Source organism: Cyanistes caeruleus, chromosome Z (assembly GCF_971803275.1).
Source record: "Cyanistes caeruleus chromosome Z, bCyaCae1.hap1.1, whole genome shotgun sequence".
NCBI classification, from domain to species: Eukaryota; Metazoa; Chordata; class Aves; order Passeriformes; family Paridae; genus Cyanistes; species Cyanistes caeruleus.
In genome coordinates, this window is record NC_141732.1 from 45,170,216 (window position 1) to 45,314,394 (window position 144,179).

The window sequence follows — 144,179 nt, forward strand, 5'->3', positions numbered from 1 at the left end:
TTAATGAGAACTTCAGAGTTAATCTTTGTGTGCCTTCTTATCTGATCTTGCTTTGCTGAGCTTTTTAAACATAAATGTCCTGAAGCAAAATACCAGTAATCTTAAAATGTGGGAAGCAGATAACATGCCAGTCAAACTGTTCACTTTGATGCACACTATCAGAGACAATGCAAAGTGTCTGGTTTTCATCATGAAACTGAACCCTGCATCCAGTGCTATGAATATAATAAACTTCTAAAGGGGAATGATGAACATTTTGTTCTATCTATCTTTATTTATTAGTAGAACAAAGCAAAGGCAGCCTGAGGAAAATGGGGGATTTTTTTGGATGGAGATATTGTAGGTGAACTATCAGGACATAGAACTATTGCCATTTATGTAACAAGAAATTCAGATTTGTTTTCAAGAACTTGGAGCTAGATCATTCTGTAGCCTGGCAATGGAATAAGGTACTTGATGCAAATGATTGTCTCAAGAATGAATCTGATGATAGAAGAACATTTTCAAACTTATTCCAATCAAAGATTCAAAATGAAAACAGTAGTTTTGTAGCAGGCTCTGTATCAAATGAGGAACTGCTTCAAGAATAGTGCATCAGAGTAGTGTGTCCCTAGTGACTGAGATGCTGAATGATCAGACTGAGATAACTGGAGTTAGTTAAACTGGTTTTTTTTGTTTTTCCATCTATCCAGATTTGTAAGCTCTTGTATGATTGATAGCCACAGAATTTTTGAACAAATGGAAAATAATTGGAAAAGTGGAAAAAAATAGTTTGTTTTCAAGTGCAAGTGAAAAACTCAGAATAATTGTATTTTAGCAGTTTAGTAGTTAGAAAATATACAACCTTTAGGAGGAGCCTACAGTATGAAATGATGTATCAGACTTGGATCCATTATTCATCACTGTGAAAGAGCTCAGTAGTCTTAAACCAGAACAGGAAGTTGCCATCTTCTCATCTTGTTGTTATGATAGCACATGCTACTGTTCCTGTATGTATACTGAGCATTCAATAACTTGACTTCATCTTACTCAGTGAAAAAAGTTAATGTGAACAGTAGAATAAATTAACATTAACTGAAAAATTAAATATAAGACAGAAAAATGGTGCTAAATCTGTAGAGACTGAAAGACCGAAAAGAAATATTTACTTTGGAATTCTAGCCTTCTGATGTACCAACAGACAAATGATAGCAATCTTCTCTTTAAATTTATGCTTTATGTTATCAAAATAAAGGATAAACAGTCACATTTTCAAACAATTATTTTGAGAAATGTGCCAATTTGCATTCAGGATTAGTAGTGCACAAAATTGACAGTGCATCTGCAAAAATTACCAAACAACCCCATACTGCAATAAATGTCTAATTTTAAATTGTCACAGAAGATTACTAAAACTTCATGGCAAAGAAAAAGAAAACAGCATATAAATCAAAATCTTAAATATTTCTGAGAAGGAATCAAATATACCTTTTAAACATGCTGTCAGCTGTGGTGGCCTTGTACCCACACATCAACAGAAGAGATTGAGGCAGAGCCTACTTTCCAAAGGATTAAGATGATTGGAAGATGTTAGCATTTTATTTGGTGTGGTTGAACAGGTTTTGGGAATGGTGGGAGGTTGCAGTCTCCATTGGAAGACACCAACAACTGTCTTGTACTGGAAATGGAATTCTCTGGTTTCACAATGGACTCACAGCTGTACACAGCCAAGTATACCAGTGAAGCTGATGTGACCTCATTTGAAACATATTTTTAGAATAGCAAAAAATATCAGTCATAGAAAAGCAGGTTGTGAAAGGGGTGAGTAAGTACAGAGAGAAGATTTGGGCCAGAAGAGGAAGATAAGATGCCATGGTAGACAAAAAAACCCTACAGCCTATACTGGACCAGATGAAAAGTGTGATGAAGAAGAGGCAGCAGAGAGAAACTGTTGTGTATTGACCATGGCAGACCCCTCCCACCACCCTTGCTTCTCTATTTAAAGGACTGAATGTAACCTGCATCACAGGAAGGAGCATTGGGACATAGGGAAGACTTGTGGAGTGAAGGAATGAAACTGAACCTGGTAAAGAGGAGAAATGTTTTTCCAAAGTATTTTAATATTTTAATTTTTGGCCGCTGATTTGTTTGTGTGGTGTCTTTGCTTATTAGTGGTCTTGTTTGTTCTGGTTTTGCTTTGGTTCTTCTTAACAGTATCCAAAAATAAATAAATATATGTATATTTATTTGTAATAAATTGACTTCCCCAAGCCAAGTCATTCGTGAGCTGGAAAGAAAACTATCTTTATTTCAATCTGTGAGGTTTGTCACTCCTGCCTGTTGAGGTCTAAGTGTGAGCAAGCAGCTGGCTGCTAGTAGGACCAACCTGCTGCAGGTATGAATTGAGCTGTAGGGATGAACAGGTATGAGTAAAGCCTTAGGACATGTGTCACAGTAAGTACTCAATGGAGTGAATACAATTTAGGTGCTATATATATGTCAGGATGGTCAACAAGAGGTTGGTTGGGTTGAAAAAAGCTTGTAACACCTTGCAGAAAAGCCAGATTCAGGAGGAAGTGCCACTTTAATATGTGATTTTCTTTAATGTGTGTACTCTTGTGTGACCAAGTCCTTCTGAGCTCCAGGAGACCACAGCTGTTTGTGAAGGAATATGAAGGAAATAGACTTGTCAGCGAAGGTACTATTACCTTTTCTATTAGCAGTTGCCATGTTTAACAGAATGTCTAATTCATGTTGGTATTAAGGCTAGGTTACGTTTCATTATTTAATAATTAATAAACTATACCTTGAAGGTTTCTTGGGGCTTTTTGGGTTGTTTTGATTTGTTTGTGGGTTTTGGTGTTTGGGTATTTTTGAGTTGTTTTTTTTTGGTTTGGTTTGGGTTTTTTTTGGTTTTTTGTGGGTTTTTTTGTGGGGTTTTTTTTGTTGTTGTTTTGTTTGGTTTGTCTGGTTTGGTTTGGTTAGGTTTTTATGTTACATTGATTTTTCAGGAGTAGGTACAGAAATGGTCTGTGACCTTATTCACAGATTCTGGTCTTAGTTACATGAATGATGAAAAATGGCTTTGCACTGGGCTTTCCCCACATGATGAAGAAATTAGTTCATTGCCATTTCCATTTCTTTTGAACACTGGCAACACATGCATGTTTTTAAAGCGTATTTTTCCTTTTTTTTTGTTCTGACAATGAAGGTTCCTTTAATGGTTGATTTTCTCTAAACTTCATTAATTTCTAGTGGTCCCAGATGGTTTATATTTTTTGGCTGGCTGGATCACACTGGATAGCACTGATGGTGCTGCCACATTGCAGAGTACAGCATGATAGGCCAGGTGCAGTTTCTCATAATATGACAGTTTGTAGATAGGAAAAGCAGGTGAAAGTCTGTATTTTTACCTCCCTAACCCTTCTAAATAGAAGGGAATGACATGTATGCAATGAACTCCTGTTTATGACAAAGGTAACTTTTTCTCCTCTTGAATATACATGCAATAATAATAAATAGTTCTGTTGCTCTGACAAAGCCCCTATGGCACTTTTCTGTCCCACAGCAGCAGTTCCAAACTTCATGGATTTGGATGGGTCACATTATTATTGTTTAGGGCTTAATGAACACTGATAAAATATTTATTGGCTTCTGAAATTTTATTATTTTATTTTTTTAAGGTTTTTGAAATTATGCGCCTGTGCGGGTAACTAAAGGTATCCTGCCATAAAGGTCCATAAAAAAGCAGTCAACAGAATGAAAGTATCAATAAAATTGTCTTTAGAGTTGCTTACAAACTGCATTTTCTGCTGACCTGGGTTTTACTTCTTCTTTAAATAGTAATTGTTGATTTGCTAGTTTGAAAACACATCCTGGAGCTCCCCATGGCACATAGATACATATTTTTTTTATAATTATTTAACTCTCCTCCTCTCCATCTTCTCCTTCACTTCCATTTTCCTGTCTTGAATCTTCACCCACAACAAGCAAGGTTAATGAAACACATTTGTGAGTGACGATAGTGCTGTACGTCAATTAAATCAGTGGTAGATATTATAAAGTACTGGAAGCTGCGTCCATGCATAGTGTGCCATCTTTTTGCAAAAGATAGTGGGGAAGATATCTGACAAATGCTGTAAGACACAAGAGGTCAAGGGCAAGAAGAACAGACCTCTTTATACTGTTTTCCTTTTTGACTGAGTACAATTCATTCAAATATTTTCCTCAGTCCTAAAAGCAACCACAAAATCTTCTCAACATCTATGTTTAGGAGGAGTGCTCTGAAAGCTTCTCCTCCCTACAAAGTTTCCTTTTTGAGTCACGCTGCCTTTCCAGCAAGTCAGTCTCAGCTGTAGGTTTCTGGTGCTTACCTTTCATACAGTCATAAATTCACAGAATGGTTTGCCGTGGAAGTAAAAGGCAAAAATCATCTATTTCCAAGTGCCTCAAGAAATCATCTGTTTCCAATCCCTCTGACACAGGCAGGACACCTTCCACTACCCCAGTTTGCTCAGAGCTTCATACAACCTGGTCTTAAACATTTTCAGTAGCATCTACAACTTCCCTGAGCAACCCATTCTAGTATCTATCCACCTTCACAGAATTTCATCCTAATGTGCCCTGTTTCAATTTAAGATCATTACTCCTTGTTCTATCATGACACAGCCTTGTCAAAAGTCCTTCTCCAACTCTCCTATAGGCCCCCTTTAAGTACTGGAAGGCTTCAGTATGATCTCCCCTGAGCCTACTCTTCCCCCAGCTGCACAACCTCAGCTTTGTCATTCTGTCCTCAAAGGAGAACTGTTCCAGCCCTCTAATCTTTTTGAAAGCCTCCTCCAGACTCTCTCCAACAGGTCCATGTCCTTCCTGTGCTGGGATCCCAGAACTGGATGCAACACTGCAGGTGGAGTCTCGGCGAGTGGAGCAGAGGGGTAGAATCCCTTCCCTCATCTTGCTGGCCACACTGCTTTGGATGCAGCCCTGGGTATAATTGGCTTTTTGGGCTGCAGGTGAATATTGGGTCAGGTCACATTTTCATCCACCAGAACACCAAGGTCCTTTCCCTCATGGTCCATTGTCTACTTGGCCTACATTGACACCGCAGCTTGTCCTGACCCAGATACAGCAGCTTGCACTTGGATGTCACACAAGTACACTGTTAAATGTTTTGCACAAGTTCAGGCGTCTATCTGCAGTTGCTCTTCCCTCATCCATTACTGCAACCCTGTCAGACATGGTCACCAAGTTTCTCAGGCAGGATTTGCCCTTAGTTAAGTCATCTTGGCTATCATCAATCACCTTCTGATTTTCAAAGTATCTTAGTTTCCAAGAGACTCCTCTCCATGATCTTGCCAGGCACCAAGGTGAGAATGACCAGCCTATAGTTCTTCTACAGATTTTCCTTATTGTCTGTTTTGAAAATGGATATTACAGTTACCCATTTCCTTTTTCTCCTCTCTCTTTTAAGTGGGAATTTCATTGAACTGCTACAATTTAAGTATGATGGATAGTGGCCTAGTCACTTCCTCAGCCAATTCCTTCAGGATCTTGAGGATGTATCTTATCAGGTCCCATGAACTTAAGCACCTTTAGGCTCCTTAGACAGTCTTGAACCTGATTTTCTTTTGTAGCAGGCAGTTCTACTTTTTGCTACTTGCTACTTGCTCTCTGCAACTTGAGCAGTGTGGCTGGAGCACTTTCTGGTAAAGAGCAAAGCAAAAACATTCTTGAGTGCCTCAGCCTTCTCCACATCTCAGGTAAGCTTTCACAAAAATAAGAGAGCTAAAAAAATAATGGAAAAACTTAGAAGTCATCAGTTGAAAGAATGGTAACTGTTTCAATCTGCAAAACCCTAATTATTGTGTTTTGTCTAGATTCTGATGATTTTAATTGTAAGAGGAGGTCAAAGAACACCTTTTTAAACTTGTTACTTAAAATGCTTCTGCAGGCTATGCAAAAAACATTTCTTCATCTTAGTGGACCCCAAGACATATTCATCTTTTGATTTAAATTTACTGTTTTCACTGAAGTTTAAAATTGAGAGAGATTTGTACTTCCTCAGTCTAGGGACAATCTTCAAAAATATTCTAAGATTGTCAGATAAATATGTATGTCTATCCTAAGTTCAGAAGCTTCCTTTTAAATCAAAGTAGTTTCTTCACTGCTACAGAGTCCAGACTCCTTTCTCTGACTTTTATTGTGTCTATCCTTTGGAAACCAGGCAGATTTCTCTAATTAGCGAAGTTCCCCCATATGGCACTTGGACTTTGTGTGAATGTGTTTTGTATCCTGTAATAGCTGGGAGCTGAATTGGGATTTTTATGATTCGAAGGCAACAACTCTGCTTGGTGAGGCAAACAAAGCTTATCTGAAGCCAGTGGGAACTAAGAAACATCTCTGGAGCTGAATCTGCTCTTTCTTCCATGTAAGCCTTTGGGTACAACTGCAGACCTGTGGATATTACAGGAAAGGATATTAAAGAACTTCCTTAAGTGGCACTGAGGCTTGTCACTTGTAACAATATGCCTCTAAAACGATCATGTCTTTCTGAAAATGCAAATGTAGTTTCTGACTCCTAAAAGTAGTTCCCTATCAAGCTGCTTCTGAATGCAGTTTGGTTGTGATTAAAAGCAAGCCTTGAGGCCATAACTTAACTTTTATGAAGTGGAAGGGATAGTTGCAGTTATCTTAAATATTCTTTTACCACTTTGTAAGGGGACATTCCCATGCCAAATTCTCCTCTAGAACAGACTAGAACTATTTAAAAATGCTTCATGTACATCCAAAGTAATGAAATGCAGATTTTTCTGAAACTGGTGTCGTTGCTGTGTAGGATCTACCTTTTCTCCAAACGGTTCACAGATAGTACTTGAAGCTTGTATCCTTACTGCGCTGCTGGTGGTTTTCTGCTGAACTTATTTTCATACATTTCATGATTTTGGCATCTCTTCTGTGCTTGGGAATTTCCTTCCCATCCCAGCCAGAACCCTTTTGAGCAGAGTGGTAATTCTGGCTCTTTGTCCCGAGAGGAATTATATGAACAGCAAAAAACAAAGAGCTCCTCACCAAAAGATGGTTACTTCTTTCTCAGCTATCAGATATGTGGCATATTTTGAAAGACAGAAACTATAGAATTTTTATGGAATAAAGCTTACAAATCAGTCATTTTGTCATAACCTTTTATGTTGAGTTGCAGTAGTAGTTAGGACTAAACTGTGTGTGTGCAATATAGATTTATTTCTGCAGTCTTTCCTTTGGGAATCATGAAATTATGTGGAGATCCAGCCTCTGCAGTCACAAAGACAAGCTTGAAAATACATTAGGAGGGCTACTGATGTAGTGGAATGTTCTAAACCCACAGGGAATGTTAGACAACACAGCTAAGAACACCCAGCAGTCAGTGGAACAGTTCCAATGGAAATTGTGTTTCTAAACATGTTATTTTTTGGAATCACAAACAATACTAGAGCAGAAATTTTTTTAAATATATATTTAAAGTGGCAAAATCTGCAGTAAATTCTACTCATCAGAAATACCTCCTGTAAATAAAAGCAGATTAGACAGCTGTCCAGGTATATTCCTGCCCATGACAGAGAAGTAACACTGCAGCAGAAGTGTCTCTGTCCCTCTGTCTAGCATCCACTCTGTGCCACTACACTTGGAGAAAGGCCCTTGCCATTGGGCTCAGGAGTCCAGTTTTTCCTCTGGTGCGGTGACTGAGTTGCATCATCCTTCTGGAAATATGGCAGATAGTTCTTGTTGTAGTGTCACTGCATTAGCGAGTGTACAAGGAGAAGGCAGGATATACAGCAAAAGCAGGAGGGGAGAACTCCTTGCTGAATTCCTTTCAAAAGGGAAGATTTTAGGACTTTTTCCAACTGTTATTGTCGTATCGAACCAGTCTAAGTTGAAAGGGGAAAAAAAAAAAGGGTGGGGTGAAGAAAAAAGCATTCTAGTATTCTGTTGCTCATACAATATTATTGGATAACTAGATAAATAGAAGAGACCTGATCTGTTGTCCATTATATACCAAAAGGGCTCAACATGTATCTGAATATCTGGATACAAGTAAAATGATTATTCTTCAGGCTGACACAGATTTCTACAGAACTCTGCCTGAATTTACTCACTCATTAGGGAGGAAATAGTACCTATTAGGGAGGAATAGACCAAGTCATAAGTGATTTTTACAAAAAATAATTTCAAAGAATTCTTAGAGGTGAAGGGGTTTCTTTGGTTTTTTTTCTTTTTAGTATGTTTGGTTTTGTTACTATTCTTTTTTTCTTTTTTTTTCTTTCTTTTTTTATTATTTTTTTTTTTTTCCCCTAAAGAAAATGTCAGGAATCATTTGTGGAAAAATATGACTTAAGTTCTAGATATTATTTACACAAGAAAGCATTAAATTGCTGCTTCTGGTAAAAGTAGTAAGCTTTCATTTACTGTAAAAGGATTGACTGAAAAAGTCAATTATGTTATAAATAAGAACAATGTGTCTTTTGAAGACATTTTTATTTATATGCAGTATTTAATGAGATAAGGATAGATATATTCTCAAATTCAAAATCAAAAATCAAAATTTTAGAATTCCCAATCAAAAATATTTCCCTGTACATGAAAAAAAAAAATAGCATCAGTATAACTTTCTTAAATGCAATGTACAAACAGCCTTGGAGCAAGTGAAGGGTATGTGCTGTATAGTACTTTAAGCAAGGATTATTTAAAGTGCTAATAATTCATTTAGATGGGGAAGATAAGTTGCTTGATGTCTGATGATCCATGAAAAGAGCAAGAGAACATTTTATATAGGGTGGGATATGTTTCAATTGTCTTTTTAAAGCAAAGTAGAGAAGATGTAGAAACCTTAGTCAGAACATTAGAAATCTAATTGGATTTGATCAGCCTTGGGTAGACCAGGGAAAAGCTGAGTAAGTGTATCTGTATATAAATGTATTTAGACACAATGTATATACATATGTATGTACTTAAATATTTGTGTATATATATATATATCTTCAGTATTTAGAATATTTATGACTACCTTAGAGATGTCTAATGAAGATAATTATGAAATCTTTAAGTTAAGTGATATATAATGCACCATTTTATTAATACTTAAAGGCTCTGCCATGATATATATTGTCAAAAGTGTTAAAAATTATTTCTTATTTACCAGAAAGGTTTGATACAGACACTTTACTATTACTGAACATGGTGAATTCATTAAGGTACTCTTTACATTGCTCTAATGTAAAAAAAACACTGTAATATGCAATCAAAATACAGTTTGCACAGCTAACACAAGTCTAAGTGCAAATCTGCATATCACTTTTCTACACATATGCAAGTCTGAGTCATGCAAGGAGACGTCATATGCAGATATACAACTGAACACAGAGCACTGCTGTTTCAATCTTGATATTTATTTAGTAGCTTAAGAAGCAAAATAAAATTGTTTAGGAAGAAATTTCAAGTCAAAGGAAAAGGATAAATTTTCAAAAATATCCAAATTGTAATTTTAGGAAAGGTAAACTCTTCAGTTTTGAAGCTTCTTTGCCAAAAGCTTTTCAGATTTTTAGCAGCATTCTTAATATTCACTAAGGTTCCATATTATCTGCTGCACTACACCAGCACTTTTTGAAAGGCTGTTCAGGGAAGTTTGAAGATGGAAGGCAGATTTTTACTTCAGAAAATGCAACAAGAAAGTCTGCTATGATCCTCAAAATAGCACTGGCAGGAGAGGTAGAAACAAAATAGCTATTTAACTACTTTTATTTGAATTGAACTAACAATTGTGATGATACTGTTTGGAACTTACAGCCTTCATTATTACTGCCATGTAACAGTCTAATTTATGGGCAAATGCGCTTCTTCTACTATATTTATAGTTTTTAGCTTTAATTTGCTTGTATTGCATATTGCAGATGTTAGTCAGTTCTGGGCTCGTTGTTCTAAGTAGCATATGACTATATAATCAGAGGCTTAAAAGACTTATAATCTGAATAGTCAGAACAAGAAATACGGGATGCACTTTTTTTACCGCAGGGAGTTCAGATGGCAAAAGCTCTTGTGATTGAATAGAGAAGAAAGATTCACACTTTGGAAGATTCAAAGAGGGCAAGGGAAGGCCATAGCCAGTGGAAAACTTCAAAGGAAGATGAGTGACTGTTCAGTTCTACCCAGAATGTAAACCAGCATTCACCACTGGGGATAAGTAAAGAGCATTGCTGACTGTGAGGATATCACCAAAGTCTGAGCTGTCTAGAAAGAACTGGAAAAATTTGCAGCTTATATCTAAGGGCTAATTTTCTGTCTAGAAGATAGTTCTGACCCAAAGCCTCCAAAGCCTGCAAGAAGGCTTGCTCATGGCAGGTGCCCAGCCATGGCACCTTCATCTGCTGGGAAAGCTTCACTTGTCTGTTTGCTCTTTTTTCTCTTCAAGGTCTATACATCTTTGGGAAATATTACAGTACTTTTTTTCTTTCCCCCTTTTTTTTTTTTTTTTTTTTTCTTTTTTTTTTCTTTTCATTTATAATAGGGAATTATCTATGTGTTTTTAAATATCCTAAGACAGGGGGAAAATACATTAGTCTGAACATTTAAAAGTGAGGAGAATTGTGGTCTGAGTAATAAATTTTCATGAACTCAAATTAATGACAATATTGATGCTGATCTGCAGTGGGTAATAATGTCCATCACTGTCTACAACTGAAAATTCTAAGGTTCATCTTCAGCAGGGAAAACTGAAATTTGAAAACAATGATGCAGCAAGTCCAAATGATCTTGACAAACTTTCCTTCATTTTGCTTTTCAAAGATAGAGGTAATTCAATAATTCAGTCTCTTCAATAGACAAAAATATTCAGTTAAGCATAATTTGCAACTATAACTATTTCAATAAGTCAGTAAAACAATTTGAAATTTCACTTAGGTAAAGAAATTTTACACACATTGCTAATATTATTTATTCTAATTTTATTGTACAGAACATAAATAATTGTTATAATTTTCTAGGGTTATAAATGTCTACTACTGCTATTATTCCCTTAAAATATGGAACGAGGATTTCTAAACTTGCACATCAACTAATCTCATATTCCAGAGAAAAAGTAGCCCATGGAGATATAAACATAACATAGTTTTTCACAAGTGCTAATCAACCGCATGAGACAACAAAAAACCCCAAGAACAGCATAATTAGATGTGCTATATTTTTAAGATTAGATGGCTATAGAGATTAAATGACAACAATGAAAATCCCTGGGGAGATTGATTTTCATTGCAAAGAGGTAATTTTAACCTTTTAAAAATATATTTGCATTTAATCTATCTGTGTGCATTAACAGATGATATCACATCTCTGTTCTATAATAAAAGGTTACAAATATCACTGGAAATCCAGGTAGCCAAAATATTTCAAAAACTATGCATAAATTTTGTATTGCCTTTTCAGCCTGTTAACATAATCTATTATTTCCCAGAAACTGGATCTAAATTACCCATGGAAAAGGTGTTAGGACAAAAACTATGTGTCAGGACCCAGTGAGGTGATTCAGGAGCTTACTGTCCTCCTATTTCATTCAGGAAAAAAGTTTACATATTTTACATGTAAATGCATCATGCACCTCTACAAACATATCTTTCTTAGGTAAAGAGATTTAATGAAATGGCTGAGAAAACAGTCATGTCAGTTCCATAAATTAAATTTTATTTTGTGCCCAGGATCTTCTGTAAATAAAGAGAAATAAATTAATAAATAATGTAGCAGAAACAGGTTTTTCAGCACCTTTAAAAAGGCCTATTGGTTCTGAACATATTTTATAAATTTTTCAAAAATTGTTCGTCCAGAATAATTGAGCTGCTGAGCTCAATTTCTATTTCATGTCCTAGTTATGTTACTGCCAGTTTTATGATCTAAAGCAGCCTGTACACCTAAAATCCGACCATACCTGTCGCTTGATTTTGCTTTAGGAAATACGAGCTGTCACATTCATTTTGGACAGGTCATGTTTGTTTTCATATTAATTGTATAATGGAGAAGAAGTTATTTCTGTTTTTTACTTTCAGTGCATGAAGCATGAGTACAACAATATTGTAATGTAAATGGACTTTGACCTTATTTTTACATTTTGGAACTCGCAAGTGATTCCAGAACTATATGTTTTCCCCCTACTGCCTTGCTGCTTGCTACTGAGGCTTTAGGAAATCTCCCTTCAATTTGGCCGTAACAGTGCTGACATCGGTAATGTCTTTGAAGAAACCCCAAAAGCATATAAAAATAACTGCAATAAGAGAAACGTTTTGTTTGTGTGTATTGCTTGGTACAAAATGTAGATTATTCACTGTATTTTATTCAGGGAATTACTGACAGAATTTATTCATAGCTTCATGGAGTCTTACAACAGATCCCTTTTGGGGATACAGTGTCAGAATAAATATCTTTGCTTGGGGCAAGACTGCTTTTTGAACTCTGGCTTCAATAGAGTTGTGGGTTACAGGAAACTCTCAAAGATACAATTATACATAATAAAGTCCTCAGTGGATTTACTGAAACCCATCATGTTGATAATTAAATTAATGAGGCTGTAGGTTTATGAATTTTTTACTAATGTAAAGTTGACTGATAGAGAATTAAGGTTTGTTATACACAGATACGTCCATAATGCTACCACATGGTGGGTGATCCTGACAGTTGTATCACTCAACTTGTCAGTGACTCCTTGTTCACCTGATGCAGGTACATCACCTTGTAGTTCTCACCAAAAGCTGAATCATCTTTCAAGTCACACATATTTAAGTACATTATTTTTCAGAAACATGTAAATTCAGAAATATAATTATATAAATATTCAAGTAAATTTGGAAACACATCTTTTCACACATATAAGTGGTGATAAAGCAGGGAAAAGTATAGCATTTTGTAACACTTAGTTAAGATTTATTATTTGATAAAACCCTCCATTATTTGATGATAAATGCATTTCAAAGACAGAATTAATTCTTTAGCATCAAACATTATCTCTAATTTTAGCTTTTAGCTATGTGACAGCCTCATTTTTTAACTCATCTATAGTTTAATCTCACTACTGTTTTTATTCGTTTTTTACTGTCTTATTACTGGTTTTAGGACCACTAAATGCATTTGTGGGAGACATGCATTTGTGGATGTAAGAGCTATATGCATATAAAATATACAAAATACCATATGACATTTTTACCACACTTCTGTGACAAATTTGTTCAAATTATGTGAAAAAGAAAGTGATCATAGTCTCAGAGACCTTATTATAAATAAGCTGGTAATTTTAAGAAGAAGGAAACCACTGTTAGAATTGGAGTATGTTATAGCTAAGATTAAAAAATCACACTTCTGCTGGATCTTAATGGATCTGCTGGATCCATTTGCATGGATCTTAAAACTTATGCAGGTGCAGTGTTTGGTGTGACCTCACTAATGGATCCTTGGACACTTTCTTATATAACAACAATTGAAATTAAAAAATATAAAAAAACCCCTGTATATAATTATTCCATAATCATTTTCATCACACCTTAAAGATTTCAATTAGTTTAAATGGAGAAACGTTATACATAGAAATATGGTAAGAATTTGTTGAGGACTTGTGTGCATGTACATTTTCTCTATTTACCTCTCTAATAGCCTGAAAAGGAAATTATATTTCTTTTGAAACACGTGTCCGCTGAATGCATGAAAGTAAACACATAGAAGGACATCAGAAAACCTAGCAACAGTCTGGGGTAGTAAAACCTGTTGCCTTTATCTCAGATCATGAGTGCATAGGTAACTGATTTTCAATATCATCCACATAACTGAGCACCTTGAGTGCCCAGAGGATGGCAACAAGGCTGGTGATGGGTCTGGAGCACAAGTCCTATGAGAAGCAGCTGCAGGAGCTGGGGGTGTTTAGCCTGGGAAAAGGAGAACTAAGGGGAGAGACATTATCACCCTCTACAACTGCCTGAAAGGAGGTGCAGCCAGGTGGGGCTCAGTCTCTTCTCCCATGAAACCACTGACAGGACAAGAGAACACAGCCTTAAGCTATGCTAGGAGGAGTTTAGGCTGGACATTAGAAAAAAAGTTCTTTACTGAGAGTGATTGGATACTGGAATGGGCACCCCAGGAGGGCGGTGGAGTAACTGTCCCTGGAGGTGTTTAAAAAAGAGATTGGATGTGGCACTTGGTCCCATGGTTTAGTTGATAAAATGCTGTTTGATCATAGGTTGGATTTGATGATTTAAAAGGTGTTTTCCAACTTAGTTAATTCTGTGAATTGGTGATTCTGTAATTTTCAGTCACCATTTTGTAAACTACTTTGACCACAAATGTTAGGGTCAGGATCTGCTTACATCCTGTCACATCTTTTCTTAAAGATAAATGTTAGACTATCAAAAAAAAAAAAAAATTAAAAAATGCAAAGTATATGTATTTATGTATTGTATTTAATTTTATTATTAATATTGTATTAAAATTACAGTTATTTGCCAGGATGACACTTAATCTTTTTGGGAATATATTCCATCATATCACACATGTGTGTGCATTTGTGAGTGTAACTGGGACTCTAATAACTCATTTAAGAACAAATCAGGTGCCTGGATGTTATAAACATTCAGGAAGAAACTAAACCTAATTTTGCCATATTTACAGCTTTGAAATTAAACTTCATTAAATTCATTGATTTATGCTTTTACAATCTATATACTTAGTGGTATCTTCCATGATCACACAGTGAAACAGGATTTATATAAACTTTCTAATTTATGAATGGGTATTTAAAGGTTCTGAAAGGCTAAATTGATTTAAATTACTTTTTCTTTGATACTGTTTCCTGGATGTCATATTTGTAGATCACCCTCCATAAAACATAATGACTCTGACAGTGTTGGTGCTACAACTGTAAAACTTTAAAAAGTACATGTTTTCTCCAAAGTATTCTTGAAGTTTTTGTGATTACAAACAAACGTGGTGTGGACATAAGGTATTTTACGGTACCCAGAAAATTTTCACCTTAAAGAGTCACCTTCATGGCCTTTTGGAAGAACAAATAGAGGTGAAGGAGAATTTAGTTAAAAGGCTTAATGAAATACTAAGATGTTTATGACATCTGAGAAGATGTTCTCAGAACTATGCTGTAACTGAAAAAATATATCAGATATTTGATGGTAAGTATTCCTCTTTGCTATGTTACCTTTCTTAGTAACTGGCCTCAGGTGAAGTTAAGACCTTAGAATAAATTTTTTACAACTCTTGACTCAGTTCATATTTCTAAGTAACTCTTCTCTTTCTATCTCTTCTAACTCTTTTCTTTCTGGAAAGGAAGATTGAACACAGTGATGTGAAAGCAAGAAGTATCATATTTTGCACATGGAAATAGCATTGAAATGGGATGGAAATTCTGTTATTACTTTTTAATTTGGTAAAGCCCTAACAAGGACTAAAGACATGTTTGTTACTGCAGCAACTTCAGCTAGTAAGGAGAAAGAAGTTTGAGCATTCTGGACTGATTGGCCTCTGCCATTCAGTGCAGAATCTGTGACAGAAAAATTATATTTAGCTTTTACTTATGTCTGAAGAAGTAAATAATAAAAACACTCACCTGTCATTGTAAGTCACTGAGCTGTTGGTTTCCCTGATGCTTATTTTCTTTGCTCCAAGGGAAAAGCACTCATTAGTGCTTTCTACATTCTACAAATATATATTTGTATGTATATATATACATCTATGCAAACATAAATATATTACTGGTCCTGACTGCACTTTTGCCTAAAGAACCGTAAAATTAAACGCTGACAGAAGAGCACAGCAGTGCTCTGTAATACTTCTCAACTCATCCTCAGGCAACAAAAGGTAGATGTTTCTCCTTAGAGTGAAACTAGACCAAATGATGTTCATTTATTTATAAAAAATTATTCTTCCTAACATTCCCTTCCAATTATTAACCAGAAAGAAATTTTCAGTGAAGTAATAGCTACTGAAAAAAAAAAGATTAAATAACCTAAATATATAAGTTTTTGTTGGCAAGACATGTTTACGACTCTAAAGTGATTTTTTCCAAGCTATATTCATAAGGGGATTCAGGAGTCACTTAGAAGACCCAAACCAAGGAAACCACAGTATTGCTCCATCATTCCATTTAGTCCAGTGATCACCTGAGCTGTGAACAAGACAGTTTTGAATTGTTACTCTAAATGAGCAGCTCAGCTATTGGATTAAAGATAACTTTTCAATTACTTGCTGCAAAAAGTCTGACCAAAGAAATTAAAAGTAGGAATAACCTGACAGAAATAAAGCAAGGAATGATATTTTCTAAGCTGTCACAGCGCAGCTAGAGCAGGGATGGGGAAACCTTCAATTTGAGCAGGAAGCACCCTCCTACTACAGCAGGCATACTACAGCTTTTGCTTTGCTGTATCTAGTTTGAGCTCTGAGAAATTCAGGTAAATTTGCGACAGCAGCACAGCATGCCCATGGTATTACAGCCTATGTGCACTCTCAGTCATCACAACATCGATGTTACGTAGCAGCGTTTAGCTGCTTGAGCATACTGGAAGCTTTAGTGGCAGAATGAATACAAAAAATTGACAGAGGAGACTTGGTGGTCAAAATATCACTTCTGTTTCCTATTTTTTCCTGAATTGCACTGTCATCTTGCTGAAGGATCCCTGCTCTCCCACAGTTAAAAGGCACAAAGAAAATTTTTTTATTTAATGAACTACTTTCCTGTCCCTTGTTGACTGCATAGGGTCCCACTGGAGAACCTTTTTGAAACCTCAATGTGAAAACAAATGAAATTATGATACCTTTTGCCTGGGCATTTTTAATAGTTTTTTGGTACCTAAACACCCTCATAAAATTGATCTGTCTCTGAAATTTTCTTATAAGCAGTACAAACATATCAAGTTAGCAAAAATCTTTAAAATTGTCACAAATTTTTTAAAAACTGTAAATTTTTTAGTTTCCAGTCACCCTTATCTGCATCTCAGATGAAAATCTAATAATGACGCAATCATTGTTTAAGATAATTTTCATGGTAAATATAATTTTCTTCTATTTTTGACTCAAACTGGACTCCAGAAGGGGGTCAAAACAGGAAATAATTTATACCTGAATCTATGAGTAGTCTAACATGCATTGCACAAAGATGACAAAGTGTAAAGAGAAATACATTTATCTTACCAGTCCATGTTTTTGTGGTTTTTTAAGGATTTTTATATGGTTTTAGGGTTTGGGGTGTTTTGCGTTTTTTTTCCGGGTTGGGAATGTTTGTTTGCTTTTAATTTGTTTATTTTCTTATTAGCTTGAAGTTTCTGGTCATCAATAGTACACATACTTGAGTGTAAATGTCATGAAAATTGACCACAATTTGTTTTGTTCTTGATAGCCAGAAAAATCTCTGAAGGTTCACCCAGGCCTCACAAATGTAACTTTTCATAATTAGATGGAAAAACAATTTCTCAGAGCACTTTGTACAAGCAATATCTGTTATCCTTTCTTATGTATGATAAAAAAAAAATCTGATGCTAGCATTTCAATCATTAAGCATCTGAAGTAAATTTCACTGAGATAACTTTGCATTTTTTGCTTGTTTATAGAATTTCAACAGTTTGGGAAATTTCTGTAAATTGTTATAAGACTTAGGTTTGTTTAACATTTTCAATAATTCTCTGCAATAGCAGAATCCCAACTGGGAAATTTAAAACACATTGAAATGCTGGAAACTGAGTAAAGAGCTTTTGTGCCATATGAGTGCTTATATTTAGATAAATATTCAGAAGTGTATACCATTCCAAAGCCCTTAAATTTTAGTGATGAATAATTCCTTTCTTTTCTTGTATATATTCTTTTACATTTGATAGAAGACAGTAGATAATCAGGTACAGGCTGGATGTTTTGTAAGGAGAATGTGGAGATGCAGATGTGTTGTCAAAACTTTATTTTCATTATATTCTTGTCAAAACCTTATTTTCATTATATTCTTTTCTAATTGACAGAGGAAAGAAAGAAACTGCAAGTAGGACAAATTGCATAGAAACATGGAATCATCAGACATTATCTCAAGTGAGAAGGGACCCATATGGTCCATTAAGTCTAACTCCATGCTCCTTGCAGGACTGCCTATAACTAAACTGTATGACTTGAGAGCATTGTCCAGACACTCCTTGAATTCCAGCAGGCTTGGTGCCTCAGCCACTTCCCTGGGTAGTCAGTTATGGTGACCAGCCCCCCTCTCAGTGAAGATACTTTTCTGAATCTCAAGTCTGAACTTTCCCTCATGTAGCTTAATTCCATTTCCTCTTGTCCTATTGCTGCTCACCACAGAGAGCAGATCAGCAACTTCCTCTAGGCTATAACACTTGTGGAAAACGTGGACTGCCATAAGGTCATTCCTCAGCTTTTTCCAAGCTGAACCAGCCAGGTCACCTCAGCCACTCCTCTGAATTCTTTTCCTTGAGGCCTTTCACCACCTTGGTCACCCTCCTCTAAACAGACCCTAACAGTCAGCTGTCCTTCTTACACAGAGGTGTCTACAATTACACGCAGGATTTGAGGTGGGACTGCACCAGCACAGAGTAGTGTGGGACAGTCACCTCCCCAGTCCAGCTGGCAATGCTGTGCATGACGCTCCCAGGACATGATTGTCCCTCCTGGCTGCCAGAACAAGTGCACTCATTTTCAACTTGCCATCAGCTTGACACCCCAGAACTCTCCAGTCCTGCATGCCCAAATTTGTATGTAAAATAAATATTTCTCCATCCCAGGCAGAGAACTCTGCTCTCTAATTTCATACAGCTGTTGATTGTCCAGCTCTTTAGTCTACTCAGATCTCTCTGTAAGGCCCCTCCATCCTCAAGAGAGTCCACAGCTCCTCCCAGCTTAGCACCTTCCGTAAACTCAAGTAATGTGTATTTGATTCCTAAGTCCAGATAATTTATAAAAGTATGCTGCCCAGGGAAGTGGTCACAGCACCAGCCTGAGTTAAAGAGCACTTGCACAATGATCTTGGGCACATGGTGTGACTCGTCTGCTGTGCAGAGCTGGGAGCTGGACTTCAATGATCCTTGTGAGTCCTTTCCAACTTAGCTTATTCTGTGATTCTGTGATTTAAGAGCATTGACCCCAAAGTTGAGCCCTGAGGAATTGGCACCAGCCTGATATAACACTGTGTGCTACTGTTTATAAAGGAATACTTTATAAAAACAGACAAAAACCAACCAGCCAACCAAACTAAACCAACAGCAGCAAAACCCCACAAGCTCTCTCTTTCCCCCATTCTACCACCACTGCATAAATTATTTAGTAGTATAATACATGCTTGGAACATGGTCAACCTTGCAGGTCTTGCAAGTAAGTAAAAGATATCAGGACAGAGGGAAGTTGTCTTCTGAAGCTGCTTTTCTGCAATACATAACTTTAAAGGTCTGGCTACTGCCAGAAATTTCAGTGGAAAATTTACAAAAGTTGATTGTAAAATCCCATTTGTTTTGCTGTCTTTTCTGTTGTATTTCCAAAATGTGTGTTTTGCCTCTTGGGGCATCTTTTGCAAAGAAAAGAATTTCAGTCCTCTTTATCCACAAGCATTTTCTGAGCACTTCTCTGTGTAACAAAATCCTGCTATTTCAGATTCTCAGAGTTTTCACTTTGTGGAATTTTTATGTATATATAAATATATTTGAAAATTTTATGAGTATAATGGAAGAGTTTTTATATGCAGTGCATTTTTGTGTTCACTTCAATTTATCTTTTGCAACTGGAAGATGAGAGATTCCAAGGATGGCTTTTATACCATCTACATGTGTAAGTATTTTGCCTGTCTAAGCTCCTCTAGAACAACTTACACTTTTAGACGACTCATCCAAACTACTGGAGTCATCAGGATTTTATGTCCATGCATTCATATTTTAAAAGGGAAATGTCAATACAATGATGTTTTATGATTTTTGTAGCACCCTCTAAAATGATCTGCTGCTGCACTTTTATCTTTATTATTGACACTGTAACTTCAACTTGACTATACATTTCTTTCTTAGCATTGTAATTTTTTTTTTTCTGGATGCATTTTTAATGTTAAGGTTCCTTTGAATCAAAAAGGTTTCTTTTCTGGTTACTAGACAGCATTTTACTACCAGGTGTAGGAAAAAAAACCCCAAATCTCAGACTAACCATTTATCTCTTCTACATTTCATTTCAACATTCTAAATTTTTAAATTTTAATTGAATAAAAACATATGTGTTTAACCATGGAACAACCAATTAATGACACTAATTTAAGCACATAAAATGAATCATAAATCAGGTTGCTCAAAATGGCCTTGGACAGCAAGTGGATAACATTGTCTGCTATGTACCTGGTATATATAAGAAAAAACTTCTAATTGCTTTTCTATAAATAGACTCCTTAATTAGTTTTTGAAATTAAATTTAAATAAAATTAAGATTCTTAAATGAAAAATTTTCTCTGTTCCCAAAATAAATACAGAAAAAAAGACTGGAAAAAACAATAAAAATACATGGTTGTGAAAAATTTGTTGTAAGATGTTTGATGTGAAATAAATACATGAAATATAAAATGTGGAATATAGAATATAAATTATAAAATATAAATTTTTGAAGTGACTTTAATAAAAACAAAGTTAGGTTATTTGTCACCTGATTGTTATTTAAAATTAATTTCAAAACCTACACTTTGTAACCAGAAATACAGACTGCTGTTTTTTAAACGTTCAAGAAAAGAACTATAGAAAGCTTTCCTCCACATAATTTCATTTAAACCAAGTTTCACAGCTCAAAATAGTCACTATTTAGTACAATAGCACAATGCTGTATTATTTACATTTACACTGTTGATATTCATGCATTAATTTATGTAAAAGGAAAACTTTTTTTTTTTGTATTTATATTTGTGGTGTTGTACACCCTTTACTCCTTTGTATTCTCTATATCCTGGAGAATCCAAGAGCAGAGGTCCTTTTTGCCACCCAGTAAACATTTTATGTGACTGACAAATCAGAAAATGTTAAATCATAAGACAGCTATAAAGATGCTTTTAATCTCCAGTAACAACAGGATACTAACAGAAGAGCTAAGAATACCAGGGGGGGAAAAAAAAGGGCACAGAAAAAAAAGTGAGAAAGTCCCATTGATTTGTTGACAGAGGCCTAGCAGCTGTCACAGTAAACCATGGTTCTCTTGCGCTTAATCAATGCCACCATCCAAACAAATCACTCCGCGGCCCCGATGAAAAGCAATCAAGAGGAACACCTTCATAAGCATGAAGCTTGCTAGATGGAGTTCAATGAAGTGTGTCTTTAAGCTTAGGCACTCCAGGTGTGATCTATGACCCAAAAGCTAATGACAAACTCTTAACCCTTTTGAAAGCAAATATCTGTCCCTTTTACAAACAGATTACATGGTCACATCTTCATCAATAATTTTTGGAAAATACCATCTGCATCTTCAGTGTGCTGTCTTTTCTTCCTCCATGATAGGGTCACTAGCAATTATGGTTTGTCTCTCCCAGTGAGCAACTACTTTAAATGTATTTTATTAAGACAGCACAGGAGAAAGTGACTAAGTATAAGCCTTGCACAGTGCTTACAGAGAATTTCTAGAGGACTAAAATATGTTTTTCTGTTCCTTTTATTGGAGCTTAAAAGGGCAATGTCTTGAAGACTTAAAAAACCCATCATAGCATTATTTCCAAGGGAAGTCTAAATACTCCTCTTACCTGCCAGTAGATTGCTTGACAGCCTGCCACTAGCTTATATTTCATTTTCTGTTTATTATTTTTTTAAATTGACAAAACAGAGGCTAAAATAGGCTCTAGAATTATGCTGTCAATTTCATTCACATGAGACAGTAACTCAGAGGGCTTTATTTTACAGTTCACTGAAGGAAATTACTTCATCAGCAGTCCTCATGGTATGCCACCAACAGAGTGCACTGTCATATGCTCAATACTTGTACCAATTAGACCTTTTACAGTACTATTTTTATGGTACTCATGTATTATATCATAAAAGTGCTAGGAGCTCTTTCCATGTTAAATTAATACTGCATTTTAGAAACAATTTATTATTTTTTTATCAATACCTTTAGAAAATAGATTGTGCAACACAATGTATTTCTGATACAAATGGTGGAATGGAGATTAGCTCTTTTTAATTAGTCTTGTCTCATGCTGAATATTTCTGTTAATACATACTGTAAAGTCCTTTGCTTCTTGACTATGGGTTTACACTATCCCAATGGCTCACATCAGCAGCCAGTAAACACGCCACTATTGATGTGCACTTGGATCCCTTCAGAATGATACAACTGACCTTTTTATTTAATTTATAATCTATTGGACAGCACATATTTCCTGCCTAAGGGCCTAGCTTATCTCTCATATATATGACATTTCACTGCTTTGCAGGTTAACCTAATGTTAATTAAAGCATGAGGGTGCACTCATCCTTAGTATTTTCATAGGTTTCATGCTATTCTAAAATCAGGCTATTTCAAAATATGAATGCATATTTGAATTCAAAGGTCAGATTACTGAATATGAATGCAAATAAGAGGGTACATATACAGCTAAATTGTCATGGTTTTGGAATGGTATTCCCTAAATTAGTGCCCTCTTCACTGAGACTCCACAACCACATACCACTCATGTGCTTCTCCTTGTTCTCCTCCTCCCCCTGCACATGGCTGGAGAAGAGAATTGAAGACATCAAAGGCAAAGGCCACAGGCTGAGATAAGAAGAACTTACTGGAAACAGTAATGAAGTAAGAAAGCCAACAGTAGCAGCAGCAATCTTACTAATAGAAGGTGTAAGACAAAGAATTGGTTTACACAGAAAAACTATGATAAAATATGTCAGTGTCATCTGGCAACCAATATCATACAATTCAAAATTACAGACCGTTCTCACCCCAAAATCAAATCCCCTTGAGGGGCACAAGGAGTTTCCTGGTCCCTGTGCTTTACCCACCAAGTACACCCAGCAACTTGAGCCAAAACAATCCCACAGGTGGGCATCCCTTTGCTTGAGGCAGGAATATTTCTCATATGCACTATGGGGACTTTATCCCCTTCTACAGGACAAGGAGGTTTTGATTGGGCATGGCCAGCTCAATTAGTACAGCCTCAGTTGTTAACTACCCTGGTGGCTAGAAGCAGAGAGTCACAAGAAGCACTGTTTCTTCTCCTTTTTTCATTGACATCAATGCCAGTGAGTAGGTATGTGCCAACAGCATGCTCCATACAAACTCGACGCTATGAATTGTGCCCACAGGACCTCATCTGGATCTACAGGGGACTGCTTGTTATTTGAATCCCTACAGATTTCCTCCATCATAGGTAATTCTTTCAGGTACCTGATACCTTTCTCCACAATGTTCCATCTGCTTGGGTGCACTACTAGTTCATCCTTGAGAGAACACCCTTCCCTTACACTTGACAGAAGTCACCTGTAGAGGCTGAGACTTTCTGTATTCTTTGCAATCTCCTTGTCAATTTGTAGATCCTGAGAGGATTTATTACCATCTAGTTTCATATAGTAGGACATGATATCCCAGCATCAGAGCAGACAGTTCACTGCAAGCTCACCCACTGGCAGCTGAAATCACAGAAGGATTATTAATGAATTATTATTATTATTATTATTATTATTATTATTATTATTAGTAGTAGTAGTAGTAGCAGTAGTAGTAGTAGTAGCAGTAGCAGTAGCAGCAGCAGTAGTAGTAGTAGTAGTAGTAGTAGTAGTAGTAGTAGTAGTAATGAATTCCCAAATGTATCACCCAAGGCCAGGGCAGGAGAATGACACTGAATAAACACCCGAAATGATCCTTACTGTCCTTTATGTTATAATGTCATAAACTGGTATTGTATAGTACAGTAACAAAGTAATCATGATCCTTCTCTGATTGAACAAGAGTGCTGGGAGGAGGATATAGGAGAACATATGTTAGATACCACACCCATTTGAACAGTCAGCAACATTGTGACCACACCTAAAACACAAGTGCTTAGATCGAGTTTGTTTCCATTCTAAGGGCATTTCTGTTCCTATTTCAAACTTCCAAACTCAACCTTTGACACCAGTTAAGGCCATTGCAATTTAGGAATGGTAGTTCTGAACTCAGTATCCCGCCTGCTGAGACTCCAAGCCACACCCTCCTCAGTGTTTCCCCTCTCCCTTCTTCTGCTCGCAGGTGGCTGCAGAGGAGAATTAGAGGCACACAAGGCAAAGATCATGGGCTCAGATAAGAATGATTTATGGGAAACAGCAATGAGATAAGAAAAACAAACAGTAACAGCAACAATATAATCAACAAAAGGTATAAAACATAGAAAGTATTTACACAGAAGGACCACGACAAAATACTGACTGACCAACTGTCCTATCACACTACATTTCTGCCCAGAAAATCAATAGCTTTCTCAGAAGTGAGAGAGTCTGTCTCCCCTGTGACTCGCCTGTGACTCCCCTGGCACTGATATAAGAGGGTATAGAATAATATTAGGGTCTTGGCTATGCCCAAGCAACTCCAGGCTGCACCCTCTCATGGCTACTGCAGAAAGTTAGTGCTGTCCTTGGCTGAAACCAGGACACGTGTATATTGTGATTCAAGACACCTAGAGAATAGTTCTTGTAAATTTGTCAGTTAGCTAAGAATAATATTTAAAACAGGCCATGTACAATATATGCCATATATGCTATGTCTTAAATGCACTAGGACAAGCCCATGATTCCATATCACTAGAAGGATAGTAAGGAAGCACTCAAATAGGAGATAAACTTCGTTACTCACAGTAATTTGTTGATGTCCACTGTTTGGCATTTATATTATATATCCACATATTTTCTGAGTAGTAATCATAAATATCCTGAGAATTTTAAAGAGTTATTCTTTGTTAACACTCTCCATACAGAAAAATGGGAAATAGCTCTGTTTTAAAAAGGCTAAATCCAGGATAGTGTTTGGGAGAAGTGTGACTGTGTGCTTCATCTGAATTGTCCTGAGCTGTCTCCTAAGGATTCTGTATGGGTCACTTCCAGAATCACAAACCATTTTGCATGGCTCTTTTGTCTGAGACGATGGCAGATATTCTAGCAAAAACATTCAAACATGATGGAAAAGACAATTCCTTCTCTAAAGAGAAAACAGTTTCAGTATAGTAGCAGATTACACAAAGGCATTAACCTGAAATCTGTGTCAATCAGGGAGACTTTTAAACATTAATATCTACTATATGTATTATAAGTTAGAGACACATATGGCCCAAAGCACTGTTGAATCACCTTCCTTGAAAATGATCCAATACCTAAATAATTGTCAGAGAAAACAGTGGGATATGAGTGATGCTCACACTGCAGTGTCAATGCTGGCTAACTAGCCTGCAAACTATGTCTGGAGTTATTCCTCAGAAGGGTCTTCAAGTGAGAAAACTTTGTTCAGGGCTGCAAAGATTTCCTGACACTACTGTAGTATGGGAAAATACTAGGCCAGGAAGCAGCTGCAATGCAGAGCATGCCAGAAGATTTCCCATTACAATTTAAATATTTTTTTCTCTCGTATTTATGACTGATTCAAATTCAGTACAACTGAAGCTGATGAAAGGTAGTCAGCTGGTGTCAGAATTGTTGGCAAGTTCAGCCAAACCTGCGAAGTTCAAAATTCTGGTAAGTCTAGATAAAGAATAAAAACAAAAAACTAAACAACCAACTTTGAAAGATAAGGACACAGAAAAAAAATAATTCTGATTTTTCCTCATCCTGAATAAGAATCCTTTCCTGAATAAGTTTTGCTCAGCTGAGAATTTAAATGATACTGGGGGGAAATAAAGCTGCTTCCAGTAATACACTTTAAAATAATTTTGTGACTTCATTTCATGACATGAAGCTACACAGCACATCATAAATTTATTTCCCAAAGTCTAGGATTTATGTCTGCTTTACATCCACATCACATCATAATACGATGCAGTTTGACACACCATAATTTGTTTTTAATAATACATTATTTCAGGAGCTGGAAAAGTGTCAAGCCTTTGTGAGATTTATTTATTTATTTTCCGTGCAAAATTAGTGACTGCACTGATATTTTCTGCAACTCCAAATTAATCCAGTTACTGTGATTTGACAGCATAGGGGGAAGTGTGTTTAGAATTTCCTTATTTAAAAAATAGAAATTGCAAGAAAGACAGTGCTATCCATCACTGCATGCTTTGTACTTACATTCTGTTTAGTGCAAATATTTCATCAGAACAGCACATGATGCCACATGGTTGACTGAATAAGAGGAAGAAGGAAAGACTTAGGGGTTCTTTGAGTTCTTGCCTGCAAACACACCTCAGAAAACAAAAATAAAAACTTGCAAAACAAAGTATAATTGTATTCTCTCTAACCAACATTCTTAGTTTCCTGTGTACCTAATGTTTCATCTAGTGTATGATTGCACCATTCTCTTTTTCAAGCTGTCCCTTTTATTTTTTAATGGTATACCACAACAGTAACTTTTGTATTGAGGAACTCAAAGTATAAATGGCTAGCATTCCATATCAAGTTTTACTGGCTACCAGTATTCGCCTAAAAATTATCATAGATATTTATATAAAAAATAGACATGTTTTAGTATTTGTGGTTTTTTGGCTTTTCTTACCCCTCATTTAGTCCTTGATTAAAACTCTTAATTTTTTCATAGAGGCCTCATTTTGTTTTATTTTTAATTAATGATGGTTATGACACCATTTCTTCAATTGCTACTACTAGCAACAACATGAGTGTATTGAAACATTGCAGTTAATTCTTGCCTTTAAAGAAAGAAAAGCCTAGATGTACTGTGTTTCTTTGAGGAAAAGAAAAAGAGGCCTGAAAATCTAATCTAGCTCCTTTATAATGATAATTTGTAAGGAAAAAAATCTTTGTTGGATAATGCTTTTTTAATCAGAGTAAATTCATCACTGCTGCTTTTCTGCAGACCTAAAAGCGATTTCACCATTTCACCTTTCTCTGAAACATTATTTTGTCAGGTAAGACATTTTAAAGCCTTTCTTCTAATGTGTATTTGTCAAGGCTTTACATTTCTTTAGATTTAACAGATGATGCTTGATACTTCATACATCTCTGACATATGGTGCATTTCAAGTAATATGGCTTTTATTGCCCAGGAAAACACAAGCAAAAGATTGGAGTATGGTATAGGTAATACTTATGTTCTTGCACGGCAATATCTTTGCTTCAAAGCTTAGTCAGGAGTCAGGCCTGGACCTTTCTCAAGGACAATGGACTGTCACAGTTATCTCAGAGAAAGTGAACAGAAACTAAAAAGAAGCATTGCTAACTTGTGGTAGCTTTAACTATTCTAGGGAAAAGTGAAATACATGACGATGTGACAAAATTTCATGAAGTGTATTTGCAATTTACGGAGTAGGTTCAAGTTAAAAGAACTGAAAAGTCCATGCCAGGTAGCTCAAACGTGATTCCCATATTCTCATACAACATGTTTTGAATTCAGGGTTCCTATCTGTAGTTATACAGTGTTTTAGTAATATAGGCTGTGAACACTGAACTAGTAATGTGGCATTTCTGAGAAGTCTCTCTTGGTTTTTGTAATTTAAATATAAAATCCCATTGTTTCTCTTCTTCTTCTCTTTTGTTACATTTTATGCTCACCTTTATTTACACTAAAATTACAGGGAAAATAGGACCTAAATGCCATTTTCAAAAATTATTTAGGAACTGAACTCTAATGGAGAAATTATTGGATTTAATTGCTTAGATAATTTAAAATTTAATATTAAGGCTATTAAGAAAGAGTCCTATTAAAAATTTCACTTTGTTTTCAGCACTAAAAGTTTGCATGGTTTTACTCACCACTATAGCTAATAAATTCTAACTTAGTTTACTGTGGTTCTTTAGTTAGTCTGCTTGGTAGCCAATAACTGGTATATATCTTGTGACCCACTGAAACTTTAGGACAAAGATAAGTTAGATATATTGCTCTTTAATGCATTTCAAATTGTCACCTCTCTGTATCATGCTTGCATTTGTATGGATGAGCATCTATTTGGAATAGTTTTATAGAAATGCTGTTAAATTTTCAATCTAGGCTATGCAGTCTTTGTGCAGTGCTTGGAGGTTAATGCAGGATTTTGTGTGGTCGTAGGAAGTGTTCAATTCTCTTAATTTAGCAATGTTTTATGTAGAAAAAATGATGAATAATGAAGAGATTGCTGTATCAAAAATTAAATGAAAGAGTAGCTGTGTGTGTATTAATGCTATGGACTTTGAAATAAACCTGGAAATGCACTTCCATAAGGAAAATTTGAGTCCATACTTACTTCACTCTCTTGTTCCACCTCATTAGTAGCATTTTTCTCCTTTTTTTTCAGTAGTTATAATTAAATGCCTAAATAAGTATAATATATTAATGTAAAATTATACCATGATAAAAAACATAGCATCCAATTATGGTGTTTATCAGTGTGTTATGAATTTTACTTTATGATCTGTGTCAGCGAAAATGAATCTGAGTAAGCCCAAGACAACAGAATGAAGAATTTCACAACAGAATTTCATTTGTTTCATGGGTTGATGCTCACTTGCTAAAAGAGTAAGGTAATGCAAAGATTTTTCTAGTTGTTGCTCCAGTGTTCTACTGGAGTTGACAGAAGCAGAGGTGCTGGTGTTTTGAAGGTGCACAGAGAGAGTTAAAGCTAGTAAGAGAAATATTTGTAAATGTTTCAGAGAGTGCAAAGCGCCAAAACACTTCAAAATGCCATTTTGTAGGCAAAATAGTTTTCTGGGATCAGAGGATAACAGGAGTTCCCAGGGATTAAAACCAACCAGAACCTCTCATTGGCTAAGACCCTCAACTTGTCTTATTAAGGCTATGCATGTGTTTAGAAAGTTACGCTAGATCATTCTGCTCATCACTGACCATACTTCCTAAGAGGCATCTTGCAAGCACTGAGAACCGTAGGAAATATGCTACACATGGTAAAAACAAAACAAACATAGGACCACAGAAAACTGAAGATTGCATGGGAGCTGGAGGTTCAGGCATGCTTGACAGATAACCCTTTATGAAATATTCTTAATTATCCTAAATGCTTAACAGGCTTGTACTTGATTTCTTTTGCCCAGATCTTAACGTGTCATTTTCTATATCATATTACAAAATAGCATTTTTAGAAATATCTATCAAATTAATAGTTTTGTGATAGATAGTTCTCAATCAGCCCATCAGTGAAAATTACGCCAGGCTCTGATAGAGCTCAGTGATTAGACAACTTTCTGCATCACAGACTAAATGAGTAAGAAAATACTTTTCTACCCTCCATCAGACATCATTTACAATACAGTAAAGAAATGTGAAACAAAGTCTGTTTTTTTTCAAATAGAAGTTTTATGAAGAATTTCCTTTAATTGTGGCAGCTGCCTTGACTTTTATATGATTTTTTTATAAACACAGATTTCCATATGCACTGTTTTTGACTCTGCTTTCACTGAGCTCTCTCTACATATCTTTAAAATAGAAAACAAAGAAATATCACTCACTGGGAATAAATGTGTCCATTAACTCTTCCAAAGATATACATTCACATGTATGTTTACATAATATAGAAAGCTGCCACTGAACAAACCCACAATTGTCTATACCCCAAGAAAATTGCTCATTTCCTTCAGAAAAAGGCGGAAAAGATGGATAGGAAGACCTTACCCAAAGACAAACCCACTTGCAATGAAGTGTGAATTTCAACAGACTAAAGGAATGGTCTGGGAAGATGAGTTTCAAACATGTTTAAAGAGCAATATTTTATTGTTGGATCTAAAATGTGCTGCTATAGAATTAGCAACTTAATTAAACCTATGTTTTCACTCAGGGAACCACCTACTCCACCACCCTATTTGGGACTGTGTCTGCACTACTGATTTTGACAGAAGGCTTATAGGCAACATGCAAAGATCTTGTCTCAAACCTATTCATCAATTTACATATTCCACTCTCTGCTTCACATACAGTATGACACACTGGAATCTCTAAATGCAATGGCTTATTGGGAAGTGAGAAAACTCATAGGTTTGACATGTACTACCACAGTCAGATCTCATTTACTCCTCCACTTTAAAAAGACAAAACGAGTTGTCTATGGCGTCTCCTCAGGCTCACTTTTGAAAAATTATGTATATTTTGACCAAATTTCCATTTTCACGATATGCTATAAGAAGATATTTTAACATACAAGTTATCCTTAGAAGTGGTTATTCAAAAAAAATTCCTAAAATTCCGAAAGTTTTGTCAATACAAGTATCTATCAAGCCCACTTAGGAAAGTATACCATATTCTGATAAATAAATAAATAGTGTTTACTAATAGAATAAATAAATTACTTTTTAAAATGTGATATTCTTACATTAAATATTTTAGTTTAGTTTGAATGATGAGAAAAAAACAAACAGAAAAAATACAAGAAAATGAAGTGGGAAATTTTAGATTATTTTTAATATGTCATAGCTTTCTGAATTAATTTTAGCATTTAGATAACGAAAATAGAAAGAAGGTTAGAACAACAAGTGGAAGGAGGCAGGTATTCAGCAGTATCTTGCTCCTTGTTTAGAATAGTGAGTGTAGTTCTAAAGCATGCCATTCTTCCTTAAAATTTTTTTTCCTAACTCTTCAGAACATATTAATCATAAAAATTAGATATTCATTACATCTTTACAGGACTGTAGTATCCTATATTAAATTTTGAGAGTACAGTTAGTCATTACTTTTGATAGGCAATGGATTTTTTAAAGTAATTGGGGATTTAGGGAGTCTGAGGGAGAATGTTCCAAGTGTTAGAAACAAAAGGATACATGCAAGTAGCTAAGAGATGGAAAAATAAGTGTAAAAAGAAAAAATTAAAGACATTACTGAGTATTTTCTGTGAAGTCACAGGGATTAAATTGCAATGAAAAACATTTTACTTTACTAGATTTATCTGCATTTTGCACTGATACACCTAACAGAATATATGAACCTGAATAAAGTTTCACCAAATAAAAAATTTGAAATATGTAAACAATTCTGTAAATTATAAGGCCATGTTTCAGCTGCAGTCACTTAGGATATACAGAGGTGTCTGGAAAACTTCATGGCTGGAAGTTAAGAGGGAGACAGAGCAGGGAAATGCTAAGTGCTTACAAGAATGGACAATTTTACACAGTATCCTCACTGCACATTTGTGACGAGCACAACCAAGAGGTGGGAAGGGTACTCGAGCCAGAAATCTGGGGAGCTTTAACAAGCAAAACCAGCAGGGTGACCTTCAGCTAATAGCTAAATAATCAAAGTTAGTTGAAGGGAGAAAAAGAAGAAGGGAAAGAAGACTTCATTTAAAATATATTTGGAATAGAAAGAAAATATTAATATTTCAAATTTTTTTATTTTTCTAACAATGTTGCACTAGAGTCATCTAGATAGTGTCAATATCAATGTCAGTATTTCCTCTTGCATGCAGCATTAAATCAGTGAAGGGGCATTGTCTTGCACATTTTGCATCAAATGAAAGGAATTTTAGATATTTTCTCAACCTTGAAGTGAATGTTTAGTGGTGAATGTTACTTCTTTTTTCTTTGTGGTTGCTGTAACTGTTTTTTTTAAACTGAGTGTTGGTTTTTAGGGTTTTATTGTTACACTATTTCCACATAATTCAGGCTTCGTTTATCTTTGTATCATTCTGAGAAATACTTAAAACAATATTAAAAATATTGACAAGTAATTTAATTAGGTCTTAGTGTTATGTGTGTCATCTTACATTCTTTTTTTCTTGATATCAATTTGGTTTGCTCAGACTGTGACGTGAAAAATTGTATGTGTTCACAGATACTTGTGATTAAGTTTTGAGTTTTTAATGGAATATTTCAGACTTTTCCATTTATGACTTGGTAGGTCTAGCCTATGGTGACCTGATCTGGTCCAAACCGGATACTACAGCCCAGTATTATAGTAGGAATAGCGTTATCTAACTTGTTTAAATGCAAATTTTGAAACCATCAAGATGCTGCTTCCAGATGCATGATGCCCACAAGACTTAGAATGCGCTGACTTGTCCTTGTCTGCATTTATTAATGTAAGACTTTTTTAAATCATGGAGACGTTCACCTGGGTGCTTTGCCCAATTAGTACTTTGAAAAATGCTCAGTATTTCTGGAATGTACAAGACTGTCTTACATTCCCAAACAGCAAGAAATTTCTGCTTCTTGATGTTTTTTCATGCCCACTCCTGAACTTGGAGCTATCTCATAGAAAACCAAGCATCTGACAGAAGGAAACTTAATTTTTATGTTTGTATTTCCCATTGTGCAAAGTTCTGTATTTCTGATTTTGCTGTTCATCTTGGGGATTTTACTATTAGCTGTCTAAAAGACTAAGTATAAATAGCAAATACATCAGGTAACTCAATGATGTAGTCAGCCAACTAAGTTAAAAATGAGATGATACCATTAGCAACTGTTGAGGTTTGACTAAGATGTTTACAAAAATGACATACCTGGTTTCAGTACCTTCATGAATGACAAAAAATATTATTCATTAATTTTTCTTTCTTTGTATTATTTTAATTATATGTCTTTCACAGATTTTTTAGTTTGGCATTTATTTAGTTCAAATAAAATTTTAAAGTTACTTTCTTAATACAGAAGAGTGAATAATAAGAAATACTCCTTAGTGTCATGTGTCTTGGCATTTTCTAAGTGACCTATGTTAAATAATTTACCTCATAGTATTAAAGCTAATACAGCTAGCAAGATTTTCTTGTTTTGGAGTTTAATAAGTCTCCGAAGCTGATGACTACAATTATAGTAAAGCAAAAAAGGAATTCATTATAAGCTGGGGAAAACCTTTTTTAGATGACACCTTGCTAAGTTATGCTACTTAGCTATGCTGAGGATAAAATCCTGAGATATTCAGTGTAAGATACTGAGAGGGACATGACACTAGACAAGCCAGTTCATTCATTGTTAGGGATCTACTGTGCTGTGTTTGATATGTGCGTAGTTCTGTTATCAATATTGAGCTCCTTTGTATTTGGAGGTATTGCCTCAATTTTTATCTCGTGTTCTTTCATAAAAATTTTCAAACCAATGTAAGTGTATCCTTCTAGGAAGAAGAGTGTGTTCTTCGTGGGATTCCTTTAAAAATCCCTAACATTTCCTTTCCTTCCTATAAGTAATAACTAGTTCTTATAAATTGTTGCTTCCATAATTTTCCCATATTAATGATTCAGAAGGTGGGTCCAATTTTGAAACTTGCTTTTGCTGTGGCTCTTTTTTTTCTTTCTGTTTCTGTTTTTGTTTGCTATTTCTTCCTCAATACAGAATTTTTCTAGTCATAGTTGTTATTTTTGAGGACAATTGAAATAGGTAAACATTATTTTCTTTTCTGTCTTTATTTATAATACCTCTGCCATGTGAAAGTGGAGATTTTCTCAAATCATTTGTGTTTGATTAGTCTGTCAGTGCCACAGAAAAGCTGAGACCTTTGTGCCCAACCAGTCAGCACCCTTTTATGGGAACCCTTCTCTGAGCAGTCCTGTTGGATTGGAGGGCAATTCAACTGATTTGTTCAGGGTCACATGCAAACAGAAGACCCCTCTCCTGGGTTTCCACACCTTAAATTGATCTGTCAGCAAAAGGAAGGATTCAGGGAACCACGCTAACAGCATGAGAGAGACTCCATTCTGGGTCTCTATAGGCAAATGGAGAGTTACTACTGCTGACAACTGTTACAATCCTTGAAGGGCTCACAATTAACACTATATGGAGTAATACTCTTTATTGATGTGACAGACAATTCTGGCAGGTTAAGGTTTTAAGATTGCCAGTGATAGTATCTGGCTGCAAAAACATATTCAAAGCAATATAATAGGAATAAAATGCCTAACAAAAACTAGTTTGGGATAATCAATCAGCACGTATAGAGTACAGTTCTTACCCCACAGGCCTCCCTGTAGGAAAGAAGACAGGTTCAGACTGTTAACTGACTCCAGGAGTTATTAAGGATTCTTTAACTTCTCTCAGTTTTAAACTTATCATTATATTATTTTTATATTTAGATAGACCTTTTTATGAATCTAGCCATACATCATCTTAAGTGGTGGGAGGTCATATGCTGGAGATGGTTAATATCAGTATTACATTTGAGATAACCTTTAGGATTAAGTTGGGCATCTGTGATCTTGCAACAGTTGCTGGTTCAACAGTAAGAAATCTTTCTTCTTTGGGTGAACAGTTGCTGTGTGCCTTATCAGCTACAAGGTACCACTGAGATCCCTCCTCTGCAAGGGTTTTGACAGATATTGGTTATGGTGTCTCCACTCCATTCCACCCTCTGTTTTGTCCCTCTTATTGTGTGTGGCATGCTGATTGCATGTACTGCAGGTGGCATTGTGGTTGGGCACGATTATTGTATCCCAGATGGAGGATAGCAATTGCATTTCACCCTATTGTTTCCATGTTGTTATAATTTCTGTTAGAGTGTGAATATAACTTCTTAGTTTTATCTGATTTTACCCCCAGTTATTTCCCCACACACCTCTGTTGAAAATGAGCATGCTATGCCTTTTATTCTCATTACAGTCCTGTTACTGCATTAAAATAATGAATGCTATGCATTTTTGTATGTTCTTTCAAGCTTTGCAACAAGACTTTTAAAAGATAATTCCTAAACCATTTCTCCACAGAATATTTTGTCAAAGGAACATAACATCTAGCACTGAAGGAGCTCTCTCACTTCAAGTACAGAATCCAGACAGAGGCAAGTAAAAGGGGCTGCAGAAGAGAGAATAAGTAACACCCTGATCAAACAACCATTCTAACAATGAGGATTAAAATTAAGGTAAGAGAAAAACATGATACTGCTTCCATACTGGCTCAATGGCTTAAATGTATTCATACGTACTGCAGAATTACAGAATGGCTGAGGTCAGAAGATACCGCTGAAGGTCACCTGGTCCAACTCACTGGTCACGCAGGGCTGCCTAGAGCTACTATGTAATTTGAGTTCCTGTTAAATGGATGCAATTATTAAAGGCTAAAACATAATTCACCAGGCAGAACTAAAAACAAACTGCAGTTTCTTGATGTTTTTTAAAATACCAATTTTATAGGGACTTCTATTGTTTTGAATAATTAAATGATTGTCTTGTGGTATTGTTTGAAACAATATTTTCTTAGAGTCATACAACGAGACAGATGCAGAACTCCGGCTAGTTTCCTGTTCAATTGAGAGAGCTTGGAATCTGTAGCCTTTTAGCAGAACTTTTAAACAGGCAAAGCAAGGCTGTCATGTATTTCTAGGAAGCATACAATAAGTAAAGTTAATGTACAGTCATAGTCATAGTAAATAATGGGAATTGTTTTCCCTAGAATAGATCATAGGTTCTTTACATTACAGAAATGGAACTACCTTGGAATACTGAAACCATGTATTTTGGCATATAACATACACGAATATACAACATAAAAGTAAAATGTAAGCAACATTTGTCACAGAGAAATCTGCACTTCAACTTCCACATACATTTTAATGAAAATACCAAAGAATCCAGAAGCCAGCATTTGGTTACTGCCAGGTGGATTGGAAAAAATTAGTATGGGTCACAGTTAATTAACCACACAATATAGCTCTAATACAGTTTCAATTAGAGCATTATCTTCTGCATGTGGGCTAACTACACTGTCTCAGCTGGCTTCCTCTGGAAGGTCTTCTTGAATTACAGACTCTTGTTTCAAGGCTTTAATTGTGATTAAATAAACTAACCCAAGCAGGAGCCAGTCCCTAAACTAGACTGAGACAGAGAAGCACTGGCCACCAATAGCAATGATAAATGTTAAACTCTCTTCTTTCAAAGTGGAGGTATCTGCTAGCAGGGCATACTTCCAGTAGATTACTTACTACTCTGTGCTGGCTGGTGAGAATACGGAGAGAAGAGCAGCAGACCTAGGACTGAAACTCACTGCAGAGAAGACAGAATATTCACAGGTCATCTTCTGAACTTGTACAGAAACATGAGTTCATCAAATTATTAAAAGTGCACTGTTAGGGTCTCTCACACTGAAAAGACGTTTTTAAAGCTTAGCTTGTGAAAAGCTAAGACATGAATTACCTTTAGAGTTGAATGCTGTATAGTATGGACTTTCATTGGGGTTGTCTTGGATTTGGTCTTGATGAAACTTGTGGGCTTTTTCAACTCAGGATATTTTATAATTCTATGATTTACAGGGTTGTGTTTTCTTCCTTTCTATAACTCCTGCCATGCACAGGATAAATGATACTAAATCAGAAATCAATCTATATTTTCCATTTTCTTTTCTCCTTGATTCAGTGGGTAGCCTTTGGCTATCCTACTTAATTCCATGCCAACTATTTTTCAAATAAATATTTACTTATTTACATGTTTATATTGACATTTGCCTTAGAGTATTTCCCTCAAATTAACTTTTTTTGAAAACCCTATCCAACTTAGAGGAGTTTGCTATCATGTTTTAAAAATGGAAGAGAATAAGAGGGCTTAAAGCCAAAAGTATCTACACTGTCTCACACGTAAGGAGCTTTTTTACTTTGCTAGTTTTGGGCTGGTCTTTTTTAAAGTGATTGTTACTACTGTGCTTTTTGAAAATTCAAGCATATTTTCTGTTGACTTCACCTGCCTCCATGGACCAACCTTCTAAAAGGAGATAAAGTCTTGAATCTGACACTGCTAAATGAAGAACTGACAGTTGGTAACTGCTGTTCTGAACTATTAATATTCAATAAAATGCAGGCATCAGCAGTGAAAAGACAGAAGCCAATCCTTAAGTATTCCGTTTAGTTGTTTTCATTATGAATATCATATTTCTTATCAAGAAATCCATCACTGCATGGAAAAGAAGTTATTAGAAGAAGCTATCCAAACATTGTAGACAAGTTTTAAACTTGGCACAAAGAGTTATTATAAGAGAAATCATGGCTAATTTTAACAAGACAGCTGGTATGTTTGTAAAAAGGATTTAGATCATGATTACCAGTGATATCAAAGAATTACTTGATATAGCAATATGTCTTCAATTTTGTATCCAACTTACAGACACTACTCTATGTCCTAAGGAACAAAATACATAAATAAAACCATTTTGTGATCCACTGAAATTATTAATAGTATCATTTTTTACCATTTATAGCTCTGATGTAATTTGCTTTTCTCTTTATACATATATATATATATATATATATATACAAAGTAGATAGAACTTAATTTGCTTAAATGCTGTTTCAGGAAGACAGATTTTACAAATGGTATTAAGAAAACATGTGAAATTCACTGTAACTATTATACTTTTCACTAATAAGATCCTGAAAGAATGATTAAATGCAACTATTGATATTTGTATATATATGTTGAGGAACATCTTTATAACATAGAAATGTTATATAAATAATCATGTTTAATTGCTTGCACGTCTTTGGCATTAGCAAAGTATTAAAGCAGCAAGGTTTCCCCTAAGTTGCAAATGTTCCCTAATGCAAATGTTGAATTCTTTGCAGCCACTGAAACAATATTCTTTGATCTGAAAGTGTGCAATATGGTTATGTTTAGGAATCCTTCAACCTTTTGCCAGTATTCAGCTATTGAAAAAAAAATCATCTGAAATGCATCATCTGCTTTTGGTGCTGATTTTCTTGTATTTATCCCATGGAATGCCTGCAGCCTTTTGCATTCTGCACTACTGCAGTTCTCTAGGCTGCTTCTATGCCTTGGATGGTCTCTCAAGAGATTGTGCCATGGTCATCTTCTGGACTTCATTTGACTTTAAAATATTATTATATCAAACAAATATGAATGAAGAATTTGTTGCTTCATAATATTTAGTCAAAAAGTGGTTACAAATTTTAATTCAGCCATATGTAACAGGATATGAAATAAAGTTCAGATAAAGACTGATCATTTCTGGATGATGAAAGACCAAGGAAGTATAAGCCTAATGTTGAATTCTCTTTCACTCATCACTAATGAAAAACAGGTGTTAATGTTTATTCTGAAAGTCTATGAAGTAAAGCTATGGTAATCAGAAAACTTTAGCAGTATTTTTAATCAGGTGTTCTTCTCAGTGCCTTGCCAAGGCTCTATTGATGCAGTTTTCCCATCTCAAGACCTTTAAAACTCCATTTTCAACAGTTATATGAAATACCAGCATCAGTAGTGTCTTCTTTGCCTTTTTCCTCTAAATAGTAATCTAAAGAAATTTTTAATGTGGACATTCATTTTTATTACCTTGTGGACTTTAATATTTCTCTGGCAAGAAACAGGAAGAAAAAGGAACTGAAAAATGTTGATAGTCATTGACATGAAACACAAAAGTGCACATTGTGTATCACAGATGTTTTATATAAATACATATCTACAGACTCTATTATTTTTAATATTCTTTCCTTTTGTCACTGCATTGAATACTCTTTACAGAGTGAAACAGAAGCAAAATAACCTCACAATTCTTGCCTACTGTTCTTCCATATATATCATTCTTTCTTCCCTAAAGCATACTGATAGAGCTTATAGAAAATTTGCATGCCATGCAAGTTCCTAAATTTTACCTTATTCAATAAGAGCATTTGCAAAACAAAGATTAAATCTGACCCACCAGTTACTTTAAAGATTTTTAACCTGAAGAAATTGTGGCAAGCTCACTTTTTTAATGCTTGTGATTTGGTAAGCAAAAAATTGTTTGCATTCCCTGTGGTTTTATAAAAATTGTCAGAACACTAGTTTTAAGAGTTCAAAGACTTAACTGTCTGAAAACTGAAGAGGAAGTAGCAATTGCGTAATGCTAAGAGATATATTAGAAGCATATGAGAGGTTTTAAAATGACTTTGTGTAGAAAATAATGAGCTACAGAACAGTGTATAGCAGTATATTACTAAAATTCTGAGGTTACAATTCTGGTTTTATAAAAAGCTCTAATTCTGAATCACTAATGTACTCTTTGTCTTCTTTAATTAATTAATTAATTAATTAATTTAATATGTGACACTAATTTCTGGTAATAGACTTTGGTCGCTCAACAAAGCTTGCATGCCTCTGCAAGAAACTGTGCTTCCTCATTCAGAAAAGTGGCTGAAGGGGCTACTTTCTATGGGTTTTGGAAATTCTTCAGAAACTCAACAGCCCTGTAGAAATTTTTTTAGGTTTTTCCCCCCCCAGTTAAGAGAAATAATGAATTGTTATTTTGCATTGTATCTTTGGCTGATGTAAATTGTTTAAATGTCAAGTAGGTATGGCAATTTTGAGCAGAAAATACCAATACATATAAATAAATTTGCTCACCTGTGTCTCAAGCTAACAGATTTCTGAAAATCTGAAAATAGCATTTCTTGGATATAGATGATATTCATGAAGTCTATGAACTAATTTACATCCCTGTATTAAAACACCATAGAAAATTCTGCAATGTTCTGAATACTGCTTTTTTATATTTTGGGGGGTTTATTTATTTATTTTTAAATCTGAGGCCCCAGATATCACATTTTCAATAACAAAGCCATAATGGCAATATGTAATGTTAAAAGGCCCAAGTCAACAGAGTGTTTAGTTCTTGTTTATGTGAAAATTCCAGAAATATTTATCATGTATGTCAATTTCTCTGAGACAAAAATTAAGCACATGAATTAATGTTTTATTGAACATGGCAGGTTCAATGGAGCTTAATTGTTTAATGGCCATTTCACATATAAGGAATAAAACATTCCATCTGATCACTGGCTTCAGTGGAGCTTTCCCAGGTCCTATTTTTCTAGGTTTTACAACTGATTTTATTGACCAGCTTTTAATTTTTCTTGTTTCGCCAATTATACTCCTTCTAGTAATAACGTATCAAGTAGAATTCTTCAGCTGTTGAAACTAACTAGCAATCAATGTACACAAGCAGAGATGATTAGAATCTTCAACGTGAGTATAACTAAAGAAGAGATTTCTATCTGAGAAAAATCTAAATTTTGCAGGAATATTACAAGTTTCAAAAAAAAGATACATATTTTTTACTCAAGCCAAGTCAGCTTCATTATAAGAGGGTGAACAAAGTAAAGATTAGCTCCCTCACTGTGACAAGAACTTAGCACAAAATAGTGCAGGTGCATGAAAATGAGTTTCCTGTTTTTCCAGTGAATGCACTAAAGACTTTAATGGTTTCTCATCCTTTTCAAAGTCCTTTTAGGTTTGTTTGATGAGGTAGTACATACCCTTTACATTTCACTATTGGTTTAAAAACAGGAAAATGGGAGGGTTTCCCTTTAATTTTGGAAGAAATAAATCCATTCATGTTTTTCAGGTTATGGGGATTTTTTTTTTTTTTATTTAAGTAGGGGTTAGCATAATGGAGACAATTTTTATTTTTCCTTTGTGCCACGTCATTCTAAAGTTAGCTGTCATAAACTTCTCTCCTTTGTATGTTACCAGCCTAGATACATGATAAGACTGGTTATATGCACTAAGGAAATACAACAAACCTTATTTTAATGCCCTTTGACTGATTTTCTTAAGCTTATTTTTAGTTTTTTTGTAGCTATTCTGAAGAAGATATTTTGAAGGTATTCTGAAATTAGATTGCTGTCTGACAAGTAATAAGCAGTAGAAATGTACATTTGCAGTTGTCAATAAATGAATTACTCAAACTGTCAATTCAAAGATGGAGAATTCCATCTCAAGAGCTTCAAACTAGTGTTTAAGACACACATTCTCTTTAGGTATCCTATTTCTGCCTACAGATCTTTGCTCTACATTCATCGTAACTATTCTCTCCCCCAGTGGTTTAACAAATTAAAATTTGAAAAAAAATTGTATTTTTTCTACTGAAATTTCTTTCCCTTATTGTATGCAACCGTATTATAAGTTCCTTGATGACATGCTATACAACAAAACCTTGCTTATACTTGAGACATTATTTTCCTCTTTTTTTCTTGTTTTATTACTTCTACCTTTTCACTAGTTGTTAATTTCTGCATTTACCTTTACATTTTCTTTTCACTGCCAAACATGATGATTGGAAAAGTACCTGAGGGATATCCAGCTTCATTAGGACTTTGCTTAGCTCAGCACTGTGATGCTAGCACAGCCCTTGATTGTAAAGCACTTGAAAATCTAATCAGGTTAAACTTTGAGTTTTTAGTATCTGAATATAAGAAATACCCAAGTTACTTTAACAGGATAAATGTCATTACTTTCAATCATATTTTATGTTTGTAGTGGAGCAGTACTTCCGAAAACTGCAGCTTGTATAATTGATGTGATACTGACTATGACTGGCTGTGGGTGAAAGCAAAGACAATCTACATAAGGTTATAAGAGATTAAATTTTATTTGCCTGACAAATTTTAGGCTAAATTTTATATCTTTTTTCCAGATCCATGAAATCTAGATGACTGTAGCACAATGAAGTATCTTACTATGTATAGACATTAGGAACACTTATTGTTCTTTCTTTTGATCCTATGTGTACCACTGGACATCCTTGTTTTGCTTTTTGTTTCTCTTGTCTGTATTTATTTTCAAATCAAAGTGTGTAAATAAATGATTTTAGCTTTCTTTTTTTAACTTTTAACTTTTTTAACCTTACCAGTAGCTCCTCATTTTCCCGTATTTTTGGTATTTGTCTTACTTTTTTTATTTTTCCACTCTTATGACAATTTTTCCCCAAAAAGTTTACAATTTTTTTGTGTGTTTTTTTTTTTAAAAATACGTTTCCATGGGGTTCTCTCTCTCTCTTTTTTTCTCCCATTTCTTTCTGTTCTTTTTTATTTGTGTGGTTTCTACTTTGTTTTTTAATTTTAGCTGAATGACCTATAAATATTTAGCTGTATGCCTTCTGCAACAAACTATGCCCTGTGTTGCTTGATTATATAAATTAATGATCAGTGAGTAAATCCATAGAAGAAAGTGGATTATTTGCAAGTCAATGGCTATTTTAATTATAATGGTAATTTTTATTAACCACAATTATATAGTTTCTATTAAACTTTTTTGACTTATATGAGCAAGAAAATATTATCTTTGTTTTTCATAGTACAGATGACCTTGAAATAGAGACAGTAAGTCAATATAAAGATATTGATAGAAAGTCAGAAATAATTCAAAACTTATTTTATTTCTCCACTCTGTGCAAACTAAATATCTGTGAAGAGAAACTGAAACATCTTAATAGTTTAGAAACATTTAGATCTTCCTCCTACACCTCAGTTGTCTCAAATGCTCTTAAAAATATTAAGAATCATATGTCCTTTGTTTCTGTCTCTTCTTATTTAAAAGTTCTGCCCCTTAATTAAAACTGGATCAAAAGCCCCAGACCTTTAAAAAAAATAAAATTAAAAATTCTGGTTTTAGAGTGCCTTGCTGTGGTTGTTAACACATAGAGCTTACTGCTGGGAAAGACTGATGCTCAAAAGACAGAGGAAAATAGCACCTGCTTTCTCACGCTGGTTTATGTTTGCAGTCTTGATAAAAATGCAGGACAGCATATGCAGAAACTGTGTGGAAACACTATTCACATGGTAATTCCTTTGTATCTGAATAATTTCTTTTCAGGTGCCTGAATGAATGCCAGACTAGTGGGAGGATTTGAACATCCCTTCCCTCAAGTTAAGAGGTTCCACATATATAATCTAACTGATGTATTAGATCAAAGACCACTACTTTGGGTACTCAAAAATTAAATGTAGACTTACTGATTGAAATCAAACCCAAGTTAAACTAAAACATTTATCTTTAGATAAGGAAAGCTCAAATGAAATTTACCAAAACCTTAATTTTTCTAGATGAAAGGCATTGTAAAATTTTCCTCATGTTATTTCTCATGTTTAGTGACAAAACACAGAACTTGCCCGATACTTGCTAAATCTCAGTCAGATACAAAACACTATTTTCAATTAAGTTCATATCACAGGCCAATGCAAAATAACCCTGGATCAAAGGTGACATTCATGATATGACAAAAATAAGTGTAATCAAATTGGTAACATGAGTCAGGACAGGTGGATCAGAACCGACACTGTACATTTCTGAACTGTTACAGCACCTTAAACTTCATTCAAATTAGGAAAATGCTAACCAAGTGCAAGCATTCTGTACCCAGGGCTTCTGCTTCACCTTTGATGTGCTTAAAAATGAAAGCAAGTAATATTCCTATGTGAGTATGTTCAGTGTCATTTTGACAAGTTTCTTAAGACTGGCCAGAAATAACTGATAAAATAACACTCTGACTAGAATGAAGTAGCTGGTCAAAGCAATTATCATATGCTGGAAGGCTGGCTGAACGTGGCATTGTCAGCTCTAGTTTCAATATATACATGTACTGGTGTGTCATTTAAAATCTATTTGTAGCATATATTAAGCTAAAGAATTGTACCAATGCAAGGTAAGGATGCACAGAGTAGCAGGCAGTCACTAGACTGAAAGTCACTCAAGTTTAGGTCCTTGTCTTTCTTTTTTACCTCTCAAGTATCTTCTGTTCCAACATTAATGCTCAGATTGGAAACTGGATATAGTTTAAGGTAGGAGAAAGGTGCACTTCCTTTACAGTGCGTCATCTCTATCTGTTTCTGCTTGTGTTGTTTTACTGTGTATTCATTACACTTCTGCTGACCCAAACAATAAAAGCCATTAATCAGTGTCTTGATTGCTTCATTTCAACCCAAAAACGAACTCAGTTTTCATGTTTTCCTACATGTGGACAGACAGCTAATCTGTCCACAACACTAAAACCTTTTTGAAGATTACTAACAAACCATGCCTAAGTATGCTTATAGTTTTGGCAAACCCTCTGGCATCCACAGCTAAATGTCATTTTCTGAGCAAAACCATAAACTGAGTTCAGCTTTATATCATTTTAGTTTTCCTTACAGAAAGTTTTTGATGTTCGAACTGTTGAAACTCAGTAGCCCAAAAAGTTTGGTTACTTTTCTAGGACTAGAGAAGAGTATTAGTTCTCCATAGAACTTACACATTTTGAGTTTGGCACATGATCCTGAAAGGAATGGCTCAGTTTTCCTTTTAGGTATATACCACATAAAAGGAAAGAAACAGAAGTGCTCCCAGTCTTACTTTTTGTTTATTTAATGAAAAATGTAACTTCCAAAATAACTCCAAAAGTAAAATAGAAAACTTGCTCAAGCAAGACAGGGAATTTGTGTACCACAAAGTAGCTTTTGATAATTCAGTTACAAACAATAGAAAAAACATGCAAATACGCAAGTGGGCCAACATTTTTGGTTGCAAAAGGTGTTGAATATGCCTGACACACGTTGTGAGAAATGTGCTGGATGCCCAATTGTGAGAGAAGTTGCAGAAGTCTGCTCTTACACAACCAAGTTCAGTGTGTAAGGGGCTAACTATTGTTCAGTGCTGCCTCCTGGAAGGCAGAGGCCCATAGAATCTCTAACCCAGTGGCATGACTGAGGATGAAAACAATCATGCTCTCATCTGCCAAATTGTGTGGATGGTACATTAATTTTGTTGACAGCCATAACACAATAATAAAAAATAATAAAAAATAAAAACCAATAAAGTAGATTATAAGATGCCTGTATTTTCTTTCTAGTACCAGGTAAATCAACAGATCTTCCTAGTACAGAGATACAGGAGGTAGTGTCAACTAGAAGTGGAGAACTCTGTGTATGTAAGAGGAAATAACTCTTTTCTGCAATCTGAGGAATAAAATGTGAGGAAAGACAATAGTCTTCTGCCTTTTACAATCCTTTGCTAAAAAGACATTCCTGAAATCCATTCTTTTCTAACTCAATTTGAGAGCAGTAAGCTCAATTTTCACAGATTGGCAGAAGGACAATATGCATTTAAAGATATGGAAAAAGCGCAATCAAATCCCCCCCTTTTTCCTAGCCACACCAACTAGTTACCTCATCTTCAAGGAAATCAGGGACTTTTAGTGATGCAGACAAACTTGCTTGGATTGCATGAAGAAAAACGGACAAAATAGGAGAAAAAGATTGTTTGAGAGGTAATATTACCAAGGAAGACTATGGCATTTGAAACAGTTTTAATGATCAGTATAATCTGAGACTAGTATAGTATAGCATAGTATTTACTACTATAGTATACTACAGTATTTACTAGTATAGTATAGTAAAAAAAAAAAAAAAGCAATAGTAAAAAAACCTCTCTCCACTGAATTTTTGCATCCTTTAACACTTTTTTCATCTTTGTTTTGGAAGGGGGATTTATTCTCCATTTATATTAAATTTGGGAGATTTTTTAAATTATAATTATTTATATATGTCTCTGCATGTTTGGAATGTTTCTCAAACAACCTTTTACTCGTGGAATAACAATGTTATGGCCTCTGTAATTAGATCTTCCACATTGCGAAGGGCTTGTCGGATATCATGAATTACAGCTGAATTACAGATGAGGATATGGGTTTGTGACTGTTAAGGTACTATGCTGGGAAGATGTTCTGGTTCTCTCTGTTTGTAAATGTGAAGAGAAGGTATTAAATGCAAATGCCACAGCCACTGTGTTACTTGTAGGTTATGGTTTTATGTTTTTCATTCCACTGACTTATATTTGTCAGGTGCAGGCAGAAAAAAACAAAACCAAACCTTAACTCTTGTCCTAATGCTGATGGGACAGATTTCCTAGTCTATTCTACGAACAGACTATTTCCTATAGTCTGAGAAAAAACATATTAACTGCAATAAATAGGTCTTATAAAAGTTTTAAATCCTACTATAGCTAATCAGTTTGAACAAGACATTTAAGCTGTAAATAGCTTTTAAAAGTAAACAGAGCTTTGCACTAAATGACAGCTACTATTACATTTTCAGCTTCTGACTGTGAGAAAATTAATGTACCAAGAAAGTGCCTACTATTTAAAGACATGTTGCTCCAGACATTTTTAACAACTGAAGTGTCTTGTCATTAAATTATGCACTGTACATTAGAAACATATGTACCACTGGAAACCTTACATGACAGCACAGTCTTCAAGATCTGCCAATTTAGGATGCTGCTAAAACAGAAAACACAACATGAGCAACAGATTAGCTGGCCTACCTAAGATAAAAAGAAATGGAGCAAAGATTTTCTGTTCTACGATATCACTCTGTGTTAGAGAATTAACTAGTGGATTAAGATTTAATCTGAGGAATTTAGTGGTTTGAATTTGGAAAAAAAAGATTTAACAGAAAAATGATTATAACCTAATGTGATTAAGTCATATTGGAACATTACGCATAAATGCACATACCATTGGTTTTGTGAGGAGTCATTCAAGTCGTGCCATGATTCAAAACCAAAATACTGTAAACCAGTTCTTTTATTTATCTGGCATTGTTAGGATAATGACTTTTTTGTTTGATTTTAGTTAGCTGAGAAAAAAATTTGTCATGCTGTCAACCATTTTTATTTAATCTCTCATAAACTTTCATGTCTCCAAACTTCAGAATATTTGTATTATAGAAATATAAATTTCACTGTAAGCAAACTACCTTGTGTAACTTCATGTTGCTTCCCTCTTGTAAAAAAAACAGTGAAATCAAATGCTGCTTTGAAATTAAAAGGCGAACAAGAAAGCTAGCATAGGTGCCTTAGGTGGCTGATCCAATAGCTGTCAGTGTTCTTTATGTTCAATAGGTTTAAGTAAACAAGCTTTACACAGGAAAAGAGTTTATCTCAATTTTTTTTTCATTTTTTGAATATTTGTACTGACACATACTACAAAAATTTCTGGTCCTCAAAGGGTTGGATGTCACGGTCTTCAAGCATGGGAAAGAGTATGTGTTTCCTAAAGTGATGAAACTGATGCTACTCAGCAATGAATATTGTCTGGAGATTTTGTCAATTCTATCAATGAAAATTGATTTTCTGAGTGAAGGTGTATAAATCTTGCATCTAAAATTTGTGATTTTAACATAACATTATATTTTTTTCCTCCCTCCCTTTAATCTCTGGGCTGCTTCCCTTTGGTGATGGTGATGAAAAACAACCAGGACTTTGCACTCCTCCTCCCACCCAGGAAACAACCACCCCCTCTCCCACTCAGCTGTCTCAGATGGGCAGTATGAGTTGTGCTGAGATAAAGAACGCCAGGTCAGTATTGCAGGAGATATTTAGATGTCACGTAATTAATGCATTCCAGAGATGGGGGAACCAAAATATTAGCAACTGACTATAGGTTCACATTGTTCTGCAAAAGGATATAAAAGATTGTTGGAGACTGGAAAAACTGGGCAAACTGGGCAAACTGGTCTTTCAAGGTTGCAGGCAGCTTCTGGGTGCATGTCTTCCTCTCCCCCTCCCCTCCACCTTTCTCACAGGGATACCTGGGAACTACTGGGACTATTGAAGAGTGGGAACACTTTTTTGGATGGCTGAGTGAAAGAGCCAAGTTCCAGTCAAATATGGAGTAATATCTTAAAGTAACTATGTAAGTAATTTGTTGCTTCACATTTATGACTTCTGTAAGGCAAAAAAAAAATGTAAATCTGTGCATTTCTAGCCTGACCTACTTAAAATTCTTCAGACATAGACCGTTGACCAAATCTGAGATGAAGCAGACCTAGCCATACCTAGCCTTCCCCAAATTTAGAAAGAAAGAGGATGTCACTGAAGTTCATGACTAAATAACCTCATATTCAAGATCTGATTATACTATAATTCATAGAAATAGAAGAGAGTTGTATATCATACTCTGCATTGGTAATATTTACATACTGTGCTAGCAATAAACCTAAGCATAATCCTCCACAATTATTATCATATGTCTCTCATCCCTGGTCAAGAAACTTCTCTCAACGATTCTGCTTCACCCTCCTATGTTTTATTCTGCTCTCACCTCAATTTTAAGCAAGTCCACCAAAAGAGATATGGTTAGCTGAAAATAAAGCTAATGGCAAAATGCAGCTTTTGAAGAGGAGATTAGTTGTCTATCTCCAACATCAGTGATTCAAATAGCAAAACTGAAAGAAATAGCCTTGGAACAAACTGCACAAAATCTATCTTCTCTTGCAAAAACAGGACTACACAGAAGGTTGGGATGCAGGGTAGGAAAGACAAGAATTTAAGTTTCAGAATCTTTGAAAAAATTATGCATATGCCAGTGATTCATGAGAATAAGGCCAAATCTGCTGTTGAAAATTGCTGAGAACAGCATTCACTGGCATAGCTTGTAACAGGAAAATGCTACTTAGATTATAGACTTTAAAGCAAAATTTGGATCAAAGCACTTCATTATTTATGAATGATATGATAGATCGGCACTCAATGGATAACACATTCAGGATCAATAGCAATAACAAAACATACTAACTATAATATTAGATAAACAAAATAACATTCATATGCATATCTGCAGTCACATATGCAGACACAGATGTGGTCACATGCATATTTCCTCCCCCCACACACACAATTTTTGGGGATTGCAGTCACATTTTTAAGGTCCCAAAATTCATTTGATGAGACTATTAGAAAAGCATACAGTTTTTTATGTACCCCGAGTTAGATGCAAGGGAGAAATACTGACTATTCTCAAGAAGCCAAAACAACATAAAACTTTACTGGCCAATTGGCCAATTCAGAAAATCACAGAACTTTGTGAAAAGTTTAGAGCACCATTCAATCAACATAGAACATTTTAAAAAGCACTAACTTAGCCTATTAAACTTAGCAAGCTCCAAACCCATATGATTTTAAGTTACTGAAAACTCTAAGAAAAGTGAATTAGAAGAAGAAGCAGAAAGAGACAGAGAAAATGTAAAAAAGAACAAATACATCTAGCAGTCCTGGTTCCAGTGGTGTTCAGCTGACAGAATTTCCAAGAGGAGGTAGGCTCAGGACGCGTGCTTGCCGCAGGCTTTGGTTTAAATACCCTTTGGGCCTGCTGGGCCCTTCCCCCGGCTGGGACTCGCGGTCACTCGGCCACTGCCAGGCCCGGCTGGGGCCGCAGGGCCGGGTGTGGAGCGCGGCCTCCGGCGTGCCAGGGCCTGGCGGCCGCGGCGGGGCTGGGACACGGGCCCGGGGCTGGGCCGTGCGGGCAGGGCCTCGCCTCAGCAGGGCAAGGCCCGGCCTGCCCGGCCCTCACACACACAGAGATTCCAGCCAGCAATCCTCGCAGTCTCTCACAACACCCCACTTCTGGATGTGTATGTTTCCCTCTGTACCTGCACACCCTTCCTAGGGGAGATGGGTATTTCAGCATTACTTTCACCTGCACTACACCCTATGCCATGCTGACCCGTGTTTATTTTCTCTGATATTTTTAATAATAGTAGGCGTGTTTGCTAATATTTGTCTAAGCAATGGTTCCATATTCTGAGTGCATTTCTTTTATAAAATGCATATGTCAAAAACTATCAATTTTCGGAGAAAAAAACTGAAAGAAAACACACAATGACCTGTAAGAAGCAGATTTAGTTTTAGTAAAGCCTAGTATAATAAGCTAGTGACTATTCTCTAGGTTCTTCTTTTGGTTTTGGTAGATTTTTAATTTTTTTTGTAGCATAAACTATTATTCTTTCTGAATATATCACTGTATGGAGTTAGGCTTTGTCTATTCTAGGACGCCCAGTGATGTTTACTTTGAAGCAAAGTCAATTTTTGATACAATCATGAGGTCATGATTGGTAGCATCCTTGTAGAAGACCACCCACAATGAACAATCAGATATTCTGTGGTCTCAGCAAGGAAAGTATGCATTATCACTGTAATTGGACCTTAAGTAACTGCAGATTATTCTCGTGGACCAAATTAATCAATTTTTCTTGGATCTTAGTGGATAAAAACACAAACTATTTTAAGATAAGTTTTTCTGCATGAAGTTTAGCAGGAAGGCAAAGAGAAATCTATTTTTTCTAAACTCATATCAAGTGAGGGGCTGCCCATAGTCAGTGCAGGCCTGTAAGGAGTCTCTGTTCCCTGGCTGTATTTGTTCAGTTGCTCAGAAACTAATTTTTAGTTTTGATGAAAAATTAAAAAGCCAATTTATGCCTTTGAGGGTATGTTACTAATCAAAAATTTGATGACAAACAAGAATTAATAGTAGATCTGTGTAGCGGAAAACAAGAGATGAGGGGAAGAAGAGACCACAAGCAGTATATTAATACACTACTTATGGTTTTCCTCTCTGTTTCTTCCTCTAACTGGATGGTACTTGGAAGCTGTCAGAGACATGATGACGCATCCCTAGAGCAGTAAGAAGCAAGAACCTGAAATCTCGACTTTTTCTGACTTGAAAAGATGAACTAAATACAGGTTTTACTGGACAGCTCCAACAGAAGGCATTGGCTGAATATCTGCTGTTTATGTCATAATCAGATTTATATTCTGTTTTCATTGAACAGGGAAGAGTAATAATGTTGCTTTATGGAAACAGTTATGACTTAAGTGGAAAAGTTGTGAGAAAAAATGATTGTGCTAGGAAGGAGGAAGTGACTCTGAGAAACTGACATAGGGATAGAAGATAAACAGAGTCTTTTTGGTAGAGGTCTGAAGGAGAAAGTACTGATTTTCAGTAATAATTTCAAAATTTTCAGATAATTTTGTAGAACTAATAATTTCAAAATTAAAAAAAAAAAAAATTAGTACTGATTTTCAGGGTAGTGTTGCCAGTTTGAACATCAGAAAGGATAAGATGTCCCCTTTCTCTGCAAGCCTGATAACAACAAGGCTAAATTTTTAACTTGTGTTTTAGAAGGCTGACTTTCTAGGCTTGCAGACTGTTGTGAGTGTAAGCATGTGTTGCAAGAAATGGGCTATGTTATTTGTGTAGATGCCTGAGATATGAGAAGGTATTCTTACATTATGACCAGAGAAAAGAACCCTTTACTATGAAAAATTGATATATTTACCATTACTAAGGTGTTTCAATTACACTCCTTGGCTTCAGCCTCAGCAATGGATATACCTTTTCCTACTTAGTAATTTGAGATAGAAGGATTATAACAGAATCACAGAATCAATTAAGTAGATAAGGACCACTGAGATCACCAAGTCCAAATTATGACTCAACACCATCTTGTCAACTAGATCATGGCACTGAGTGGCATACCCAGTCTTAAACACCTCTAGGGAGAGTGACTTCACCACCCACCTAGGCAGCCCATTCCAGTGCCCAGTCACCCCTTCTGTGAAGATCTTCTTCCTAATGTCCAAATTAAATTATGTAGACTTTAATAAACCAAAGAAACTGGGACTTTTATTTTTGTTAAAGAATTATCCCTATTGAATGATCTTTCCCCAGCACTTTTTGCATTCAGATAGGCTGCAGTGAATCCACTGATAACAGAGTAACATGCCCTTTGGTCTAGTATGTATTATGAATGTGGTTTCAGATCTACAACTAGGCTCTATGCAAGGCTTTCTGTACAACAAAATACAACAGATGAAGGAGGATGAGATAAGAATAGAGCTGGGGATTCTCCACTGCATTACTCTTTATTCTGTAGCCACTACAGATCATCACAGATCCATACTTTTTTTTTACACCAGTGATCTTTTTGTTATCAGCTGTCTCATGAGCTGGCTTACAGGAGACTATTCTCTGGGATAATGCACAACAAAGCTTAAAGCCCATAGTTATTTTGTCCATAGCACCTGAGCATAATTTGGAGTATTTCACTTATAGAACCCACATAAGCATTATTGTTTACCTTGAAATAGCTGATAATTTAATTTTCTGTGACATAATGGTATCTTCTGTGTCATTGCAGAACTACTAAGTTTCTGAGACGTAACATACTATAAGATTTGAATTTCTGCTACAATGTGGAGTAAAAAAAAAAAAAAAAGAAGAATGTCCAAATGTTTTATTTTCGAAATTAATTTATTTGGATTATTTATTCTTACAAATCACTAGTGATGTAGAAATAAATTATATTTCTGAGAAGTTTTAACTGCTGAAGTTTAGACCATTTCCTTAATAATGAAACACTTCTAGACTCTTGAGCAAGCCTAATGCTGCCAAATTTCCCCTCCCCTGACCTCTACTCTTTCTGAGCCTGGCTGTGTTTTAGCTAGAGAATGCTGAGATCTGGATTTCATTGTCAAGGAATGCCTTGGAAGGTAAATTTTTGCAGAGGTAATTGTTTGGTTTTCAAGGCCTCTCCATTATAATTCTTCAGCTTTTACTTCCAAATGGGGAACAGAAGGAGTAATAAAAATGTGCAAAATGTATGTTCTAAGGGAGAGGTGAGTAGGTAATGTATCACAAATTTTAACTGCATACAGTTACAAGGAAACCACATTTTGGAAAATCTGACACAGATCCCTTGTTGATATTTTCTTTTTACTTTATTCCCTCACACTTCTAAGAAAGAAACACATGCTGTAATGCAGATAAGAGAAAGATGATGGACTGACAGCTTTATATTAGTAGGGTATGGACTTACTCACTCATGGATCAGTCAATAAGGACAGTCAGTAATGGTACCCACCTGAAGTCACTGGTGAAGGCTAGATAGGGAATTTGAGTGAACTGAGAAATTTTTTAGTCTTATTAAGGATGAAGCACACTGCTTACTTTCCAGCTTTCCTGACAGATGCAGCTGAGGCCAAGATTGAACGGTGATTGACAAAAGTATATAAAACAGTAAGTCCTTGTACTTTGGGTGAAGTCCTTGGATCTTGGGTGATGTAGCATGCCTCTTTGAGGCATTTTGATGAAGACACTAGTGTAAAACAAGAGCAACTGGCATACTTATCAAGCTAATGAAAAACTAAGAGACAGTTGCAACTCATCAGTAAGGACTAGTAGGGTTCATAAAGATTTCCTGAGGTCCCTAAGAGGAAACAGGGTACTTTTCTAAATGTGATGTTCCAGTGGGCATTACAATGGACATAACATTTTCAGTACAAAGAAGAATGGGCTGTGAGCTACGCTGACGTGAATGGGCTCATACACTACATGAGATGCACTGCTCCCACTTCAGTTAAGCATATATGGGATGTCCTGCTCAGGGAATCATGATTAGTCACTTTGCTTACTTCTAGATGACAACAGATAGTTTAGACCTCAAAGAACAAAGTAATACCTGGAAGCTAATTCTCTTTTCATATTTACCTTACTTCCCATCCCACATAGGTGTATTTTTGTTAAAATAGTGTACAACACACATTGCACAGAACTTGGGGATAGAAGACAAAACTACCAACAATTATCAAAAGACCCCAAAATCTTCTGAGGGTTTTGAACAAGGAATTAAGACTATATTATCTAGAGTTTCATAACTCTAGCAGAATTGTTGAATTTTTTTTCTGATAAAATAAATTGTTGTACTCCTTTAAAAAAAACTACGTAATTTTGAAAATATTTTTAAGTAAAGATATTTAGGACGTCTAAGTTATTTTATGGGAACAGTTGTTAGGAATCTGTGTGAAATCAGAAGGCAGACGAGAATTTAAATTCGAACCATCTTGTTTGGAAGACTGAAGTCAAAATCAAAGCTTTTAATCAATCTAAATATGTAATAGTATTGAAAATTCTTCTTTTAAAACTGTATCCAATTTTCCGTTGTAAAAATAATATATGGGTTTTGCTACACTTGTTAAATTCTGCTTGCTCTATTCAGACAAAGCGCTAGTATTTGTTTTTTTCTTCTACCATTGATTCATTTAAAACCCTTTTCTAAAACTGTGTTTTGTTGTTCTTGCCATGAAATTTAATAGGCCACTTGCCCATCTCACAAAGAAAATGGATACGCTACTCCTTAGCTCCACAATGATTTTGCACATAAAAATTCATCATTTACCCAAGTATCTTTGACTGTCCTTTGTGACCTTCACAAAGGTGAGGTGATTTTGAAGGCAAATGGGTCAAACCCTTCAGATTTTAGAAGGAAAGAAACAAACTAATTTGCTGTATGATAATTTAAATATTAGGTTATGGTCTTCATTGAGTAGAGACCAATAAGTTATCATCAAGTCCAACTCTCTGCTCCTCTGCAAAGACACCAAACTAAAACTAAATCATATAGCAGTACCCAGATATTCTTTGAACTCTCACACCCTTCTCAGACTTTACTCTTCCAAGGTGACCAAGCCAAGTAATCTCAATTGCTATGTAGAATTCCTTCTCTTGGGACCTTTCAGCATATTCATTACTGTCCTCTGAACACTTTCTAATACTTTGACATCCTTCTAATATTTTAGCACTCAAAACTGCACACAGAACTCACAGCAAGGGAAATCCAGCACAGAAGAGAGAGGGACAATTCCTTCCTTCAACTGTCCAGCAGTCCTGTGCCTGATGCACTCCAGGACACAGCTGACCCTCCTGGATGCCAGGACTCTGCTGACTTATATTCAACTTCCAGTTGACCCAAAACCCCAGAAGCCTTTCTTTGTAGCTTCTCTCCAGTCTCCGGTTTTCCAATTTGCAGGTATAACCAGGATTACGCCGTTCCAGGTAGAGAATATTGCACCTATTAAAATGCACACTGTTCAGGATTGCCCAGCCCTCTAGTCTATCCAAATCTCTCTGCAAGGCCTCTGCACCCAGAAAGAAGTCCAAAATTCCTCCCATCTTTGTATCATTGACAACCTTTCTTAATGTATATTCGATTCCTGCATCCATGTGATTTGTAAAAACAGTAAAAACCACTGACTCTAAAACAGCCTTCAATTTGAGTCTCTCAAATGATTGTTATCAAACAGTATGCACTCTCAGACATTTATATATACAGCAGCAAGCCCAACCATAGAGCTAAGTCTAAGGCGCATACAAGATTCATGGGGATTGAAACATTGTGACTATTTGCATGGATAATGAACATAGCTTTTTCAAGATCTGAAAAACCGTACCTTGAATTAGTTCTTTAAGTACACCTTCTTTTTCAGTAAACCTAAAAAAGGAAAATGTCCCCCAAATCTTTTAAATCTGGATAAATTTTTAGCCAGAAACAGTAACACTGGTTTGCACATTGTAGTAGAATGTGAGAAAAAAGGTAAGTTTGAAAAACAGCACTAAAAAGCAATAGTAATTCTAATAAATGCTTTAAGTATACTCTCTTTTACATGTTGTGGCTAGTTAATGTCATCAACTGCAATACGTTTCATCAAGTAAAGAATGTTATTAATTTGTCATTCTTTTGTGAATCATTTGTTTACTTGCCATTTGTTTCTCTTTCAAAAAGTTTGCTAATTTCCAGTTTTTGCCACTATAAATATCAATACCTATCAGTACTTTCTTTTAAGAAAATTTGCATTTATAAGTTCAATTTTCATTGTCTTTTTTTAATCTTACCCTTGACATTCAGACATCCTAAACTTTTTAAAAGCTTTCATGCATTCAGATTTCCTTTGTTTTTTTACTGCTTCTTCGTGTAATTCAACCATTACTTTTCTGAGTTTGTCTTCATTAAATCATTACTTATACTTATTTTGTAAAGAGTTCCTAAAAGAAAATGTGTGTAGTGCATCTGATGTGCCTTTCTGTGTGACCAGTTTTCAGTAGATATGATGGATGCTATGCATATAACCTTTATTGTGAAGGCATTACATACACTTCATCTGTTTATTTTGTTCATTCAGCATTCCAAGAAAAGAAAAAGAGAAAGAGAAAGAGAAAGAGAAAGAGAAAGAGAAAGAGAAAGAGAAAGAGAAAGAGAAAGAGAAAGAGAAAGAGAAAGAGAAAGAGAAAGAGAAAGAGAAAGAGAAAGAGAAAGAGAAAGAGAAAGAGAAAGAGAAAGAGAAAAAGAAAGTGGCCAAAGCTTTTTATTTTCCTTGGAACAGGACTTTCCCATAAAGAACTGTGTTCATTGCTCTTGGTCCAGGGATTTTCAGTACCTGATAGAATTAGTGTGAACCTAGAAATTTAGAGTGAAATCATTCATATGAGAACCTGATGTTTGTATTACAACATTTCATAGTCTTTTTTAATTCAGGCAATTGGAATGCTCTTGGCTTCTTTCATCCATACGCTCCAGGAGTGCTCCATGATATGAATCAAAATATAAATGGAGACAAGTGGAATATTTGTTTCAAGACCATACTCCTGATCCAAACAAAACACTAAAGTAGATACATCCATAAACTGCTGGTTCTGCTTATCTGATTTCCTATTTCTTGCTAATATTTCCCAAATCACTGTTCTCCTTTGCATATCTGAAGCTTCTCCCTCTATAATTATTGATTGCCTTGTTTTGTGGAATGTTTTGAAGTAAGTTTACCTGAAATCTGATGAGTCATGTTTAGGACATTATAGAGGTAAGTCTGGGGAAAAAAGGCTAAATTTCATGGAATCATAGAATAGTTTGGGTAGGATGGGACCTTTTAAAGGTCATCTGCAGGGAGATACACTAATAGGTCAGGTTGCTCAGAGCCTCATTCAGCCTTTCCTTGAACGTTTCCAGTCATGGTGCATCCCTCACCTCTCTGAGCAACTTTTCTCATTGTCTCACCATACACAGTGTAAAAATGAGCTATCAGCCTAAAGCCTTTCCCCCTTGTCCTATCACTCCATACTTTTGTAATAAGTCTGTCTCCCACTCTGTAGACCCCTTCTAGGTACTGAAATCCTGCTATATAGTCTCCCTGGACCCTTCTCATCACTGGGCTAAACAGTTCCAGCTCTCTCAGACTGTCTTCACAGGAGATCTGCTCCAGTTCTCTGATCATCCTCATGGCTTCCTCTGGACTCACTCCAGCAACATGATGTCCTTCTTGTGTTTGGAGCTATAGAGCTGGATGCAGCACTCCAGCTGAGGTGTCACCAGAGAAGAGCAGAGGGGCAGAATCCTCTCCCTCATCCTGCTGTCACACTGCTTTGCATACAGCCCAGGGTGTGTTTGATTTTCTGAGCTACAAGTGCACATGTACAAGTACTTCTTGTAATCCCTTCGTCCCCCAGCCTGTGTTGATACCAGGAGTCGCCCTGACTCATGTGCAGCACCTTGCACTTGGCCTTGTTCATACCCAGGAGATTCCCATGGACCCAGTTCTTAAGCTTGTCCAGGTCCCTCTGGAACATCCTGTTCCTCAGGTGTCAAGAGAACCACTCAGCTCAGTGTCATCATCAAATATGCTGAGGGTGCACTTACACTATGTCAATGATGAAGTCTTCAAACAATACTGGTCCCAATATAGACTGCTGAGGGGCACCCTTTGTCACCAGTGTCCATTGAGATACTGAGTCACTGACCTCTACACTACGGATAAAATTGTTTAAACCACATATTCATTGAATGGTCCATCCATCAAATCCATCTCTTTCCAATTTAGAGAACAGGATATTCTGGATTTTGGGTCTGTGTCAAAGGCTTTACGGAAGTCCGGATAAATGACATCTGTAACTCTTCCATGTAAATGACATCAGTAACTGTCCACAGATATCCACAGTCAATCCATCATAGACCACTGGATTGGTCACGTAGTACTTGCTCTTGGTAGAGCTGCACTGACTATCTCTGATCTCTGCCCTGTTCTCCTTCTGCCTTAGTACAGCTTCTGGGAGGATCTGTTCCATCATTTCCTAAACAGAGAGGGGAGGCTGACAGTAGTAGCTCTCAGGGTCCTCCTTTCTATCCGTTTTGAAGATGGGTACAATGTTTGCCCTTTTCCAGTTCCCTGGGACTTCACCTGACTGCCATGACTTTTCAAGTATCATGGAGAATGACATGGAAACTACATCACTGAATTCCCTCAGACTCAGATGAATTCCATCAGATTTCACAGACTTCTGTATATAGAGATTTCTCAGGTAGTCATGGACCTGATCTTTACTTACAGAGGTACTTCGGTCCCCTAGTTCTTGTCTTGTATTACATCCAGTTGATAGGTGTGGGAAGATGAGTTGCCATGGTAGACTAATGCTAAATTTGTTTTGTATCCCTTTTGTTCTTAGAATAATGTTATTTTTCTTTTTAAAATACCTTAGGGCAGATGGATTTAGGAGCAATAAGAAATGGTGATTTCTTTTCAATTTTATATCAGAAGAAATGGCAGATTTTTACCTGAATGTCAAAGAACAAGCAGCTTGGACAGTCACATATTATTTCTTTGCATAAATGACAGGACATAAAATAGCATTACCAGCAGAAACTGAGCAGAGCAAAATGAACTAAAAGGTAAAATCTGAAACTTAGCAATGGGTAAAAAAGTCACAGAATACATGGTGTTCAGTCAGTAGCTTCCAAGAAATTTCATGTTTCTGGAGTCCCTGTGTCTCTGAACAGAGTAAAAGCAAAAATGGCATCATGAAAGTGTTGGCAGATGGCTTTTATGAACTGCAGAGTAAGTCTGACACATAATGCTTTTGAAGAACGCTGTATGGAATAAACTAGGCTGCAATATTTTTTAGATTAATTATTGTGACTGTGATCTTCCACTATGGTTATAAACATTCTTTACATAATTTGGAGTTATGTGTTTTCCTTTTGAACTTTCCCTTTGACAATAACACTTTATTCTTAGCATGCAATTTAGACAGCTTATGCTTAATGAAATGTGGCACACTTTTTCTGGATTTGACATGTTTTGTATTGTGTGGTCTGTTTCTTGTGTTTCAAGATGTCTGTAAAAATAAAAAGTAAGAAAAAGAGCTTTTGAGGTTCTTCTTGCCTTTAAACCATAGCCTTATGCATTGCTGAAAATGCAGTTTTAAAAGTATACTGTAATCTATCACCTCAGTTTCCTTTTCCATTAATTGAGACTGAAATATATTTTCAAACACTGATTGTGACATGATCCATACCCTTGTGAATAATATCCTTAGAAAGTAAATTAAAGGTAAAGATGCTTTGGGAATTTTCTGTCTCTTTAAGCTGTTGTTATCCATTGATCAGTTTGTGCAGTATACAATAGAAGACCAACATTTTAAAAGAAAATTTAGTCATATTTCAGAGGTTATGGGAATAATTTTCCTTTCTTACTCCTAATATGTACAACTTCTCTGCTAGCACTGACACATGATGGGATACTTTCCCCTTAGAATTTCATAAATACAAACTGAAAATCTTCAAATTAAAAAAAACTTAAAATTTTTCAATATCAACCCCCAAAGTTCTCAGCTTTATTGTGTATTGATTCTGTGATATTTTTAAATTTATCATGGAATATAAGCTTAAGGAAAATTGAAATAATTGCTGTTAGAGAGCCAAATTAATATTAGATGGATATTATTCCTTGTTTGCCTGCTTAACTGGGATTGGGTTTTTCAGAATTTAACCTTTTTCTGAGAGCTACCTTTATGCTAGTGGTGATATAAAGCCTTTGGAGTGTACGTGTTTCATTTTGGTATGCATCTTCACATTGTTTAGTGAAACTAACAAATGAAAGGACTATTTTTTACATACTGGTATATGTGGTTTATACTTTGTATGTTTTTAATTTAATAGGGCAGTGCTTTCCATTAAAAGATGTCTCTCATTACATGTTATGGAACTATGTGCATTAAGCTTGATTCTCACTCAATTTAAAAGAAATACTTTGGTAACAAATACATCAAAGCACAGGAAAATGGTTAGTAGGCATTCTGTTTTTTAAACAGATGAGCAAATCCATGTGATGAGTGGTGCCTCTGGGTCAAATAAAGCACCCAAATAATTTTAAATGGGGTGGCAGAATTTGTGTAAATTACCCTACTGATCTCTACGCAGCTTTCTGGCTTTTCTTTAATAACCACTTGTTCTTTCCCTGCTACTGAAGAAATTATGTGCTTTTTAATTTTTTTTTCTAAAGCTGATCCTTTACATGGACAAACTTGTATTCTTTCACTGTAAAATGCACTAGTTAGCAAGTGATATTCTTACTCTCCAATTAAAATCTTATATATGTCTTCTATTGCCAAAGACTTGCTTTCACTAGTTTCAGCTTTAGGAGTGAAGTTTGATGATCTCAGTTTGGTTCCTGGTGAATCGCTGCTCATATTGCAAGAAAACTTCTATACAGATACTGACTTTCAGATCTGTAGAAAAACTTTTGTAATGGTACAACAAGCTGAAAGGACAAAAATACAGAGCTATTCACTCATTCTTCAAACTTACATCTTCTAAGAAAATGCTGTGAGTTTCTCACAGATTTAATGTGATTTTTTGCTAATGTTTCAATTACCTTGTCAAGTTACATATCTATTATAAGAAAATTGTTATTAATTATATTACAAATTTAGCACTCTCCTAAGTTCAATATGCATGTAGAAGGTAAGAAAAACCACAATTATTACTCTCCCTAAAATCCCTGGGAGAAAAGATCTGAATTTCTAATTATTCTACTTATCATTCTTTGAATGCTTCCACTTCTGTATCTGGAGCAAATCATCACTTCCAGGCTTAGTCCCTGATTTTACAACTAATTCAAATAATCAGCACCCTGGACTCATGAGGAAATAATTGTGCTCCAATTGAGCTTTTTAAGGGAACATAACTAAAACAATATAGAACTCATACCTGTGTGGATAATGTTGTTAGGCTTTCTAGTCTAAGCTTCTTTTAAAAGATGAATCTTGTTTGCTTTTCCTGTATCCTGAAAATGTGTGTGGGGGGGTTCTTTGTTTTTATGGCTATTTTTATTTACATAAAGAGATCTTTCAGGATTTTAATTAGTTGAAATTTTACGGCTGCAAGGAAATGTCTTGCTTCTTAATATAAATTTTCTAATGCTGCTTTGAAATTTAAAAGTCTCATATAATGGCATATTTCTTATGGTAGTAAGTAGTAAGGCAGTAAGTATGTTTATTTTTTGCTTTGTTTTATTTTTTTAGTCTAGAAATAAATATTAAATTTAGATTAATGAATCTAAAATGAACAATAGTCTTCTGGAGGCAAAAGGGTATAAATTCTCAAGTATGATGTGGATTTAGAGGTGGTTTAAAAAATTAACTACTTACTCAGCAGTTCATAACGATATTCATTAATCAAACCTAAAGTGTTGCTGTTGAATAGGGTAACTTTAAGGGTTAATTACACTTTTAAACCCTAGTACTCTCATTTCTGGTTAAATATCTGGTTTTGGGTCAAAAGGTTTGTTATTAGATTCTGCAAAATTACAAATTTTGCAGGTTACATAATTTCTGACCCTGTAATATCAAGACATCAGTCTTTGTGTTACTGATATTATAAACTTGGTGGCAGTTTTTAGACTCTTGTGTGCTTTGCCAAACTCAGTCATTATTGTTTGAGCCAGTTGGACAAAAAAAGCAGGTCTGTCTGGCTGTTCTGGCAGGCATTTCTTCCCAGCTGGTCTGTCTACTGTTGGTTTCTGCTAGATCTCCAAGTAATTAGCAATTTGGCCTTAGTGAAAGGCTTTTACAGCCTTTAATGTGTGAGAGGTGAGCCTTTAATGTGAGAGGAGGTGTTCTAACCAGTCAGTAAATCACTGGTCCTTTTTCACTGTAGGACCTAATAAATATAATATGGTAGATGGCACATACTTGTTCCTTGACTGCTTAATGTTCTGCTTTTATCTCCTCTGATTCCTATGGGAGGTTCTTTTTAGAGAACTGACTAACGTCCTGACAGAACTTAATGGCACAGATTACACACTAGATATTTTGTATTTAAAGAAAGAATACAATAACTAACTAAACAAGAAAATAAGGAAAACATCAAGTGCCAAACAAAACAAAACAACCGAAAAACCCTCCAAAACAAAACCAACATTTCTCCCTATGACTGCATGCCAACAACCCCCAAAAACTATTAATTTTTTACTTTTCATGGATATTGAGTAGATGTGCAAAGGAGATTTGATACGCATAGCTGTTAATGTAATCCCTACCTAAAGTTAAAAGTTTATCTTTCCTATCCAAATAGTGGATAGAGCAAACAGAACAGTTATCTCTGACACTTTAAGACAGTGATAATTCATCTCCCTCACACTGTGTGGATATATTTTCAGTAGAGAAGCAGATTCCATGGCCTGTGAATGGTGCTTTCCTAAAGCCACCTTTTTGAGAATTGTTATCAATGCTCAGGCATCTATGGATTTAATGTGAACATTTTTTTAGTGTGATAAATGGCAAGGTTTGTAGGGAGAGATGATAGCTTTCGTAAGACTGTATCTTTATATTGATGGAAAAACAGCATCCTATAAACTGCTAAGCTCATATTCAGGGGAAAATTATGCTCAAAAATAGGATTTGCAAAAGTAAATTTGGTATTAACAAGTCAATGGAGATCTGGAGGAAAATTAAATGTTAAAGGAATTCGGGTGTACATAATTTTATTTTTTTTTTCATCCACAACAGAAATTCACAAATATAAAATGTATAATTTTTAGTTTTTATCACATTTATATTTTTTTTATAACATGTTGTTTACATCTAATATAAACATAGTAGCACACAGGTGAAAATATATGATGACAGAGAAATGAGTCATTAAAAAAGGTGACAATTACATTGGGATGTGAACCTTTCCCATCCTGAGATTTAAGTTAGGCTGGATTTCAGTGCAGTGTAGCTGACACAATGGGCCATATTTTATCCGTTAGATATATAATGCTAGAAAACCTTTTGACGTCAATGAAAGTTTTGTATATGCCTATACAGGGAGAATTTGTCCTGCTGTGGCTCTGTATATTATAGTGCATTTTCCAACAATAATAAAGGACAGCCTCTGTTTGTCTTTCAAAGTACAACTTTGCCACCCGGATTTCAGAGGCTTTGGCTGTGTTGTTACACAGTTTGGAACTTGGGATAGAAAAGGAAAGATTCACATGACAATATTCATTCAAAATAGAGCTATGTTTTTTCTATTAAAAAATTGCCATTCACACACTGGGAGTGGGGTGAGGATAGGACAGGATATGCCAATCCAATAGTTAAGAATCTTTTTCACATCACAAGTGATACCACATATCCCCACATCACAAGCCTTTGAGAAATTATGGTTTATGCTGATACACACCACTTGAAGTGAAATGAAGATGGCAAATATATTCACCTTATACTGACCAACAGAAAAGTTACTTTACGGAGACTATGGCCTGCAAATCCATTAAAACTTGTAAGTCTGAGTGCAAAGTAATTGTTTTAAAATATTCTGCTTTACAGTCAGTCAAAATAAGCTGTAAAGCATGTATACTGTATACAAATACCTCTTCTGGTCTCATTTCTTACACCAGAGTTTGGAAGGCATTCAAATTTATAGTTTTGTTTAATTAAAGTGTTATCATTAGCCCACTAATATCGTCATTTAACATGTAACTGAATTCCAAGATGCTTTACATGCACATTTCTCATCAATTATGTTGCATGTTTTTGTAGATCTTATCTCTTTTCCTTAATGGATATAAGAAAATGTATGCTTTTGTCATTTACCTTCTTCTTTTATGATCTGAGTAGAGATCAATATGTTGGACTAAATGAAGCCTTTATAAAAGTGTATGAGTTCAGAAGAAAAATTGCTCTTCTTACAAAGATAAAGTTAGAATTCTAATCATATTTTGATCAGTGGATTTGGGTATAACATAATAAAAAAAAGATATATTTAAAGCTATTAATGACAGAATATCTACTTGATCTAAGAAAAATTATAACGTGTTTATCACATTTTTAAACAAAATTGCAAATGTTAAAAAGCTGAAGATGTATTTTGTTTTGCTTGTGGAGTATAACAGATTTAAGCCATGAAGTTATGGAAGACTATACTTTTTTCTTTATCCAGTGATAGTTGCTTCCACACTTACATCTTCTTATTCCTTTCATTCAGACCTGTATATATCATTAGGACAACATATCTCCTTGTTTTCTCCACCAATGACTACGAGATGACTAGAAGTGGGAGCGTTCAAATTTTGTATTTGTGTATATTTGTGTACAAACGAGTTTTGGTCATGTTTGAAATATGATGATATGTTTGAAATGCTTCCTTATTCATTTGTTGGTTTGTTCTTCCTTTGTTTTTTTGGATTGGTTTCTTTGGTGGTTTGTTGTTTTGTTTTTGTTTATTTTACTGATTCCACTAAATTTATGTTTGCACTTTTAAATAAATATTTATATATTATCCTGAGTGCAAAGGAACTTACTTGTTCATGTGATTCTGAAAAACTGGCAGTAACAAAAGGAGGGCAGGCTTCTAACTTACTAAAATATTACACTAAAGTTCCTGTTGACTTCTATTACAATTTCTTTCACATTTGAATACGTAAAGATAATGTAAATATCATTTACATTCTTCAAATGCAAATGTGATTTAATTTCTATTCATAGCAGAATCTTATCTGATACCTTTTTTTAACTCCTACAGGTTTTGGACTATGTTTAGGACTATGACCCAGTCAAATGTTGGATTACGGATGTCTGATCGACAGCTCTTTGTAAATACATACTGTGTCATGCAGTATATTCAGTACATGGAGTTTGTTTTGATTAGAACTTAGAGTGAAAGAAGGGTTGATGAGTTTGTCATACAGGAAGGTTATGTGAATGGTATGATGAACATTACTAGGGAATGCTTGCATATTGTTACTTGTAAGATAAGTAGGGAAAAAACCTATCAAAATTAACAGGCATCAGTTTTTAATTCAAAGTACATTTTCTGTGGCACGTATAACTGAACTATGCAACTGAATAGCACAAGATTTCCTGCAGGTCAGAAACATAAACAAGTTCAAATAATGAGTAGGTAAACCATGGAATACAACTCCCACATGAAGGCTATTAATCCAAATATTTCTAAATAACCATTATCTCCAAAAGATTAACAGTTCAGATTTTCTGAAAATAAACCAGTGACATTCATGGCATCCTTTCCTGTTCAAAAAGTCTTTTCTTAAACATATACTCTTGGCTTCTGTTAGAACCACAATTTTCAGATTAGGTTGCATTTTAATCTCACATGTTGCTGGTCATGTATGAACTGCAGAGGGTTGCCCTCGAGCCTGGATCATTCATTCAGTTAGCAACCATCACATGTCCTTAATTTTTAATCCCATTGGAAACTTTCAGAAAGCAAAGACATATTTAACAGTGCTTGCAAGCAAAACAATGATGAAAATAAGATTGTGTTATGAGAATAAAATCAGAAACAACATATCTAGTTCATCCACTAAATTAATATAAAGTTAATGGTGGGATTCTCTGAGCTTTGAGACAGGTAGTGAAGAAACAACTCCAGAGACCACGTTGAGCTTTTATCTTACTGAAGCCCATACCTAATTAACATGCACATCCTTCTCTGTTTGTGCCCTTGTTTGCTCTGTGTAAACAACTTGATATAGCTGTTTTCCCCTTGTGTTCAAACAAGCAAAAACCTTTGATACTATGAAGAAAATTAGTAACAGGTGAAAGACCATGTTTAACTCTGCTGGGACAAAGCAGCCATTTGCTTTAAAGTATTTGTCCTCTAATCTTTTTTAATTCCTAACAGATAATAACCATTGTCTGTCAGCAGAACTCACATATATCAATTTCTCTAAAGTCCCATGTAGTAAGAATACACATGAAAATAAACATGGACGGTTTTTTGAGATATTCTAAATAAGTTCCTATCTCTTCCAAAAAGTCATCTAAAAGGCAAATATTCTCTTCAGATTTAAATTTCCCTTAATAGCCACATTTTTCTTCTTTTGTATTTTCAATATAGAAAATACTCACTCAATTTTCGCCCAATGAATACATTTATTTTCCTATTGTTAAAATAAAAGAGGCCTGATAAAACAGATTAAATCATTCACAGCAAATTTAAGTTGGAAATCTCAGTCACTGTGACACCATTATGTTTGTTTTCAGAAACAGAGGTTTCTACTGAAGATTGTTAGCAAGAGTTTAGCAATTGTTCCTAGCTGTTGAGCTCTGGCCAAAATAAGTAAGTCCAATCACATCATCATGCATTCTAAAAGGACTTTTAAAGAGTAGTATTTCAACCTAATCAATTTCACTAAGAAATGACACAGAAACTCCATACAAACTCAACTTCAAGATGGCTTTTCATTTTAAGATAACATTTCATAGATAATTTAATTTTAAGATACCATTTCATTTTCATTTTAAGATCCTATTTCATAAATCTTGCTTAGTCAAGGAAGGGGAAGGAGAGTTGTTTAAAAAAAGGAAAAGGAAAAAAAATGGGGGGAAAAAAAGCACTTGCTTCTCAACTTCTTTTCTAAAGAAAATAATTAAGTACAAAATGCCTGCTTTGTGGATAGTTTTCTGGAGCTTTCTGAGCTGTTTGTTGAAGACTCTGACACCCAACTACCACTTCAATTGGACTACAGAACTGAAGCTTCAAGTACATACCACAAATTGATTAGCAGTGATTTAGTCACAGTTCAGTAAGTGGCTGTGAGTGGCATTGTGACTTAAAAATTTCAGCATACTTTGCAAAAAATATGAGAATACTGGTTTTAGGTCTGAAATTCTACTGTGTAGAAGTTTCCTACAAACTCTTTGCTCTTACCAGTGTACAATCCCCCCCCTCAAAAAAAATCCCCAAACAAGTAAAAGTACAACTCCCCCCAAATCCATTCAGCCAACCAGCCAACCAAGTAAGCAAGCTAGGAAACCCCAACCAAACAACAGCAAAATCCAAATTGGTTTTTTTTATTATTAATATTTACATGAAAAATATTGAAACCAATACTGAATTTTAAGTGTGTATGTTCAAAAATGACAGAAAAAATTCTGCTGGTGAGAGCATCAGTTTGACAGAAAGAGTAAGAAATGTTTATCTAGTGTTTCTCCATCAGTAAACAAAGATACTTTCTACATAGAAATTAAGTGCTATTCTGTGTATGATAGTATGTGAGACAAGCATATGTTGTGGTCTGAAAATGCTGTAGTATGTAACATAAAAGAACTTCATTTTGGCATGTGGACTGTTCAGCTTTTCCTTACCAACAGACTTCTGTGAAATAGCTCATAAGGTTTAACTTAAACATGTTTATTTATACAACATGTTGTATTTTACAGAAATGTTCCCTAAATTAAAAATGTACCACAAATGCACCTGGGATCAGAAACCTATATTTCAGGTGTTTTGAAGAGGAATCAACTTTTATGGAGGGAAATGAACTTATCTACTTGCTTACTTAATTTCAAAAATACGGCTCAACATTCTGACTGACAGACTCTGAGACCTAAATAAGAGAATTCTCAGCAAGGAAGCTTCTGTTTTATTCTTGTTGTCTTTACTTCTCTCTACCATGGGCACACTGCGTACCACATCAGAAATATGAGCAGACTGGGTTTTTAGCTTTGGATTTTTTTAGCTTTTTGATGCAAACTCATTTGGCATAAATGTTTTATTTCCTGCTTTGCATTAGCACAAAAGAAGCTGATGAAAGAAAGAAAGAAAGAAAGAAAGAAAGAAAGAAAGAAAGAAAGAAAGAAAGAAAGAAAGAAAGAAAGAAAGAAAGAAAGAAAGAAAGAAAGAAAGAAAGAAAGAAAGAAAGAAAGAAAGAAAGAAAGAAAGAAAGAAAGAAAGAAAGAAAGAAAGAAAGAAAGAAAGAAAGAAAGAAAGAAAGAAAGAAAGAAAGAAAGAAAGAAAGAAAGAAAGAAAGAAAGAAAGAAAGAAAGAAAGAAAGAAAGAAAGAAAGAAAAAGAAAGAAAGAAAGAAAGAAAGAAAAATACTTTTTATGTTAATTAAGATATTAATTAAAAATAAACAGTTTGCTTCAGGAAACTCAGCAAAAAACATTTTTTGATGTTATCTTGATATGAAAGCCCAACTAAAAAATCATTAGAGCTTTTTATCCTTTCACTTACCCACTTCTCTTCTGTCCCTTCCTAACGTTTCTCTTTCCCTCATCTTTCTCTCCCTTTTCCTTCAGCTCCCCTTTTTGTTCCTGGAACATTCTGTTTCTCTTATGAGCTAACAAGTTTGCTGTGGCCTTGTGTCTCATTCCCTTCCAGGCTTGCAGCTGTTTTGGCAACAGAAGAAAAAATCCCCATAACAAATCAAATAAAAGCCCATTCTGTGAAGAGGAATTGAAAACAGCAGGCCTCAAAGAGGACTGCACATGAGATGCCTTGTTCTGGCTTTCAACACGGCTCAAATCAGAAACACATTACCATAATCTGAAACAGCCCACTGCTAACACAAGACAGATGGTGGGTAATAACCCATGCATCATTAATAAATAAATTCCAGCATTAAAGGCTTTACAAAGTATGACAACATTATCTGGGCAAAATTACTGCCCCTTTTCCACCCCCAGCATTATTTCACTCTCTTGTGGGTCTCTTTCACTCCCTCTCTCCCTTTTAAAGTGATTGTTCTTTTGAAGGAAATTAAACATGGTGCAAGTTTTAATCACATGAAAGCTATCTTAGTGTACAAGTCTGAAACTCCATAAGGGAAAAATAAAATAGCTGCCAAAGTGTAATTGCTCCCATGTACTTCTATTGGATCAGCAAATGATGATTTATTGCATTGTACTCCACTAGCTGTCCTTGCCCTCTCTCATATTCTACTATTTTATTTCACTAGAAATTTCAGGCAAAAATTTTGCATAGTGTTTTCTACTAAATTGTAGGATATATGTGTCATTTCTCAGCTTTCCTTCTGCAAACTGTGCCATCTGTCTTCTCCCTTTTCTTTCTCACTTATTTCAGAGATAAATTTGGGTAAAATATATGCCTTTAACAAATGTTGGAGAGTATTTATAATGTAATAAGATGGACCTACCACAACACTTTTTTGCCTGACCAACATGAGTATCACTTGAAAAGGGAAGAGAGAGCAGATGGGATGAAATTTTTACAGTTTCACTGCTACAAGTACAGAGCATGAATCCCAGGTGAATTTTGAAACCTGTGTTTCCAGAGTTCATAGTGTTGCACTTGCTATAGCGCTGCAGGTCTGTCATAAAGACCGAAGAAGACCTGAAAGTCTGTTCGTGTCTCCGTGGTGGGTTAATCTTTACTGGACACCAGATGCCCACCAAACCATGTTTATCATTTCACCTCTTCAAAAGGATAGTGGGAGAAAACACAATTAAAAGACCATGGGTTGAGATAAGGAAAGAAGATCATTCATGATTACATGGAATCACAGAATATTCTGAGTTGAAAGAGACCCACAAGGATCAACAAGTCCAAACCGTAAGTGAATGGCTCATATGGTGATTGAACCAGCAACCCTCATGATGTTAGCACCATGCTCTAACCAGCTGAGCTAATCTCAAGGTCATGGGCAAAATAGCTTTGGTTAGAGGAAATTAATTTAATTTACCACAGATTTACTGTAGTAGAGGAGGAAGGTGAGAAATAAGAACAAAAGTAAAAACATCTTTCCCCAACCCCTCCCTTCTCACAGGCTCAGTTTCACTTTTAACTCCACCACCCTTTGCTCCCTACTCAAGTGTCCCAGAGGGATGGGAGATTGGGGTTGAAATCAGCTCATAGCCCTTCATCTCTGTCTCTTTTTCCTTCTCATTCTCTTTCTCTGCTCCAGCCCCAAGCCCCTCCCATGGGAGAAAGCTCTTCATGAACATCTCCTATGTGGGTCTTTTCTGGGAACTACAGTTCTTCAAAAACTGCTTCAGCATGGATTCTTTCCAGGGGGTGCAGTTCTTCAGGGAAACACTCCTTCCACAAGGGTCCCCCATGAGATCATTAAACCTGACAGCAGGCCTGAATCAAGAGGTCCTCCCCTTCATGGACTGCAGCTCTGATCAGGCATCTGTCCCTGTGTGGGCTCCCCCAGGCTGGAGCTGTCTTCAGGACATAGCTGTAGCTATAGCAGGGACCTCCACATGCTGCAGGAGAATTTCTATTGTGGGGCCTTGAGCACCTCCTTGCCCTCCTTTTCCACTGACCTTAGTTTCTAGAGGGCTGTTTTTCTGACAAATTCTCACTCTTCTCCCAGCTGCTGTTTCACAGCTATTTTTTAAACTTTCTTAAATACATTATCACAGAGTGACTACAAACAGTGTGAGTAGCTCTAAGATACCTGCAGAAAACTTGTGCACAACACAATGTTATGCTTACTAATCTTCATGGAATTTAACAAACATTACAGTTTTGAGCTTAAGTTTACCTGACAATCTACAGAATTTCTAGGGTTAGTAATGGAATCAAATTTATTCCCAGATTCCTTTTTCTTTTCTTTTTTGTTGTATAAAAGTTGCTTTAACAACTAGATATAGCTTTTTGAGAAATCTTCCTTACACAGGAGTAATAAATAGATTCCAGAAAGCAGCAAGAGCAACTCCCAGATTCTAAGGGCTGTGATGAATAGGTCTCAGTTGAATATGTACTACACCATTCACTTCTTGGTTCAGTTTTCTGGGTTTGTTCACTTACAGAACTGCTGCTGCATTAAAGTAACCTGCAAAACCAGAGCTTTTCTTATATCTTTAATTAACTCAAAGCAATAGGGGAAATTATTTAAGATAGCAATGATTTAAGATAGTAATGATATGATATATGGAATCTATATCTGTATTATAACACATCTTATTAGAAAAATTAGAAAGTAAAATAGTCATACTCTTTTTAAGAGGGAGTGAGGGAGGGAGGGAAGGAGGAAGACAGGCAGGCAGGCGGGCGGGGAGGGGGAGGGAGGGAGGAAGGAAGGCAGGAAGGCAGGCAGGAAGGAAGGCAGGAAGGCAGGAAGGCAGGAAGGCAGGAAGGCAGGAAGGAAGGCAGGAAGGCAGGAAGGCAGGAAGGCAGGAAGGCAGGAAGGCAGGAAGGCAGGAAGGAAGGAAGGAAGGAAGGAAGGAAGGAAGGAAGGAAGGAAGGAAGGAAGGAAGGAAGGAAGGAAGGAAGGAAGGAAGGAAGGAAGGGAGGGAGGGAGGGAGGGAGGGAGGGAGGGAGACAGGACAGTTATGAGTTTTCCTGTGGCTAAAATATTGCAAAGAGAAAGAGCAGAATAAGGGAAACAGTGTGTACAAATGAAATCAGTGCATTTAATTCCATAACTTTTGAGTGGTATTCTGTATGGGAACTGAATAAAATCTGGTTTTAGTTTCAATCACAAGTAGTAGATTGACAACTAACCAACAGAAAAAAAAAACTGCACAAACTTTTCTAGCGAAAACTTTGGATAGGCTTTTTAAGGGCTTTCATTCAATCTCTGTATTGGATTTGTATACTCAAGATTTGATATCAGGAGGGGCTACAGGGGTGGCTTCTCAAAGAAACTGCTGGAAGCTACATGCATGCCTTCCAGAGCAAAAATCTGACAGCCTCACAGACAGCCACTGGTCAAGACTGGGCCAATTAGAAATAATGATAATGCCTCTGTGATACATATTTAAGAAGAAGAAAAAACAAGTTACTGCACAGTTGTAATTGAGCCCAGAGAGAGAATATGTGAAAGGAGCAGCACTGCAGACACCAAGGTGAGTGGAGAAGGAGGAGCAAGAGGTACTCCAAGTGCTGGAGCTGAGATTCCCCTGCAACCCGTGGTGCAAACCATGGTGAGGCAGCTGTGCCCCTGCAGCCCATGGAGGATCATGTGGAAGCAGAGATCCACCTGCAGCCCATGAAGGACAGCCACACTCAGGGGGATGCCTGAGAGGAGGCTGTGACCCAGTGGGAGGCGTACAGCAAGGGGAGTCCCTATCACAGCAGCCTGTCCTTGAAGGACTGCACCCCATGAAAGAGTAGCCCTCTGCAGCAGTCTGGGGAGCACTGTTGTCCGTGGCATGGACTCACACTGAAGAAGTTCACAGAGAACTGTGTCCCATGGGAAGGCCCCTACACTGGAGCAGGGAGGGGCTCCTCTGCCTGAGCAATCGGAGAAATAACATGTGATGAACTGACCATAACCCCTATTCCCTCTCTTCCTTGTGCAATTGGGGTGGAGGAGGTCGAACTGGGAGGGAAGCAGGTGTTTTGAAGATCTATTTTTTACTTCTCATTATCTTCCTCTGATTTTCTTAGTAACAGATTCAATTAATATCTTTAATTCTAGTTTGTTTTGCTCATGACAGTATTTGGTGACTGATCTCATCTGGTCTTTATCTTAACTCGTGGATCCTTCATTATATTTTCTCTCCCCTGTAAAACTGCAGAGGGGAGTGATAGAGAGTCTTTGGTGGGTGCCTGGAATCTAGCCAGGGTCAGCCCACTACAGACTCTTAGGAAATTAAGAAAACAGAATAATGTTCTTTCCTAAAAATATTTATGCCCCCTTAAAGAAAGGCCACTCTCCAGACCAAGCCAAAACATAATGGCTCAAAACTATAACCATTACTTACTGTAATACAGATATTACTTAAAATATTACTGTCAAAGAAATCAGTGAAAAAATAATCACATTTATGTAAGTAAACGTTCTCTAAATTTATTTAAGAGAATTTCATCACCCTGTTAAATGACAGAAAAGATGTTTAGATCAACTTTCAATATTTTTTAAGATACAGATGTTTTAAATGTAATGCTGCAAAGAACTAAAATAGAAGAAAACATTTTTTGATGTCAGCAGGCATTGTATATACTAAAAATTTCTGCTAGAACTTCACAAGAGCTCCAAGAGTCCCTGAGGGTCTGACCACCTCCTGAGAGAAAGTATATTAACAGCTCTTTTATCTCACAATATAGAATTTCAGTACAAGAATATTCTTAGCCATAAAATCACCTGAAGACCATTTAGGTGCCATTTAGTGGGACCTTGAATGCCTGGAGAGTTGAGAAGAGAGAAACCTAAGGAGGCTCAACAAGGGCAAGTGTTGAGTGCCTTGTTGACCCCTGCTCCTGGGGAGGAACAGCCCCAAGTGCCAGCACAGGCTGGGGCTGACCTCCTGCAGAGCAGCTCTGGGGAGAAGGACCTGGGACTCCTGGTGGATCACAAGTTGTCCATGAGCCATCAGTGCCCCTGTGGCCAGGAGGGCCAGTGGTATCCTGGGGTGCAGAGTGTGGCCAGCAGGTCAAGGGAGGTGACTCTCCCCATCTACTCAGCCCCAGTGAGGCCACACCTGGAGTGCTGTGTCCAGTTCTGGGCTCCTCAGCACAAGAGAGACAAGGAGCTGCTGGAGAGGGTCCAGTGGAGAGCCACAGGGATGGTCAGGGGTCTGGAGCTTCTCTCTTGTGAGGAGAGACTCTGGGAGCTGGGCCTGTTTGGTCTGGGGAAGACTGAGAGGGAAATCTCAGCAATACATACAAATATCTCAAAATTAGATGCCAAGAGGACGGTTCCAGGCTCTTTTCAGTGGTGCCCAGTGACAGGACAAGGAGCAAGAGCCATAAAGTAAAGCACAAGGAGTTCCACCTTAATATGAGGAAGAATTTCTTTACACTGAGGGTGGCAGAGCACTGGCATAGGCTGTTGGGGAAGGCTCCCTGTCTGAAGACATTCAAAACCCACCTAGACATGTTCCTGTGTAACCTGCTCCATGTGATCCTGCCTTTGCATGGGTGTCAGACTGGATGATCTCCAGAGATCATCCCAACCCTAAAAATTCTGTGATTCTCCTATTTTTGGTAGGAGCTGGGTAATGGTATCCAGGATTGTCAACCTCTATTGTAAATTTCTGGGTATGAGAAGAAAATTATTGTTTTCACAAATGTGGATGTAAATGTAAATGTCAGAAATTAAACGGACTCATCTGTTAATGCTTTGCTTTTATCTATTTTCATGTAAAGTAATTTTAGGTTTTCCTAAGGCAGCAATCAGCATAAAATAATCTACCTAAGCAATAATACAATGCAGTGGAAAAGTGATTATAAAGTAAATCAAAATTTGCCTAAAACTGGTCATTTTCATGGAAAAGATATTTTTTTATTAGATATTTCGGTGCTTAATGCTGGCTCCTTAACAGTGACTCAGTTCAACATACCAAACACACAAGTCAATGGATTATATTGTCAGACTGTACAGCTGAGGACCCTTCACACCAGTTCATTTCTCTTCCAGTTTCACTTACTTTTCTTGAGCAATGCAGAGGATTCAGGGGGCCTCCTTCTCTGGGGAGAGATTAAATGAGAATGTGATAGGTCTATCTGTGCCTAACTAACTAATGAGCATTTTCTGACCTTATGCTAGAATATCTAACATTGTTCATAAGAAGTAGTGCAGAAAAGCTGTTGTTATGCATTATAAACAGCATAGTGAGATGCAAGCTATGGTTCAACAGACTGAATTTCCCTTAGTATGAGTTCCTCTTACTTTCTAAGACAAATGCTTTCCAGCAGATTTTAAAACTAGAGTCAGTACTGCTACGTGTGCCAATGCTTAGAAATTTCTTTAGGATGTTAAGTTCTTATTCATAGATATGAAAGGCCAGTGTCTCAAATATAAATATCTCTTCCTACTATGAAATCCAGAATTTTTTGTATTAAATATTGGGGGACTCACACTTAAAATGTGAAACAAAGCCGAATTATTTTCCTAATTGTATCAAAATGCTATCAACTAACATAATTCCATACTAATAAGTGCCATTTTTCTATTAATGAGATTAACTAGATTGTTCAAAACCAAAAATTAAGTATTCAATTATATTTGGTATAATACTGAAATTGATTTTTTTTCTTTAACATTAAATTTCCATGCAAAGGGGATGCATGAAGTACATACTCATCTAGGTTGAATAGAAACAAGATTATTTAAAAAGAAGCATTTTAAAATGTAATTTTAAATTTATATAAAAAGGTCATAATATTAGTAGCATATGCATTTTTTGCTGTTGAGAAACTTTTGCACTATATTCTTATCACTGGCTCAGTTTTCAGTACTTAAGTGCTTACAGATGCCTGTCAGCGATTTCCTGCTTATGGAAACAAACTGATATTTTTATTTCTAAAGCTGCAAATAAATTAAAGGTATAAAAGAAAGATAAGGAAAAACATAACTCAAATTATCAGCTGGTATGCTGAACAAATAAATGTTATTCTTGAAAAGAATAACATACCTTTAGTCTTCTAAAAGTTAATTGAAATCATATGCATACTTCAACTAATTTCAAGAGTATGGGAACACAATAATGGCAGCTTGGGCTAAATAATGTTTGAATGAGTTATACATACTGCAGTTCACAGGGTTTTGGGAAATTTGCCTTCAGCTAGCTGAAGCAATCTATGAACCATTTAGCAAATATCTCTAGAAAGCTGTGGATGATGCTGAGGTCTCAGAAGAGCAGGGAAGGTCAAATTCAGAGCCTATCATCAAAAAAAAAAAGGGAGAAGGAACACCTAGGGAGCTGTAAACTGTTCAGCCTGGCTGTAATACTGGAAAGCTACTGAAACAAATTATTGAACAATCAATTTGTAAGTTCTTGGAGGATAAGGTGATAAGGTATGGTCAGCAATAATTTGTGAAGAATGAATTGTCAAACCAATTTCATTTTCTTTTCCTTCTGGGTACTGGCTTTGTGGTTAAGGAACAGTCAGCAAAAATGCTGCTGCCTGTCTTTATTTAATTTTTGAATGCACCACATTTTTTATAAGTAAACTAAGAAATTATGACTTAGATATTACTACTTTTAGAGAGGTCACAGCTGGTTAAAACTTCAAAGGGTTGTTGTTTTGTATCAAACATGGTTGCATAAGGATTTTATTTTATTTAGTACTTTTCTCAGTATTATTTTTTTATTTAAGCTAAACATATGATGGAGTAATAATAAACCAGTTTACATTTGACACTCAGGACTGTGAGATGGCAGGCCCTTTACAGTACAGAACTAAAATTGAAATAAATTAATTTTGATAAATAAACTAAAATAATAGAAATTAAATTCAAAGTAATTAAGAAAAAGGTGCTAGATTTAGAAATAAAAAAAAATCCATTTGAAAGATAACCGCTTATAAAGTAGTATTGCAGAAAGAATATAGGCAATTTTTGCACTGTGGTAAAAGTTGAATGTAGATTGACAAGAAGATGATGTTGAAAGACAGGCTACTGGGTATCGATTTTTCATTACAGAAGTGCTAAGATAAAAGAGGTAGTTATTCTATTCTTCTCATGTTGACAGTCATGATGTCTATCACCTGGTGCAGTATATATACAGTATATATATAGTGCTGTATATAGTATATACAGCATACACACAGTTTAGACCACACAGATTAATACTGAGTTGATAAGATGGATATGCTCAAGAGAAGATGGATAAATATAAGTGGTTTTATAGCAGTGTATATCAAAAATAAGAGAAAATTCAGAGGAAAAAAAAATGGTGTAAGAGGTGTCACAATTTTAAATGATGTAAAATTTTTTTCTTAAAGAGGATGATGATCAATGGATCATCTGAATCTACTGACATAAGGAAAAAGTAATAAACAAAGGGTCTATCCCCTTGTGAGGAGTATCTTCTAACTGGAATAATTTTGGAATGGAAAAAAATTATCTGTGTTCAGCCACTGTCATTGTAAGGACTTAAAAATAGGTAACATCTACCAGCCATGAAACAAGTAAAGATAAACCACCCTTCATTCAAGGATGGGCTTACCCAACACTTGCAAGGTTCTTCTGAGAACAGAAGTTCTGGCAGTCTTCGGTATCAAAGGTCAAAGTGGAGGCATTTTTTCTTCACTTTTGTGTCACATTTCAAAACATTCCAGCTGACTCTCTCCTTTGAACATATTCCAGCCACTTTCGGAATACTTCTTTATGAAATGTGCAAAATATCTTAGATCATTTCTCTTTCAGCAGCTTCCAGGAGTTCTTTACTTCTTTTTGCAGGTAAAATGAAAATTTCTCCCTGTATTGCTAGGATTTTTTAATCTCTGTGAAAAGAAAGGAGATTTTAATAGGTATATTCTACTACAAGTAAACATATTATAAGAAAGTATCCCAAAAAATCCAAAGCACTTTCCCTGAAGTACAGGGAAATAATATACTGACTGTAGCTCAGAGCACTGAAATAATGATCTAAACTTCATAATTTCTTGAGAAGACAGAGAAGAATGAATCACTAACTACAATCCATAGTGTCAGTCAAAAAAAAAAGACAAAGGGAAGGGCCACGTTAGTTGTGAGAGTCATTTACTTATCTTGGTACACATTAACATCCAAAACTCTTAATGGATATTGGGATTTGTTGACCTTCCAGTAGTATTTCTTTATTTGCAGACACTTGGTAAAAAAGCTACTTTGAGTGTTCTTTAAAATGACACCTACCTTAAAGAAATTAATACTCTATTTCAGTATAGTTTACACAAGAGAAAATCTCAAATAATTTAATTGTCCATCATTCTAGATAACATTTCGCCAAACAACATCTGTACAGCAATATTTGTCAACTTTTTGTCTTGAATGTCAATTAATTTTTTCTGTACATTTGTGAAGAACTTTTTAAGCCTCCGAACACTTCAGCTTAGGTCAGACATAAAGGATTTAAGGCTAAGCAATAAAAACCATTCAAGTTATATTTGTACAAAACCAAATAGTACAACCACAGCTATAATAAGAAGCAGAGAAACAAAGTTTTATTTTCCCTTAGTACTGAGTTTAAAGTTAAATGATCTTGGTGGCAAGTAGTTGGAAATTGCGGCTTACCAACGAACAAAAGAATCAAAATCTTTAAGCTCTAAAACATTTTACAAAACATTATTTGACTATATTTGCAATAAGATCTAGAAGGCCTGTAGTAAAGGAAGGAAGGAAGAAAGGAAAGGAAAGAAAAGGAAGAAGAAAGAAGGGAAAAAATAATTCCTCAGGAGATACTTTTTACTTAATAATAAACACACCATCAATACAAAGGACTTCAGTTTTTTTTCCAGTCTCTGAACTGGAAAGTGCATATATAGCAGAGGTTTTTGAATCAGTGTTTGCTGATTCATTAACATATACAGTTGTAAGATACATCAAGAAAAAGTTTATTACTCAACCTTTCTTACATAGGTTTCCTTTCTTTTCCTAGCGAGATGATATTAAAGCTATTCTGAGGCAACATCAAAATATTAAACAAAATTAGGATTTCCATTACTTTCAGTCAGCTTTTTTTCCCACTTATTAACACATATTTCAGAGTCCTTGTGTATATTTAAGAATGTATTTGGATTAACTGATCAACCAATCTGTGCTTTTGTAAGAAATGCTTAGTTCCTATTTTAAGCAGCACTCTCTTCAACTAAAGAGCATAGCTAGCTCTGCAATGGGAGATGAAAAACCCTTTATGATTCCTTGGAAAAAAAATCTAGTCCCTGCTTATTGTAATGTATGATAAATAAGTTCTGTTTATATTTCCACACAGTGTTTGATGAATATCTGTGCATTAATAGTGACTGACAATGGATGGAAATCATTGAATTTTTTCCATGAAAAGATAGTCCATAAGTGACTGGTGGTTTGCTGACAGCTTTCACTGTGTTTGTATTCTACTAGAAAGGAATGGATTTTCTCTGAAGAGTAATTAATTGAGTTCATTTGTCTTAATCTCTCTGTAGATGGATCATAGTACATATGTATAATGTCTACTGTAATCTTCAAAATTTTGCCTGAAACAAACACAAAATTTACCCACAGGTAAAGGAAGACAGGAAAAATAATCTATTTGAGCATAAACTCAGATTTGGATAGTGTTTCTTATTGATTTATTCCTTTAATTCTGTCATGTTTTTCAGGAGGTGACTAATCAACATTAAATTTGTGATAGATGGGATCCAAATAATATGCTTGTTTTCTGAAGATGTTACACTTGGGTACTCATAACTTTTTATTCTAGAAGCCCTTAAGAGTGTAGGAGGATTGATTCAAGAAGGGTTTTTTAATTTCCTATCTTTTTGACAATTACTAGGCCTTGACTTCATACAAAAAAATATTAGAAATATGTCTTTGTATTTTATTACTAATACCATTATCCTGAAAGGAAAAAAGGAGTCTTGAAGCTAAGCATGCACATCAGTCTCAGCCAATGCAATAAGAATGGAGATGACGAATGAAGAATGAATGATTTGGATTTTTCAGGAAAAAGAGAAAAAAAAATAGTGAAAAGAAAAACAGAGGCTGTCCTAGTATCAGTGTGCTCTTTATTTGTTAGGAGGAATAGGGTTTCTGAGAAATTATTTCACTATTCTCACAAGTATATTAAAAGACGTGCTTAAAAGTGTTAGCTGTCAGTACATTTCTATTTACTATTTGAAGACTCTTCCAGTAAAGTCAAGCACATATGAATGAAAATCTGGTTTATTCTAAAGAAACATACAGTCAGAAGACAGTATTAGTAAGCACATCATAAGGAAGAAATTAGTTTTTTCAGAACACTTGGAAAATAACTCATCTTTTTACCTCGTCTGTTTAAGGCCCTAGATACATATTTTACAGAGAGATAATAGTATATGTTCTGTGAGCTCTGAGCTCAAGAACACAAATAAGAGAGGAAGTATGAATTAAGATCTCCTCTGATATTTTATGGTGAAATTCTGGTGGGATAAATTATTTATTTTTAAGAATATAAATGGAAATATAAAGACATCATTCCTACCAACATACTCCTAATAAAGAGATGCAAACACAAGATAAAAAAAATCTGGTTAGACTTTTCAATTACTATTTTAAAACTAATTACTATAAATTGTGTAAGTATAGGACCATAACTAGTAGTGAAAAAGCACAAGTCCAGTGAAAGCAAGGATGTCCTTATTTATAAATTGTCAGGGAAAGTTGTTGGTCATGCATAGTCCAAGTGCCACAGGATATAAATAAATATTTTTATTTATTTATAGATATAAATATATAATTTGATATTTAGATATAAATAAAAATATAAATATATTTAGATATAAATAAATAACATTTCCAAATCCTGTTGAACAGAGGAGTTCACTTGGACAAAATGCATTTAAAAAATTACTCTAGATTCCACTCAGGGTTGAACTTTGTCTGCAAGTGCTAATAATGTGTCTTTTGTATATTGTCAAAATTGAAAGAACAGCTGGGTAAAATACCTCATCTTTGTAGCATATATTGAGGGACTAAGGAGTACAGGACTGAAATAATTTACTGCTACTTTTTAACTTCCTTAACTGATCTGGGCAGTTATATTTTGACTTCAAATAAAACTTCTAGCCTTTAACTTTCGTTAGGCACTGCAAGGTTTTCCTCATCTGTCTTTTTCTTCATTTTATGAAAGAGTATCCCTGTGCTGAGGAGTCTGGCTGTCCTCCCACACTTTTGGTGGGCTCTGCCTCTCCCTTTCTGTTTCTAATTTCCTGTTGAATACAGCACAAACCTGATTAACATTGTTATTTTATAATTTAAACTACAAAGTCTAAATCTCCTAAAGGAGTAAATTATTGCCGTTTTCCATCCTTTTAATTTTTTCCTTTGAACAAAGCTGTCTAAAATTGTGCTGGGTATAATTCAGGGATACAAATGTCACTCTGGTGTACATAAGCAATCCCCTACTGAACATGTGATCTTATTCTTTTATGTTAAGATATGAGAAGAACCAGAGAGACCATGAAAAAAATGTTCCGTTCTGTTGATTAACTTAAATGATTATTTAAATCAAAATATTTTATTCCTTGTATTTTAACTTTTGCAAATATCAAACCCTTAGAACTTTTTGAAAGTGTGGACTTCTTTAGACCCTTTAAAAACTTAAAAGAGAAAATATTTATTTAACGATAAGTGTATTGGATATTGATTTCTATTTTGAAATCCACTCCTTACCATTCACAGATAGCTTCGTGAAATGATCTGTTCAGATACAAAAGCAGATGCTAAGTTTATTGAAAATGAAAAGGGAGATTGAAAGTAATTATTTACCTTATCATAATACTTAAAAAATCCCTGAAATTCTTTATATTATTTATTATTCTAATGTCTACATGGGGCATAACAGCACTGCAAAGCATTTATTGTGAGGAAAAAAAAAAAAGTGTGTGGCTAGAAGGGTTGTTCAGCTTGCTGACAATAAAATGCTGAAAAGTAATGACATTGAAAATTAAGATTGCTTTCATATCCCTGGTATAACTTTCTTCATATCTGTGTTGCTGCTTGGGGTTTTATACTACTGGAAGACAACTGCTTATGGGTCACTTTAAGAAATTATGAATTTGCATGTTCACCTGTGTGAAAAGAATGTCAGTATAAGATCTGTACATCCTAAAGTTCTGTTCAGATAAGTGTTTTCAAATATTAAATAGATATTTAGGTTTTCTTGAGGAGAAAATTGTTTGGTGAAGTGCACTGGTTTGCATCACAAATAAATGAACTTTTTTAAAAATACATTTTAAAGATATTAAAGAAAGAGCACTAATGCCTGTGCTTGTGACTTTAATACTTATTTTCTGGAAGTTAGTGGATCTGTGCAGTTTGACTTAAATAAAAATGTGACATCTGATAGATATCATATAATGCAATCTTTCTGTGCTTCGAACCAACCGTTCCTTTAGTTACTTTACATTGAAACCTGGCAAATGTCTTCTCTTTAGTAATTATGTGGATTACTGACATGCCAGTCTATGATGCTTCAGTGTCTTGGTCAAATGCACACGAAGTTTGAGTCTTTCCACGGCTTCTTAGAAATTGCCCTCAGAAGCTTAACATTTTAGGTTGTGTTCAAATTTCTCAGAATTGTTTTATTTACTTGACCAGTGAATTGCACAGTAACTGCTAATAAAATCCTAATACTATTTCAAACACATGCCTAAATTCACACAACAGTGGCTTTTTTTTTCTTAATGTGCAATATTACAGAGTCACAGTGCACTTACATTTGTAGAGTGTGTCGATTTAGGTGTCACATTTAACAACCAAATAAAACCCAACTTCACAAACATAGTTACTGAAGCTATAAATCTATTGCTACAACCTGAAAAACTCTACCAGATTTTCTTCTGTGACAACATTAGATTAATTATTTTCAGAACCGTGTTTTTATGAACTAATAATCACATTGTATTTAAATAAATGGGAATGTAGTGCACAGTCTTTTTTTCTTTTGCCCTTCTCCTGTTTTAAAAGTGGAAAATTAAAAGTAAAATAATTTAATAAAATTTATTTCTGTATTAAAAAAACCCCCTACATTAGATTACAGTCAACTGCAAAACTTTATGTCTTCTATGAACACAGGAAAAAAATTATTTGGAGAGCCTTAGCTAAAGCTTTTGGGAACTTAGCACCTTAGCTCTGTATTTGTACTAAGAGCTTAGCTTTTATGTTAAAAACATGAATAACAGCAAGAACGTATTTGAAAGACCAGATGGGCAGTAAAGGTTTTTTGCTAATTTGGTGGCCACTGGTGGGGTGAACAGGAATGTTTTATAATGTTTTCTTCTCACTAAATAAAGAATAAATCCCAAGCTACAATCCCTAGCACTTGAAGTAATAATACAATGTTTTTGATCTTTGCTATAGGGCTAGCACATGATTATCGAGTGACAAAATTTGGCCTTTTGCTAGCATATGAATAAGATTGCATTCTCTATGCTCTTTCTTTAACATCTTAAATATATGACACCAAAACTAACGAACAGAAGAAGGTTCACATATGTTTTGAACAAAGACACCACATCATTTGTCATTTAAGTACGAAACGGAAATAAATGATATAGTTCATTTAAGTCACTGAAACTAGAGTTGAATATCCTCTTGAACATTCAAGTGAAATTCAAGTAGATAAATGTCTTTTGATATATAGGGTGAAATCTACAGTGTAAACAAAACAATCATATAGTACAATTATTCACTATGTCTGGTGCAGTCAGACATTGTTATTTTTTACTTAATGTGAAGCTATTCATTTGCAGAACCAAATATGGCAGTGTGGCTTCAGGGAAACCTGTTTTGTATTCTGCTTCATTGAACAGAGTGCTAGAAATTCTTTGCTACTAAGTGTTTAAAGTCTAGATTACGAACAAAAAAAAAATATGGAAATAATGGTAAATAGATGACGACCAATTTTCTACCCACATCCACATATCTGGTTATTTTATCACTGAAGGAGTTGGGTTGGGCAGGTCTATTTTGCCCCTAGCTAATCTGTTCAGACTATGCTAAATTTCCATCTTCTCCCTTGTCTGCTACAAAATGTGACTCTCTCAGAGACTAAATTGAGGCCCAGAGTTCCACTGTTTTCTTCTTTTTTGCCTGTGTTCTGAAGATTGACATAAAATTAGTCTTTCTCCAGTCGCCAAAGGCTTTCTTCAGCCTCCATGACATTTCAAATCTAACACAAAATTATCCAGAAGGGACATTGGCCTGTTACCTTAGCCCTCCTCGTACTGCTCATCAGATCCCAGAGACTTATGAGAGATGATGTCTTGCAAGCAATTTTTGACTCAGTGCTCACTCTTGTCTGGTAGCTCCCCTGCTCCTTGAGCCCTGTCACTAAATTGCAAGGCCTGTCACAGCTTGTCAGTGAGAACTGAGGCAAAGAAGGCAGTGAGTACCTTAATGTTCTCTTCTCACTGTCACTAAATCAACAGTCTTCATTCAGCAGAATTGACATTTTGCCTTTGTTTAGCTTTTTGCTACTCGCATAGCAACAGAGACTCTTGTTGCCTATGATATGCCTCCAACCTCAGCTGATTTAGACTTTTCTGAAGCCGTCTGTACATCTGTGAAGAGCAAGGTTTTTAAATTTTTCTTTGGTAACCTGTGCCTACTTCACCTCTTTACGCTTTTTTCTGGTGGAAGTATGCTGGGAATTTCCCACTTAGCCAAAGCAACTCTGATTTTCTGAGTATTGGGATAAACTGTTCTGATTTGTCATTCAGAACAGTTTTCAGAAATTGGAATGCCATCTTCAAGTTTCTGAATAAGCTGAAATCTGTTCTCGTGAAGCTCAGGTTCTGTGTCCTCCTTTCTCAGTCCTTTCAGGAGCTCAAAGGCCATTCCTTCATGATCACTGAAGCTGAAGATACCATTGATTACCACGTGCCTGTCCTGTTCCTTCTTGTTAGCAAACAGTAGATCCAGTTGTGGGTCACCCTTGTTTGGTCCAGCTCCCTCTAAAACTCTCCAGAAGTTTTGGTTACTTATGTCCTGCCAAACTGTCCTTCTGGGAGGTGTCAGGGCTCTGCGACAGACACCTGTTCAAACAGTTTGAAGGAGATTTTTGTCCACTTCCTCACCTGAACTGGCTGATCTGTAGCTCATTCCTACCCTGTTTTTAGCTTCATCAGTCTGACCCTGGCCCACAGGCTCTCCCCCACCTGCCATCTGTTCCACACATCTGACTGCTCATTTGCACTCAGACCATCCCTCTCCTCCCTTCCATGTGTGTACCTCCTGAAGGCCACCACTTCGGTCAAGAGAGCTGCCCTGCAGCCTCCGAGAGATCCCAGGCATGTCACAGGCGTGTGACTGACTAACCTTGCTACTTATCAAAACAGAAAAAGTATTTTATATTCCTTGCAATAATCGAAACAATAAAATTTCATTATCATCCTTATTATTACTGGATAACAAAAGTTTCACAGTCAAGAAACACGTGAATGTGGTAGGTGCAAAAAAAAAAAAAATATATATATATATAAAGTTATAAGAAAGGTAACCCATGATATTTGTCTCTTGAGTTTTGAGTAGTCATAGCTTGGATTAGAGACACAGAAAGTTGTATCTGTTGCTAACTGTGTAGCACAAAACAACCTAGCAGGTAGGAAATTAGTCATCTGGATAAATATCAGCTTTGGCTTTTGCAACCTGAACTTGGCTACAAGGCATATGTAAATGGCTCCTGTTTGGTAACATCTCACAGTAACTCTTAAGAGTGTAAGAGACTTCACAGTGTACAAGACTGTTTACCTGAGGAATGTTTGACTGTTTCTGGTGGGTACTCCCTGACATGCTAAACAGTCCCATTCATGTCAGTCACATGGTCTTAACTGACATTCAAGAAAATGCAGACATTTTGATTTTCACCTAGCAATTTGTCCATGAAGGGTAACTTTAACTTTTCAATTTTTGTAAAAGTTTTAAAGCTTAATTTTTGGGAAAGTTTTTAATTTTGAAATTAGTACTACATATGGTAGGAAAAAGCCTGAAATGAAAATGGTGGTTCCTCAAATATAACTTTATCTCAGAATAGAAATGTGTTGTTCAGTGTGGGTTTTTCCTGCTCTGGTGATTAATAAAAAAAAGAAGCCAAAGATATATTTGCAACACTAGCAATTATAAAGTATGCTTGTTCTTATTCAGCTATGAATATTTTCAAGTAATATTCTTTTTTTAAATGGCTTCATGCATGTAAAGATTGTTCTATATGTGAAAAAAAGCAAATCACTTAATAGCATGAATTTAATTAATTCCTCTTCTAGTGAAAGTAAGAATTTGACAGCCACACTCTTTCAGCTATGAAATATTCAGTAAATTTAAATTACTCTAAATATTCAAAATGCATAAAATATGCTGGAAGTAAAAAAATACAGTGCTAGTTGTACAAAGACCAATAGATGTAAGTTTGCTCTGATTGTAGATATCCTATTCCTCAAAGGCAGGTAATTGGAACAGCCCAAAATTAATATAACTTAAAGAAAGATAGGTCTGTCCTGACTGTAGAAATTATCTCATTCAGACTTTATTGTGTTAACTTGCAGCCATAACAGAAGCCAGAGGTACAAGAGAAAAAGAAAAACAAAACTTTAACAGAATTTCTGTGAGCAATAGATCTTTTCATAGATTCCCAGACAAGTGGAGGAAATTAGCTTGAATCAGATAGACCCTTTACGATGAATAAAATGGCTGGGTTGAACGCTCATTGTGTTTTGCATCTGCCAACTAATACAATTTAATAAAATTCCTCAGGGTTTCCATATGACCAAGATTCACTTTTTATCATTTTCAATACTGAATCTCTGGACACCCAAGCAAGAACTCACAGTGTGACCTAAGTTCAGCTGATAAAATCCCTGGGAAATGAGGAGGGTGTTTTGTTTTAGTCAATCAATTTAAAACTCGCTTATACTTTAAAGAGCATGGCGGGAGGTTTTAGGCTTAACTGGTTTTATTACAGAAGCCATCCTGAGCATTCTGAGCAATACTCTGACTGTTATAATCAGGGGAACAAAATCAGGTCAATGGGAAATTGAATAATATAATAGAATATCCAGTGAAGTCTTGTGGGAGAGAAGCTCAATAACGATAACTTCAGTTCTTTTGCACATTCTTTCAGCATTTTCATACATAAAATGAAATTACATAAAATTATATAAAATAAAATTCCATAAAATTAAATTACATAGAATAGAATAGGATAGAAAAATAAAATAAAATAAAATAAAATAAAATAAAATAAAATAAAATAAAATAAAATAAAATAAAATAAAATAAAATAAAATAAAATATAAAGTAAATAATGAATACTCAACCAAACACAAACCTTTAGCCTTAACTAATACTATGGCACTTTCCAGAATGGACTTCAAAGTGCTACATGAGCAAACTATATTATTTTTGAAATGAACCCCAGTGAAGAAGACAAATGCTCTCTCATGCCTCATTGTACATTTCCAACCCTCAGAAAATATCATATGCGCTTGGCAGAAATTAGCTGAGGAAGGAATTAGCATAGTTTTCATTCTATATTTTTAGAGATAAAAGATGAGAATTCTCAGTAATGACTTGCATTGACTAAATGGGAGATTTTTGCTCTGTAAAAAATATGAAAGAACTCTCTTTCAGAAAAACAGTAACTTAAAACTTGCTTCAAGGTAAAAAAACAGTATGAAGTGAGGAGACTGGTCAAAAATATTTCCTATAAGACTGTTCATGCAGTGACCAGTTTTAACCCAAGTATGTGCTAGAGCACACTGAGTGACTGAATTTTTTGTTCTGACCAAAAAATAAAGTAGCACAGACTGGGAAAGAAGAATGAACAACAAAATACTATAAATAAAACTGTTTCAAAGAAGAAAAAAAAAGGAAATTGATCCTCCTCTCTAGAAATTTCATGAATGCAAAATTTTTTCTCTGACTAAAAGGTCATATGTCAGGAGCATCTACTTTAGGGATATTTCATTATGTAAGAGTATAGGGAAGGGCTTTCTAATTGGAAGACAAGATAAAAATTGTTTTGAAGCATCCTATTTCTCAGTAGTTGACTCACTTAAAGCAGTGTATAATTTGCCCCTGGTGAAGCCACATTAACGATCTCTGAAAACCTCCCTGCCTTCCATATGCTTTGACATACCTTCAGGAGCATCTGTTCCATATCTTATCAGGCATTGAGGCTGACTGGTTAATAATTCATAAGGTCCTCCTTCTTACTCTTTTTAAAAATGGGTGCCATATTTCCATTTTTCCAGTTGCCAAGAACTTCACCTGACTGCCATGACTTTTCAAATATGGTGGTGAGTAGCTTGGCAACTGCATCAGCCATTTCCCTCGGGACTACAGGATGCATCTCACCAGGTTCCATAGACCTATGACTGTTCAGGGCCCTCAGGGGTCATGAACCTGGTGTTGTTTTATTATGGGAAGGACTTGATGTTCAGGGATGTGTGAAGACTGAAAATTGAGGCAAAAACCAGCATGACCACTGCAACCTAAGCTGACAAGAACCTTGACCTCTCTAGTTACGCTGGGAAGCAACAGATCCAGTAAAGGTTTGCCTCTGATTTGGCTTCTACCTGGGTATGAAATTATCTACAATGCACCACTGTTGTGAGGTACCTCAAGGAGGCAAAGAGTTAGCTTCAGATAAGCACTGTTAAAGCGAGAGGCATGGTGTGTGAATTTTGACCCCCTGTGTTGGGGGATGGGCAGTGTGAGTTACCCCACCGCAAACCCTTTGTGAAGGGCAGCCCAGGGATTCTGATTGGGTTTGAATCCCTGGGGGGTTCTCCCTTGTTGTGTTTCTACTGGTCCCTGACCCTGAACTCCACCCTCAAGGGTGGAGACCATCAAAAGTTCTGTCTCTCAAAAACCCCTGCTGTGCCTCTGTTGGGAGCTCTCTGTTCCAGATCTGAGTTTGTTCCCGTGCTGAATAAATGGTTTCATGAACAGAGGCCCGTCTCGTTGTACTACATGCTGGTTCCCAAAAACTGTGGCTTCCCTGGACATGATCCTGCAGTTGCTGACTACAACACACCACAAAGGTTTTTGGGGTTGTTTACAGCTTGCTGTTCTGTTTTGTCAGCAGAGAAGTGCCAGACTGGGTCCAGCCTGGGAGCATGATACTTCTTGTAGTTTAACTTCACTGACAGGCTATCCTTGACTGGGGTAAGCACAAGCCACAAGGTTTAATTTGTCGGCTTGGCCCCTAATTTTCATCCATAAACTCTCAATCTGTTCCACACTATTTTCCAAAGACAGCTTGGTGGACTCAATCAGTATCTTTTATACATGGGACAACTCTTGTTCCCTGCCCCTTCTTTGTGTGCCTGTGTTTGATCTGCTTATAAGCCATGAATTGCAGTGTTCCAGTTGTGTGTTTCATCCGATGAAGTTTAACTGAGGGCAGGTAAGTAATAGCTTTCTAACTTCATAGAGGTTTCCCACTGTCGCAAAATATTTTTTCTTGGATGAAAGTTGTTCAGTGTAACATAACTGTAATATTAATGCACCCCTCCATGACAAAGGTACCAGCCTCCAAGATACAACCTCCCCTCTCTAGGCATGCACTCTGCATTTTTTGACTGTATCTTTAAAAGCAAAATGAGAGAATTTTACTCCAATTGGTAATAGAGGTATGTATGACTAGAGTCATTCAATCTCCACCTAAATATAGAGGAGAAGTAAACAAATAAGCCAAGAATAAGGGAAAAGTTAGGGAAGACACCATTTTAACAGCTGGGATCAGTCAATGGCTGAACGTGGTTCTTCCCCACAGGGATGCCTGTTGGGTCATGTTCACCCATGCATGGTGAATATTTTACTGGGGGTTTGAGCTTGTCTGTGTATTGCTTTGAAGAAGTTCTTGAAGTCAGATATTATCAAGGGCAATCGTCCAACATTAACTTGTCACAATTTTATATTAATAAAGGGTGTAATTCCAGAAACACTTGGTGTGAGTCCTTCAAGGGTACTAGGAATAGGGTAGCATATTCACATAAAGAGGAAGACCCTGGGGGGCTCATAAATGGGGAAGACCTGCTAAGGGGTCTCCCTTATGCTGTTGTATTTCCATGACAAAGTCAGTCAAAATACCCCCCAGTCCAGCTGGAAGGGCCCCCTTAACTGGAGGCTGACAAACTGGTTGGCTTTCCTGGATTGCTGACAGAAAATTAAATAGTAAGGGACAAGGAAATCTGCCAACATTAAGGGTCTAGGAAATTTCCCCTTTTCATGTGAGAAGGGTCTTACTTTGTCTGGATGATCTTGTAAAATTTGCTTGGTACTTTATTCTTAATGTTCTAAAGCTTGCAAGTGTTGAACTCCTAAGAATTTTGCTGTTTCCCTCAGGCACTGCACAGAATAAATCAAACTACCTTCCCCTAAATGCGCTGAGTAGGCCAGGGCATTGTACCTTGTACATGCATTACGACTTGAGCAGTTGCCCTGTCCACAGCAAATAAAATAGCCTTCCCTGCAGGAGGCATTCCAGTCCTAGTGTTGACAGAAGTGCTCCAGCTGGTTTATAGAATATCTCAGCTGTGTCTCGGACAGGAATGCAGGGTAGGCAACAAGAGGGAGAGCCCACCCTCTTTCTGCATCCACCAATTGGTGCATGAGCAGCTCCCCTTAGTCATTCTCATTGTTTAAAAAAAATAATCCTTGTATTTCAGTTGTAGTTAATGTTACTTAGAGATAATTATTTTGGATCAAAATTTCTTCTTGTTGGAAGGGAATACTCTGAAATTTGTTCTGCAGCAAAATAAAATAAATATTTAAGTACTTAAATTTCATAGAGAAATGTGTTCCAGAAAATTTCGATGGAAAAATTTTGGGAGAAAACATTCTCAAAAGATTTCAGTCAGTGTACTAGAAAGACACTGAAAAATACTAAATTGCCTTCTCAACAGTACCATATCACAGAACCACAGAATGGTTGTATTTGAAAGGGACTCCCAAGATCTTCTGGTCTTATGACCTTCCTTAACAAGGGCCATTTACAGGCTGTTGCTGAGGACCATGTATATGCACACCACTGTGTTTGTATCCTCTACATTCAAGAAAAAATATATGAGAAATCTGAATATTCAGTTTGCATCACATAGTCAGTAAATTAAGTTTTGTCCAATATAAAAATTCGTAAGTTAATATTTGTATGTAAACAAAAAAATAGCATTTACCTGAAGAAACACATAGTTAAGTTGAACATTTAAAATTATTTCTATAAATAGAAAAATGTATTACACTTGATATTTTATATTTCATAAATGTTTCCTTATGTTAAATATGTTAAATATCATATTTAAATAATTCAGCTTCCCAGTGTTGTTCATCATGATTTGTCTGGAGTGTTTTTTTCATATTTAGACTCTTCATATATTTATCTTTTTCAGATTTCAATCTATAATTTCTTCTGTCTGTTCCACATGCAGACTTCTTAAGTAACATTGTTGTACAGCTATCAAAAGAGAACTCAAACTTATCCTGCATGCATGACACTATAACTGAAATCCTAATTTAATTGCTTAGCATATCATTATTACATTAATAAATAAGCTATTTTTGATTTAATGTTCAGATAGACAAAATTAATTGATTGGAAGTAGCTTTAGAATTCTATAATTTGCTTTAGTCTTTGAAACAATCATTGTTTCTTCCCAATTTGTGATGCTCAACCAAAACTAGACCTGAGTTCCTGTGAGCATATAAATCTCTTAAACACATAGAAAATTCAATTATACAGTAAATTATCCTGTATAGAAGAATTCATTTTAACTCTTCCATTTAAAACTAATTTGAAGTTTCCTCTGCTTCAGCCATATTATGCAAAATCTTACTGATTTGAATTTTTGCACTGGTTACTAATTCCCTCAAAAAGTGTTTACAACACTTGAAAACCATATAAATGGCTAAAATTTTCTTCCCTATTAATTTTTTAATTTAATGAAGTAGTTATTTTTCAGCACTACTGTGACATGACTTTATATCTCTGTCCAGTGAAAAATTTTAAAAAGTCATCGTAAGGAAGGGCATGGGAAGTTGAACCATGTGTGATGGTTAAATCTGCCAAATTGTTTATGTTTAAATGTTTCCTCAAAATGGTCATAACAACCTCTGGTTAAAGCATGTGATTTCAAATTGCCACATAAAATATATAACCCTCAATTTCCTTGGAAAAAGGTAGTCTTACAGACATATTTATCTCCTGGACTGCTTGCACTTCATGGTGTAAAAAAAAAGGAGATTGCATTTCTGCACCCCAGAATCATTAGCTCTAAGACCAGAGTTAATTATCTCAGATGCAGAACCACACAGATATGGACGCTCTGCTTTTGGATTTAGCATTGGCCTTAGTATTTGAAGGGTACCAATTTATTCCTTTAAAGTGCTTGTGAAAGCTTCATGTAAATGTAAGTGAATTGAGAAGGAAAGAAAAGACTGCAGTTGCAAAACTGATACCTTTTCATTCAGTAAGGTGAAAACTACATCTGTTGTTATTTAGTGTGTTAACAGAAGATTATATAGCACAGTGCATTCATATTAGAGATTAAATTTTATCTGTAAGGCTTGAATCACAAAAGGTTGTGCATCAGTTGTTATCATTTACTATTTTGTGAGGTACATTCCTTTTCAAGGGATTTCATTAGTACTTTATTAAAGATGAGAATACCCATGAATCTATCTGTCAAAATAAGGGTGGAAGGAGAATATATGTTTCTGTTTCATTTAAGAAAACAGATGAAAGATGAAAGAAAAAAAAAGTTTTTTTCTCTTTAGCTGGTATGTATGCAAAACTTCTGGAAGTGTCCAAGAGCAGGCTGGGTAAGGACTTGAACAATCTGGTCTAGTAGAAGGAGAATCTGTCCCTGGCGGGGAGGTTGAAACCAGGTTACCTCTCAAGTCCCTTCCAGCCCAGACCATTTTATGATTCTGTGATTCTGTGAAATTTCATGAGCGTGTCTCCAGGAACAAACTTACTTAAATGCAAACTGGTATTCATATTGGAATTTTTTTTTTTGATCCAAGGCACTTTCAAACAAAAAACTTACTCTAAATTGCTGATATTACACCTTATTTTGTTTTTGTAAGCTGTTATAACAGTCTCAGAGTGCAATTGTAAGTCATCACATAATGAAAAAAACATCTGTAGTGAAGTTTCAGAAATTTGTAGGTGATAGCATTCATCATAATATCTACAGCAATGTCTCAGTAGATGGGGGCAGATGTCATCCACATACCTGCAAGCCAAATATCCCTACACTTCTTCCAGCAGCATTTGCTATTCCAGTAGCTCAGCACACACTCATGATTTTAGTTCTTACTCCTTAGTCCAAGGTTTACTGATGATCTTTCCCCTTCCCTCTCTCAACCTCTGCACTTTTCCTTTTTGTTGTTTCTAGATTTATCTAATCTACTAGGTTGAAATTTTATCAATGGATCTGAAAGTTACACACTTCTGAATAATCACTGAAAGATCAATGTGATAATTCTATTTTCATAGTTTCATCATAATGCCTACCAATATCTGAAGTTGTTCTGTGTTAGTGTTTGTTTAAGGTATGAATCCTTACTTCTATTCAGGCCTAAATACTTGTGAGCTTTTAGTGATTTTCCAGAGTAGTGTAGAATAATAGTCAGGAAGTACACATTTAGAGTATTTTATGTCTGTAATACAAGGATCCATTTGATAACTCTGGAAATAAAGAAAAGACTAATGATTTTGCAAAATGGCTAAAAATGCATATGTCATAAGACAGAACTTCATCTGCCTAAAATTCCTTTTGCTAACCTGATTTACACTATTAGTGATCCTTAATTTATCTTTTTCTGCTCAGCATATCTCTGTCATTTAAGTTAACAAGTTAAGAATTCATCCTCAAATATATGAATTTAACTACTTTACCTGTAAAATACAACCCATACAACTCTTCTGAAACTGTATTTCATATTTATAAAACAGGCAACATTAGCAATTTATGAAAAAGTACATTTTGTTTTTAGTTGTCTATTGAAAAATTGCTATTTTACTTCCTCTCCCCCTCTATCTACCTTATTTCAAACCAATTTTCAGTAATTCAAGTGGAAAATTCCTGATCTGAGTATATAGAGAAATTATATTTTTTCATTGTAGATAAATAAAAAAAGTTGGAATCCTTGAGTAGAGATCAAGCAAAAGAAGTTAATTCCAGGAAAGTCAGAAGGAAATGGGGGGAAAAAAAATCAAACCAACAAAAAGCAAACCTACAAAACTTAGAAGACGCAAATCAGTACAGTTCAGTTTTTGCAGCAAACAGCCTATGTAGTGGTAAATAACTTGGTCTTACAGAAATTAGCCACAGAAGTTCCATTAGCTTTGATGGGGCAATTTTTTTTTTTTTCCTATTTGTAAACTTCAAAGAGTAGTTCCTATATATATTCCTATATATTCCTATATATCCTTCCTATGTATCTGAAAGCAAAGCAAGTAGGTCTGCCACTTGTTTTCTACCTGGGTAACTGTGGAATGAATAAGAGCACATCTACCGGTCACAAAACATAGCAGCAAATTAGCTCCTGGGTAGTACCATGCCAGGGATTTGGTCCCTGAAAACCACATACCTGTGCTGATACACCTCTTGTGCTTCTTGTCCTGAAGGGCCAGGCTGTTGTGATGCAACAATGTGGCTAATGGTTGTATGTTACTGCTTCCGAATTAGTTGAGGGATAGCTTTTGTCTCAAAAAATGTTCAATTGATTTTGTTTTAAACTTGCTTCCTGATGACTGAATGAGCACTCACTACTCACTACTATGTTGAGATGTGATGGGTTGACTTTGGCTGAGCCACCAAGTCCCCATCAGACCACTCAATCGCCCACTTCTTCATAAGGACAGGGGGAGAAAATTCACTTAAAACAGAATGTGTTAAAATAAAGACAAGAAAATCACCTAACAATATTGTCATGGGCAAAATGTGTTTGAAGAAATTAATTTATTATACATCAATTGTAAAAGTGAAGCATGGTGAAAAATAAAAACAAAAGTACAAACATCTTCTTCTCACCCCTCCGTTCTTCCTGTGTTCATCTCAATCCTAATTCTCCCTAGTCCCGAGCCATACAGGGTGATAGGAAAATTGTACTTGCAGTCAGTTCAAAGCTCTTAATCTCTTCCTTTCCTTTTTCCTCATGCTTTTTCACTGCTTTGGTGTAGCGTCCCACCCATGGGATACAGTCCTTCATTAAATCCAGCGTGGGCCCTTGCCACTGGTTCTGCCAGAAAACCTGCACCTGTATGTGATTCTGTCCACAGGGTGCAGGTCCTGTTGGGTGCCTGCTCCTGTGTGGGTACTTTACAGGCTACAGCTTCCTGTAGGGCTTATCTGCCTGCTTCACCATGGGGTTCTCTGGGTTGCAGGTGTATACTGATATCTGCTTCACTATGGACCTCAGTGGCTGCAGGGACACAGCTGACTTACCATAGTCTGCATGATGACCTGCAAGGCAAACTTAAAATTCAACACCTGCAGCACCTCCTCTCCCTCCTTGTCCCCTGACCTTGGTGTCTGCAGGGCTGCTGCTCTCATGTTTTCATCCCTGTCTTACAGCTGCTACACTGTATTTTTTATTCTTAAATATTTTAGCACAAAGATGCTACTGATCTTGTTGACTGATTCAGCTTTGGCTATTGTTGGGTCCAGCTTGTAGCTGGCTGGCACTGTCTCTGTCTGAGATGCGGGCAGTTTATGGTGTCTTCTTATAGAAGTCCTCTTACAGCCACCCTCACTAGCAAAAACCTTGCCACATAGCTTCAATAATAGGAAAAAAAATATAATTTCTTACTCAAGGTCTTCTTTATGTTGATAATTTTACAGTCTTACAGAACATTTCTATCTTCTGACTTTTTTACAAGTGAAAAGGTTCCTGGCTATTTCATTTCTCTTTGTATGGAGACTATTTCTCATTTGAACACTGTTTTCACTATTTTCTGTGTTTTTCTAGTTCTGCTGCTTTCTGGTTTAGATGAAATTACCTCAACCATATGTTGTATTTTAAATGTGAATTTGTACAGTAGCAGAGTGATAGTGATTTCTAATTTAGTCTCAATTCTCTGCTGCTTCCTATTAATTTGTATGGCATTTTAGGTGTTGTTAAAGCTTGAATTGACCATTGAGAAAACTGTTTACTATTACTCTTTTCTGGCAAGTAGGAATGTATAATCGTCTGTTTAAAGCTTTTTTTTTTTTTTTTTTCCCTGTAAATTCCTTTAGATTGGTATAGACTTTATCTTGACAAGTAATTTCAATATATGCATTCAACATTGTAAGATCTTTCTGGAACACTTCACAGTCAACTTTCATTTGGGTTATACTATTTATCAGCAAATATCATAACTTATCACAGATCTTTCCTACCTTAGTTTTGAATAAAATTAATTTAGCTGAGATGGTGTAAATTCTTCCACAGCAGCCCTCACAGTGCTTTGCATTGGTGGCTAGAAAGGTGTTGGTAACGCAATAGTGTTTTGGCTACTGCTGAGCAACACTGGCACAGCATCTGCCATGTCTCTTCCAACTTTTTTCCCCCATCAATAGGCTGGGGGTAGGCGAGGTCTTGGGGAAGCAGACTCAAAATTAACCAAAGGGATAACACATACCTTTTTCAGCTGTGAAAGCCAAGAAAAGAAGGAGGAAAGGAGGGCATTTACTATTCACAACATTTACTTTTCATAGCAAGAACTATGCATGCTGGAGCCCTGCTTCCAAGAAAGTGGCCAGATACTACTTGCTGATACAAGAATAAAACATTTGGGATTTTTTCCTTTGCATGTCCAAATGCAAACTTTTGCTTTTGATTGAGTAAGCTGCCTTGTCTCAACCTAAAAATTTTGTTTCCTGTGTTATTTTCTCTCCTCCAGCTGAGGAAAGCGACGATAGAGTGGCCAAGGTCAACCTACCATACCATTGTGAGTCCTGCAAATACCATTCTACTGTAGTAATCTAGGTGATCAAATTCTTTACTACACCAAGCAATTGTACTGTTACTTTGCTTATCCCAGAGGTTATAAATAAAGGGATGTACTTCTCTTTAACTTTCACGGATTCTTTGCTAAAGATTGATGTCACATTGATTATTTTCTGTTCTTCTGGTATAGACATTAATGATAGGGGTAGGTTCCACAGGATAGCAATTTAGAATTTTAATTCCTCTGGAACTTCAGGAAAATACTATCTCATTACTGCAATTTGTTACTGTTACAAGTTTATTTTAAATTCTGTTATACTGACATTTTAGAATGAACCTATCCCTTGTCTTCTATGAAGAACAGATTAGTTGGGAAACTTCTGAAGACAGTGTTATAGTGGATACTGAGACACACACACACAAATTTGATTTGGCTTTTCTGCTAAGATAAATATGCTTTAATATTCCATCTACATCTTAATCATGTATTTATCTGATATATGTGGCAGTTTTTTAAAAGTCCTGAATTTATTTTTTTTTTTTTTTGTTAGATTTCATGGTTTCAGCAAGCTGATGGTCAGAATAACTTTCAGCTTTTCTAATGGTAATTTAACATCTTTTCTACCAGGCTGGATGTTCTTGTCTTTTCTTTGTTGGGAACTGGCTTCTTTTTCTTAGAGAATGCCTCTGCATCCAGTAGTCTCCTTTTTCCCACTGCTAAACTTATGCCAACCTTTCTACATGGGCCACTTAAAGACTTTATTGATCTCTCAGGAGATCAGTAAAACTTTCCATAAACATGGGGAAATTACTAAGTAATTGAGAAGAGGATGATTTATAGAGAATTCAAAGTTGGGTAAAAAAGTTGCTGAAAGGATATATCTCACAGGGAAAAGAGTGTACGTGATAGTTCCTCATGATTAGCCTTAAGACTTACAGCACTGCATATTTTAACAACAACAAAAAAGGCAATGCAAGCTATCTTATAGAGAGAGCTGGAAGACTTCTCTCTGCATGTAAACTGATAGCTAGTTGTATAATGACAACAACTCTTCACTATTTAGATTACAGTGCTCCTTATTAAGGTATTTAGTGTTCACTGAGCAGGGAATTGCTAAGTGGTCAACTGTTTTCATAGTTTAATTTACCACTTGTCTAAGGGAATAAGCTGTCTCACAAAAAAATCATCTCACTGTGAAAAAGTAATAATATGGAAATGACCACAGAGAAAATTTTTATAAAATATCTATAATAATATAAATTCTTATCCCAGCTCACTGTACAGTAACTTTGCTGGGTAAACAAATGTCAAGATTATTGTTTATTCAGACTTGGGTTTTAGCTGAGACTAAAGCACTGTTATAGTTTCAGGTATTAAGAGCTAGCCTATAATACATTTAACCTAAGTCAAGCTGTTAGGCTCTTAAATTGGCCTGATATTACTGGGATCAATGTTACACCTGCAGACCAGCTGTAATGCACAAGAGTTCTACCATTGGGGCACAAAGCTTTCTTATACGGAATGATCCAGAGAACCAAAAAAGATCTGTATTCTGAATTGCATCCTGAGTAACATCTCTCTGCACTTTCAATAGTCTCTTTTTTTGTGAGGGCTAAGGAGAAGAAGAATTTAATTTCCTCCTCTGTTGCTATGGACCATATGTGTATGTCATACATAAATATGAGCTCTCTGAAGTCCCAAACTCATACCAAAGCACTGACTTTTGTCTAAGAAGTTTGATTGAGGGACAAGTCAATGACTATAGAAAAACCCCCTTACTTCATAAATCATACAAAATTTCTCAGTCACCACAGAAGAATCATATCAACATCAGCAGCCAGTTACTCACTGCAGCTCATTTTTGGGTTCACATAAGGATTAGGCCAACAAATTATTTCTGCAACAGTCATCTTTGGTTCCCAGGCTATAAAAACATAATGCAAATACTTACCATTAGGGAGGTGAAGCTATTGATCATTCTGAGATTTTCACATGCTACAAAGTTAGTGGCCATTTAGATGTTTAAATTGAAAAGAGAAAGATGGAATGCCATGCACCCCGCACATTGCATTTTGTATAAAATGACATACAGAGGTAATGCATGCAAGCATTGTTACACTGTTACATGCTTTGCACTTTGCATGTGAAACTATATAGATACTTTCACGGAGACTTTGAGCCAGGAATTTACATTTCCATAAAACAATTATACATGAGAATTTTAATTTTAATTTTAATTTTAGTTTTAATTTTAATTTTAATGAATGTGATAGTAATGGGGTCAGAACATGACCATCTACCTGTGTCATCCATAGTAATTGTAAAACACATGAAAGCCAGAAAACCTGTTTCAGAAACAGATGTTTCCAACTATACAAAGCACTGTATAACTTATTTTGTAGCAATTAAGGTCTCATATAAGGCACTGGAAAAATAATTTAAATTATAGTAGATGTGCTTTTATGCCTGTTTTGGGCTGATTCAACTGAAATATTTTTAGCTTCATAGAATTTCAGATGTACTAAGCTTTGATGCTGAAGATCAACTACGCAGAGGAAAAACTAAAGCTCTTTGTAAACTCTTCATATCAGTTAGGTCATCTGTTTATCTTTTCTGTTCAAACATCTGGGTTTGTAGAACAGCTGGCCAGTATTGCAAATGAAAGTTCAACAGTAAAACAACAGCCCTTCCAAGTTAGCAGCATTAGAGGAAGGAATGCATCAGGGTGATCCACACCATCAAATTGATTTATTAGTACAGATGGTAAAAAGGACTAGCCAAAGCCCTGAATTCAACATGACTATTTATTTATGTCACTGCTAGACCCTCAGCTATTTCAGGAAACCAACTAAAGAATGTCTGCCAAAATTCTTTAATAACTTCTCTGAAGATAAACTTTAAGGACAGTCATAAAAATAGTGAGCAAAAATCCAAAGTAATACAAAAAATGAACACACCATAATAAGGTGTCCCAAAAAATGTGCTTAGAAATGTCCCTACTTTTTTTTTTTTGACTATTGATATTGTCTATGGGTTTTTTTCATGGTATCAAGTACCTAGAACTAAACATGCAGGATCCTGCAATAAAAATGTTGAAGCCTTTCACTGTATTCCAAGGATGTTCTACACTTCCTGTATACAAAGAAATAGCTCTAATGACTTCAATCAGAGTACACTTAAATATTTACAATGTAATCATGGCACTAAAAATAATTTTATAGGCAGTTGCCACAATTAAAAAAAAAAAAAAATATGCAAAGGAAGGCAATCACAAAGTATCTCCATGTACTGAAAAAGGCTACAATTACCAGAAGTATGAACTATTTGGTTGTTAACACAACAGTCATTAATTCACAAATGTTAAGATGATACAAGTCACTTTATAACATTTTTAAGATTTATGCACTTTAATGTCTCTTTATTCTTCATAGATATATGATAAATTTTATCATTAAATGATAGCATAACTGTTACCTGAACAATAAGCAGCAGGAAGAATGACAGAACTACAGAATTGTTAGGTTTAGAAGGGCACTCTGGAGATCATCCAGTCCAATCCCTCTTCCCCCACCATGGCAGCGTCACCTAGAGCAGGTTACACACGAGCGTGTCTGTATGGGTTTTGAATATCTCCAGAGAGGGAGAATCCACAACCTCCTCAGGCAGCTGTCCCAGTGCTCTGCCACCCTCAATGTAATTCCTCCTCATGTTGAGATGAAAATTTTTACTTTATGATCATTGCTCTTTGCCTTGTCACTGGGCACCACTGAAAACACTGGCATCATACTCTTGGCACCTATGGGCCTGTTTCTATGCATTGATGAGATCCCCTCCGTCTTCTCTTCCCCAGACCAAACAGGCCCAGCTCCCAGAGTCTCTCCTCACAAGAGAGAAGCTCCAGATCCCTGGCCATCCCTGTGGCTCTCCACTGGACCCTCTCCAGCAGCTCCTTGTCTCTCTTGTGCTGAGGAGCCCAGAACTGGACACAGCACTCCAGCTGTGGCCTCACTGGGGCTGAGTAGATGGGAAGAGTCACCTCCCTTGACCTGCTGGCCACACTCTGCACCCCAGGATACCACTGGCCCTCCTGGCCACAGGGGCACTGATGGCTCATGGACAACTTGTGATCCACCAGGAGTCCCAGGTCCTTCTCCACAGAGCTGCTCTGCAGGAGGTCAGCCCCAGCCTGTGCTGGCACTTGGGGCTGTTCCTCCCCAGGAGCAGGACCTGACACTGACACTTGCCCTCGCTGAACCTCATCAGGTTCTCTCTACCCAACTCCACGGGTTATTGAAGTTAATGGCAGTACAGTCTTCATGTCTGTGTTCCAGTCTCAGATAAATTTCCCCCATTACTACACAGAAAGAGAAATATACTATAATGTCTTGCTACTTTATGTTAACATCTAGCAAAATTGGGGAAAAGTCAATCAAAATTTTAGTTCTTTTCTGACAAGAGAAGACTATAGTTACTAGATTTTTTATTCCTTGCAAGGCTCATTGCTTTTCAAATAGCCATGTATGAGGTTCTGTATAATGAGCATCAAGATTGCAGACACCCCACCTTTTCAGCTAAGTCCCTGATGCTGCAGGACAAAATGTAAAGTCAAAATATTTAGCCAAAGAGTAGCATCCAAAATGGAATTACATATTGGCTTGACAGCTGTAGTGTGATAGACATTAATTCCCTTCTGGTTACCTCCTCTTATCAGAGACCATAGGTGCAGTATATTTTGACATCCTTCTCACTGATTTTTTATCTTTAGATAAGTGATCAGACAAAAGAACCAAGTTTTGAAATGTGGTTTGATTTTACTGTGATACAAAGAATAAGGTTCGTGCACAGCTGTTATATGGTTTGTTGAGGAATCCATTCCTTTTACCTTAAAACTGAAGGTTTCAGTATTTTCTTTTGTAATCCTATTCTTATTGAGAGGTGAGGGAAAGGAGAAAAGGGTTTAATTAAGCATTAAAAATATAGACATTAGCTGTCCTCTCTCTGGATTGTATTCTTTGGTCTTTTGGGGATTTTGGAGAATTTGGAGGTTGGAAAAATCTGCATTTTGGTCACAGGGTTAGTAAAGATACCTAGTATCTGCCTTCATTAAGCTTATTTAATTTTGCTTTCACCATTAGAATAGTGAAAAAAAACAAACCAAACAAAACAAAAAACCCCACCAACCATAAAAGTGTGCTAATTGATGTAAAAAATGTGGTCATTTCCAAAGATTATATTATCCTATATGGGAATGAGAAAAGGCAACAAAACCATTCATTGCAGAACATTGAGGCAGCAAGAAGTGTGAGCTACTTCTTTCTTGGTACAGTCAGCAGAATACATTTAATCCCAGAGACACTTCCTCACATACATCTCTGGCCTTATATTCTCTATGCAGTATTGAACCATGCACATGTATTCATTAGAAATTTATGATAAATGTAATTCATTATGTTTGAAGTAATAGATGAAAGACAGTTTACTTTCAGTTAACTTCAGTAAATTGAAAGGGCAAGTTTAGTTCCTGTAAGTAGTCTGATAAAAAGAATTTAGCCCTAGGTTAAAGGTGACAAAAAAATAAAAGGTGAAAAATCCTGTATATTGTCCAATTACATGCTTTGTTTCAAAATTCAAAATCAAAACAGATTTTTATTTCCTGTTTTGGTTCCCTCAATAAACATATAACTAACAAAAAGCTTTTAATTAAGTGTATCTTAAGAGTCAAATATATCTCAAGAGCCAAAAATTCAATAGGATATCTTCAGTATTTTTTGACATTCCGAGAGATTTCAAAAGCAGGTGGGGAGAATAGTATTGCCGTAACATACTCAGTTTTCTTCTGTGCTTGATTTACTTCAAAAACAAAAATTACACAATACTAGTGGTGAGGAGAACCATCACAACTTACCAGCAAAGATGATCAGATATGCTGGTTGGGAAAATATTGAATATAGTGTTTTGTTAGTGATATCCTTATTATTACGTTTCCCTATATCTAATGCAAAAAAAAAAAAATCTTTAACAGCCATTTAATTAAAAGAATTTTCTTGTATTAGGCAGTTAATTTTACAGGTAATATTTGACCACATTCTCTGAACAGGAGAAGGGACTATAGACATTTACTGCAAGAAAATTATCTAACATTTTCAGCCAAACAGGCAAATTAAAAAAAATAAATAGGTATATGTGAATTTTTATCAGTGATATGATTAATTTTATTGAAAATTCTTGAGACATAGCTATATTAGTGAAATCAATTGTCCAGTTGTAAGTACTTCAGAAAAAAATTATGCTTCCCTTTGCGGAGATATATAAATATCTGAATGTACCGAGACTCCAGTCCTGTTCTCTCATTATATGAATGTAATGAAACAAACAAAGGAAACAAATAAGGACCCCAGAAGTGGGCACAGAACTCCAGATGTGGCCTCATTACATCCGTAGACGGGCAGGATGACCTCCTTCACCCTGCTGGCAGTGCTCTTCCTAATGCACCCCAGGGTACCATTGGCCTTCTTGGCCACCAGGGCACACTGCTGGCTCATGGATGGCCTGTGGTCCAGCAGAATCCCCAGGTCCTTCTCTCAGAACTGCTTCCCAGCAAGTCAGCTCCCATGCTGTATATATATATGGTGTATACTTCTGTAAATACATGTATTTTGTAAAGCATCTGTCTACTTTTCTATGAAACAGTCATGAACATTCTTTCTCTATACCTTTGTGATGAATGACACCTCCCCTTTCTTTTCTCAAATCCTTTAATCAGTGGTAATTGGGGCAATATTTTTGCCCTTTTTCTTTTGTTTCCACCATTTTCCCACCAACACTTTTCTTTAACAAAATTGCAAGAGACCTGAATTTCTGAATTCTTTCTGAATTCTGGAAACCTATGACTTCATCTTTTTTCCTTCATTTTCCTTTGTCTACTTCTACTATATGACTACTTCTTCCCTGAACTATTTTCTGCATTATTATCCCAAGTTATATTTTTGTCTGTTGCACATCAGTCTTTCAAATGAAGGTGTATACCTCCTTCTCTGCACTTAATTTAATTCAGAACTCTGAAGTAATGCAAAGCCATTTTATTTGGCTCAATCCTTGAACATGACAGTATGATCTGCAATTTTTTTTTTTTATTATTATTATTATTATTTTTTGTTCCCTTTCCTTTTTTCCTCCCTGGGTGGTATTATTTGCGTAGTTTTTGCTAGAGAGCTAGAAACTGAGAATGTGGAACCAGAAAATTATTACTGAATTTCTGTAATGTTTATGTACTTTTTCCATGGCATCTACTATTGGTTATTCTTCTGAATGATCCATCAAAAAGGATGGTTGAAATTTAGTTTGAAGCCAAATGCTCAAGAAAATGCACAAAATTAAAAGTTTTCTTGGAAAACCAGGGGAAATAGTATCTGTTTTTTAAATTGACTACATGCCTAGATGGATGTAGATTCTAGTCAAGTATTGTTCTCATCCTTGTATTTTGTCTCCTTTTCAAATAAGGCTTGCTTTTAAAAACTGAAAACAATATGTTTAAGCACAGTCAGATGAAGTATTTAGCCATAAATATGAAAGTGAAAACTAATCTCTTTTCTGTAAATTATCTGGCATATATCTCCTATCAAGCCTTTGAAATGTTTGGTGCAACATGACTTCCTTAAAGACATGACTTAAAAAGAAACTGTAACTCTATTTCTGGTTTATCTTCTGCTAAATATATATATATTTTAAAGTTTATTTGGGGTGTTTTTTTCTAAATGAGTTGTGCACATACACATACACATAAAAACTTCGGATTTTATTGCATTACAGTATCTTTACACAAGTGCTTTTATGCTGAATATTTACCATACATATCCTGGACATCAGTATAATTTTTGGAGACCACTGACTTCTCATTCCAAGAAAATAACTGCCGTAGTGAGAATGACCTGTGTTGAACCTCTCGCTCCAAGGTCCTGATTTTTATCCAGATATATGATCAAGCATCTCTTTTAGGAGGCGTAAATATGTGTTTTCATCAATGGAGATAATGGCAACTATGTTCACACAAATTCTGAGATAGTTTCTAGTGCATTTTAGGACAGGCAACTGACTAAAATGATCAAGGAAAGCTCTTGAGAATGGAAACAAAGTTCTTAATGACTTTATGCCTTTGCAGATGTAGCACATCTGTCTCAGCTCCTTTTTTTTTTCTCCTTTATCCTCAATGCATACATATTTAGAATATACAAAAAAATCTCGAGGAAAAACCAAAAACTTTATAGAAAAAAGGAAATTGCCTTGAGTAGAGCTATATCCAATTGAAGGGAATTTGACCACTTTTAATGTAGCCAAACCTTGTTCAATGCCTTGAGGAGACCATGACAGCAGCTGAAATGTGTGCGAAGACCTTGGTCCCAGATTTAATTTCCCACCTCCCTCTAGGAACGATATAGATGCAAGAATTGTCTTTCATTGTTCAGGTAAAGAGAGTGACTGGCTGGAAGTGAGAGAGTGAGTTTGTGACCCTCTGAGACAGAACAGGTAGTCATATCTCCTAGGGAATTAATATTTTCTGCAGTAGCCACCTATCATTGTTAGATCCTGAGACTCTGCAGTAAATTCTTTCGTCTGTTTTCATTTTTTTTCATTTTCCTTTTTTCAGAAGGAAACTGAATGGAAAATAACTACAGTGATGGGCATTTTGATTGCAGAAGTGTTCAGATGTTAGAACACACTGTCTAACTCAGGGCTTTGTGTCTTTGCTTTTGTTCCATGCATGTCCAAGTCTTTGTTTACAGACTTTATGTTCTACTGATTACTAGGTAATCACAAATGTAAGAATTGTTGTAATTTGAATATTTGGCTTTTGACACCTCTTTTACATTTTTGAACATGTTTTAATTATGAAGCTATGTATGCAGTAAAAAATCTGGAGGTCATTAATCTTTCAGGAAAAAGTGCAGGATTGCAAAGAATTAAGGCTATGGGATTATATGAATAGCTTTGGTTAAACCTATGTAAATTGCTCACTGACTTTTAAACTGGAATTTGTGCCCTAGGTGTGTAGGTCCATTCTGACCCTCACTTATACTGTCTTTGAAATGGAAATTTGCAGTTGTTAGCTCTAGACAGCTTTAAAGGCTTGACTGCCCACTCTGAATTTCTTTGAAATATTTGATTTGAGTCATAAACTATATCTGTAAACAGTCTCATCATTTTGTTAGAAATCATGTCTCTTTTGAAATGGGTTTCTGTCTATAAACCTCTTTGATGTGTTGCTTGGGTGTGGGGAATTCCTTAAAACATTTAATTTTTTTATGTGGTAGAATTTAAACTCAGTGATTTGGTAACTCATTAAAATAAATTTATTTCTGCAGTAATATCTAGTAATTACTTTAGAAAAGAATATCTCTCTAGACTATTCTGTCTACACATATATTCTTCATTAAATTACTGCAAAAATCACAGAATCACATAGAATGGTCAAGGTTGGAAGGGACATTTGTAAGCCACTTTGTCCAGCTCCTTGCTAAAGCAGGGATATGGCTAGAAAAAAACTAATATTCACATATTTGGCATGCTAAAGAGTGACTTAATTGGATTAGTTAGTTTCTATGAAATAGCACAACAGAGAAAAAAAACCAGACTACACATAATGTAGGAAAAAAAATTTCCAAGTTATTTGTTCTTCTGAATGTAGGAAAGCTACATTATAGGCCAGTGAAACACTGAGCTGGTACATATCCTTCACCTGTATCCAGAGACTGACTTAAAACACCCAACAAACAGGGAACGGACAAATTTTGGGATAAATGTTTTTGATTTCTAGCTCTCTCAGCTAATGTCATTCTCAACTGGGGCCTGGCATAAAGGCTGTTAGAATATTAGAACACCCTTTATTTGTTATTATTTTACTTTTTTTAAATTATTTTTTTCCTAAGATTTGGAATTGTTATTATAATAATTAAATAAATAAAAATTTAAATGCTGATTAGAATTATACTTAAGAGTTTGCACCATAGCACTTTGTTCGGTTGGGAAGTGGTAGTCACCTAAATCTAAAATATTTCTGGAAAACATAATAATTAAATCTTAATAATTCTACTGACTTGCTCATTAGGTTTAGACGCAGGGTACTAATGTTTTTAAAACTGATGACTATTTGATCCATTTGTCTACCTTATTCCAGATATTTCAAGAGTTTGACAGAAAATTCCGAGAACCTAGCAGCACACTGCTTTGTATAAAGAAAGCTGCTTACTTCAACAGGCAATGATTAGGTATAGGATATGAAAGAAAATGTTCATGTGTTCCCTGACAAAATTTCATTACCATGGACAAGCTGTGTTGCTCCTTACTAAAAACCCTAGCTTTAAAAAGTTCATGTTGAGGCCATCATGCCAAATGTACCTGATTTACAGCCATGCTTATTAAAATCTGTAATAAAAATTCCATACAAGAAAAAAATATATGAAGTTATTGTAAAGGGAATATTTGTTACCTTGGTAACAAATAAAATCTGTATTACTATTGTGTATTTTATTTTCATTGAAGAATTGAATCCTTTCCAATTATTGTGTGGGATGGGAAAGCAGTAAACAAGGTTGTAAATCTCCAGAATTTGTTTCATGGTAATAGTACATTAAACAGGCAACTGGTATTCTCTATGCATTGAAGTAGAACTACTATGACTCACTACTTTATAATTATGTGAGGATTATTAACACAACAGGAGAAGTAAATTGGCTACTCAGCACAAGTATCACTCTGTGTCTTAACTAATTGCATATATCCTAGGTTAGCCGAGCTAGTCTGATCTCCCATTGTGCTGGGAATTGAGAGACATACATAAAAATTGTAATAATTTACAAGGTAAAATTGATGTTGAAAATTATAGAGGTTCTCAGAGGATTATTCAAATTGTTTTATATTTTTAATATTTTTTTGTGTGATAGTTTTTTTTGCTTAAAAATCATCATAGCAAATAAAATTTTTAAGTTTAAGAAATTTTAAAAAAACACAGCACCCCAAAATAAAACATAATCCTATGGGATCTAACTGAAATTTTAGGTCTTATCGCTGGTATGTATCTTAGGTGGCAAATAAGTTTGTTAAGGTGAATGAATATTCAAACCAGTATTGAAATATTAATATACCTGTATCTCTTCTGACTATCTGCTAAAATCTCATATAGTCACAATAAGATGACAGATTTTGAACCAAATACACTTTTTAGAGGATGTGTCTGCACAAGTATATCAAATAAATACAAAAATGTGTTCTGATATTTGATGTAGTCTTAGGGAAGTAATGTAAATGTGAAAAACATGTCACAAATTAGAGACATGCAAATGATAGAAATGCAATAATACTTGAAGAAACATGCTGCTAAATGGTGCGAACTCCTTCTCTGGTTCTGGAAACACCAATGTGTAAAAAAAATGATTTGTTGAGTAGTCTTTGAAAGAGCTTCCAGGAATAATGTACACATGTGCATAAGAATATGATCCTATGGCACTCTATGTAGTGAATTGCCTCTGGAAGCAGAAGTTGTCTGGCTGGTTATAATGACTTCATATGCAAAATATCACTTTAAGTATCAACTTGGCTGTGAATGTATAGATCTTATGACATTAATTAATTTTGATATAATGATATGAATAAATTTTCTGTCGTATAGCTTTGTCTAGATCCTGAGAAGAGCTCAGTTGATGGGCTACATATGTAAAAGAGTCTTTTAGGATCAAGAGTCTTTAATCTATCCCAGTTCTAATTACAACTGGAAATAGTTGTAATGTTCCTTGGCTAACTAAATTTAGTATAATAAACATGTCATGAAAAGTAAATAAAGGCAAATATTTTGTATATGTACACTGGTGTACATTCTCACTTTCATCCTTGCTTTTAGTAGCAAAAAAATAAAATATCAAACACCCTGTTTGTAAAACTTCATCAGTGGTCTATATACACAGCCAAATCCAGAGCATTTCCATCCACAGTATCAAAGAAGACAGGAAAATATCACAAATTCATAGTTATGTTATGATTTTTACCAAAATAATTATTTTGTTTACTCTCTGTTTTACGCAATTTCTTTCTTTATTATTTAGCACATAAAAACGCTGAATTGAAGCACCTAACATTACATATAAAAACAGAAAAATATAATTTTATTCAAGGTGTCATATGTGAAGAATAAAACACATTTTTCAAAACCTTTGTCAAATTTGTCAAATTTGTTTTGCAGAACATTAGCTGTGTTAGTTTTGTGTAGGATTTAGTTGACTTTTCTCAGAGCAGACCACATGGTGCTGTGTTCTATATTTGCTGTTAGCTCAGGGATACTTTAATCATAGCAGAGAGGAGTTTGCCCAGCATCAAGGCCTTTTCTGCTCCTCACGCTGCCCTGCCAGTACATGGGCTGGAGGTGCACAAGAAGATGGGAGGGAATAGAGCTGAGACGGGTCATTAGTGTTTGAGTTCACCATGGCCCATGCCATATGGCATTGTGCTTGGCAGTAAAAACTGAGGGAAAGGAGCAACAAGGGACATTTGGGATGGCATTTGTCTCCCCAGGTGACCATTAGGTGTGATGAAGACCTTCTTTCCTAGACATGGGTGAACACCTGCTGGGAGAGACTGCGAGGATTGCTGGCTGGAATCTCTGTGTGTGTGAGGGCCGGGCAGGCCGGGCCTTGCCCTGCTGAGGCGAGGCCCTGCCCGCACGGCCCAGCCCCGGGCCCGTGTCCCAGCCCCGCCGCGGCCGCCAGGCCCTGGCACGCCGGAGGCCGCGCTCCACACCCGGCCCTGCGGCCCCAGCCGGGCCTGGCAGTGGCCGAGTGACCGCGAGTCCCAGCCGGGGGAAGGGCCCAGCAGGCCCAAAGGGTATTTAAACCAAAGCCTGCGGCAAGCACGCGTCCTGAGCCTACCTCCTCTTGGAAATTCTGTCAGCTGAACACCACTGGAACCAGGACTGCTAGCTATATTTTGTTCTTGCCTACATCTTTTCTGTCCTCACTTTATTCTTTTTCTAATTCTCCCTTGTCCAATTTTTTGAGTAATTTAAAATCATATGGACTTAGAATTTGTTAAGTTGAATGGGCTAAGTTAATGCTTTGAGAAGTGTTTTGTTGAGTTGAAGTGTTCATTGAATGTCACTCTACACTTTTACCTATGTTCTTCAATTTCCAAAGTTGCCTGCAAAGGTTTGTTGTGTAATTTTGACCTCTTGAGAATATCTTGTCAGTCTTTCTCCTGAGCATCTCACCAAGAGTATCTGGACAACTGTAAGCCCTTTTAAAAGTCTCATTGAGCAAGTTTTTTGGGGCCTTGTAACTGCCTGCCCACGGGAAGTGGTGAGTTAATTCCTTGCTTTCTTTTTTTTCTGTGCACAGCTTTTTCTTTAGCTACTAAGCTGTTTAACCTACAGTGCAACTGTAGATCTGTTTTCTCTTTAGCACAGTTTTAGTACATTATGACTGAATTTCTTAGCTAATTTCTTTGAATCTGCTGGTGTAAATTCTTTCAGTGCTCTTATTATTCAGAATAAATTAAATATCTTTATGGTTTATAAATGGGGAAGTATTTGTCCCGAGTTTGTTAGTTGAATCCCAGATAATAGATTGTTGCCACAAAGGAATTGGTTGCTGCATTTTGGGAGGTATGGAGATAAAATGGATTTTTGCAGTTTAGTCATGGCCATATTCACTCTATTCCTTTAAAACCATTAAGAACCATTCATGCACATACCTTTGTAATTTTTATGGGTTTTTTTAATACTTCCTGTCATTCCAGATATCATTATTCCACAGGAGGGATATATGTATAGCGTGTTTTTTGCAGGGAGGGTGGGGTTTTTTTTGTTTTTACCATGACATAGATTTACCCAATAATGAATTTCAACAGTATAGAGAGCTTGAGACAATGGCAGGTTTCTTATTAAGAAAAGCTGACAAAAAGAAAAAAAAAAAACCTCAAAGGTAATTTTCTTAAGTAGGTGTATATTATAGATTATAGATTAACAATTCTATTATTAATGGCAATGTGTAGTTTATTGCTTTTAGAAATATATTTTTCTTACTAGAAATACCCCTTACATAAGGGATAAGGTAAGACATACCTTATGTCTTACCTTACGTAAGGTAAGACAACTACTGTAAGACAACTACAATACCTATAAAAGTTCCTGCATTTTCCTTCTAAAATTAAAATTGAATTTAGATTAAAAAATAATAATAAGAAAAAACCCTGATTCTCTATATAACTAGTACATGTAATGAGCACTTAGAATGCATATGTTTATATATAGAAGAAAATATGCTTTGTTTCTCTTGTCAGTAACAGAAGCCAGAAGTGAAAAAAATGTATTTAACTGTATTATAAGCCTGTACAATTTGTTTTATTTGAAATTACTCTTCAGGCTTTTCAAATGTATTTTTTTCAGAGCTGTCCTCTTGTAGCAGTAATTTTGTACTAAATGGGGCATTTATCTGATTTTGCATCTCCAACAATTCCTCCAGATGAGCATATTCCCATGCACAAATTTAAAAGCACTAACGCAACTTTATCTGTTTGAAGTGTCCTCCTCTATCATCAATATTCACTGAACAGTAGGGCCACAGATTGGGGTTTTTTTCACAAGTACGACCAAGCTTTTATTCAACTCTGACAAGAAAACTATACTTCTGGGTCTCAAAAATATCACAGAATATGCTTCTAGGCAGCTAAAAAGAATAAACTAAACTAATAAAATAAAATAGCTCTGAACTACACCCAAAAACCCCAATAATGTATTTTATTTGCATGGGTCTCTGAATATATCATGCAATAATAGACCCATAACAGGAAAAAAGCTTTGTAGAACTCTTGCAGGCTCTGCCAGTATTTTGCTGCTTTGCACATAGATTAATTTGCAGTTTTGTTTCACTCTGAGATCCTCCTGATATGTACCTTTCTTATTCTTTATCCCATGTGCTCTTTATTTTGGTCAAGAGCTCCACATTGTAGGCAGTTTTGTTAAGGAGAAGAGACCAGCCTTACCTGTTCAAGATAGACATGACTCCAGCTGTGACCATGACTGTTTGTGTAGGGAAGAGTTTGACTATGGCTGCCATATATGTTTCTTTCTCCTAAAATGCTGCTTTCATCCCCAGCCCAGTGAAGCACTCAAACATAATGTACCAGGTGCCTTTAAAATTGACCAAAATCATGTGTAAGATTCAAAAGGAAGTGCAAACTTATATGATTACTTTGCGATGTTCTGATAATTCTTCCCTCTTATTTTCCCAATAACTGTCTGACTTTTTTTTTTTAGGCTACTACTGGTTTCATGAAGTCATTTTTTTATAAGCTGAAGGTCTTCCTCTTGAGTGATAACACTCAGTTCAGAACTCATGACTTCATATGTGAAACTCTAATTTGTTTTGCCTTTGAGTTTACCTATGTTAGGAGTAGAGTGTTCAGCTCAAGGTCAAAAAGAGGTCATGAACATGACTTGCCTATGACTTCTAACAATGACACAATTAATTGATTGTGTCTCTATTATAACTGAAGAAATGTGAATAACCTCTCAATTAGGATTTATCCACATTAGAACAAAAAATTGCAGTAAAGAGATGCTATTAGACAAAATATTGCTTCTAAAATGTACAGCATCATTTGCTATGTGTGGTACATCAATTTATATATATGATTTATAGCTGTATATATGAATACAGTTATTTTCCTGGCTATACCAAGTCCTTTCCTGATATACATGCGGTAGTTGCACACCTATCAATCTTAAAATTCTAATGCATTGCCAAACTGTCTTCTACTCCTTTTACAGAAAAGAACAGTTTTAATTATTTTTATTTTAGATCTCTCTATGCAAATATATTATAAGATGTGGAGGAAAGAAAAAGGGAAAAGGTAAAGTTAACTTTTTATTGTCATTATGTGATTCTTTTTGGGGTGTTTTTAGTTTTGGGATTTGTTTTTACCAAACAATACATCCAATTAGTTTTTTACCTCAGCTTTCCACTCCTACACCTGCATTGGCTTCTTAAAGCCAAAAAAATACAATGTTTTGGGGGGTGAAAATATTATAAACAAGATTATTTAAGTAATTTTTTTCTCTTTCCACTTCTTATTAATTTACTTGTTTATTAATCTAATTGTTCTATTTTTCTGTAGTACACATGATGACACGAAGTTACACAGTAGAGGATAAGGTGAACTGTAATGCAGAAATGAAGAAGAGGAAACAATGAGCAAGCAAATGTTAGAGATTTTCTTGAAGAGAATTTACCACTCAAACTACAGTGTTTCAATTAAAAGTTAGAATATACAGTACAAATATTTCTGAATTTTGTTTCTTGATCTAAGCCAAGACTTGCATTCACTTTTTCTCCTTACAGGTAGCGTAGAAAAAGTTTTGTATTACAATGTGGACAGTAAACACAGAGCTATAAAACTAGTTACTACACACTAGTATCCTTTTCCAAACATTTTAACAGTAAATTAGCAAATGACAGCAAAACAGAATAACGGTGCTGCATGGTCAGTACAGTCCTCATACAAATGAATTTCAACTTGAAAAATTCATTTTAACCAAAGTTTTACTCAGACATGAAAGCTCACATTGGATTATGCTTTTCTTAAAAGAATATTTTAGCAAGAAATCTGATTTGCCTATTTGCCACTACCATATATTATATACCTGTAAATTTGTCTCCTGCACAAATTTTTTGCATGTTCAAAATTAATTTTGTTGGTTGCTCAAGTAAACATTAATAAATCATTTAATAGGGAAAGGAGACATGGTCACTTCATTTGTGTAATTGTATTTAAAAGGGTAACAAAAGTGATGATCCTATAAAATTTAAATCAAGTTTATGGGCCTGAATTTCAAAATTAGCCACCTTTAAATGAGCTGTAGTTTGCATGCTGCCCTTTAGCTGTTGCAGCTCAACAGGTTCAGAATTATATATCATTGAAAAGTATGAAATGAAGATCCTGGAACCAGTTTTTAAATAAACTCTGGAAAAGAAAGGAATTCTGAGAATGAGAAGCTGTTAACTATTTGATGTCAGACTGACAATCATCCTTCCTTTCTTGTCTTGTCTCATTTCTGTGACATTGTAATCTTGGCCCTCACACCATCACATGAAAAGAACTATTTAATTTCTAAGTGATCATTCATATATTTTAAATTTACATTTAATTTCCTAAAAGCAATAAAATTGTTTCTCTTTTTGCCTTCCTTAACCTGAAATTTTTGAGGCTTGCTACTTACCAAACAAGACAAGATGCTGCTCCAAAAATCTCTTGGTATTACTATTCAGTTAGTTTCCATTCTCTATCACACCACTTGTTAACTTTTTTCTTTCTGTGTTGACCTGACAGCTATAAACACACATGACCCAAGAATACAAAAGAAGCTGGATTTTTCCTTAAAAAAACAAAGGACAATAATATACTTAAAGAATAGGATACTTAAAAAATGTTTTAAAACTCTGTTTTAAAATACATGAGTTATTTTAAAACACAGAATCACAGAATATGCTGAGTTGGAAGGGACCCACAAAGATCATCAAGTCCAACTCCTGGTCCTGCGCACTGCCATCTCCAGGAATCATCCATGTGCCTGAGAACACTGTCCAAACTCTTTTTGAACTCGTCAGGTTGATGCTGCGACCACTTTCCTGGGGAACCTAGACACCCTCTTGGTGAAGAATCTTCTTCCTAATATCCAAACTACTCCTCCACTGACACAACTTAAGACCATTCCCTCAGGTCCTGTCACTGGTCACCACAAAGCAAAGATCAAAGCAGAGATCCTCTTCCCTTCACAAGGAAGTTGTAACTGCAGTGGGGTCTGTCCTCAGTCTCCTCCAGGCTGAACAGACCAAATGGTCTCAGCTGCTCCTCATACAGCTTCCCTCAATGCCTTTCACCACCTTTGTAGCCTTCTTTGGTCACTCTCTCTAGTTTAATGTCTTTCTTATATTGTAGTGCCCTAAGCTGTCCCCAGCACTGGAGCTGAGGCTGCCCCAGCCCAGAGCAGAGCAGGACTGTCCCTTCCCTTGCCCGTCTGGTGATGCTGGCCCTGATGACCCCCAGGACAGGGTTGTCCCTCCTGGCTGCCAGGGCACCTCTGGATCATGTTTAACACATCATTGACCAGGAACCCCAGGTCCTTTTCCATGGTGCTGCTTCCCAGCAGCAGTCTCATTCCCCAGTCTCTCCATACATCCAGGGCTGCTCCATCCCAGGTGCAGAATCCAGCACCTTCCCTGTTGAACTTCATGTGGCTGGTGATTGCCCAGACCCCTGATTTGTCAAGGTTTCTCTTCTGGGCCTCCCTGCCCTCGATAGAGTCAACAGCTCCTCCCAGTTTTGTATCATCTGCAAACTTGCTCAGTATCCCTTCCAGTCCTGTGTCCAGGTCATTTATGAAGAGCACAGAGCTGAGGATGGGGGCCTATGGAACCCATCAGTGACAGGTCCCCAGTTTGGTGTCACCTCATTCACTGTAACTCTTTGTGCCATGACTCAGTTGTTCACTCATCCCAAAATGTGTTTATCCAGCTGTGAGCTGCACATTTTATCCAGAAAGATCCCGTGAGAGATAGTGTTGAAGCCTTTACTGAAATCCAAAATGATCAAATGTCTTCCCTTACTCAGGTGGGTTACTTTGTCATAAAAGGAAATCAAGTTTGGTAAGCAGATTTTTCCTCTCATGAAGCTGTGTGGGTTCTGACCAATTATTTTGTTGTCCTTAAGGTGTTTTTCAGTACCTCCAGAATAATCTTCTCCATAACTTTACCAAGCACTGAAGTGAGACTGACGGGCCTGTAGTTTGTGGAAATTTTTATAAGCTTAGTTTAACACTGAATTAGAACATACAGATTTCTGAAAGTTCATTTATAGAAACTTTATATATGACATGAAGTATTACTATGGTTTCATATATTTTCAAATATTTTCTAGGTATCTTGACACCAGATTTATTTTAAGGAATAAAGAATATAAACAGCTATTTTCAGTGCTAGTTTTAAGGAATCACAGCTCATGGAGAACAATGTATTTTCATTAGCAGATAATCCAACGAAACAAAACATACATGAGACAGAATCTATGAAGTAAGCTTAGTACTCAAAGACCTATGCTGATCCTTCCTTTCCCTGACATTCTTTCCCTAACCTGAGCAACATCATATTGAGTAGAACTACAAGCTTATGTGAGGGTACAGTCAATTTAGTTTGTTAAGCAAGAGGTTCTACTAAACTCTAAAAAAATGCCTCAGTTTCTACTGCAGTCTCATTTCTTTCCTCCCTCTTGAGCAAGGTGGATGCCAGCTAGTGAAAATTATTTGCCTGTCTTTTTTGGTTAAAAGATGATTTACAAAACTGTGAAGCAAAACAGCTGGTCTTGATCAGAGCAGACCAGTGAGTTTTCAGGCTTGCATCATGAATATAAAGGCTCACACATCAGACTCTCGGCTAAAGCAGTATAATATTTTTATAAAATTATCAGTAGTTTCAGTTACCAGTGATTTATCATCATTAGTGGGATAAGTGATATTCTTGCATTTTTAATGAAATAAAACCCCAAGCCTTGACTTCCATAAAATGCCTACAGTCCTCCATTCTTGTGAAGTACTCTATATTGCAAATAAGAAACCTCTGTAACAGAGGTAGACTCTGTGGGCTCTAATGGAAAAGGAAATGTTCTCACTTGACTTTAAAACAATGGCAATATATTGTTCATGCTTGGACAGACACTTCCCATCCCATCTCTTTTGCTCCAAACCTTTGGGTTGCACAGGCTAGCAAAGTAGTGTAATATCACAAATAATAAGGGAAAAATAATATTAATTTATCCTTTGCATAAGAGCCAAAATAAAACTTCAGCAGCATGTAATGAGGAATAAAGAGGTCCATCTTTCGTTTAGAAAGGTGGAGGAATAAAGCTGCCATATAAGTGGCTCCCTATTGATGCATTTATATACAGGTCTCCTAAGCTTATTCTAGAATCATAGAGGCTGAACACTGGAAAAAAAATTATCACCAACATTCTCTTTTACATGTTTTCTTTTTTCTTTGATGGGAAAAAAGACTTTTCCAGTGTTATTCTCATGTAAACATGTTTTCTGTAGGGAACTATGTCCCATGAATTTATGCTTTTAATTGTTATCTATTACTTCAAATCCTCACACAAGTTTTAACCCTCTGCTTTGTGAATTCCGTGTTTACTTTGAGTCCAGGTTTTTTTGCGCTGTCCTAGTGGGTATCAGGTGGGTATCTCCATTTAAGGAGAGAATTTATGAGAAGTTTAGGAACTTGCTAATATCTCCCCACATCTGGAGAAATTTTTCATATCTGGGGTGACTGCATGGATGATGGAGGGACATAGTGAATAAAAAAAAGTGGTTTTAGTAAGCGAAGTTCAGTGACTGTGGGACTCAAAAGCCCTGACCTAACCTCCTGTCAAGCTGGTAGGTACTGGGGGAGATGCTGGCTTTGCCCCCCAACACTACTGACTTTGCTCAAATACCTAAATATTCAATTATCATACATTTAAAATTGATCTTTTACTTACTCTTTCAGTCTTGTGTTAATTTGTTTTCACTGTGGGAGATTAGGATGTATGTGGAAAGAAATCTAGCTTATTACAATCCACAACCATTACCAAATCACAAAGCACAGAAATCAATACTCCAAACCTGAGTGAAAACAGCACATACTTGGTTGCATTAAAATGCACAAAACCTGCACCTTTTAGTGTTACCTTTGCTCCAAAGTGAATTTGCTTTTGCTATCTTATCATACCAGCTTTTTTCCCTCCCACTCTTCCCCTAGCCCAACATGTTTGTTGGCTGTGACTAGAGCTCAAGATGGTGTAAAACCAAAAGAAGTCATTGTATGCAGGGGTGGGGGGAGAACCCCTGAGCATAATTGGATAAAATTGGTTCTGTGATCCCTTAAAGGGGGACAAACACTTCAGTTGCTGATTGGCACCAGAAACAAACCATTGCCCTGAAAACAGAATTGAACCCAACTGCCTGGCAGACATATTAATTTTCTTCTCAAGGGAAACGTAAATGGATTACTCAGGAGTTCTATGCTTATCAAGCAACTAAGACAGTCTAAAGCTATTTGATTTCCAATTTCTGTTTACATGTGATCAGGACATGAGGTTAAAAAGACATTTATATAAGAAAAGCATTTATAAATTCTGCATTTTGAATCAGAGACTTCTTTCTGTGTCTTATATTGCCAATTCATCTGCAAAGTAGGTATTAGCAAATTGCCTGTAGGGTTATATTTTTAGTGCTGTATTTTTAGTGCAGCATTAAAATACCTCTTTAGATTTTTGTATCAGCAGGGAGAATTTTCATTTCTATCTAATGCCCCCAAATAGTTTACCATCACATTTACTTGTTATTAAATCTGGTAAATTTAAGGATGTTCAAATTTTTCTGCATTATAACCATTTTATTTTTTACATTTTTGCAACTCTATTATTAGGCAGATGGTTAGAGTCTTAATTCATTCTGGATACACAGGAGTTCATTTTTCTTGAAAACTGAGTCCATTAGATAGATATTTGTATATTTATTTGCATTATAACCATTTTATTTTTTACATTTTTGCAACTCTATTATTAGGCAGATGGTTAGAGTCTTAATTCATTCTGGATACACAGGAGTTCATTTTTCTTGAAAACTGAGTCCATTAGATAGATACTTGTATATTTATTTTATTTTATTTTATTTTATTTTATTTTATTTTATTTTATTTTATTTTATTTTATTTTATTTTATTTTTCTGAAAAATCAACCCAAAAAACAATAAGAAAAAACTCAACAAAAATGCCTCACAAGAAAACCACATCAAGCCGTACAGATAAGAAACCATTGCTGTGGATGTTTTGTCTACTATTAGTTTTGAACATATGACACTACAGAATTATTGCAAAGTTCTTATAAATGACCACAGAATCTTCTTTCAGTGTGAAACATTGCCCACAGCTTGCCTTGCAGATAATAACCTACCTGCTTTGTACAAAAGAATGCTGCTCTCTAGTGGAATATGGGAAAAGATTCCATGACCTCACCACATAGCTTCCTCTGCCTGCATTCTTCGCTTTTTGCAGATGAAAGGCAGCTTAGCTTTGTCCTAGAGTTATGACATGTTATGATATATGGCTACAATTACTGTGATACTATACTGTGAAGTGGATTTTCTTTTGTAATCAAGTAAGAGATTTTTTTTTTCCCTGCAAATTCCTCTGTAAATTGAAACCAGTGTTTTTTCCTTTCTTTTTTCTTTTTCTTTTTTTTTTTTTTGAGAATGCTGATGTCTGTATCAAGAGTGTGGAACTAATAACTATTTAATTTACAGGGGAACGCATAACAATTTAGCTGGCATAAGGTTAATTTGGGAATGATTAATAGCTACATTTCTACAGCTGGAAATTCTAATAATCTCTCTGGAATTTATAGTGATAATATTTTATATTCAGGTTTTACTTTCTGTTGTGATCATTGCCTTCTTTGGAGTGTGAAAGGTTTTCTGAAGCAGGGATCAAGTTGTACAAATCGTTCAATACATTCTGTCTGTCTCAGCGGGTGGGACACTATGAAAACACACAGGCATGCACGAAATGTGGTGCTTTCAGTTTCCTTCCTCCAGGGCTAGTTGTAGATCTGTCATCTGTTTGGCTAGACTTGATGGGATCAGGGCTCCTTTGACAGCATTAATCGCTATCACTACTCACAGCAAGCCTGCAAGCTAGTGAATTGACATGCTGGACATACTTAAAATAGGCATGTAGTGCAAGACTGAAATGAACCTAGCCTGGAATGTGCTGTAAGTATGCATTCAAAACAGGCATACACTGCTTTGAGGTATTACAATGTTAAACCTGGAGCCAGCTGTTTTCTGAAGATTTATTTTCAACATGTCTTGTCCCTTAGGCACTGGAAAGTAACTTAAAACATCATCTGCAAAAGAGCTGGTTAGCCAATGCCTGGAGTGCCTGGTTCATGTTTTGTTTTCTTGAAATGGAGGCAGTCACACTAGGTTAATGCAGGAATTTTCTGAATAGTACCTCACTGAATAGCTGTTTAAGACACACAGTTTTCAGAATGAAAATAGAGGTGTATAGAGAGATCTGTAAATATATACAATTTTTTTTTTCTTAAAAGAAGTGAGTTGCAACAGTTATAAATCACACCTCCCACCCCTCCCAAACTGAACCAAACCAAAAGAACCACAAAATGCAGTAAACAAAAAAAAGGCCTCCTGAAGCAGTAAAGGAAAGTAATCACAGGAAGGCTGCCACTCTTTTCTGAAGAGAATCCTCACCATTCAAGCAGAGATTAGAAATTTAGAAATTTCTAAATATCAGTTCAGAGATTTGTGGAATGCCACAATTCATTGGCAACTATAGTGAAACCAATATATCAGAATAGCTCCTTTTCTGAGAAACTCAAAGCATTTGAAAGTTGTTCTGTTTTATACTGTTGACTAGTCATTAACAACTTAGGAAAATTTTCACTAGTCAAATATTTTACAAATAGGAATCATTTCCACCTACAGTTTATTCAGTAATGTGGCATATTTTATTCAGAAAAATCTTCTATATTGTCACCACACCAAAATGGAGGTTTTCTCTTTTGGCAAACATGGATAGCTATTCATCACTATGAAATTCTGCCGCCATGTATACTGGAAATTAATTCCTAAACTAGAACCAAGCCCCCAGAATTGGTAAATTTATCATTGAAACATAGAGGGATTTAGGATGAAGAGATTATTGTCTTCTTTTATTGGCAAAAAAATTAAGGTAGAAAGACTAGAAGATGAAGTGTTAAAATTACGTAAGATTTGCACTGGCACTGGGAATAGAAGCCAGATACTTTGCCTCCTACTCCTGTGCATTAACCAGAATATTATGCTTCCTTCCCTGGGATATTTACAGTCCTTCATTTCCACTGGTAATGGAAAGTTTTCCTGGGGGTGGGAAGAAAAACTATAAATGGAGAGTACAAACAAAACCATCTGGAGTAGAGGAAAACAGAAGCAGAAATCATCTGCAAAATCTGGTACAGTAATATAGAACAAATAATGAACTATGGGTATCATGCAATAATTTTAATGCATATTAAAGCACATTTAGCAGAGTGATCCTTGATAGCTCTCAGATGTCTTTAGCACTCAAATTGCAGGTTACAAAACACAGGTATTCATTCTGTGGCATGATGGCAATATTCAAGTTATACATCAAGGTTTTCACTGTGTAGTAGGTGATAACATAGGAAGACCAGGATTTCTGCTGAACAAACTTTCTATACATGGTGTTACTACTGGAAATGTGGTTTCTGATAGAGTGAGAAAAAATTCCTTCTGCTTCAATACAAAATATTGACACTTTCTTATTGGCTCAGTAATTATCAATAATTAATTGGGATGAAAGATTGTGAAGCACATTAAACATAATAAACACTAGTTAAGTGCCAAGTAATATTGTTATTGATTTACAGTACCTTTTGCAAATATCAGGGCTTTACAGAATAAGAAAAACAATTATTAGTTGGCACATGTTGGTTTTATTTTTTAAAGCTGAGTTATATGGGTAAATGACAAAATAGTTAGAGTGAAAAAATCTTTCAAGCCAACATTCAAAGGAAGTCAAAGAATTAGCTGTTCAGCTTTCATCTCAGAGAGTGCAATAAAATCAGAAACAGATGAGAAAAGCCACATTCCCTAGAATAGCACATAGTAAAGTTGATAGAAGAGGTTATACATCAAAAAACTAATTATATGTTCAAGATGAACTTTGAAACGTCTTTGAAGAAGAGTAGAATCAAAATAGCCTTCATCCACATATCTTCTAGTCTTATGGGTCACAACACTCTAGATATGCACATGAAAACATTTCTTTTCATATGGACATACCTCATATCTAAGTCCATAATGTCTCATGTCTACGTCAATAATTTCCATGGTACAAGCAGTGAATATGTGCATCAAATACACATGGTGGGGAAAAAAACACTTGGTGTGTCCACAGCCAGTCTGGAGATGGGGCTTTCAGAACACATAAAGACCCTCTAAAAAGATGCAAGTGTTTGCTAATTTCTAACTTGCTTTTGTTTTTCTTCTTCATTCTTCCATCTGTCCACTAATATCCATCCTAAAATATTGTTATAGCAACCCTGAAAGTTTTCCCAAATGCACAAGAATTTTTAATGTGCATTTGGAAAAAGGAAATGCCAGAGATTTACATCCCATAGGGAGAAATGGTATATGCTTAAGTGCAAAATTTTACCTGGAGATACCTACTTCAAAAGCATGTGTATACAGGAAAGACTCGGATGTTACAGCTACGTCTACTCTAGTAGATACTATGATGATGATGATGATGAGATACTAGGTATCTACTCATACATAGTATGAGTCTTCTCATACTATGACTTCTCATACTATTTCTTCACAATATTTAATATATTGACCTTACAGACTATTTTGAGAACTGGTATGACCTTGGGCAATGAAATATAAAGAAAAAGGACTGTTACACAATTATCAGACTGGATCTTTGTCTTAGAAGATTTTAGAAGACAGGTGTCTGCTAGGGAGGGCAGGAGCCTCCCTTGGAATGAAGGAATGTAGACACCCTCTCTCCAAATTATTATAATTCTGAAATCAAGGGGATTTCAGACAGAGGTCTGAGAATAGGAATAACAGTTCTTTACTAGTATAACCAGGCAAACAACAGTAACTACAGCACTAGCAAGAAAACAGAACCAGGGGCCCTGTGAGAGCCTCAGCCAAGACGGGAAGGGATGGAGGAGAGGCTTTGCTTCACAAACCCCCTCGGGCAGTCAGTCCCAGTGCTCCTGCAGGGCTCTGAGGAACACCCAGCTGGAACAGCAGGGATGAGCTGAGATCCTGGGCCGGTGGATGAGGTGGATCAGCAGCTCCTGGCACTGCCACACGTCCCGGCAGGACAGGGGGTGTGAGGCCACCAACGAAGAGGGAAGAAGAAGAAGAAGCAGCAGTTCCATCTGGGTGATGGTGAAATTCCCTTCTACCCACTGCAACAGCTCTGCGCGCCCAAAGTGTCCTCCTCTGAAGCTGAAGAAAAGCCCACCAAACTGTTCCCACCTTCATTTTTTCCTGCCCCCTTCCCCCCCTGGGCCCGGCCGAACTCTTTGTCTTTTGTCAAGCACCCACCAAGTACTCACAGTTAGGTTATCCCCCGCAAATAATGGGTAAAAATTCCACGAGCGAGCCAGAACAACAAAAAAAAAAGGACACCTAACCCCCAACGGTCTTGTATTCAGAACTGTATCTCCAAGGTTTCTCGAGTCCAAATTAGTGTTTTCAATTCAGGACAATTCAGGTGCTTTAGAGCAGAATTGTTCAGAGCTCCTGAAAATTTCCAGATCACAAGTTTGGAGGCATGTGCTAAATTCAATGGAAACAGCAGATCAAAGGAGGCAGCTCTTGACTGTCCCTTCATCGTAACATTACAATAATTTTATTATTAATGATATTATAATATTATAATAATTTTATAATTTATAATTAGAAATTATATAATACATAATACACATATAATACATAATACATATATAATTACAATATTATAATAATTTCATTATCAATGACAGTATCTTATGTGCAACTTCTAAATAATATTTCTAAGGAGGGGAAAAGAGGTAAAACACACAGGTAAAAGTGAGAGGAATACAATAATGGAACTACTAAAAAAGACAGGATTTAGCTTGGAATCCCCAGACCTCATTAACCCCTGACTGTCTGCTTAAAAGTTGTCAGAAGAACATTTGCAGTAATATTGTGGTTAATACAGTGTTTAGAAGCTATACAGGCTTTCTTTATTGACTATGAGCTGTAAAAGATACAGAACTTGAAACAGTACAATGGAGATGGTATTTAGATTGCATTTCTTATTGGTTTATAATATTCTGTTGATAGGAAATATGACTCAGTAGTCTTCGATATTACAGATATTTTTACCTGTGATCATGAGAAACTGCAGACTTGGCTGTGATTGGTAGGAAAAATAGACTGCTCTTTCATAAGTCCAGTGAAGCCCAAAGGAAGTGAATATTCAAGCTCTTGCATAGTCATAACATTAAGGAATTGTTAATATTTTGTTATTTTAAGCAACCTATTCCTAAAAAGGAATATTTTTTTAAAAATTATTTTGGCTCCTAGGAGGAATGTCCAAGAGAGCTGGAAGGGGCCTTTTCATGAGAGTATGTAGTGATACTACAAGGGGTAATAACTTTAAGCTGAAGAGGGTAAGTTTGGGTTAGATATAAGGGAGAAAATCTCTAATTTGAAGATGGTGAGGGGCTGGAACAAGTTTCCTAGAGAAGTTGTGGATACCCCATCCCTGGCAGTGTTCAAGGCCTTATTAGTTGGGGCTCTGAGCAAATTGGTCTATTGGAGGTGTCCCTGCCCGTGACAGAAGGAATGATGGAACTAGAAATCTTTAAAATCACTTCTAACACAAAGTGGTTCTGTGATTCTATGAAAAAAAAAAAAAAAGAGAGAAATCTTAAACATTTTTTGGGGTAAGGGTGATGCTTCCAAATGGATATTAATCTCTGATCATAACTAATGAAAAAGTTACTACTGAATCCTGAAAGATAAGGACATATTGGTGGAAATCTAAGCTCCATCAGAGTTTGTCTAGCTTTTTCATTTGACTTTAAATAGGGTATGATTCAGTCAACAAAACAGTAGAGCAACTAGTACTAAAAAGGTGTTTCATGTTATACTTAATGCTGATCTGAAAGATTTTTCCACCTGAAAACTCAACCATTTAATGACAAATTGAGAGTAAAGTGATACTTACATGTATTTATTTTGGTTCCTTTTAATAAAGCAAATTGACAGCTATATAAATATGGTCTTACATTTTTGAGATCAGTATAGAGAAGTGTACATAAAATCGTATTGCCTTTTTCCTGTAGCTGCAACAACAACTTGATTGTGATATTGGGGAAAGGTTGTATAGATACCAACACTTTACAGTGTTTCTAAGTGTCAATTTCTTCACCAGCTTTAAGTTGATGGTTAATTAAAACTCAAAAAGCACACTGTTTAATCTCGAAATATCAATTTCCCTCATGGGACAAGACTTTACAAACACCAGAGCCTAGTGGCAATTGTAACATTCATAACTAAAGAGAAAGTATCAAGTTTACTAATTGTCTTCCCTGTACTGAGTGGCAACAGATTTCCAGTTGTCTGGAAATCCCTTTTCTATTGCTTCCCTCAATCATGATAATCCACTTTTAATTAATACAAATGAAAAGGAGAAGGAAAATACTAAGGGAAAGAGCAAAAATGGGAGAAGATGAGAAATTTCTTACCGACTGGTTATCTTCTGTGAAGCTCATCTTTTACATTATCTGAAGCTTCCTGTGACTGGGTTTGCACTATTATGATAATGTATTTCTAAGAACCTGGGAGAAATGCTTGATTTTTTCCTCAGTCTTTTGGAGGAAATTAATAATTTTTGAATCACTGTAATTTCTGTTGTTTCAATGGTTTGAAGCCAATGTGCAGCAACTGAAAAAATCTTTTGAATTACAAATTCATTGGTAGTGAATGTACCACAATGAGCTTTTAGTTGTGGTATTTTTAACTTCACACTCATTATATTATTGTATTATTATATAATAATATATATATAATATATTATAACACATGCTATATTATTATAATACATAACATTATAACACATTATATTATTTTATTATTTTATATTCTATAATATTTTATAATATACATTATTAATTTATTATATATAATACATATAATATTATATTATTATATTTTTATATAAGTTAGTATACTTTAGTATTTGATGTATATGATTTCTTGAAGATATGAAAGAGCTATTATCCCTGATAGTCTGGACCATATTAGAAAAAAAGTTTAATAGTGATTTATTCTTAAATTCCCTTAAAATAATGTGGAAAATATGTGTAAATACAGAGTTTATTTTCAAGATGCATCTTAATCATCCTGATTAATAGATATTCTCGAAGTTTGTGGACAGGATTGTATTGGATTTCTTGCATGCAACTTTCTTCCCTGTGCATATTACCAGAGTATGTTTTTATATGCTCAATTTGCTGCTTCTTTGCATGAGCTCCTTCCCAGCTCTGCAAAGTGCACTCCACTGTTAATATGGATAGATATTGCAAAATAGCCAGACCTCCTACTAGGTTAAGTCAGCACTACAGCATTTTTATTAGTATTTTCATATTAATAATTACTTTTTTTTCCCCTTTTCTTTATTTGTTTTTGTTTTGGTAGTTTTGTGACCCTATTGCAGATGATTAAAGTGTTTTACTAATTCTGTGTCTGAAATTCTACAGATAAGATCATAAAGGTAAAAATATATATGACTTGATAAATGCGCTACTTTTGTATTTCTGAGAGATTTAACATCTTGACATATGACCTGCCCTTTGACATTGTAATATGTTTTACATTATTTCAATAAATTAATGGTTTAAAGTTAAAAGCTCTAAAAAGCTCAAGGTTAATTTATCTAGGATGTGCTGTGATGATCATGCTTTTGTTTAATCTATACACAGCTATGGTAATGCCGTAATTTTCAATATGCTGCTAATTGTGATCCAGTCCTGTGCATGGTTTTACCTAGTGTTGTTCAGTACTGAGAAAATAAAAACCTGAGAAACAAACAGACATATCTCAGAAAGCAGCTGTTTGCTGGTTGACAAATAACTTCAAAGTACTGCAAGAAAAAAATGTTTGTTCCACTTTTGTCATTGATTTTCCACATTGGATGCTTAGATAAGTAAATAATCTGTGTCCCAAGCTACAAATGGGATTATTGTCTCAGACCTATCTTCTGGAGGATTGCTGTATTTCTAAATAATGTAAATCTGCTCAGGTACTACAATGCTGAGAATGCAATCCTAACAGTAAGAAAAAGATGCAAACCTTTAAGGAGTTCCTTTTGTGCTCAAAATCCAGGGATGAGTGGAATATTCTGCTATGTAGGACACTGGTTGGGAGTTTAGAATAAGAATACTCTTCTTGATTTTGCGAACCATTTACAAACTTTGAGCAAGTTACTGAAACATCAGCGCTTCTCAGCCAAGAAATTTGAATATTTTTCTTATGTAACTTACTTTGAGATCTATGAATATAGGGAGTAATAGAGGATATAGGCATTCATACTGTACAGTCATTTCAAATCAAATGCAATATGTACTATACAAGACACTATCTTATAGTTCAATGTGGTTTAAAAGTAACTTTTATTTTTAAAAAAAATCATCATATGCAAAACTTCACTCTCTCTCTGCCCCTGAAAAACATATTTGGCTGCTCTCCTGTAAACTTACTGCCTAATTATGAGTTACAACCCCATATTTTTTTTTAGAAACATCTTTAAGATAATCTTCATGCTGAAATAATGGTTTTCTGCTTTCTCCAAATGTCAGTTTCAGACATATGCATGTACAAATTCACTATTTATTCAAGAATTCACTTCTGCTTAATCTCTTATTAATGCCAAACAAACACTCAAGTGGAAAGAGAACTTGCTTCACAGTGATCCTTTCTTTCTTTCTCCTCAGAGCACTGCTTTTTATTGAAGTTCAGATTCTGGTTATAATTGTTATAATTATGCTAAAAGTATTAAACTTGATGACAGTTGCTTAGTTGAAACAAATATGGAAGAAACTGTTAGAAGATTTGACCAAGCTGTTCTATATTATTGCTAAGCGCAATAAGAGAAGAAAGGGAGAGGCTGAAGACAATTAACATTTTCCTGTTGTGAAAGGTAGAAGGGATACCTAGAAAGGATCTGAGCATGTGTTCAGGTGATGCTGCATTTTGGGCCTGAGAAAGGAAGGAGGGAACAGCCTCTCTCCCTTAGCCAATGAAGAGTGAAAATATGTAGGTTAGTTCTCCCTTGCACCTGACACTGCCAAATCATATGGCTGTACAGTGGCCACATGTTTTCTGTGCTTCCTCGGGTCTGCCCTTCAGCACAGATACAATAATCTGATGAGAATGGGTTGACTGGAATCCTGAAGAATTTAGGTGACACTGAAGTACTCAGAGTTGATTGAGTCTGAGGTCCTGACGACCTGGGAAATCGCGGTGTTGCCTACATAATTACTTGAGACCCTGGGGTCTGACCATAACTTCCTGCTTTCTGAAACTTCCTACTAAAGAGATCTGGAATGTATATATTGTACATATCTCTCATAGCAGCATCTGATTACAGAGTACTCAAAAGTATTGTTAAAAACCAATCTATTCTGAATTTTAGCCATTAAATATTTTCAACCAGTTTCACAGTGAAGAATGAGACAGAGCAGCTGAGTTACTGTCACCCTACAAGTAAAACTGGCAGAGCTTTTCTAGTCCTCCCTGCTTTTTCTCCCACTCCTTCCCCATGCACTCTTCCCTGACATTTAAAACAGTGTAAAACAATAATGTTGGGGCTAAATTTATAAAGCTTAATCTCAGTCCAGAAGAAAAACATTTTTTTAGGAGTCAATAAATGTATTCCAGATTTCCACTGTGCTGGGATTCCTGTGTGGCTGTAAGTCCAACACTTAAGTAGCTAGAACTCAAGTTATGTCTCTGTTAAGAAGTCACTCTATTTGGCTAGATGTATATTCGTTACATTTTGTCTAACATGAAAGGGAAATCATTACTGAGGTTTTGTGGGATAATTTTTTGTTTGGTTTGGTTTTAATAATTGCAAAAAATATCTAGACCACTGTTTTGATAATTTTTCCTCTCTTGTTTATTAGAAAAATAGATCCTGTGTAGTTTTGAGACTCACAGGAGTGGAGACTGATGAAGTTACAACATATGGTACACTCTGGAACTTATAGCAGGGCAGACCATAACTTCCACTAGCCTAGAGTTTCTTCTCTGTAAAGCATACTAGTATGCCATAAGATAGTAACAGAGGAACGGAGCACAGGCAGTACACTTCCCCTACTCTGCCCTCCTAGCTCCAGCAACCAAGATATAGAGATTTCCTGAGTTCAATTTTAGAATTTTGTTCTTAGACTGATCACCCCTGTGATTAATTGCATCAGAAGATTTGAGAAAGAAAAGTGTGGGATTGTCTTGCAACAGCTAACTAGGAGAGACACCTTCATGCAGGTGATGTGTATGTATCCTTTCCCCAGCACTAGAAGTTTGCTGAGCGTGAATAACTGTGCGGGAGAACAACGAAGTCATGGTTTCAAAATACTGCACTGTGTTTAGTGGAGGAGGAGAGCTTACATAACTGCAAGGAAAAGCTAAAGATGGCAGGTTTTTTTTGACTATGTTGAAAAATAGAAACAAGTTGAAAAAGAGAAAAGCAGTTCAAATAAAATTAATGTGAAAAAATATTATCCACAATATAGTAAAATAACTTTTATATAATAAAATTATTCATATAACAAAATTACTTTAATGTAATAAGATAACTTTTATTTAAATGAATGGAAATGTACAAAATGGTACTTGACTACATGCTAAATGCCATGCTTTTGAGATTTCTAAGTGCTACAGTTGGTCTAGTCATATTTAAAATAGCTGCTGAAACACTAGTTGGAGCTGAACACTTGGAATCAGACTCTAGGCTAAGGTATCTGTGTTTTTCATTGGCATCTCCTTCAGCACTCTTCTTCTGACCTTCAGCTAAGGAAGACTGTCAGTCTGGATAAGTGTTTCCTCAGCTAAAACATGCAGCACATCAGGAGGAACTGAAAGTCTACAAGTTCCAAATTTCCGCCTACTGTTTGCAAATTAAATACAAATGTGAACAGCAGGAGGCTGACTTTTAAAACAGACAAGTGTTACCACACATTTATATGATGGCTCCTCTTCAAATCTCTGTATTGGCTTCCCTTCACCTTCTGCATCTAATTAAACTCCTACTTCCTGATTTATGGTTTTCCTATGGCCTCTGCAGCATGGCACAGAAAGGAGACTTATGAAGGCAACAGAGAAAAATTTTGAAGCAGCAAACACAGAGCAAGTGTGAGAGACTAGAAAGTATAATCACTAGTGGGGCTTTAATAGATAGTTGCAAAACTGGGTAGTGACCTGGAGACTTGAACAAGTCAGGGAAAACAGTAGTTTCTCTGCTTCACCACCCAAATTTTACTAAAAGCAGGATCAGGATATCCCCCATACCTTTCAGACTTCTGCTAATTAGGCATCTGTGTAGTATATATATTCAACTATTTCTTGCTTTTTATTTTTCTCTTTGCTTCCTACCCTAAATTATTTCCTCACTCACATCCTCTTTTAACATATTGCCTATAATACTCTAGAGTTTCCTCTGTTGCCCATAAAAATCTTTACCTGATCTACTTGAGCTATCCCTGTTATTTCTTTCATTTTTTTCTGCCAAACTTTCCTAGTTTTCTCTATAAATATATTTGCTGTCATTTATCTATAGATGCTAAAATTTCACCTTTATATCAATTTTCCTGAGGTACTGACATTCTGTATTTCCATTTTCAGAAGCAAGTCATGATCTTAACATAACTGTTTTTCTTCTTGCTATCAGTCTTCTTTCATCAGGGTAAATGCACTCTCCATCTTGTTTGAAGATCACTTCATGGTTTCTCTTGTAATCTTGTGAATATAGCAATATAAAGCTTTTTCTCGAGGTAAAGTTGACCCATATTACAGAAAAATTATTCTTGCTGACTTTATGTCTGAAGATAGAGCTATATTATGGAGAAAAGTTATGAAGGTGTAAGATTAATCCTAACTTCAAAATGTATTTTGGTTTCAGAGTACAAAGAGAGACAGCTTCAGAGGCTTCTGGGAATAGTCTGTGCATTTCTATCAAAGAACATGTATTTCCTAAAAACTTTTCAAGTCCTCGATACTATTGCTACTTCTTGAAGCTTCTTGTGGTTTTCGTGCAAAATTTACAGAAATCTTCATTCAGAAAATAACAACTAGCATCTTTTTCAGCAAGAACAGGATTTTTAGCCCTATGCTTTTAAAATCAGGTGAACATGTCCTAGCATCAGTTTGTGGAAGCTGTGACACTAGTCTGAAATTACCCCTTTGGGAAGGAGGGAGAGAAGGAGAGAGGGACAACATATCTAATAGATGCATTCATGCCTGCTTCTTAGTATGGATTGTGTGTGTGTATGTGTGTAAATAAAAAAGGATTGTGTTGTAATGTAAGAAATAACTTATTGTCTCTCTTTGGATACTGACAAGACACCTAGCTGTCCATATATTTCAATGTCAAGCTACTGGCTCTTGAAAATGCAAGGGGCAAGAAACCATCATTGATAGAACTTTGATTTCTCTGGGAGGTAATTTTCTGATTGCTGGGGAAACCTGAACCTCCCAGTTTTATCTCCTGGTTCTCACTTCAGTGGTCTCAGTCTCCAGACGCATGAATGAAATAGTTCAGGATCTTTCACCAAGTCAGGCAGTTGTAGGAACTTAGCCTGTAGTAGTACTGATTCTTACATCTCAAAGCTTCCTTGACAATATCAGAAGTAAGGGACTATTTTTAGTAGTGGATATGGAGCTGAATAAAAGAAAAAAATCTGACTTCTGATAAGAGAAGCTTGCACTTTAGAGGTATACTTTTCCCTTTATTTCAGCAAGGTTTTTTTTTGTGGTTTTTTTTTTGTGTTTTTTTTTTTCTTTTGTGCTGAAAAAGTTTTATCTGGATTAAAAGCCTCTGGTGGCATTCACTTACATGGTTGGATTGGCACTTCAGCTGCATGGAATGTGATTAAAAGAGGTTTTGCTTCAAGAATGGCTCTTGAACTTGGGCCAATCCACTTTTGACAAACCAGAGTATAAGGGATATATGTGCAAGCATGTGTGTCTTTTATTCTGCTTCTTTAAGGCCTGTCTGATTTTGGAAAAAAGAAATGTAACAATGAAAAGAGTCACTAGGATTATGGAAGAACTATCTGCTAAAGAACCATTAGCTGTATCACCCAATCTGCTTGACAGCACAGCTCATGGGTAATGAGACATTAATTTGAGGCCAATTTAGATCACACAGATCTTATCTGATAAGGGAAAAAATGGCATAAGGTTATAAAATGATGTTTCAAAAGAAACTGAAGAAGAATTTATATATAAGAGTATGGCAGTTTCACAGGTGACCCTTGAACTCTCAAACTACTTTTGACTGTAGTATAATCCTTAAAACTTCAAGTATCAAGTCATAATGCAAGAAACTAATTCTATGCCTGTTCATACTAACCTGTATATTGTTAAAAAAATTAACATGCTATGATTGTTTTGCTGTGCTGGAAAGATATGTGTATATCTCCTTATTTTTCTTTCTCACGCATGCGTTTGCACATATTTACACTTGCAAATAACATATCCTCTAGGAATGTGGAAGACAGTCTCTAACTGTATGTTAGGCATAAACTTAATAGATGTTAGGTGCTTAAATACCTTTAACTAATAGCTGGTCTATTCTGGTATTATGTGGGTTCATTTTGTGAGCTGGATTTTAACATTTCCAGACTTTCATAGTATGAATTGTCAGTGTAAGGCTGATGTTGCACTTTAAGGGGTATTTTTTTTAATTTTTAGATTAATAAGTGGTCATTTCAGGTTCTTTTGGAATTCACAATACCTTTTCAGTCACAGATAGAGTGTTATGTTGGATGGAAACATAGAAGTTTAGCTTGGAATACCTCTGGGGATGATGGTGAGGAGGCAGTCTTGGCTTTCTTGGAGGTGAAGATAAATAATGGATTGACTGAGTCTTATTCCAGGTAAGAACTTCTCCCTGTTTACTCAATGACTTCCATCTCAGATCTTTGTCTTCTTCAGACAAAGCCAATTATCCGCCTTTTAAATAATTATTCTGTTTTGTGTCCATCCTTTGTGCTTTCAGTTCCTGCTCCTTCCATCAATGAAAAAACACATGCAAGCTCACTTGAATCCTTCCAAAGGTAAAATTAGACTTAAAAAATTAACTCACCAATGAAAGAGGTTTGAACTAATCCTGATCAGTTTTCTAAAACAGATTAGGACTCACTTATATGATATTTTCAATTGGTAGTTACAGAAGAGGAGCAACAAGAAGTAGAGCATCTTTACTGACACAAGCAGAGCTAGAAGACACATCTATGATTTTAGAATTCCTCTTGATTGCACACAAATTAAGGTCAAGAGCAGAACTCCAGTAAATTTTCAGTGTCGAAGTGCCATCCCAGAAGCTTTATTTTATGTCTCCTGCTGTGCACAAATCGAAGGGAAACATTCAAAGCCATAGTGCTTCTAAGGTGAAAGCTGTGTGATTCATGCATAAATACCTCTATGAATAAACCTTGCTATAGTTCACAGTGAGTAAGAGAGAGATATTGGATGTTTGTGCATGGCTAACAGCACTACACACTTAAGTGTTGGTGGCTGTAGATACCTTTTTTGAGCAAGTTAAAAGGCACATCCATTTCATTCAAGTCCAATAGTGGTAATCATTTGTTTTAGATGATGTAGAAGTTGAGCCCAAAGTCAGCTTTTCCTTTTGTTATTTAAAAAAAATTTAAAAACAACGTTTCAGATGGAAAAATTTTGCTTCAATGCCCCTAAGAGGAGTTCAATGAAAAGAACTTGCCAAAATATATGTTGTAAAAACTTTCCTTGTTGAATTTTTTTGAGCTTCCGTTTTCAACACTTTCTTAAGTGCTACAGAGATGCTGCATATCTTAACTTGTCCTCCCCTTGTTCTTGATGTGTGAAATTCCTCATAGATTGGCCAAAGCAAATTTTAAAGAAGAGGATCCTTACTATAAGCTATCATCAAAGAGCACTTAGAAAGAAGCAAAGATGGCAAGCTGATTCTATTTATGTCATGCACAGAACGGTCTCTTATTCATATGGACAGGCAATTTGTTTTCTGTTAAATCTGAATTTTCTTTCACCAAGCCTGAACTTATTGTACACATCACTGGAAAAGAAGCATCTTGCTGAATAAAAGAATCAGTATTTATTCCAAAATTATAATTATGAAGTGTCATGTCAGTAAAATTTTATAAGGCTGGTGCCTTTTATAGGGAGAGGTCATATATCTCTAATTTTCTAGCTTTGTCACAGGTTCTCCTGAAGGACTTTTTGCATTTACCAGAAATTATTCATGTGTCATTATTACATATTCCAGAAAGATTGTACTGCTGAAACTCAGAGTTTAGACAGGCTATTTCATAAGGAGGTCTGGAACTGTTGTCCTCAAAAAAAAACAAACAGTGGGTAACCAACCTTTTGGTTGGTTAAAAAAATTCTACAACCAATTCTAAAGTGTTGGAATCTCCAGCCTTCGATGTGTTCAGAACTGAACTAGAGAGATCTGTTTCTCAGCAGGAGTTAGCACTGGTTATCTTCCTTTAAAGAAATATTCCTAAGATTATGTAAAGTCTCACAGCTGAAGAACAGAAAGTGTGAAGGGAAGCAATTTACTGGGGAAAATTCGATAGAAGTTTTCCAGAAATTCTTCCTTTAATCAGGTTATTTTTTATCAAAAGATAATGTGTTGAACATGGGAGTTAGGCTCTGATAGTACTACTAGTTCTGAGGGGGTGAACACTGCAGAGAGACAGGGATCCACTCTCCTAATTCAAATATTCTAAAGGTCTTCCCATGTCACCACTTTGTTTAGTCAACTACCCAAAGAAGCAAGAAAAGCAGAATCAGCTAGAATCCCTCTTTTTTCTTTTCTTTTCTTTTCTTTTCTTTTCTTTTCTTTTCTTTTCTTTTCTTTTCTTTTCTTTTCTTTTCTTTTCTTTTCTTTTCTTTTCTTTTCTTTTCTTTTCTTTTCTTTTCTTTTCTTTTCTTTTCTTTTCTTTTCTTTTCTTTTCTTTTCTTTTCTTTTCTTTTCTTTTCTTTTCTTTTTTATTTTTAATTTTGTTCAGTTAAATTTAAAGGCTGACTTCTAAATCTTTTCCTGTCCCTTTCATTAATCCCCTATTTCATTGCTAATACAGTCAATATATTCAGCTTTTCTAACCAATTCAATGGGAATGTAACTAGCCACTTACTATGCCTCTCTTTTTATCCACTGCTATAATTACAAAGGCCCCTTTTGGGAAAAGAAAGAATATATTAGACAAGTGAAAGGGAAAAAAAATATCCACAGTATACTGCACATTTGTAATCAGATTTCCTTTGTGCACAGATTTCCTTCATGCACAGATTTCCTTCATACCAGTAAGGAGCTATATTCTCATAATCTCCATGCAGATGAACTAAGAGTAAATAGTCAATAATATATTCTTGTTTTGGTCCTAACATAGATGTCATTCATCAGCAGAAATGCCAGCTCCAGGGAGTTCTAAATGAATGGAAAGACCAAAACAAATTCTATCAGGATCCTCCTTGAGCCCATCACTTCTGAATCATATTTCTTGATGAATATTTCAACCAATTAGTTGGCAGTTAATTTGATCCACTTTTTTCACAAACTCTGTTGTGTTTCAGCTGTCTACCCAGCTGGAGCACATCTGTCAACAAGGACTAACTTGGTTAACCTAATTCAGAGCTAATATATGGTTCTAGAGCTGAGGAAACACTGCAGGGGATTCTCCCTTGGGAAATCTTAGTGGCTGATTGGTACAGGTTGTCTTGAGCCTTTACTAATATACCCTTATTAGTAACACCTTTTTTCACCTTGTTATCACACCTATGCCTTAAAACTATATGTGACCTGTTTAGGAAGGGAAGCCTGGTTTGTTCAAGTGTTCTCATCAAGATAGAAAGGTACATCCAGATAGGGCAAGAGAATGAAAGATAGCAACCCATGTTCTTCAGAATTCTTCAGAGTTCTTCACTGTGCCTTCCTTATGAATTGTCTATGATGTCCAAGCATCCATGTACAACTTAATGTATCATTAACCATTCTTTATAAACATACTGTAAATTTTTTTGCAATTGGAATGCTGTCTACATTCCTTTTGCAGAAATATAGGTAGAAAATCTCCGTTCTGAATAGTTATTTTCTGGACCATAATTACCTTGTTGCATTTTGCCCTGATCCTGAGCTGTTAGTCTAGCAAAACAGTAAAGACAAAGCAGTTGTATAGCTTCTAGTATTCTGTTTTCCTTTCTGTGGTCAAACCTCACTAATCTCGTCCAACTCAGAGTATTCTCTAAATCTGTAAATCTGCCAACATGGATCATTTCCACTGCATAGTGATCCAATAAAATTGTTAAAAGCAAAAATTTTCCAGAAATTCCTCAAGAGTTAAAAAAGTTTTGTTTCCACCCTATGTGAAACAAAAATTAGTATCAATTCTCCGAATATTGGAAACTGAGTCCTTGCCTTGGATAACTCACAGCCCATGTTGCTAATTTAATACTAAGAAAACATTTCTATGCAAAAAGTTTGTAGAGGATTTAGGCCCTTTTATTCTGCTTATTTACGTTGCGAAGGTAGTTACGTTGTGAAGGTAGCCTTTAATATATGAAGGGCATTTTTTTTCTGATTTCCAATAGCACAGTGGCTGTGGCAGCGTAAGTTTTACCCAACTTATAGCAATTAAATTTTACTCTCTGCAGGCACAGAGGTGTATTTCCTAGGACAGCATCAACACCAGATATCGTAGACACATATGACACGACTCAGTCACTCAGCCTCAGATTCGCATTGCAAGCCTGCACAACGTAGGGATAAAGTACTGTACACTACTTGCACTGTAGGTGTATATCCACTTAGGTCTTACAGCAAATTCAAATGCTTAGTGGCTGAAACAGAGAGCATGCATATTTGTAAAGAAGCAGATTACAAAAGTCTGGAAGAAAAATAAGCAACTTGAAGCTCCGTAAATTATTCTGATTATTTGTCCTTAAGCTATTAAAGATTGTATATCAAAAGCTTCAGGAAAATAACTCCAAAGTTGAAATTCTGAAGTTAACTCAAAAATAAACAAAAATAGAAATCAATGGATAAAGGCAATTACATTCAAAATCTGAGCTACAATACTGTAAAATATTATGTCAAAATAAATAATTTAGGAGAAAAAAATATCTTTAGTCAAGGTGCCAGGCTGTATCTTCAACTGTTTATTTTGGAGTTTTGGGGTGTTTGTTTTGTTTTCTTCAATTAACTATTCAAAGCACTGGCAATCAGAATTCTAAGGTGAAGTCAGAAATTAATTATGACCTAGAATACAACTTAAAGTGCTGATGCATTTTGGGAAGGGATAAAAGAATTATTTCCACCACTGCAGCAATAATGTGTGATTATCAACAAAGGATTTTTCAGTAGCCTCCAGGACCAATACAGAGAATTTAATAACCAAGAGATTTTTCTGGCAAATTTTTGTATACATCTTTTCCTTGTTTTATTATGGTGCTTTAATTTAATTTAAAGAAAAATTTTGTGTATGTCACAGTTAACTATTTTGCATGATGGTGAGTGGAATCTGTATTATACTAGTGAGCTTTTATATGGTATCTACTCCTCCTCGTTAGCTCTGAAGCTGAGAACCACACCAAAACTTAGTAAATGACTCAATTCACACTGTTTTCCAGATTTACTTAAAAGGAATATTATTGGTATAACTGATACCTGCTCTTTATATTGCAGTGAAAACAAACCTCTGAAAATATAACTGTAAACCTATAAAAACTACTGTAAATAGTTCAACCTTACAAGAAAATTCTGCTGGAATTTACTTTTTCTAGTAGAACTGGGTCCTACAAATGGGCTGCTCTCCTCAGTGAAGTTAATGGAACAATTCAATTTCAGTCTCTAACAAAAAACTGTCGTTAAAAAATAATTATGTTGCATAACAGTTGCCAAGTTTGAATAAATGAAAATGTTCAACTTTTGTTGTAGAGAATTATTGTGTCCACTCATGAAAATATAAGGGCATTATAATATTTAAGTAATTCACCCTTCTGAAAAGGGTTGCTATTTTTATTGTAGGAGTCAAAGATTTCATTATTTATAAAAATGTCAGGCTTCAATCCAAAAGTGACCCTGTACCTTTCAAACAACTGTAATGCATTCAGACTAAATAAAGACATGCCATGCTTCAAAGTACAAAATAAATACTCACTTGAGCAGAATATATTAATTTTGAGGAAGTGGTAATTCAAGCCGCCAGAAGACACATCATTCATGTATAGCAGTAGCTCATTTTGAGTTTGAATGACCATTTAGATAACTGAGCCTAATTTTCATTGGCACATGAGTATCAGACATTAATGTTTTTTATCTCAGCTTACTTCTTCACACCTCAAAATTAATTGTAAAATTTTCATGGCAACAAGTCTTTGGATAGTCATAGGATATCTGCATTATACCTAATTTTAGCAGAAGCTTATGAACATTTAGTTCAACAGTCTGTGTTACTTATGAGGGGGGTCTGCTTCCTGTGTTCCTTAATCTTAGAACATAACTCTAATAACTCTGAACCCCAAGATCGCTGGGTAATTCATTGGTCTTTGATTATCTTTCATTCTGCTGGAGGCTATCCTTGAGAAAGTAATTGCATAAAAGAATGCTGATGATGCCATCAATCTGGTCTTTGATAAAGTGAAGTGTCAGTTTCATAATACCCATCTTAGTAGATAATTTGTCTAGGGACAATATTCCTAGAATTTAGTCATCTCAGGTACATACTTGCATTTAAGTGATGAAAATCTAGTCCTCACTCTTTCAGGATTCATATTTAACAAATATGTGTGCTACGTATTTATTTCAGATGCCACGTGTTTCTAGAGCTGGAAATATTTAGTTAAACTCTCTTTGGATATTACTTTTTGGAAGAAATGTAAAGAAATACAAGTCTGTGTTGAGACGAGGTCTGCAACTGCATCCTGGTTTTTGGTGAAATAGCACTTGTGGCCATGAGTGAGATCTCTTTACCTCACATAGACACTACTATCAGCCAAATTTACTCTTGCAGTTTAAGGTGGAAATCTAACTGCAATCGCTAAAACTCCCAGAATTCTGTTGGATTGCAGGCTTAATAAGAGGTATTTTTATTTTCAGTCATCTTTATGACCAGAGTTCATGAAGTGAAAGCAAGTTTCACTCTAATGAAGGATAGTGTTAAAAACTTGATTACAAACTTGGAAATTAGAGAAAGTAATATGAACAAATGGTGAACAAATCTCAATCATTCTTAGAAACGAAGAATTTTCATATTCCAAGGTAGAAATTTCACTAGTCTGTCAAATAGCTCCTTCCCTCCTTTGAACTCTTTCAGACTTGTTTATCAACATAGTTCTTTTCTTTCTAGTCTGTTTTTTCACACTGGGATCTACTTACCTCTCACTTGTCTCAGAACAGCCATGATCTTTTCTGCAGAAAGGATTCATCTTTGCCAACGTAGAGATCTTTCCTGAGGCAGGCCCTTGATGTTTTGGGCTGCAGTTTCTGTTTTTTAGTATCTTAATCTAAAAGCAACCTTCAATTTCTTGTTAGTGTACCAAAGGGAAATGCAGATCGCATATCTGAGGTTCATTCCAGTGCTGTAGAAATACCAGCTTATTCACATAAAAATCTTCAGTTCAAAATGTGATGTGTATTTATCCTCATGCTTTAAAACAAGATGTCCTAAGTGCCTTGATTTTCTTTTGATTTTTTTTTTCTTCTCCTCTTTATACAATGTTTTTCTGAGCTTCTAAATGAATAAATGAATGAAAAATGTTCATGTAGGAAAGGAGTTTAAATATTAATATCTTCCCTGGTTATCATAAGCAGACAGACATGATAGAATTATATCTCTACTTTAGTATACTATAACAGAGAAAACACTATCAGCCATTTTACAGATTGTATTCAGTTTTTGGTAATAGAGAAATACTATACCATTAAAAGAAAATGTAAATGAGACAAAGGTAATTTTCTTGATCTAATCCGTGAGAGGAGATTTCTCTTTCAGTAATTTTTGAGACCCAAATTTAAAAACCCTGATATTTGAAAGCTGGAGTTTCTGACTCTAAACCAGTCTAAGTAGCGTATTTTCTCCAGTGCTCACTCTCAATTAACCCACAATTAAGAGATGAAACTGGTTGCTCCTGTTATTTACCACGCCTAGGGGAAAAAAAAAATCAACTGATCTAAACCTGTAAATTTCTAATCAGAATTTATTTTCCTCATCTTGAAATAAAAGTATTTTTTTAAATGGCCAGGATGTCTGAAGAGGTGCTTTATAAGAGAAGCATAAATGGTTTTGTTCCATATTCCTTTACAAAAACTGTTTTTATTAGGGATAATGACTTCTGGCAGATTCCTGATTCGTACAAGATAGGTGACTCCCCCCCTGCAAATTGCCATGTGTTACCTTTGACAGCAACAGCTCTGGTTTACTTGCTTGATATATTTGTGAGACTGTTCATCTTTTAAACTCATAAAAATTAATTCTCTTACCAAAAATTAATTTAAAAATTTTTACTTGCTCATAATATACAGAGGAATAGAAAAATATTGCCTTTCTAAGACAGTTATCCATATGAATGTGGCTGTGCAGAATACTGCAAATTTATCTAGGAAAAAAAAAAAAAAAGTAAAAGAAATGCTAATTTCAAACCACTTGTAAAACCCAGACTCTGACCAAAGACATTTTTGACAGCCAGAAACACACAAAACTGGACCATCTGTACTACTTGAGTCATCTTCCTTTTCCTTCCAGAAATCAAAAGAAACAGCACAAAATGACAGTCAGTTTCTCAGGGACACAAGAGTATTTTTAAAAAGGGATTTCAAGTTTTCATGGTTTCATCTTTGTCAGAGTCTCTCTGGAAAGAGTAATCTATGATCTATTTCAGAGCATCCACTGGAAATCAAATAGAGAGAGACATAATAATGCCATGAAAAGCAGATTCTGTAAAAGATATTAACACACAAACACAAAAATCAATAAAATTTAATTTTTATCTGGGCTAAAATATTTTTTTTAAAAAAAATTAATCATTCTAGACTGGGCTTTAAGCTTAAGTTTACTTCATTGTAGTAGCCAAACTCAAACCTCTGTATCTGTAATTTCCTGTCACTGAACTTCAGAAGATATATTTAAGAACTGACAATACAGATGACATCATGCAGCTATTTTGCAATATTGTGAGAAATGTATATACATTTAAGTTTTGGCTAATAACATTCCCTGTATTGGAAAGAGTATAAAATGGCTTTTTTTTTGGTTGTTGTTAAGAGACTATACTTCCTTTTTAATCTCAGAATTTCCATCCCATATCCCCACTTTGTCCTGGTTAAGCTTCTTCCTAGTAGCTAGTATAATGGGGTTTAGATGCAGTATGGGAATAATGCTTTGTTTTCTGATTGCGTTCTTTCTATGAATATTTTCTAAGTAGGAAACAAACCCTGAGACAGGGTTTCTTGAGACAGGACTTTTTTTTTTTTTCCTTGAGTTTCTTTTCTTGAAAAGGACTGTTTGGTAATCTTCAGGTATATATGCCTGTGTTGTTTTACTTTATAAAACATCTAGATGAGAACATGAAGCTAATCAGGGATTTTTAATAAAAAATAGTTAAACCCAAAAATCAATTTCTTTCTGTTTTATTTTGTTTCTTTTTTTTATGACCGAGAGCTTCCATTCACTGTTTTGCTGTTCATGTTCCCCTGATGCATCAAGTTGTTTAAAAAGATGGTTTTTTTTATTTTGTTTTCAGTTGTTTGCATTCTGGACCACCAGGAGTCCAGTCATTGTCTCTACACTATATGTGTATTTTCCACAGTATTCCCATGTACTGAATAGCAGTGCCATTTGAAATTGAAACTTTTCCTCTTTGTAGGAGTCAGAAAGTACTGGAGATTCATCTTATTAGGTTAACAGCTTCTTTTACTTCAGCTGTGACATCATTCCATGCATCCCATTTTCTCTTCTGAATATTTACAAATCTTAACCCAAAAGAATTCCCACATCTACTTGCAGATGTAATCAAACCTCAGATTACTTTGTTCTGTCAGCTATGGCAGGAGTAACAGACTAATTAGGCCAAATGCTTTGCTGGCATATGTCTGCTAGCTCACTGGAGTTATTCCAGAAAATTACTTGACTCACAGCTATTTAAAGGAAAAATAATGAGATATTAGTACTATTATATCCCTTAGCCTTGCAAGGGCAATTAAGTATGTATTTTAATTCAGTGGACAATGTGAGATACAATACCAGACAGCATCAGAATTTAGAAAAAAAGCTAGGACATTATTAATTAATATGACATGACTTTGTCCATGTCTTATCAAGAGTTGAAGTGCCATACAAAATCCCAGCCTTTTATAAAGGCCAGGTGTTTTTTTAAACACTTTGGTAATTTCTTTTATATATATTAAATGATTTTTGCTTTACAGACCTCATAACCTTTCATTGATTACAGCCTACAGCGGCAATCCTCACATTTTGAGATGGGATGACCTTTAATCTCTGCACTAGAAGAAACATCCTGGAAACTGTGTAATATTTATCTTCTTTTTGGAGAAGAATACAGAAACTAACAATGGAATGCGTTATACCGCAGTATGACCCATATATTGCCATTCAAGCAACCACAGAATACAGCCAGATTTGTGAGTAATTTGATTCTGTTTGCCAAGGTCTTGCTGTGATGGTTACTTTCACATGGAATACCTCTCAAGTGCATGGTGTACCATACCAGGCTTTCTGATCTGGAAGCATAAAAATAGCAGGAGTAAAACAGTTTTAATGAGTGGACTCCCGCAGCAATAGGCCTGCCATCTAAGAAGAGTGAAAGCACTTGTTAGTGCTTAATGAGCTCTGAAAACATTTTGACTTTTTTTTTTCCTTCAGTATTTTCTTCTTCATTTCATTTTTTATAAAAAGAAACAGCTTGTAGTGTCTGTCCCTCTAATGAGTATATTTAGGAAAACAGTACTTTTTTCCTTGAGAAAGGTGAGGTGGGGGGAAGTAGGGTAGGAAGGAAACAGGCTGTTTTCATAGGGTAACATATTTCTTTCAAAGACAATATTTTAATTCTATTTTGAAAGCAGCTATTTGAAGTTTTGAATTAGCTACGCAGTTTGGCCATCAAGGCATACTGGTAGGAACACTAAAGGTTTGGAGGATCCAGTGGGGTTGAGGCAGTATGTATTGTGGCCAAAAGCAATAGCTGTTGCACATCTTGGCTAAGGGTGCTTACTTTCATCTGGAAAACAGAAAGCCCCTTCTAGTGCTTAGAGAAGTCAGTTAAAATCTTCCAGCTGGCTCTAATGAGAATTTCATCGGGTCCCTAGGCTTTGGTAAAATGACTGTGGAAGTGAAGAGAAACTATAATTGAGACAATCTTTCCAAAAGCAATTTTGAGCACTTTCCCTGCTAAAAGCATAAAGAAACTGAAAAAGAAGAATAAAGGAGAGCATAGATCAAACTCTAAAGTGTGTCCTAGATTTTTTTTTTTTTCTGTAGAAAATAGTATAAGGAAAGATGCCTAATGCACCTGTATTTTGAAATGAAGAGCTAGACACATTTTCCTGTTTTGCCATTAAGTTGACATAACATATGAAGACTTAGGATGTGTTATGTTTTATCATGGAAAAAAATAATTACTACAATATGGAAGAAAAATTACTATTTGATATAGTCTTTCTTAGAAAATAACTACAGCAATAATTCAGAAATTTCCCATTTTACTTTTAAAGTGTCATTACTATCCAGCTGAAAAAAGAAAAGGACAGAACTATGTATAAACTCTCCATCTGGGAAAAAAAAAAAGAAAAAAAACAATAAAAAAAATACAGAACCTAGAGGTAGACCAAAACTAGCCATCAAGTCAGAAAAATATGATATTTTGAGAATTGAAAGTTCTTTCTTGACAAACAGGATAAGAAATATGAAAGGGCCCAATCTCAGAAAGGAGATGGTTGGTTGTGTCGTCTAAGAAAAAACTCTGAATTCCAAATCCTATTCTTCTGGTAATTATTTCAGGACACATTAGAGATATTTATACACAGAATCTAATTATTTTGCTGTTTCCAGCAAATTACCATAGTGGTAGTTTGTCCTGTGTCTAAGTAGGTAAGTCTTGCAACAGAAGTACTCCCTGTGAATGTAACCATAAACACAGATGATCTTTTAACTCATTTTAGTAAGGATGTAAACATGCTTTAAAGCTCAGTGTTTACAGTAACTGTGCTTTGAGAGAGCAAATAAAATTTATTTAAGCAAGATTTCAAGATTAGCTCTTTTGTGAATATAAGTTTTTGATTACTTTCTTTGTAATCATTCTGCAGTCACGCAGAACGCAGCTATTGCCTCAATTCACACCAGCCTGCTTCTCGGCATCATCCCCTGATGTGGTAAAAACGGTGCAGAAACCTAGTTCCTCGTGCATACTGTATTCTGCAATATCTTTTGCTAATCTAGGTCTGCAATTTAATTTTGAAACTCATGTTTTACCTGTGGCACGTTGATATATAATAAAAGCAGAGATACATACCTTACGATCTTCTGACTTTGAATTTAAATAATAAAAATGCGTGTTACAGACCTAGTATAAAAAAAAAATCATTCTTTTACACACTTCCTTGTTTTTTAGGAGTTATGGTTTTCCATCCTTATAAATCAGGTTTTCTGCTTTTTTAGTCATGTGAACTTCTCTTTCTTTCTCTGTCTTGCTGGCAACGTGCGTCCTTTAGTACTGACACAAATGAAGACACTCTTCTTGTACCTGGTTCTTCCTATGTTCTCTTGTGACTTCCTCCCTTAAGTTTTTCTTGTTTCTTAAGATGGAACAATTATTGTCTGACGATTGCATTTTCTTGCAAAACAATTTGTCTTCCTCATACCACAGTTCCCAAACATAAGTAAAAGCAAAATGGTATCAATTAGTTCTCCTTAGATGCCTCTATAAAAATAGCAAAATATCTGAACTTTTTTGCACCAAATGTGTTAAATGTTGAATGCTGTTAGTACAGACTTCTGAAAGTAAAATCCTTTCCAGAAATCAACAATATTAAGAAATTGCAAGTGAGTGTTCCCAAGTATTTAGTTATATTGGCTCAATTTTCCATATACTAAAAGTTCAAAATTTTGTATTTAAGCCTTGGAGGAGCAATGTCTTTAATGCTTATCCTAAGTGAGCTACTTGTCAAACTACAAGTTAAAGAGACATGTCCTCATCCTTACTAATACTGTTTTTTTTCTTGCTCAGGATTAAAAATCAGAAATATTTGGAGCTCCAGTGGACCAGCAGATTCTGAGGTATACCTTTTTAATCTATCAGTATTCACTATTTTATTAATAGCAATTTTTCACTTAAAAATGATTCTTGATATTCTTAAGGATGATATGACCTCCTCATTTTGCATTGAACTTGTTCCTCCGATTTGGTATTTATGTCCTTTTGTATAGTTAGTTTTCTGGCTGCCTGGGATGAGCAAATGAGTGGATAGCACAATTTCAGAGATATGTGCCTAGTTTGATATAATAAGAACCAAGTAACACTATACAGCTAAG

At 35.6% G+C, this 144,179-nt stretch overlaps 4 long non-coding RNA genes across 5 annotated transcripts; 3 read left to right on the plus strand and 1 right to left on the minus strand.

Moving 5' to 3' along the window:
- Positions 1 to 3,622: 3,622 nt before the first annotated feature.
- Positions 3,623 to 49,050, minus strand: LOC147648409 (uncharacterized). The gene is made up of 2 exons (XR_015281191.1): positions 48,791 to 49,050; positions 3,623 to 7,883 (listed from the first exon to the last, which is right to left on the minus strand). It is a non-coding gene; the product is annotated as an uncharacterized LOC147648409 (long non-coding RNA).
- Positions 49,051 to 49,067: 17 nt separating this feature from the next.
- LOC147648410 (uncharacterized) lies at positions 49,068 to 51,203 on the plus strand. The gene is made up of 2 exons (XR_015281193.1): positions 49,068 to 49,161; positions 50,176 to 51,203. It is a non-coding gene; the product is annotated as an uncharacterized LOC147648410 (long non-coding RNA).
- A 6,820-nt stretch (positions 51,204 to 58,023) lies between these two features.
- LOC147648411 (uncharacterized) lies at positions 58,024 to 67,358 on the plus strand. Its single transcript, XR_015281192.1, has 3 exons — positions 58,024 to 64,267; positions 65,682 to 65,757; positions 66,861 to 67,358. It is a non-coding gene; the product is annotated as an uncharacterized LOC147648411 (long non-coding RNA).
- Positions 67,359 to 104,344: 36,986 nt separating this feature from the next.
- On the plus strand, positions 104,345 to 112,060 carry LOC111940747 (uncharacterized). 2 transcript variants are annotated; one of them, XR_002869657.2, is made up of 3 exons: positions 104,345 to 109,056; positions 111,528 to 111,610; positions 111,875 to 112,060. It is a non-coding gene; the product is annotated as an uncharacterized LOC111940747 (long non-coding RNA). The 2 variants fall into 2 exon arrangements; XR_002869656.2 differs by having other exon boundaries at positions 111,559 to 111,610.
- Positions 112,061 to 144,179: the final 32,119 nt, after the last annotated feature.